General features: G+C 39.9%; 7 protein-coding genes across 9 annotated transcripts; 4 read left to right on the plus strand and 3 right to left on the minus strand.

Annotated features, from left to right (window-relative positions):
- Positions 1-389: 389 nt before the first annotated feature.
- On the minus strand, positions 390-4,701 carry upp2 (uridine phosphorylase 2). 2 transcript variants are annotated; one of them, XM_047369606.1, is made up of 7 exons: positions 4,169-4,701; positions 3,950-4,078; positions 3,703-3,861; positions 3,490-3,604; positions 3,171-3,380; positions 2,922-3,068; positions 390-1,151 (listed from the first exon to the last, which is right to left on the minus strand). In XM_047369606.1, exons 2-7 carry the CDS (start codon positions 4,025-4,027, stop codon positions 1,009-1,011), a joined length of 852 nt encoding a protein of 283 aa, XP_047225562.1. In that variant the 5' UTR covers positions 4,028-4,078; positions 4,169-4,701; the 3' UTR covers positions 390-1,008. The 2 variants fall into 2 exon arrangements, with proteins under 2 accessions (XP_047225562.1, XP_047225561.1); XM_047369605.1 differs by having other exon boundaries at positions 3,950-4,064; positions 4,169-4,700.
- Positions 4,702-6,811: 2,110 nt separating this feature from the next.
- Positions 6,812-11,906, minus strand: LOC124871541 (uncharacterized protein C7orf57 homolog). 2 transcript variants are annotated; one of them, XR_007039041.1, is made up of 9 exons: positions 11,716-11,906; positions 11,488-11,534; positions 11,097-11,261; positions 10,913-11,009; positions 10,628-10,736; positions 10,339-10,412; positions 7,776-7,831; positions 7,426-7,518; positions 6,812-7,107 (listed from the first exon to the last, which is right to left on the minus strand). XR_007039041.1 is itself a non-coding variant. In XM_047370922.1 (8 exons), the coding sequence occupies exons 1-7, from the start codon at positions 11,727-11,729 to the stop codon at positions 7,437-7,439; spliced, it is 588 nt and encodes a 195-aa protein (XP_047226878.1). In that variant the 5' UTR covers positions 11,730-11,891; the 3' UTR covers positions 6,812-7,107; positions 7,426-7,436. The 2 variants fall into 2 exon arrangements, 1 of the variants encoding a protein (XP_047226878.1); XM_047370922.1 differs by lacking the exon at positions 7,776-7,831 and having other exon boundaries at positions 11,716-11,891.
- A 5,781-nt stretch (positions 11,907-17,687) lies between these two features.
- Positions 17,688-56,881, plus strand: LOC124871055 (activin receptor type-1-like). The gene is made up of 12 exons (XM_047369998.1): positions 17,688-18,075; positions 38,223-38,293; positions 38,825-39,079; positions 40,720-40,992; positions 41,192-41,458; positions 44,056-44,261; positions 48,193-48,292; positions 50,247-50,393; positions 52,976-53,251; positions 54,029-54,226; positions 55,569-55,699; positions 55,824-56,881. Exons 2-12 carry the CDS (start codon positions 38,227-38,229, stop codon positions 55,956-55,958), a joined length of 2,055 nt encoding a protein of 684 aa, XP_047225954.1. The 5' UTR covers positions 17,688-18,075; positions 38,223-38,226; the 3' UTR covers positions 55,959-56,881.
- Positions 56,882-65,065: 8,184 nt separating this feature from the next.
- On the plus strand, positions 65,066-94,018 carry LOC124870923 (activin receptor type-1C). Its single transcript, XM_047369788.1, has 9 exons — positions 65,066-65,321; positions 72,114-72,344; positions 77,115-77,345; positions 79,034-79,264; positions 79,356-79,523; positions 80,081-80,237; positions 80,756-80,880; positions 81,035-81,165; positions 88,384-94,018. Exons 1-9 carry the CDS (start codon positions 65,252-65,254, stop codon positions 88,507-88,509), a joined length of 1,470 nt encoding a protein of 489 aa, XP_047225744.1. The 5' UTR covers positions 65,066-65,251; the 3' UTR covers positions 88,510-94,018.
- A 9,194-nt stretch (positions 94,019-103,212) lies between these two features.
- On the plus strand, positions 103,213-107,854 carry LOC124871559 (cytohesin 1 interacting protein). The gene is made up of 8 exons (XM_047370955.1): positions 103,213-103,702; positions 103,988-104,037; positions 104,164-104,218; positions 104,326-104,428; positions 104,615-104,708; positions 104,797-104,863; positions 106,384-106,450; positions 106,671-107,854. The coding sequence occupies exons 1-8, from the start codon at positions 103,535-103,537 to the stop codon at positions 107,141-107,143; spliced, it is 1,077 nt and encodes a 358-aa protein (XP_047226911.1). The 5' UTR covers positions 103,213-103,534; the 3' UTR covers positions 107,144-107,854.
- A 6,950-nt stretch (positions 107,855-114,804) lies between these two features.
- Positions 114,805-117,405, plus strand: LOC124871842. The gene is made up of 2 exons (XM_047371437.1): positions 114,805-115,479; positions 115,568-117,405. The coding sequence occupies exons 1-2, from the start codon at positions 114,945-114,947 to the stop codon at positions 115,912-115,914; spliced, it is 882 nt and encodes a 293-aa protein (XP_047227393.1). The 5' UTR covers positions 114,805-114,944; the 3' UTR covers positions 115,915-117,405.
- A 231-nt stretch (positions 117,406-117,636) lies between these two features.
- LOC124871841 (polypeptide N-acetylgalactosaminyltransferase 5) lies at positions 117,637-127,816 on the minus strand. The gene is made up of 10 exons (XM_047371436.1): positions 126,357-127,816; positions 126,116-126,282; positions 125,850-125,969; positions 123,972-124,107; positions 123,757-123,876; positions 123,136-123,253; positions 122,712-123,041; positions 122,471-122,551; positions 118,363-118,515; positions 117,637-118,268 (listed from the first exon to the last, which is right to left on the minus strand). The coding sequence occupies exons 1-10, from the start codon at positions 127,328-127,330 to the stop codon at positions 118,125-118,127; spliced, it is 2,343 nt and encodes a 780-aa protein (XP_047227392.1). The 5' UTR covers positions 127,331-127,816; the 3' UTR covers positions 117,637-118,124.
- Between the last annotated feature and the right edge of the window lie 16,363 nt (positions 127,817-144,179).

Raw genomic sequence — 144,179 nt, forward strand, 5'->3', positions numbered from 1 at the left:
TGTCTTTCTGTGTCTTACCCTCTTGCTTGAGGGTGTCAATAGTGGCCTTCTGGACAGCAGTCAGGTTGGCAGTCTTACCCATGATTGGGGTTTTGAGTGATGAACCAGGCTGGGAGTTTTAAAGGCCTCAGGAATCTTTTGCAGGTGTTTAGAGTTAACTCGTTGATTCAGATGATGAGGTTCATAGCTCGTTTAGAGACCCTTTTAATGATATGCTAATTTTGTGAGATAGGAATTTTGGGTTTTCATGAGCTGTATGCCAAAATCATCCGTATTAAGACAATAAAAGACCTGAAATATTTCAGTTAGTGTGCAATGAATCTAAAATATATGAATGTTAAATTTTCATCATGACATTATGGAAAATAATGAACTTTATCACAATATGCTAATATTTTGAGAAGGACCTGTATTTATTGACAGCTTCCATGAGATTTACATTTACAATAGCATACATGTACAGCATAAACTGTTAAATATGATATATGTTTTTTGTCTCGAAAACATTTTTTACTGAATTTTATTGTTCGTGCTTCATGCTGCTTTATTATAAGGAAAAAATAAAAATAATAAAATATCTGAAAATAAACCTTCAAATCTAGAGACCCCTACTGTCTAATCTACATTATAGCCTACAATTGTTTTTATAAAGTTGGTATTTCTATTCCAGTCAAACATTAAAAAAATCTTGATCCTATAAACACAAGGTTTTGGAGTCGTCAGCTGTGATATATCTACAATGGTTTGCATTCATATGAAAATGAGCATACAGAACACATTGAAAAGATTTGTATTATCATACATAAATACCAATGTATTTAATATGGAAATATACATACATAAAAATATGTAAAAGCGATGTGCCAATACTTTTTTAAATTATCAATTAAATCATAAAAAAGCTTAAATATCTTTCTAATTCAACTATTAACATCAAGTACAGTATATGTATATACATATCCACATGGTAGTCGAAGTTATATACAGTTTTCTAGGGGGGCTGGGCATTCAGGGAATAAGTCCCAAGCATTTCTTGATAAAGTGGGACACCAGGACTTGAGGTCTCTCCTGGTACTCCACCAGAACGTCATGTGGGGAGGTGATCTGGTCGCCCTCGAAGCGGTTCAGCAGCGCAACACAAACCACGGCCGCTGCAGAGGAAAAGGAAATTATTAGTGATGGTAGAGTATATTATAGTTTTCTCTACTGTTCCAGCGCCTTCACTGTTATTGCTGCCTCTGGTAAATACACTGCTCAAAAAAACTAAAGGGAACACTTAAACAACACAATATAACTCCAAGTAAATCAAACTTCTGTGAAATCAAACTGTCCACTTAGGAAGCAACACTGATTGACAATCTATTTCACAATCTGTTGTTCAAATGGAATAGACAACAGGGGGAAATCTTTGGCGATTAGCAAGACACACTCAATAAAGGAGTGGTTCTGCAGGTGGGGACCACAGACCACTTCTCAGTACCTATGCTTTCTGGCTGATGTTTGGGTCACTTTTGATTGTTGGTGGTGCTTTTACACTCGTGGTAGCATGAGACGGACTATAATCCACACAAGTGGCTCAGGTAGTGCAGCTCATCCATGATGGTACATCAATGTGAGCTGTGGCAAGAAGGTTTGCTGTGTCTGTCAGCGTAGTGTCCAGAGCCTGGAGGCGCTACCAGGAGACAGGCCAGTACACCAGGAGATGTGGAGGAGGCCGTAGGAGGGCAACAACCCAGCAGCAGGACCGCTACCTCTGCCTTTGTGCAAGGAGGAACAGGAGGAGCACTGCCAGAACCCTGCAAAATGACCTCCACCAGGTCACAAATGTGCATGTGTCTGCACAAACGGTTAGAAACTGACTCCATGAGGATGGTATGAGGGCCCCAAGTCCATAAATGGGGGTTGTGCTCACAGTCCAACACCGTGCAGGACGCTTGGCATTTGCCAGAGAACACCAGGATTGGCAAATTCGCCACTGGCACCCTGTGCTCTTCATAGATGAAAGCAGGTTCACACTGAGCACGTGACAGACGTGACAGAGTCTGGAGACACCGTGGAGAGTGATCTGCTGCCTGCAACATCCTTCAGCATGACTGGTTTGGCAGTGGGTCAGTAATGGTGTGGGGTGGCATTTCTTTGGAGGGCCGCAATGTAGAGGTAGCCTGACTGCCATTAGGTACCGAGATGAGATCCTCAGGCTCCTTGTGAGACCATATGCTGGTGCGGTTGGCGCTGGGTTCCTCCTGATGCAGGACAATGCTAGACCTCATGTGGCTGGAGTGTGTCAGTAGTTCCTGCAAGATGAAGACATTGAAGCTATGGACTGGCCCGCCCGTTCCCCAGACCTGAATCCGATTGAGCACATCTGGGACATCATGTCTCTCTCATCCACCAACGTCACGTTGCACCACAGACTGTCCAGGAGTTAGTGGATGCTTTAGTCCAGGTCTGGGAGGAGATCCCTCAGGAGACCATCTGCCGTCTCATCAGGAGCATGCCCAGGCCTCCATTGGTTAATAAATTTGATTTCCATTGATGATTTTTGTGTGATTTTGTTGTCAATACATTCAACTTTGTACAGAACAAAGAATTCAATGAGAATATTTCATTCATTCAGATCTAGGATGTGTTATTTGAGTGTATATGTACAAAAGCTGTCCAGTGTTGTTTGTCAGAATTTTAGTCATTAGTCACTCAAGATCAACATATTGCCTGACTTATAAGGCTTTTTGCACACTTTACCAGAGTTGCTTATCTTTATGGAGAGTGCTGTATGTTGGGGATCCTTGCATTTAATGTCCGTGAAAACAGAAAACATATTTTGTCTGTCTTGTAACATCAAATTAGACTAATTGCTAGATTTATTGACAGTTCTTGTGCTGGGTCATTCAAATGTTCAACAGTTTGTCATAAATAGACACCTTTCAACCCACAGACTCGGCACATGGAAGCAAAGACGGTGGATTCCATCTCGATATTCCTCACTCCAGCCTCGTAAGCTTTTCTCAGATACTCCAATTTTTCCTCATGAGAAAAAGAGCAAAGAGCTCCATCGAGTCTGCCTTGACCTACAGAGATAAAGGATTTTTCAGTTCATGATGAGTCCAAGAGAACGCACAAGGGAATTATAAATGTACAAACATAAATCTCAAGATACATTCATCTAGTACCTTCGTAGAAGTCGTGGGTGCACATAGTGTTTCCAATAACAGTTGGAAAGTTTTGCAGCTCATTGGAGCATTGCAAAAGCTCTTTGGCAACTCCTTCATCCAGCTCAGTGCTCCGAGTGATAACTTTACCCAGAACAACTTGTTCAAACCGGGGGCGGAAAGAGTAATCCACCGCTTTATCAGTGATCACCACCGTCCCTGGTGCCAGACCTGCAGATGGCACATTACAACTGCTTTACAAGATTTTTCTAGTTGCATCTAACAGTTTAAATATGTTTTTGAAGTCTCTGAGTAAAGCAGCAAATTAATCTGGTTTTACCGACTCCGCCAGATGTTCCCAAGCGAAACAACACCACGTCACGGCACTGGGCGTGATGGAGCAGCTTGATGAGCTCGTGCAGCATGATGGAGATGGAAGGGACACCCATGCCATGCTACAACAAGGTAGAAAACTCATTTAAAACAATCTGATTTTAGAAATCTGCCACTTCGAGCAAAGTTTGTGTTTATCTTCATAAAACTTAATACATACACTTATAGAGAGCACTGGTCCCACTTTGTACATGCAGTAGCGGTCCGTCCCCTCACAGATATCTCTGATCTCTTCTGGGGTCCCAGTCAGTTTCATCTCGTGGTGCATGAACTGGGCAAAAGCCCTCATTCGATTGGCACTGCCACCAACACACACAAACTAGGTGAAACAGAGAGAAACCAGTTAAAACATTGTGTTTTGTTTCATAACTGTTTTTTTTTTTTTCTGTACCTAGGCTTTCACAAACCTTAGTATCTCCAAACATCTCTGGAAGGTTGTGTGTCTTTGTGCTCAAGCTGAAGTGGTAGAGAATGTCCTCCTCCATTGTGTCCAAATAAGGGTTTTTAACTTGAACCTGTTGTCTGGAAGTATTTTACTGCATATTAGAACACAATCAGGATCAAATCAACTGCACACATAGGACCATAAACTCAAGAAAACAAAGACAAATATACAAACCACTCACTTAATGTAGTCCTTGTGTTCATTCCCAATACAATTCAGAAGAATTACTGGTAGTGCCATGATTATAGGTGAGGCTTTGAAATAAAGTTTTAAAGGTTTTTAAAAATAGCTGTGAAGCTGCCAAGCACTTGTTGCTGCTGTATTTTGAATAAATCAGATCCAGCGGCAGAGTTGATATAGTGGTCACCCCTGACCTAGCCTTTGATTGGTTCTGGAAAGAGGAGTAGCACCAGTAGTTCCTTTGCCAAAATGATCCACCAGTTACAAACAGAACAGCCATGTAGAAATACTTGACTTAGACAAAAAACAAAAAACATCAACAAGGACAGCCTGAATGACAAACAGTGTGGTATGATTAAACCCTGGAGTGTGGAACGTCTCAACTTTAGTCAATCTGAATTCAGAGAATATGACACAGTCTGACATAACTCACTGGTGGAATGTGGAGATGACCTGTGACCCTGACATGTAACAGCTTGACATCAAAGCAGTGACACACTGCAGATATAATGTATATCCAACGCCCAAATGGTAAAATGATAAATAAACACATGAGATCCCTTCAAACTTTCTTGCATGAATTATTATAACCTTTTTCAGGACTTTTTCAGGTGTTTTTGAAACATTTTGAAAAGTATTATCTTAAACCTATATTAAGACTAAACTTTCCCGCTTTAGGTCAGACAAAAATGCTAAAAGCTAAATTTATTTTTGCTAATTGCCAGAATGAGAAAGAGTACACCAGAGGATGTATTTAAGGCAGCATGCCAAACACTGCTCCCTCGTGTGACATAATGGGAAAAACAAAAGAAATCAGACAAGATGTCAAGAACAGAGGTGAACAATGGTGTTCATCCATGGATACAATTTCTAGATGCATGAAGGTACTACATTCATTTGTTCAAACAAATATACACAAGTATAAACACCATGGGAATGTCCATCCATCATATGTCATATTGTTTTCAGAAAGGAGACAGGTTCTGTGTCCCAATGATAAAAAGTGTTTTAAAGTGAAACGTGTCTCAACCTCAGAACAAAAGAAAAAGATCTTGTGAAGATGAGACTGAAGCAAGAGAGTGTCATTATCTACAGTGAAATTCGGGGGTTGGACAATGAAACTGAAACACCTGGTTTTAGACCACAATAATTTATTAGTATGGTGTAGGGCCTCCTTTTGCGGCCAATACAGCGTCAATTCGTCTTGGGAATGACATTTACAAGTCCTGCACAGTGGTCAGAGGGATTTTAAGCCATTCTTCTTGCAGGATAGTGGCCAGGTCACTACGTGATACTGGTGAAGGAAAACGTTTCCTGACTCGCTCCTCCAAAACACCCCAAAGTGGCTCAATAATATTTAGATCTGGTGACTGTGCAGGCCATGGGAGATGTTAAACTTCACTTTCATGTTCATCAAACCAATCTTTCACCAGTCTTGCTGTGTGTATTGGTGCATTGTCATCCTGATACACGGCACCGCCTTCAGGATACAATGTTTGAACCATTGGATGCACATGGTCCTCAAGAATGGTTCGGAAGTCCTTGGCAGTGACGCGCCCATCTAGCACAAGTATTGGGCCGAGGGAATACCATGATATGGCAGCCCAAACCATCACTGATCCACCCCCATGCTTCACTCTGGGCATGCAACAGTCTGGGTGGTACGCTTCTTTGGGGCTTCTCCACACCGTAACTCTCCCAGATGTGGGGAAAACAGTAAAGGTGGACTCATCAGAGAACAATACATGTTTCAAATTGTCCACAGCCCAAGAGTTGCGCTCCTTGCACCATTGAAACCAACGTTTGGCATTGGCATGAGTGACCAAAGGTTTGACTATAGCAGCCCGGCCGTGTATATTGACCCTGTGGAGCTCCTGATGGACAGTTCTGGTGGAAACAGGAGAGTTGAGGTGCACATTTAATTCTGCTGTGATTTGGGCAGCCGTGGTTTTATGTTTTTTGGATACAATCCGGGTTAACACCCGAACATCCCTTTCAGACAGCTTCCTCTTGCGTCCACAGTTAATCCTGTTGGATGTGGTTCGTCCTTCTTGGTGGTATGCTGACATTACCCTGGATACCGTGGCTCTTGATACATCACAAAGACTTGCTGTCTTGGTCACAGATGCGTCAGCAAGACGTGCTTTGAACTCTGGTATGTCACCCATAATGTTGTGTGCATTTCAATATTTTGAGTAAAACTGTGCTCTTACCCTGCTAATTGAACCTTCACACTCTGCTCTTACTGGTGCAATGTGCAATCAATGAAGACTGGCTACCAGGCTGGTCCAATTTAGCCTTGAAACCTCCCACACTAAAATGACAGCTGTTTCAGTTTCATTGTCCAACCCCTGTAAGTCCTGAACTGATATGGACTGAAAGGCCATTCAGTAAGAAGCTTGCAAAAATTTAAAGGATTGCAAAATGTGTTAAATTACTTAATTTGTGCAGACATGTTATGTCATCTGATGAAACTAAAATTGTAAAAGTGTTTGGCTGTAATGACCACTGTTACATTTGGAGGAAAAGGTAGAAGTTTGCAAGGCTGAGAACATCATTCCAACTGTTAGGTACATCATGTAATCTCTGACGAGAAGAACTGGGGGTGAAAGGGTTGATGGTAAAAGCAAAGGAAAGACGAATATTGAATTATTTGAAACTTTATTAGTACTTTTTAGGAGATTTTTACCCATTTTCACTGAAACAACAAAAACACTTTCCTAACAAATGCGCCTTATTTAGTTGACAGATGTAACTAATGAGGCGCCACTTACAGGCAAAATAAATAATACACTATAGACTTAATTCATCAAATCAATTTTACACTTTTAAAGATGCTGAACATAGCAAACATTAGAAATTAATGTCAGAAGAAAAGATGGCAACTGTTCCTCTTGGAGTGTGTACATCCCGTTTCTGCACATCTGGCAGTCTTCCAGTCTGTTGACATGAAAGTGGAAAAACAACAAGAGTCATTTAATTAATCGTTCCCGCATAAGTCACTATTATATCTACATAATACTGTCAACATGCATCACAAATTCCTAATGGCTCAGACGTAAATGTTTTAAACAGCACATTTGTCATTTTTATAGCGCTTATTCATAAAAACAGTCTCATAAAATCAATACACTACTTAACAGCTTGCCTTCATTTTGTTTTATCGTGTTAGAAGTGCATCCTGAAAGCATGATAAAAAGGAAACTGAAATGTTTTACAATGACAGAGAGATTGTAGCTCTACTGTTGCACAGCTTACTTGAAAAGTCACTATTCGGGTTTGCTGTCTTCTGCATAACCAAAGCTCAGCAGCTTAGTCATGTCAACAGGTGCTGGTTTCTTGTCAAATGTTCTGAAACAACAATGAAAACATTAGAATTTAGACCAGTCAGCAAAAGATTATTATTGTTTTTAGTAGATTTTCAAAGAAGTGTAGAGTTTTTGTCAATTGTTTTTCACAAATACTGGCACAAATGAGTAGAAAGGGATTACAGTTAACATGGGTTAAACATTAAACATGCACTTTACTGTTGACTAACCCAACACCAAAACAAACCCTGGCTACTTATTACAGAGGTTTTCTTTCAACAAAGCACTCACAATAATCACCTGGTATTTCCAAAATGATCTTTTATGTCTTTTATCTACTAACCAAGTGAATAATTCTGGAAAAAAAAAAAAGATTAATCTCAGCAATTCACTCCGTCAAACAATTACATGAAAAAGAAAAACCCAGTCATGAATGCTTTAGAGCAGTTTTGTACTTTCATTTCTTTGGTTTTCTTTTAGGGCCATAAAGAAAGTAGTTTAAACTGATGTGACGTGGTTGTTTTTATATATTTAAGAAAATCCTTGTGTCATGATTATATCATTGACATTTTCTCAGAGGTACAGGAACACACAGCTCTGATCAGCTGGGATCCAAAACAAACAGTTGAACGCTCTACAAGCCATTGCACTTTGTGCTGCTGTACCTTACCTGAGCGTGCAACGCGCCCATTAGCTTTTCTGCTTTGTCATCATAACATATGGATTATTTACACATCTTAATTCAATTCAATTCAGTTTATTTATATAGCGCCAATTCACAACATGTGTCATCTCAAGGCACTTCACAAACGTCAGGTACATACATTCCAATTAATCCTAACACTTGTTACAAAACTACTGCACGATTGTAAATGTAAAATGTAAAACTCAGCTCCAAGGAATCTTTCAAAAAAATCAAGTGCATTAATAAAAAAAATGACATAAAACAGGATCTTTTATTTGCAAATATCCTTGCAAGCAGGAGTGAGATGCCCCTTTTGTGTAAGTGTTCATTTCCCTAGATTTTATTTCCATTTTGTCACATTTTAACCACAACCTTAAATGGATTATATTGAGATTTTATGTGACATGCATGACTTTGTGTTGGTCTAACTGTGAAGTGGAAGAAAAAAAATACAAATCTAAAAGGTGTGGCTTGTCTCTGCATTCATTGATTTATACAATGATGCAACCAATTGCCTTCAGAACTCCCCCCTGTAACTTAATCTGAATCCAGCTGTTCTAGAAAGGCCTTAGAGGTTTGTTAGAGAACATCAATGAACACACAGTATCATAAAGACCAAAGGGCACAGTGAACAGGTGAGGGATAAAGTTGAGGAGAACTTTAAATGTCTCACAGAGCTCTGTCCAGTCCTTCATCTAAAAACTGAAAGAGCATGGCACAACTGGAAAACTACCAAGACATGACTGTCCAGCTAAACTGACAGATCAAGCAATGAAAGCATTAATCAGAGAAGCAACCAAGAGGCCCATGGTAACTCGGGAGGAGCTGTACTGATCCACAGCTCAGGAAGGATAATCTGTTGACAACTATTATGCACTCCACAAATCTGACCTTTATGGAAGAGAGGAAATACAGAAGCCATTGTTGAAAGAAACCCATTACAAGTCCCATTTGCAGTTTGCCATAAGACATACAGGAGGCACAGCAACCATGTTTAGTGGAAAAAGTGTTCTGGTCAGATGAGTCCAAAAGGCAGGTTAATGGCATACGTGCAAAAAGGTATGTGTGGAGGAAAACTAACGCAGCACATTACACTGTACGCACCATCCCAATTGTAAAATACGGTGGTGGCAGCATTATGCCAAAGGAATGCTTTTCTTAGCAGAGACGGGTAAGCTGCTCAAAGTTGACAGTGAATGTAGCTTAATATGTGACAACACTGGAAGGAAACCTGCTGCAAAAAACTTAAGTCTTGGGTGGACTTCACCTTCTGGCCAGATAACAATCCTACATAATCCAATATGAATCCACAGCTACAATGAAAATGATTTAGATCAAAGTGCGTAAAGCTGATAGAGAGACAACCCGAAGGACTTACAGCTACAACAGCAGCAAAAGGTTCTACAAAATACTGACTCAGGGGCCTGAAGACAAATCAACACCGTATTTTTATTCTACCTCTCAAATATACACTTTGTGGTGGTTTAAATACATAGAATTTTAAGATTATAATGTGACAAATGCAGAAAAAAAACAAGGTTTATAAATACACAAAGCAGTGAACATTCAAATATTTAGGCTTTAACTTTAAGGACTAATAACAAAATATGAAGATAACATTTAAAATACCAATGCACAGTAATATCAGCAAATAATTTAAACGGCCCGGTCAAATGTATCAGCAGCAGTATGCATCAGCAGGTATAAATGATAAAATATCTGGAATAAATCAAAACATTCATTGCTGCCAGAGGCGCTCAAATCAGTTTCACATTTTCTTCAGTTGCAAATCAAAAATGTCCTTCCTTGTATTTTCTTACTGAGCTGCATTTGAAGAAGTCATGACTTACAAGTGGGCGTGTTTGAAATCCACTACAGTTTTCTAAATATCTTCAGACATGGGATTAATTTTAATGTCTTGGTTGACGTGTAAGCACCCGACTATTTCATACAACAAAGTGTACTACAGTTAGCATGTCCGTAGATTAATCTCAGCATAGATTCTTATGTTGCATTGCAATAGCTGAGTTGTTTGTTGCTTTTGACTTCAGTAAGTACTGAAGCTCAGATTCTAATCAAAGAAAATAACAGTTTAGTTTCTTTATGAGAGGGTTGGACACTGCTTGCACAGACTTTAACAAAGAACAACAGCACCATCTTGTGACCATAGTGGCTTACATTCTCCTATACTTGCTCCCATATTGATTGGAAGTCTGCAACTCCTCCATCTGGTTGCAATTAGCATCTGGGTTCTAAAAAAAACACAAAGTCAGAAAACATTTGGTTTGGCAACAAGGCAGTCTATACTTGTCCTGAGTCTAAATCACTGACAAAACAATTAACTGGGCCAAAAAGTGGGCATATTACGCAACATCATGCATCATGAACAATTCTACAGTTTAGTTTTACAGCAGAATAAACAAGCTCAATGAGCACAACTCATCCCATGTGATTAAATAATACACACCTTTTCTTTTCCATTGCTGTTGCCACTATCTCGCTCCCAGGTTGTCATGTTGTCAGTCCCAAAGGGAGCCTCTAGTGGTAGATAGGCTCCAGGGTTGTTTTTCTGGGTGCTGTAAATTAGCCCCACAGAACAAACAGTGATAGGATATTAAAACGTACACAGCAACTTAATGCCATTTTGAATATTAGAGAAGCAGTTTTAAACAGTCGTTCCTTCATACTGTGGTGTTTTTTTTTTTATAATCACAAACTTAACAAGGTGCAGGATATGAGATTATTAAAACACCTTAGTGGGATTGGGTCTCTTGATTCGGTGTAGAACCAGTCTGGAGGTTTGTAAGCATTTGGTTTAAATACATTTATTTCCTCATGACACAAAAGCCCTGTTGAACCCAAAAAAGAGCAGAAATAACATGTTTGTTTATGGTGTTGACAGGCCACCAGAATACATGTCTGCAGGGTGGCTCTACCTTTATGTCCTCCTTGCTTTGCCAGTTTTACATAGTCAGAATCGCTCTCCAGCACTGCGACTCTTCTTCCTCGGAGCTTCTCCTCATTTGGAGAGCTGATGGTTGGGGACAGTCCAGGGATCTGGGAGATATGCCCATCTACTGTTTTGTACCCTGTTCTGACACCTGTTGAAATACACACACACATAGAAACATACGTACAATGTCCCTTTCTTTGTATAAATTAAATGTATAAATCTCAATGAAGTAGTGTAACAACAACCCTAAATGCAGTGCTCTTCCTGTCGAAAATAAATTCCTATTTTATAATATAAATTCACCAAAAAAAAAAAAAAAAAAAAGTCAAACATACTTTATTATTCCCAAAGGGAAATTAAATAATTATACTTGCCAGATTTTCCTGGTTGAACATCGTTACTCGAGAGAACCAAAGAAGTTCTGGAAAAAATACCGACATATTAGCATGACAGCTAACCGTAGCATGAACAGTGTAAGATCGGTTAAGGTAACTTAGCCTTGGCTAGCTAAAGTTGGCTCAATCCAAGCCTCGTTTTTAAACACAAAACTGTTAACCGAGTCAGTTAAAGTTCACATTCAAGCTCAGATGCCGGTAACTTACTCTGAATTCATCATGCAAGCGGACAAAATGCAGTTGCACCCACTCTGTTTGGAAGTTTCTGAACTCGTCTCTATGGAAACGGCTTTCTCTGACAGCTGCTGCTGAGCAACGGAAGCTGCTGATGGAGAACTGTTAACTCTCTGCCGTATCTTTAGTTCTTTATTAGCCGCCTCAGTTACAGTTCAGTTCAACTGAGAGCAAGACTGAAGGAGAGCAGAGGCTGCGACACGGAACCAAAACACGAGCAGGTTTCATCTGCACAAATATAAGTGAAACAATTACATTTCGGTTTTAAAAAGAAAACATTTTTGTCCTGACATTCTTTTTTTCCCAGGATTGGGAAATTAAACAAAATAAATATTATATAAATCTATGTTTATATGTTGCAAAAAGATATTTATTTTATTTAAAAATAAAATTACTATTATTAATTTTAAATATGTTCCAATGTTATTTTTATTATTACTTTGTATATTAATAAGAATAATAATTTTAATAATAATATTATATTATGATTATGAAGATGATAGGCTTTTATGTTTTATTTTTAAGTTGCTTGTTTTACTATTATTATTATTATCTTTAGTTTTATATTTTTTAACTTTCTAAAATGTTTTATTTCTTATTGTTACATTATTTGTATAATTTATTTAACTTAGTTATTTTAATTGTACAGTTATATTCAATAAATTTCAATATTATTAAAAAGTTTGTTTATTACAGTAACTCCATCACTAAGTGAAACACTATAGATTAATTATTATATAGATTAATTACACACATTTATCAATTCTTTATTTCTGTTAATTATGATGATTTTCTGCTGGCAGCTGATAAAAACACGACATTTAAGATTAGAATATTACATCAGACCAATAAATAAATACATTTTTAGTACCGAAACATGGGTTTAATGAAGAGTATGTTTAATACTGGTTGTTATTTAAACTGACAAACAAGCCTCGTCAGAACCCATATTCTAATTGATTGAATATGACTGTATATTTTATTATTTTTAATAAGAAGCTTTAACTATACATAATCTCCCAGTTATAAAGTGAATATGAAATACTCCAATGTTGTCAAAGTAGTTACACCTGCCCCAGGTATTTCTGTTGTACCCTGACAACACTTTGATAGAATCAGTGGTGTTTGCAGCATTCATGTTGGTTATTTAACAGGTTTTTTTATTTGACTATAGTTTTTGTTGTCAGTATGATATAAGTTAACCTCAGAAGTGACTGAAATCTTGAACAAAGCATACAATATCAATCTATAAAGTATGATAAAAGTAGGTGTAAAGCACTGTAAAAGACAGTTTCATAAAGTACTTGCAATGAGCATTTTACAATAGTTCAACCTTTTAATACTTTCTGGCCCTGTCTGACATACAGCATGTCATGGCACTGCTTTCAGACGTTTACAGTAACAAACATTAAATATATGCATAAAATCCCCTAAAGTTATTTAAAAATAGAAACAAACCATTGTATAAATAAGCCTTTATTTTTTTTAAATCAACAGTTTATGACATTCAGCTTGCTGCTTAATACATAACATTAATGAACTGTCTGAGAAAAATAAATATTCCAACTATTTTTTCAGCAATGACAAAATATTATTCACAAACCATACATAGAATTAGAATACTAAATCAGTGTTTCAAACTAAAGCGGGAATACAAGTGTTTCCTATCAATTCAAGTAATACACACTTGGAAAAAATGTTCAAGCAGTCAAATTACTTTTTTTAAATGCTCCTTGACTCGGATAACCTCTGGCATCAGTTTTGTGGCCCCAGGTAATTCCTAAAGCATGGAGCCCTCTTTCTCTGAATATTTTGGACATGCGCAGAGCAGCACAAGCCGTCTGAAGGCCGGGCTGTCAAGTTGCTCAGGCAGTGTCAGTCAGGGATGGGAAGAGTTTCCTTTGATGTCAATATAAAATCCTTCTGTTGGAACTTTTTAAAATGCTAAAAAAGAAATCTTACATTATAAATTGACGTATTATTGCATTCTTTCTTAACTCTAATTGTGTATTGTTTGATGATAGCCATGGTCCAGTTTTACAAATCTAAATATTTCTGGCAAAAAAAATATAAACTACTCATAGCAGCTTCCCTTCATAAGAGAGCCTCGATATTTATTAAAGTAACACTTGATGATTTTATAGGTTTTGTGTTGACACCGATATTTTGCACAACTTAAAACAGTTTTTTATCGGGCACTTAACAAAAACCTGACTTCTCAGCAGCCACAACAATAATTACAAATACAAATATGGACTTCTTAATATGCAGATATGGTTACCATGTGTTTACTTGTTTTGACATGTTTTATTTTGTTCACACTTCTTACACTCCCACCAAATAAATAAGTTTAAAAGTGCGGACAAATACGATAAGAACACAAAGATGCCTTGATTCCCATGTGGAAAGGGCCTAAAAACCTTAAAATTGATGTTTATGTAACGGTCATGTGGGAACTATCTATTGTAATTTACATGTGAAAAAGAAACACTTGTTGGCAGGGCACCAGTTCAACCTCATAAATCCGTTCCACAAAGCAAAATTTGGTTTAACTACAAGCTTTGTGTGTTGGAAAACTACTATAAGGCTGAGTTGAGTTCAAAACATTTTTTAAACATATGACCGCAAAGTATTTTTTTCTTCTGAATTATGTGACTTAATTTGTGAATTGCAGCCATTAATTCAATTCAATTCAAAAATACTTTATTAATCCAAAAGGGAAATTAATTGTTGTTATAGCTCATATTATGAAGGTTTCCTCAAAGAGCTGTTGTAGATGCTGATGGTTGTGGGCAGGAAGGATCTCCAGTAGCGCTTCGTCTTACAGCAGATCTGAAGAAGCCTCTGACTGAAGACACTCTGTTGTTGTAGGACAGTCTCATGAAGAGGATGCTCAGGGTTCTCCATAATGTTCTTCATTTTATGAAGAATCCTTCTTTCCACAATGATCTCCAGAGGTTCCAGAGGAGTCCCCAGAACAGAGCCAGCCTTTTTTATCAGCTTGTTGAGTTTTTTTAAGTCCCTGGCTCTGATGCTGCTTCCCCAGCAGATGATGGCAGAAGAGATCACACTTTCCACAACGGACTTATAGAAGATATGCAGCATCTTGCTGCAAACACCAAAGGACCTAAGCTTCCTCAAGAAGTACAGTCTGCTCTGTCCCTTCTTGTAGATGGCTTCACAGTTGCATCTCCACTCTAGTCTGTTGTCCAGGTGAACACCGAGGTATTTATACTCCTCCACCACCTCCACTTCTACTCCCTTGATAGAAATAGTTTTTGACTTATTCCTGTTTCTCTTAAAATCTACAATCATCTCCTTTGTTTTAGTCACGTTCAAAATGAGATGATTGTTTCCACACCATGCCACAAAGTGGTCCACCACCTTCCTGTACTCAGCTTCTTGTCCATCTCTGATCCACCCCACGACTGCAGAATCATCCGAGTATTTCTGCAGATGACAGGAGTCTGTCTTGTACTGGAAGTCTGAGGTGTACAGAGTGAAGAGGAATGGTGAGAGTACAGTCCCCTGTGGTGCTCCTATGCTGCTGACTACCTGGTTAGACTCACAACCCTTCAGTCTCACAAACTGTGATCTGTTTGTCAGGTAGTCTTTGATCCAGGAGATTGTTGAGGCCTCCACCTGAGTCTTCTGGAGTTTCTGACAAAGCAAATCAGGTTGGATTGTATTAAATGCACTGGAGAAATCAAAGAACATGATCCTCACAGTGCTGCTGGCTTTGTCCAGATGACAGTGGGTTTGTTGAAGCAGGTGTATGACGGCATCTTCAACTCCAACTCCACAGCGATAAGCAAACTGAAGGGGGTCCTGATGGTTTACTGTTTGCTTACTCAGGTGGGCCAACAGGAGTCTCTCTAGGACCTTCATGATGTGAGATGTCAGGGCAACAGGTCTATAGTCATTGAGGACTGATGGGTGAGTTTTCTTTGGTACCGGAACAAGACAGGAGGTCTTCCACTACACCGGAACCTTCTTCTGGGCCAGGCTAAGGTTGAAGAGGTGCTGCAGAATCCCACAGAGCTGCTCTGCACAGGCCTTCAGGACTCTAGGGCTGACATGATCTGGACCTGCAGCCTTATTCCGATTCAGTCTCTCCAGTTGTCTCTTCACCTGACTTCTTGAGACACACAGGTGGAAGGGGGAAGCAAAGGAAGCATCAGCATCTTCTGATATGGTTGAAGGCAAACATGTAGAAGCAGAAGGGTCTAGGGCTGAGGGAAGATAAAAAATGTGAGGTGTTACTGGACAGCTGTGGGTCCTGTGGGTCAAAGGAAGATGGAATGTCTGTTTGGCTGTGAGCAGGAGAGGAGGATGCGAAGCTTGTTTCTGAACTGAACCTATTGAAGAATGTGTTCAGTTCATTGGCTCTGTCCAGACCTCCATTGGTCTGATCTTCTTTCTGCTTGAAGCCCGTGATCTTCTTCATCCCTGTCCACACATCTCTGATATTGTTTTACTGGAGTTTGCTCTCCAGCTTCTTCTTGTACACTTCCTTGCTGTCTCTTATCTTGACTTTAAGTTGCTTCTGTAAACTCCTCAATAATTCTCTGTCTCCCTCTCTGAAGGCTCTTTTTTTCTTGTTAAGCAGGTCCTTCAGGTCACTGGTGATCCAAGGTTTGTTATTGGGAAAGCATCTCACGGTTCTGGTGCGGATGATGTTATCCACAAGGGGCTTATATTTCGAGCAGAGAAAAACAAGATTGTGATCTGATTTGCCTAGAGGAGGTCGTGCTGTAGAGATGTATGAGTCCTTGACATTTGCATAAAACAAATCCAATGTTTTGTTTTCTCTGGTAGAGCAGCTGACAAATTGTTGAAACGTTGGAAGTGTAGCAGAGAGTGAAGCATGGATAAAATCACCAGAAATTGCCACAACAGCATTGGGGTTTTGTGTCTGTAGCTTAGCAACAACTGAGCTGATGGCATCACATGCAGTGTCAGCAACAGCGGAAGGTGGAACGTAAACTGTTACCAAAATAACACTGGTGAACTCTCTGGGTAAATAATATGGATGAAAACTTACTGCCAACAGTTCAATATCTGGACTGCAGAGATGACACTTCACAGTAACATGTCCTGGATGACACCATCTGTTGTTCACAAGTACTGCCAGTCCACCTCCTTTACATTTGCCGCTCCTCTTTAAATCTCTGTCTGCTCGTATGGTTAAAAAGCCCGGCAGAGAGACGCTGGAGTCGGGGATATGATCCTGCAGCCATGTCTCAGTAAAACACATGATACTGCATGCCCGGTACTCTGGCTGGGTCCTTTGTAGGGCTTGGAGTTCATCCAACTTGTTTCCCAACGATCTCACATTGCCCATCAAAATCGACGGAAGAGATGGTTTGAACTTCCTCCTTCTCTCTCTTTTCTTAGCTCCTGCTCTGCATCCACGGCGTCTCCTTTTCAACTCATCAGGAATTTGGGGTTGTAGCTGAAGTATTATTTGAGCTTTTTAGATATTAATCAGCTACTCCCGGTTGTAAGAAACAACCCCGTTGCCATGGCAATGCATCATAACAAATGTCCAAAAATAGAAAGTATTCAAAAAAATGCTCCAAGCTGCACAGCATCCGACACTGGAGTGGACAGTCATACAAAAAAAATCAACTGTATCCACCACAAGAGGAATAGTTCCCAAAAAAGAATAAATCAGAATCAAAAGTAACAGAGCTACTCCAACCTGCTGCCACCTTGAGCGACGCAATTCTAGAATATAGAATTAATGTTTTATTATTTGGTTAAAACTGTTAGAATATCAGTGCCTGTTTGTTTATTGGTCTATTTTTTTTGCTAATCTTGACAGACCTGAACTAAAAAAAAAATAAAAAATAAAAACTGATAGAAGGAAATTTGAATTTTATTCTGAAATATGTAACCGGAAACACAAGCCTCACAACTCTCCCTTGACGCCATTTTCCCCAGTCAGTAGTAAGTCCCTGCAAGGTAACTTCCTCCATCCAATCCTGGCTTCTTGCCTTGAAACGAAGCCGCCGGAATACGACTCTTGAAGCCTACCCCCCTCCCGGACTGTACTGGCTGTCTGCGAAGAAGAACCGGGTTGTAAAGTGTTTCTTATATTGGGTCCTGTTCCCAGAACCAGCACCGAATGAGTTCGTCGGTTTTTTTATTTTTTATTTTTTAATTGGAACCAGCGACTGACGAATGGTAATGTCTGCGTCATGAAGACTCTGCTATCCAGACTTTGGAAAACAAATCGGGTTTTCTCGGCGGATCCTCGGGAAATGGCAGAATAGTTCCAACGGTTACCGAGCTCTCATTTTAAAGCACTTTGGCAAAAACAACCGGAAGGTAAGTTTTAACCGAATCGTTTCGAAATGTAATACTAATGTGGAAAAGTTTTGCCTGTTTTTTATTAGAGGTTTCGTGATGTCTACGCTTTGTTTTGTAAACCCATCCTCCCTCCCGTTTTTAACCAGCCAAAAAAAAAAAAAAAAGACGCTTTCAGTTGTTTTTTGTTTTATTCCAGACGACCTGAACGCAAAGCTGAGCCACATATACACGTCCAGACATTTTTTCTATTGTCAAAGTGAATGCCTCCGGCTGATGTTATTCGCTGATAAACGGGGGTAGGATGAGCGTCAGACTCAAATAATGAATATTCGTGTTTGCTTTTGGAGCTGCCAGAGATTGCCGGGTCCTCTCTCCTATTTGGGAACTGGATGCAGCTGGTTGAGACTTTGTTGGAGTTTTTTTTTTTTTGTAATGCAAACTATATTTCTTGGAAGGTCGTTGAGGTTTGATCGTGCGTCTCATCATTGCATGTTGAGCGCTATTAACATCACAATCTCAGTCCTGCAGGAGGGGGGCGCAGCTATAATCACAGCATGGGCTGAAACCAGAAATTCAGCAAACAAATCCTAAAATCATCCAGTGCAGATGATGTTTTTATATTTCATGCAGGATGATAAAATCGCTAATTTGTTGACGTGCTTTTGGGATAATCGGGCCAAACAGGAAATGGGTTTTGATGCATGCAGAGGCAGAGCCTGTGGGCTTGCTGATGGGAGGTTGTAAACTTCATTATTAGGGTGTTAAAACTGGCAGAAAACACTCGACGGATAATTATCTTGAAGATGTGTGAATGATAATGCATCACTTTTAAGTGTTTCTGCTTCCCGTGTAGTTAATGTACTATTGCCCTTCAAGTTAGATGGGGGACTTAATCTTGTGGTGATACACCTCAAGCCATGGACTGATGTCTGACCACTTTATAAGGTCCACCTTTTTAGTTGCTTGATCACGCAAATGAGCCAAACACATGGGAGCCATTGGAAGCATTTAAGCATCTAGGAATGGTGACGTTTAAATTGAGCATCAGAATGAGGGAAAAGAGGTGATTTGAAGTCACTTTGAACGTGGCATGCTTCCTGGAGCCAAACAGGCTGGTCATATTATTTCAGAAACCGTTGATCTTCTTGGATTTTTCATGCACAAACACATAACAGGTTAGCAGAAAATAGGCCAAGAACTCCCTGTTAATGTCAAAAGAGAATTTTCAGACTGGTTTAAGAGGATAGACGGGCAACAGTAGCTCAAATCATCACCCGTTACAATAGAACTACACAACACCAAACGGCGTTGATTGTTACTTAATGTATGCAGTTTGGACTTATTGGATGCAATATTCAGAAGACTGTTATATTTCAAGTGTTATGCATGTAAACTCTGCTTGTAAACAATGTTTCTGACCAGATGGACGGACTTGCGCTGCTTTTTATTCCCACATATGGTATAGATCTTGGTGCCAGAGATATCAAAGCACAAGGAGAATGTTGAGGACATTGTGACGATGGTACAGAATTATATTGAGTAACAATATTCAACAGTGATATCATAATTTTCAGTTTTTTAAATATTGTTGACCCCTGTTACAACCAAGTTCTGCAGAATACCATCTCTGAATACACAATACTTTAAGCCTTGGAGCAGATGGGCTACTGCAGCAAAACAGCATACTAGATTGTAAAACTAGAAGCTAAGTAATTTACAAAGACTCACCAAAATGGCGGAAAAACCGTGTCTGTGTCTTTGTTATAACGTCAACGTTAAGATGGTAGTATCAGAATTTGGTGTAAACGGGATGAAAGCAGGGATCCATCCTGCCTTGCATTAATGTGTCAGACTGGTAGTGGTGGTATAAGGGTTTGGGGGGTATATGTTTGGCACATTTGTTTTGGCCTAATTTTAGCACTTGATCATTAGTTACATAAATGCCACAGCCTTTCTGACTATTTTTATCCCTTTATCTCCATCCTTAGATGGCTCCTTGCAGCAGTATAATGCATCAGGTTAATAAACCCAAATCATTCCAAACTGGTTTCATGAACATGCCTCCCGGGGACTCCATAGTCAAAGATCGCAATGTAATAGAGCACCTTTGGGATGTGAAAGAATGATAGATTCACATTATGGATGCGCAGCAGACAATTCTGCAGCAACTGTGTGGTGCTATTATGTCAGTATGGATCAGAATTAAGGAATGCACGATATATCGGCCCATTTTAGTCATTTTTTAGCATATCGGTATCAGTCCGATAAGTAAAACTGGGCCGATATTAATAACCAATATTTATTACCATCTTGTTGCTGTTTGTGTTTCTGGAGGGGGTTGGCCATGTGGTATTTGTTTGGTCATGTGACAGTGATGCGATGCAGGACTGTAGAGTGTTTAACTGAAGCAGAGGAGCAATGTCAGTGGTGTGGTCATTTTTTCACGGTGTTGAAAGGGTAGTGAGATCCATATATGATATATAATATTGGTTATCGGCCATAACAGTGATTTTAATAGCGATATCGGCGCATCCCCAATCAGAATCTCAGAGGGATGTTTTTAGCACCTTGATGAATTTATGCAAAGGAGAATTAAGGCAGCTCTGAAGGCAGAAGGGGTCCGACCAAGGTGTACCTAATAAAGTGGCAAAGGTTTTTCCAATAGCAATAAGAGAGAGTGTTTAGCTTTGAGGAAGCATGAATATTTTTAAATCAGGATCAATTAGAAGACTAAAGACCACAGATCATCAGCAGGTGAATGTCAGTGAAGTAACCAAAGAAGCTTTGGCAAGGTTTCAGGGATCACCACTCAGATTATTTGTCATGGTCACAGTTGCCAGTATGAAGAGGCACTTGGCTGTCATGTGTTTGTGTGGTCTGGAGAATGTAAACCTCATAGCTGACCAGTCACTTAGATCAGACTTCTTCTCTGTGGGGCGCTTCTGCCGACTCTGGCAGACAGTGATCAGATCAGAAGATGTCAGACAGCCTGGAGTTGATCTTCATTTGGGTGAGTCGGACAAAATGGCCCCTGTCCTTGTTGCTCTACTGTTTTTGAACTTTATGTTTTACTTTGGGACAGAATCTTTAAACTGCTTATCTCCTGTAACTTCATCTAGTTTATCTTTTGTGCGTCCCTCATAAAACAATGCTCCAAACATCATAAAAATTTCCCTGTGTTTGTTTTCATTATAACCTTAAATACCTGTAACATTTTGTTTGCCCTTCTGCAACTTTGCTCGCCCATTTCATACCCCCACGTTGCCGTTTCATCCAAACCTACTTACATTTCGAACCTGTAAACCAACCATTTAATAGAAAATGAATATCAGTTATGGATATGGGATGTATAAATGGAATATATAAATATGGTATCCTGGGTTTAGCCGGAATATAGCACATGTAGAGTCAGGAGGAATAATATGTGTCAATTAACTGTACATTGTTTTCTGAAGATTTTTATTTCCACCCTATTCCATTGAATGTGATCCCGATCCTGGTTTTGGTCAGCCAACTCAACCATAACAAATCTAAATTACCTCCTGCTGGTTGGTATGATACACTGCTCAAAATATTAAGGGAGCACTTAAACAAGACAATATAACTCCAAGTAAATCAAACTGTCCACTTAGGAAGCAACACTGATTGACAATCAATTTCACAGCTGTTGTTCAAATGGAATAGACAACAGGGGGAAATCTTTGGCAATTAGCAAGACACACTTAATAAAGGAGTGGTTCTGCAGGTGGGGACCACAGACCACTTCTCAGTACCTATGATTTCTGGCTGATGTTTTAGTCACTTTTGATTGTTGGTGGTGCTTTCACACTCGTGGTAGCATGAGACGGACTCTACAACCCACACTAGTGGCTCAGGTAGTGCAGCTCATCCAGGATGGCACATCAATGTGAGCTGTGGCAAGAAGGTTTGCTGTGTCTGTCAGCGTAGTGTCCAGAGCCTGGAGGCGCTACCAGGAGACAGGCCAGTACACCAGGAGACGTGGAGGAGGCCGTAGGAGGGCAACAACCCAGCAGCAGGACCGCTACCTCTGCCTTTGTGCAAGGAGGAACAGGAGGAGCACTGCCAGAGCTCTGCAAAATGACCTCCAGCAGGCCACAAATGTGCATGTGTCTCACAAACGGTTAGAAACCGACTCCATGAGGATGGTATGAGGGCCCGACGTCCACAAATGGGGGTTGTGCTCACAGCCCAACACCGTGCAGGATGCTTGGCATTTGCCAGAGAACACCAGGATTGGCTAATTCGCCACTGGCGCCCTGTGCTCTTTACAGATGAAAGCAGGTTCACACTGAACACATGTGACAGACGTGACAGAGTCTGGAGACACTGTGGAGAGCGATCTGCTGCCTGCAACATTAGGTACCGAGATAAGATCCTCAGACCCCTTGTGAGACCATATGCTGGTGCGGTTGGCCCTGGGTTCCTCCTAATGCAGGACAATGCTAGACCTCATGTGGCTGGAGTGTGTCAGCAGTTCCTGCAAGATGAAGACATTGAAGCTATGGACTGGACCGCCCGTTCCCCAGACCTGAATCCAATTGAGCACATCTGGGACATCATGTTGAGACATGATGTCCACTTTCATTTTGTGTGTGACTCCAAATCCAGGCCTCCATTGGTTAATAAATTTGATTTCCATTGATGATTGTTCTGTGATTTTGTTGTCAGCACATTTAACTTTGTACAGAACAAAGTATTCAATGAGAATATTACATTCATTCAGATCTAGGATGTATTATTTGAGTGTTCCCTTTATTTTTTTGAGCAGTCTATATATGTATTGGATTCAAATAACCACATTTTTATACATTAGACCATTATGAATTACATTTGGTTGGTATGAAATGACCTCTTAAGCTTCAGAAGTGTGAAATGGCAAAGGGGTGAAATGAGCAGCACGCTTCTTGGTCTCTAATTTATTAATTTATGGGCTTTCTTCTCGATCAACAAACTATCCATTCTACCAGACCTCAAGTTAAAGCTCAAGCTAAAAATACTACACCATTATTGATGCTGTTGGACAAGTTAATTAATACTAACACATTTTTAATCTCAATGTGTTGCAAAGCATTTGTGATTTCTGCCAACCCCCATGTTCAAACAGCATTTCTCAGTTTGATCCATGAGTCTACAGTTGGTGGGTCCAGCTCCTGTCCTGCATGTTTTAGATACGTCCCCACCTATTCAATCGACTGAATTTACTCCTTAGGAGGAGCCTGCTAATGGCCCATTCATCTGTTTTAGGTGTGTTGAACTGGGGAAACATCTAAGACATGCAGGACGATGGCACTTTTAGGGCTAACTCTGAACACCACAGGTCTACAGTGTTACTTTCAAATCCAACAGGTCTTGACTGTGGATTGGTGTCTAATGTCTTTCGTGCAGGTTTTTGTGTCTTAGGGGCCTCTGAGTTATATTGTCCAAATATGGATAGTTGCAAACCTCTTTACAGCATTTCATCGAAACAAGAAATGTTGGTCTTCTTTCTCCGCCCTGCGTTTAGCGGCACCTTTTTAAATAGGGGTTTGTTATTATTATATCTACATATGTTGGTGCACAGAGTTCAGGTGGAAGAAGAAAATTCATTTGACTGTGGAGGGTGAGATCTGGATGAGTGGGTGGCATACTTCAAGGGTTTTCGTCAGACTTAACCCCTAACTAATCTGACTGATATTTATCCAGAGATTACAGCTGTCATGCAGGTATTACCCCGACAGATTTTCCTTCGTCATTAATGTATCACTCTGTGACTCGGGGCGCTCCTCATGATTCAGGGGAAATTCACCGGAAATTAGGAGGAGGTTAAGCCAACTATCATACACAAACATAATAAAAACATCCATGTAAATTGATAAAGTGAAAAGATTGCCTTTGAAATGTTTTATTTATAAATGAAAAGTAAAACATATTAAGTGTAGATTTTTATTGAATAACACAAGCATGGATTACTAAGATATTAGTCATCTCTTGACCCTTCACAAATATTAATTGAAATGACTCTCCCCTCCACAAATATAAGCAGTATAAAGTCTTAACACTCTCTCAAGGAAAAGATATCATAGCATATATCTTGAAATAATAAAATTGTCTAGGAGGAGGCTGAAAAAGCAGCAAGACATTTGAGGTACCAGGCATCCTAAAATCGCACGGTACCTCAATGAAATAGTACTAGCTTTATCCACAAGTTCAGAGCTTCAGAGCCGGTCAAAGAGATGTGGCCTCGGCAGTCCAGGGTTGCTTGTAGGGGCCGCGGCCTCAGTACCCTTGCAGTAAGCAGTCTGCTATATGCATGTAGTTAGGGGATAACATTAATATGCTCAGATGTACTTGCATGAACTTTGGTTGTTTTAGTCAAGATTATGCTAAATTATATATTCCCTAACTATATTAAAAATCCCTGGTAAGGGCCTACCCTCAGTAGTTTAACTCGATAAGTGCTGAATTTATAGAACGCTTCTTCAGTCATAGCGCTCCACATTAGCACCACATTCACCCAATCGCACTCACAAACACACACATCCCTACGCCAATATGCAGATCGGTAGGTAACCAAGGAGTTAAGTGCCTTGCTCGGGGGCACCTTGACATGTGAGAGGAAGAAGCTGGAATCGAACCTAGAACCTTTGGATTGCAAGACCAGTTGTAGTTGCAGTTAATTCCCATATGTTCTCGGTAATTACCATGAAAATGTTTTAAAATTGTGGAGGTTTTGCAACTTTTCTTTCAAAGGTGTTAAATGAATAAAGTAACTTTACTAATTACTATTCAGCTGCAGTGCACCAGTCATTTGAAATGATCACGGACTACAGTGATTAGCCTGTTGATTCATTCACTGTCTGGTCAATAACAGGCCAAAATTAAAGCGCTTTCTAAAAACAAATCAGTTGCCTTAGTTGAAAGTTGAATGTTTTGTTATACATAAAATTCTGCAACCTTCTGTTGTTTCAACTTTTTCTTTGATTTCCCAACATTCATGTGGCTCTTAAATCCTTTTGGCTCCTGAGGTCTCATCCTCTCCTCTATTGCATTGCTTGAGCTCGTCTGTCTGATGGTTGCAGAGTATATAATTTTCCCATGGTGGTCTATGGGATTTTACAAAACAAAGTGGGTGCGGCGTCCTTCTTATTTTTTTTTTTTTGTCCAGATTTCAGAACACAATCACTTCTCTGTACCCAATCGTTTGTCTGTCATCTGCGACTGGAACAATATGCATAAGTGTGGCAAGAGAGCTGCACAGAAACTCTGCAAACCTCTCCGAGATGGTTTTTGGACTGGGGGCGTATTTGTATGTGTGTGGATTCGTGTTACAAAGTCTGTCATTAACAAGGCAACTGCAGTTATGAGACCAAGATAGACGGCTTCAAGTCTGAGCACGAGTCTGTGGATCACCGCTCCTCAGTGTAGGTGGCTCTTAAGTTGGAGGGGAAAAAAGGAAGGGAGGGAGGTGGGGCTGTAAGTGTGTGTGTGTGTGTGATTGTATATGTATGTGTGTTTACGCACATGGTAGGTGGAGGCTGAGGTGTAAAATAGAGGGCAGGGTTTGGCCTGAAGTCTAGAATTGCGACCTTGCTTCGCTATTTGTCCCAAATCTTGTGTGCTTGTGCTGACTTATGAGAAACTTTGACAAGCAACAGACCTGGCATAAGATGAGGCAGCAGACGGTAGAGGAGCACAGCATGTGGGTTGTGTTTGCTTCTCGTGTCCAGCTTTTTAGAAAGGGGCCCTCTGTCTGCGATGTTATTTTTAGTCAAAAAAAAAAAAAAAAGTCCTCGAGCCTTTTAATAATCATCAGCCTTATGCAGCCCAAATGGATCACGACGAAGAGAAGCTGTCTGGGACTCTGTGGTCCCAGCAGGTGGCAGGAAGTTGAAGGGGGAGAAAAAGAGATTGGGATAAAAGGGGCTTCCTTTGTATCTGCCAGATTTTTAGTCTTGTTCCACTGCTTGGTGTTTGGGAGCGCACCCTCCTTTTCTCATCTGGTGGCTCTTTCACAGACTTATTGATTTCCTTCTATTCTGTGTTCAAATGTGGGTAAAGAGCAGTGGAGACAGGGCGAGAGGAGGCCAGACGCTTCTGTCTGCACAGATGCACACCCGCATAGATTTTTGCAGTGCTCGTGGCTCCTCTCATCTCCTCTCCACAGCTAACCCCAGACTGCACTGGAGACAGTCTGCAATACACATTTTATAAGCCCTGCACTCGCTTCAGTGCTCTTCTTATCACTTGGCTCTTAGGGGGGAAAAGTTATGGCTTTGTTTTAGTTGCTGCATCTTCCTGATCTCATTGTCAGGCCTGGGCAGGCTCTCTTGTTTGGTGGGGGCATTTTGTCTACAATTTGCAAGTAATCTTCCATCTTGTACATCATAAGGGCATATAATCCTGTCAGTCTTTTATGAGGGTAGTTCGCCACAGCTGTTTTGGGCGTGTATTAGAGTATGTCCAACACGTTCCTTATGTTTGAACCAAATAGATCATTTTTCACAACATTCTGTAACTGTTGTAGTGTTGCACAATTTCATTGTACTTGCAAAAAAGCAATACTGCTAGGTGTTTTTCTTCAAAACATATTTCTTGGACAATACATCCTTCTTTTGAGACGATACGGTGGGTTCGCCAGAAAGAGCGGAGACAACATGCATACTCGCATTCAGACAAAATTCCATCAAACTGGTATTGGAGTCAAATGAAAATCAAATTTAATTTAAGTTGTGTTGGGAGGTGGAATGAGTTGGACAAATAGCCAATGGAAGGTTTTGCATTCAGCACCAGGTGGAAGTCAAAATGATGATGCAAAATGAATTCGGGTGCACAAGATTAGTCTTCATTGCTGTTGCTCCACTGTTAGATTGGGATTTTTACATTATGGGAACATTAAAAAGCACAGTTTGACAAAAACATATGCTAAAATAAACTATCTTTGACAAATAAGTCTGAAAAGAAAACTGACAACATATGACTAGTCTGCTCAAAACTAACTCGGACTTAATTAAAATTTGCTGTCAAAAGAAACCCTGTCATGGAATATAAACTCCAGGCTTGACCAGTCCAAATGTTGGTCCCTTTTTTGTGTTATCTCAAATCAAGCGAAGTTTTAAACAATCTCCTTCTAGTATAGAAAATTCCAGTTCAGGTTTGACTATTCTTGGCAGCTTAGATTTTGAACCAGAGATGATCAAATGCAGCCCAGACTGATTAAAAACTGAAAGGCAGCAGACAGGTAGCTTCAAAGCAGATCCTAACAATTAGCCAGCCACAGTATTATTAGTGTTTACAAATGTTTCGTATCATTGTTCAAATAGTGCTTTTTCCATTTTTTTCCCCCAACCGTTTAATCATTGAATAAAACAAATACTTGAGTTGCAATAGCTTGTCATTGGTTTAAAAGTATAGATTTTCCTAGAGATTTTGTAGGTTTTGTAAAGCTTGAACCATTTGATAACAATCTTATTCAACTCTGATTTCTCTTTAAGAACTACAGCATAATATAAGAAGCTTTCTAAATATTTTTCTAGCCTTCTGGCCATGAATATTTGAATAGTATTTGAGAGCAAAAAAAAGTGAAAAGATTTACATTTTAGACCATCTTTAGCATCTTATACATGCGATTAGCATGGCTAGCACTACGAAAACAGCAGTCCCGGTGTGTGTGCTCTCACACTTTTGTAGAAAATACATTTTTCATTTAAATAGCTCATTACATTGTTTTCCTTCCTCTGACTTCATATTTAAATTCCCAGATATAACGCCGATGACGCTGAACACCAGGTTTTTCTGGATGATTTTTTTTTATGGATCTCTTGTGGAAGCTAATGTACCTACATAGAAAATGGACAATGGATATAATTCACCTGTTAAATATACTCATGGAGTTGGTTATTATCTGGACTTTATGCTTGATATGCTGGTTTGGTAAACAAAGTACAAAGCCTGTTTAGACTGCTGTTAACTTGATTTTTTTTTTTTTTTCGTTCCCACGTCCTGCTTCTTGGGATAATGTCCATAAAAGTTCAGGATTTCAGAGCATGTGTGAAAACAGGAGTGGAAGTCATTTTACAGCCAGTCTGATCTCTCAGAAGTCTTTATTCTCCAAAGCCAGGAAACTCTGCTGGCCATAAAGGCTAGATTGGCAGCAGGATGTCGGCACCAGATTCAGCTGCACTGTTGCACACTCTGGTGTATATGCATTTATTTTATTGTTGCAAGCTGTTTACCCAGTGATTATCAGTATGGTGTGGCTCATCGTGGTTTGTACTTGTCTTTGCCAGGCAGGACATAACAGCCAAGGCTCATTACTTCTTGCTGCTACTTCACTGGTTTCTGAGGGAACAAAATGTGTTTAAGTAGTGCACCTTGATGTAGATCTGTGTGTCCTTTTGGGTGATGCATGGCCCCAAATACAGCAAACTTTGAGAGATGCTCATTTGGAGCATAAATGTTTGAGCAGTCCTCCTTTGGCAAACATGGCTGAAGGCCATAATGACGGTCTCTGAATTGGCTTTTTTTGTAGATGATTTGGAGGCTGTGTGAAAAACAAATGTCTAATTGCTATGGTAACAATTGCATTGAAGGCTTGTTAAGTGAAGGTTTTTCAAAGGTTTTATTTAGCAGATTTTACACAAAGCAGGCCACGGTGAAAGTTTCTGAAGGAAAAACACTATTTGTGTAAGGAAAAAAGTCACTTATGGATATCTACTTGCATTGTTTGACTGCATAGGAGTTAAAATAACATTGAACATGCTTTCTGAATGTCTTTAACTGTTGAAAGAAAGCAAATCAGATGTTTTGCAATTTCATGAGAAACAGAAGTGTAATCGAAATGCTTATCTGCTTTGCGGTGGGGTGTGTCGGTGTTGTTGTTGGTGTGTAGGTGGTTTGTAGGGTGGGGCACCATCAGGGAGAAAAGACACCCATTGTCTCTTGAGTACATTTGATCTAGGGCAAGAACTTTGTATGTGTGTGAGCAAACACCCAGGGCAGCAGTGTATCCAAGGAACAAAACCTGCTATGCTTCTGCCTGCTACAATCAATTCATGAGTGACAATTGCACATAAGCAGGGGGCCATTTGCATTTGGTCTCATTCCTCTGCTTGTGAAAGAGGGCCACTGCTGAGAAACTGAAGGGCCATGAGAGATGGAGCCTGGCTGGGCCTGATGGGGCACTGCAGATTCCAAAAGCACTGAAGTCCCTCTTTCATTCACTACTTGATGGGGCTCTTGTTATGTGAACATGTGCTTCCAGAGGTTAAAAAGCTCCACGTTCCAAGTTGCACGGCGTTGCGTCTGTACATCAGGACGTGGATATATTAGCCTTCATTGCCTTTTGCGGCCAATACAGCGTCAATTCGTCTTGGGAATGACATATACAAGTCCTGCACAGTGGTCAGAGGGATTTTAAGCCATTCTTCTTGCAGGATAGTGGCCAGGTCACTACGTGATACTGGTGGAGGAAAACGTTTCCTGACTCGCTCCTCCAAAACACCCCAAAGTGGCTCAATAATATTTAGATCTGGTGACTGTGCAGGCCATGGGAGATGTTCAACTTCACTTTCATGTTCATCAAACCAATCTTTCACCAGTCGTGCTGTGTGTATTGGTGCATTGTCATCCTGATACACGGCACCGCCTTCAGGATACAATGTTTGAACCATTGGATGCACATGGTCCTCAAGAATGGTTCGGTAGTCCTTGGCAGTGACGCGCCCATCTAGCACAAGTATTGGGCCAAGGGGATGCCATGATATGGCAGCCCAAACCATCACTGATCCACCCCCATGCTTCACTCTGGGCATGCAACAGTCTGGGTGGTACGCTTCTTTGGGGCTTCTCCACACCGTAACTCTCCCGGATGTGGGGAAAACAGTAAAGGTGGAGTCATCAGAGAACAATACATGTTTCACATTGTCCACAGCCCAAGATTTGCGCTCCTTTCACCATTGAAACCGACGTTTGGCATTGGCATGAGTGACCAAAGGTTTGGCTATAGCAGCCCAGCCGTGTATATTGACCCTGTGGAGCTCCCGACGGACAGTTCTGGTGGAAACAGGAGAGTTGAGGTGCACATTTAATTCTGCCGTAATTTGGGCAGCCATGGTTTTATGTTTTTTGGATACAATCTGGGTTAGAACCCGAACATCCCTTTCAGACAGCTTCCTCTTGCGTCCACAGTTAATCCTGTTGGATGTGGTTCGTCCTTCTTGGTGGTATGCTGACATTACCCTGGATACCGTGGCTCTTGATACATCACAAAGACTTGCTGTCTTGGTTACAGATGCACCAGCAAGACGTGCACCAACAATTTATCCTCTTTTGAACTCTGGTATGTCACCCATAATGTTGTGTGCATTTCAATATTTTGAGCAAAACTGTGCTCTTACCCTGCTAATTGAACCTTCACACTCTGCTCTTACTGGTGCAATGTGCAATCAATGAAGACTGGCTACCAGGCTGGTCCAATTTAGCCATGAAACCTCCCACACTAAAATGACTGGTGTTTCATTGTCCAACCCCTGTATCTCTTATGAGGAACCACACTGATGAGAACATGTTTTCCTGATATTGTGCAGCTTTATGAGCCTTCATCCAGTTTTGAACGATCCAACCAAGAGTTGGTGCTGAGAAAACATCCAACTGGTTATGGACCAGATGGCGACATGTCGAGGGTGTACCCCGCCTCTCGCCCATAGACTGCTGGAGATAGGCACCAGCTTCCCTGGGACCCACTATGGAATAAGCGGTAGAAAATGACTGACTGACTGGTTATGGACCAGAGCTGGTGTTTTTGTCTGTAGAAAATCCTGGCAAGTGCAGGGAGAACATCAGAAGGTAGAACATCAAAAATCGTCGCAAAAGGGAAAATAAATTCAAACTGGTGACGACCTTGTTGTGAGCACCGTCCGGTTTGCATAGGAATTAAAACTCCTTTGCAAATATGCAGTATGCTCAGCACCAGATTCTATTCCATATTTTTATTCGACACATCTTGCACCTTGTGAAATGCAATGAAACAGCAAGGTTGTTGTTATTTTTTAGCTTGTTGTGTTGTAAACATATACAAGGTCTTTGTGGGTCTTATAAATCTTTAGGTAGGGTAATTTAAGTTGATTTTTTATTATTTTTATTCCTCATCTCCACTGATTGAGAAATGTGTAATATTCAGCTATAATGTTTGACTCATCAGTGTTCTTCTAAGTGAGAAGTTATTTTAATATTGTGCTAGATCCTGTATGACCGAGTTCCTCCTAACCTCCATTAGGACTTAGGCTGAGGTTGTTTACTCATTTTATCTTCAGCTTAGTCGTTCCCAGTGTTGTATTTTGCTTGGCAGAGAAAGGTGAGCATGTTGCTCTGCCATGCTGTGGTGTGGAAATGAATGTGGGCTGCTGCAAAGAGTACAGCTTTTGCCCTCAGGTCTGCATTACACCCACATCCACCTAGGAACGGACCATCTGTGCGTCCCTGATGGCACGTCGGCTCTTTGGCTCTCTGGTTGCAGGTCGGGGGGGCATAGCGACAGGGACAGGAACAGCAGGCTCCGCATTGCCCCGAACTTGGCCTGTTTCTTGCACTCGCCGCCTTGCAGATTGCTGCAGTTTCCTCGGTGCCGGGGCTATTTGTGCCATGGTAACTGTGCCAGCCGGCCAGCACAGACACAGGTTCCAGCTCCCGGCTCCCTCTCTGCCAGCGTGATGACTCAGCAGCTCCTGCAGGGCTTCAGCAGCCTCCCTCCTCAACCTCGGTGATGCACCATGCTCATCAGACAAAGTAGTGTTTTGTCATTCTCTCATTGTAGCTGACCTGAATACTAAATACAGGGTTCCTAAGTAGTCTGGAGAAGTGTAGAGTTTGATGTTGGTGTTTTCCAGATCTTGATGTGGGGAAAATACAGTATGGAAAATGTTTCTGTTTCAAGTCATTATTCATTCATCTGCTAAATATTGTTTCCCATTCTTCCTTCTTTGTTTTCTTTCTTTTTCCTTGAATACTTCCTTGTGTCTGTCCTCCTTATGTTCATCCTTCTTTTGTACTTTCCTCTTTTCCATGTGTCCTTTCATTATGTCTTCTCTTGCTTCCTCCCTTGTATCTTTTGTTTCTTCCTTCCTTCCTTCCTTCTTCCTTTCTCCTGTGTGCCTCTGTCCTCTGTTTCTTTCTTTCTTTCTATTATTCCCTTCCTCACTTCCTTCCTTCCTCTCTTTTATAAATCAATCAGTCACAGGTTTTTACAGAAATAGGGTTTAAAGTCCGCTTCCTGGAGAAATATCTTGTATAAATTAATAGTGTACTGTATTATTTTAAGATTTTGAAATGAATATGTATGACAGAAAACTCAAAAAAGTTACCTCTGGAAAAATAGATAATTTTTACTTGAAAAATGTGTAGGATCCCTGTAAATAGACCTAAATAACAAAGCATCCAACCACTGTGGAAAGCTCTTTCAACCATCTTTTGTAGGCAATGAATAATGATCATATTTTCAGGGATGTCTAACATCTTTCTAATTCATCTCGTCTGCTTCTTTAGTTTTAGCTGTACTAACAACAGAATGTGAAAGGCATGTGTAATAATTTCTACATAATCACTTTAAGCTGTGCTCAACTTCCTGGAGTAGTTCTTATGAAGACAGCTCTTTCTAGTGGGATCACGGTAAGGAGACTGGAATGGGAAACATGCCGTCACAAATATGAGCTACGGTTACTTTTAAATCTCTCTAGTAGCACTCAGCGGGAGTCCAGATGTACTAGGTTTTTTTTTTTTTAAGCGTGTGTTTTTCAGATGTTTCCTTAGTGCTTGGTGATTTGACTGCGTTGAGCTGAATTATGGTCTGACACCCTTAAAGTTAGTTACAAAGGTTTTGAAATCATCATACAAATACTTGTTCCAAGAAATCATTTTTAAGCATGGGCTGGTTATAGGTACACCATATCGATCCAGTTCTATCAATAGGGTTTAATATGGTGTCAGCCAAACCTTTGCGTCTATAAGAGCTTCAATTCTTCTGGGAGGGCTTTCCATATGGTTTAGCAGTGTAATTATGGGAATATCTGACCAGTCTTTTAGAAGTGCATTTGTGAGGTCAGACACAGATGTTGGGCAAGAAACAACAGAGTGTATTTTACTGGAACTAATGGGCCTAGCCCAACTCCTGAAAAGAAAATCCCACAGTAAAATCCCCTTGACACGGCGCAGGCAGACATACCTGGATTACCAGACCGCGATTCACGAATCATCACGACACAGAACACGTCTCCACTACTGTGGAGCCCAGTGGGGTTCACTCTATTGCTTCGCATTGCACTTGGTGATAAAAGACTTGGATACAGCTGCTCAGCCAACAAAAAAACATTCCATAAATCTCTCTATGCACTGTTCTTGAGCTAATATGAAGGCCATGTGGAGTTTGGTTGTCTGTAGCTGTCGACTCTGCAGACAGTTGGTGACTTATTTGCACTATGATCCCCAGCATTGAGCCAAGGGTGAGAGTACGCCCTTGGCAAAATGTCAACCCTGTGAGCACTTGCTACTCAACGCAGCCAGAAAACTCATTACACAGGAGAAGAGAGCTGCAACACACAGTCACACACTCACACAGCGCCACAAAATGTTGTGCTTGGATCGCAATCAGTTCTGCAGATGCTAGCCATGCCTCTCTCCTTCCCAAGAATCCCTTCTGAGGTTTCCAGTGTCGAAGCTCACCCAGTTTCATGTTTCATCATGCCTCAGTGTTACTTTTCAGTGTTCATTTGGTAAACAGTCTTAATAACAGTCAGATTTTTCCAGGTGTTGTGAGAAACTCACCTGTTTATTTCCAGGAAACTGGATAAACATAACCCTGAGATGACTTGGGCCGAAATATCCATAGGTTTGTGTTGCATAGACAAAATCTTTGCTAACACCAGACTTATGAAAACACATTTTAGAACCCAGTATGTCTGAAATGGCTAACTCCTTATGAGTGGGAGGAATACACTAGGACCCAGATTATTCTTTTTGCCCCAGAAGGGCTTTTGGGTCTTAATACAAAGAGAAATTCAAAAAATCATTTCTATTTGAGGATGTTAAGCGGAGCCGCAGGACATAATTTGTTCTGCTATTTTTAAGGCGTGTTGTTGTTTAGTAGTTGTTTCATTAGAGATACACCCATCGGGCTTCTGCTTACACATATGACTTTATGGTTTTCTGTGTGGTTTGATGTGTCAGTCACGATTATTAATTTGTCCTGCTAGTCACCAGTCGGAGGCAATCATGGGAACATTTTATTAAACTGGGATTTCAAAGCAAATGTCCTTCCCAAGGCTCTTTCCAAGACAAATGGATCCAATTCATAATGAGTCTTAAAAAAATCCAAATCTGTCCAACTCTGTATTAATCAATCCAGATCTTTCCAGTACGATACAGTCATATAATTTGATTCAAATCCAATTGTGTACATCCCAATTCAATCTGGTTCATCAAACAAAGCAGTCAAATTCAGCTGATTATATGATGGCATTTGTTAAAAAATATGTAAGAAAACACCGAGTCATTGACTTTGCTTGAATTATTCACCCTGAACATGCATGTGGCGACTGTGGAGGAACCGGTTATTTTTAAGAGGAAGAAACCTCCAGCAGAACCAGTCTCGGTTGAAAGGACTTTTAGCCCGACAAGCTAAAAGGTTCTGTCAGTGGCTCTGTCCAGGAAAGAAATACAGCTAAGCACAGAATCACTGAGCCAGAAATACTCCCTATGAGGAGAAAAAAGGTTACTAATAGTTAATTACACAAATAATTACATTGATGATGCCTTCAAGGAAAAAAGCACAGCTTAACACTGAGGCAAGGAGACTGAAGGAATTTGTATGACAACGAAAAACAGAGAATATGCAAAGTTACTTGCATGAATAGTTATGTTGGTGACTCCACTCCGAATAAAGACAAAGCTAAACACAGAAGCACTGGGCTAGGGGTACTTACTCTAGGAAAAGGTTAAACGGAGAGTTAAAGACTTTGATGCTCCATCCAGAAATATTACATGGCCAAACACAGAAGCATTGGGTCCAGAGAGCTTTCCATTGTGTATTTCTTGTTTTTCCGAAGTTAACTACATTAATATTTCTTTTTATGACACAGTCCAAGAAAGAAACGCACGAGGACTGGACCAGGCCTACTTTCTGTTGGAAAGACAAACATAATGGTGGAATGTCATTAGTCAGTCTTCATCACTGGCCAAATGAGTGCCCTCACTACCTTTAGTCTGTTTGTATGGAAAGGTTAGTTTCTGTGTAAACAGTCGGTCCTTTGCTCCAAATAGTATCTCCTTGTCCTTTCTAGCTATGAGATGAGCCAGTACGCCCCCCAATACACACACACACACACATCCGTGTTTTACTATCTTTATGAGGACTTTTCGGTTACTTCCATTGACTTCCATTCATTTTCCTTGATTTTTAGTGCCTAACCCTGACACTAAACTCACCCTAACCAGTTAATACCTAACCCTAACCCTAATAATAACTCAATTCATACCCTAGTCCTAAATCTAACCCCTGTCCCAAGAACGGAATTTGAAAAATCGAGGACCAGGAAAATGTCCTCACTTTGTCAAAATGTCCTCACTTTGCGATAAAAATACAAAAAATGGTTCTCACTCAGCAACAAGTACAAGAACACACACACACACACACACACACACACACACACACACACATACCATGGTGTCCCCACTGGCACTCACACTAGACCTCCCCTTTCCTCTTACTTTACTTCACTGATACAAGCTCCCTCTGCCCACATGCCGCTCTCTGACCTACTGCCCCCCTGCTGCCCCCAGGCCGTGCCCCCATGTGCCTCTTTATGCCCTCCTGCCCGCTGTCTGCCCCCGCTGGCGTTCCTCCTCTCCTTGGTCCCAGGGGAGCAGACGGAGCTCCTGATTATCTCTGTGTGGCAGCCTCTGTTTTGTGCTCTGATTAAAGGAGCAGCATGTGGTCTGTGTGCGAGCGGCCTGTGCAGACGCCGCCGTTGGCTGATGCTAACGTTACGTGCTTAATCATTTATGTCTGGGAGATGGCCACAAAGGCCTGGAGAAGGAGGGGTGGGAGTGGATGTAGGTGTTGTTGGGGTATTTATCAGTGGCACAGATGCACTCAGGCGCACATGTTGCCAAGATAACGTTCCCACTGCTTGGGATAACATGACCAGGGTGCACTCCAGGCTATGTCTCCACAGACTGTACATATTATCTTTATAAAATAGGCAGCTTGAGGGTTGCCTTTCCTCTTGGTTTGTATTTATAGATAAAACTGGCATATCTATGGCGTCACACAACTTGCATCCCTAAAAATGCTTGAAGAAGATGGAAGGATTTTTCTCTACTATCGAGTGCAGAAAGTGCCATAATTTGGTAAATATATAGTATTTTAAATAAAATTGGAAATATTTAATACAAAATAAATTTGTTTAATTCTAAATTATTTAGAAGTTGATTAAATACATAATTAAATTTGAAAATTCATTAAAATTTGTATTAATTATGTTAAAAGCATAACCAAAAGTTCTGTTTCTATTTGATACATTTTCGTTGCTTTCTTCCCATTCAATGGTTTAACTACAGTAAGATTACCATGCTTTTGAATAAATAGGGAAAGGCCAGATGATGATGTCACAACTTTGCAGGCATTTAACGTTACATGTACATGTATTTAAGGACGACACCTAAAAAACAATTTCAGGCAACATATCTGCATAAAAACGGTGGACGCGTTCATCTGTTCAAATAATTATGCAGTTGCGGCAGATCACACCGAGCAAAGTTAACGACTCAATACAACCTGCTGTCCAGTGTCACCTCTTGCCGCTTTGGTAGGAGGGATTGCTGCAAAGCCATTGATTCAATGCATTCTGCTGGGTGTCCTCAGATGGTCAACTTTTTTTTAACCAATGGGCCCAAAGAACTGAACATGACACCATAGTGTTATAGCTACGATCAAAAGGGTATGTATGTAATTGAAATTGAATGATTGGAAGGAATTTACTTATCAGGGATGGCCAACTTCAGTCCTCAGGAGCGGGCGTCCTGCATGTTTTTGGCCCAACACATCTGTATCAGCTGAGCAGTTTATTATCGGGCTTCTCCAAAGCATGTTGAGAAGGTAATTCAGCCACCTGAATCAGCTTCGTGGGGGCAGGAACTCATAAAACATGTTAGCAAGCCTAGGATTTATATTTCTGCATATAAATTTGATCAGTTTGGTTCGTAGGCTGCATTTGTTGTAAATTAGTTATGTCTTAATAAACTGAATTGAACCAATCGGAAGTATTCATCGTTAATGATGAGGAAAAAGAGGGAAGTTTGTGAGGCTAAAAACCCTTTTTTTTCAGCTGTCAAGTTATTTCTATAGCACTTTAAAATACAACTCAGTCAGCCAAAGTGCTTTACACCCCGTAAAAAGCTAGTGAAACAACAAGAAATTTTAAAACAATTAATCCTTAAAATATAAAAAACTTTTTCCAAGTCTGTCATTATTCTGGCATTTAGCAATTAGAAATGTTTTGGGTTATCCCAACTGACCCCAGTCAAGAACAAAAATCTCATTTAATGTCTTTTTTGTGTTGTGTATGTAAATATCTGGTTTAAACTGTTAAAACACTTATTTAACCAAGTTTTTATTGTTCCGTGTCACTTTGGACCCTCTCTTCTCCAGCTAATTGATAATATTCAGGAAACCTCGCGGTCCTATTTCTCCCTCTTCCTTCTCAGTCTTCCCTCACTGCCAGGCAGCTTGTCCCTCCAACACACAGAGACATTCACACACAGAGGCAGCCAATAAGAGAGCACCAGTTTCCCCATTGCTTGCCACTCAATGCCTTGTTGCCAGGGCCAACAGGAAGGCATGAGACCCTCTTTGCTTTGAAACTTGGTGTTGACTTTTTTTTTCTGTGAAAGAAAGGGAAACGTCTTCATTTATAAAGTTGTGTCTTCTAAGTATGGCGAGATGGACAGATTGTTCAGCTTCTCTTTGTGGTCTCTCTCACTGACAGGAGCTCTAAAAACCATTTAAAAAGGTCTAAAGTTACCCAACATAGATTTATTTGCACGCTTTCTTATTTTTTTATGTAGTTACGATGAGGTTCTCGTTGAGTGTTTTCCTGCTTTCTTTTTTTTTCTTCTAGGTCTATGATGACAAGAGGGGCCTTCCTTTGGGTTCTGCTCAGCCTGGTTCTTCCCTGTTCCAGCGAGGAGGGTAAGAAATTTGTCTAAAAGAAAAGCAGAACTAAAAGAGACCTTGAGCTCTACAGTAAAACGTTTTTTTTTTTTTACCCCAAGCACAAAAAGACAGGATCCAATTGAAATTAGTGGTTGTGCTACCTCTGAATGCCACAGAGGACTTACAGTCTTTTTCTCTGTCGCTTTCCTTTTCTGTTGCAGCACACACCAAAAAAAAAAAAATCACACATTTTTCTTTCCCCTTCCCACCACCCCTGTCTCAGTCTGTCTCCCTTTCATCTACTGTCTGGCACTGTTATTTTAAACAGCTGCAGTGGATTGCAATGGAAGGTGCTTTTCAGAGTGGCAAACCATTCCTTTTGCCCATGTTTATGGTTCATTCAGTTTAACCGAATGTGGAAGAGGGATAAGCTGAAATCATTTATCCTGCAAAAACATAACGGGGGCGTGTGTCTGCCGTTGGTTGAATGTTTTTTTTTTTTTTTTTCAGTGCAGGATTTCTTTCTGATGCAGTCTGAGGTGTGACGTAATATGTTTTCTTTTCCAGGTGAAGACGGCGTGAGATCTGAATGTTTATGTGGAGGACCCTCCTGCGGCGGTGGGGAACGATGTTTTGGACGACAGTGCTTTGCTTCTCTCTCGTTATTGAATGGAACGACAGTCTTTGAGAGGGGCTGCATCGTTGTGGGCGATGAAGACTGGTCGTCGCTCTGCTTAAAGCCACCGACCCCGGCGCTGGTGGTGAAGTGCTGTCGTGGACATTTGTGCAACATGAATGTCTCATTGCAGTTTCCAGTGAAAGGTGAGGGATGTGAAACAGGCTAGCATTATCTCTCTGCACTGGAAACCTTTATTTTACCATTGTACTTTTGGACCCATTGCTCCATATGATTTAGTGTCACGTTTTTCATAGGTAGGAAACTTGTCTCCATAAACTTTCTAATCAGAAGGGCTGAGATACAGTTTTTAAAGTTGAAGGGTTCAGGTTTATTTGCTAATCAAGCCTCAGAGAGTATGAAGGGCATCTGATAGTGAAAGGCTGATGATTGTATTGAAACTTGAATGTAGTTTTTCAAAAGTAGTTTCCTAGGAGGTTGAAATTTAGTCAAATCTAGGCAAAAATACCCTGTTAATAAGTTGTGCTTTCATAAGTAACATGCTAATAGATCAGTTATGATAAACACATCACATCCTGTTCTTACAGCATCAATCCAATCCTACTCCAAATAGCTTTGAACATCATATTCGTTACTTCATTTCCAGATTAGTTGGGGGATATGTTGTCTTCTCGAGCATAAACCACAGGTTTTCTGTTTTCTATTTAAAACCATAAAATATTAGTTTCTATAAGGACTCTTTCACCACAGACATCTGTAAAATGACACTTGTATCAAATCTGTTAATATGAGACCTAACAGAAAGTATGACTATTTTAAACTAATGTTACTGAATTACAATGTTGAAAACAATCCAAGAGTTTGAAATTCCTTGCATTCGCCCTGCACAAAAACATATCCAAAGGTTATTGGCAAATTAAAAAGTATTACCTCCCTACCAGTCCCTTTTCATATGGGGTGAAATACTCCCCTGGTCATTTGTTTTTACCCTTTGGAGGTGACTTTTCTTTCCTTTTTAAACCATATCCGCTTTGAAACTATCTGATAGTGACGCTAAACTTGTCTGATTTCACTGTTTTAATTTGCGTTCGGCACTCTACCGTTGTGATCAAAAATCTGTGTCTCCATTGTGAGCAGAGTTTAGTTTCTCTACATAAACGTTTTGTTGTGGACTAAAAACAGACAGCCTTAGTAGTTTAAAGGTCCAGAAAATGTGGTTTTTGGAAAGAAGTTCTTCTTGGATGCTTCAGTCAGCGTGCAAATAAGTTGTGGCTTTGGATAAGTTTAGGCAAGAAGCTCTTTTCTTGTGGCTATTTCCTGATTCATAAATATACACAAACGTCTGCCTCTCCTGGAAGGCATGTTCTCGGGTTTTTTGTATATTGAAGATTGGCTAAGATGAACCGGCTTCTGTCAGGAAGGAAGGATCACTAAAAAGCTCAACATTTGGGACCCGTTTAGGAAGTAAAGTATGGTTTTTAAAGTTGGTTGCGTTTATTTAATAGAAATTGTTTTGGGTGGCAGGTAAGTATTAGTGGTTTTGGTTTAAAACAATTATTTATTAACAATAACACTGATATAATTTAAGCCTAGATTTATTTTGAAAGACTAAAACATTAGAAAGCTGTTTTTCAGAATTTATATGTGTTTGATTACAAACAGTGAAAACATGTTTAAACCTTAGTGCTGTTGGCAGCAGCTGGTCAGCAAGGGGATGTTTTCCACCTACATGTTTTCTGATGTGAGTGAATGCCTTTTAATTTAATGGGTTAGTAATGGTATTGCTCTAATGGGTTTTTCTCCTATCTGTGCTTCCTCTTATCAGATGTCGAGCTGTCTGCCGGCAGACCAGTCCTCAGAGACCAGGAGTGCGTGTGTGAGGAAGGCTCGTGTGAGCACGGCCGGCGCTGCACGGGCCAGCAGTGTTTCTCCTTTCTGAACCTGACTGACGGGGCCGCCGTCCAGAGGAAGGGCTGTCTGAGGGACGACGAGGAGGGCAGAGCCACCTGCGCCGTGGCACCCTCATCGGTCTATGTCGTCCGGTGCTGCCAGGGCCATCTGTGTAACATGAACGTCACGCTGCAAGTTCCAGGAAAAGGTGACTTTGTGCACGTTGGACAGATTTGTGTTGGCTGCCGTTCGTCACTGACCTTGTGTCACTTAGCTTGCAAAGGATTTGCTTTGGTAGTTAATCACTAATGACAAAGAAAATATGAAACTTATGTGACTTTTTTTTGCAGTAAAGAAAATGAAATTTAACTATTTACAAGCTGCTTTTTCTTCTGAATCTTTTACAGAACGGGAAAAGAAGCTCCAGAGCAAAGAGGAGCACGAGTGCGTGTGCGAGGGTAGCTCATGTGTATCGGGGAGTCGCTGCTGGGGCCACCAGTGTTTTTCGTCTTTGACAGTCAGCAGCGGCTCGCTTGTCTATCAGAAAGGCTGCTTCAAGGTGTACGAGCAGAGCACCATGACGTGCAAGACGCCGCCGTCCAGGGAGCAGATTGTCGTGTGTTGCCATGGGCATCTGTGTAACACGAACAGCACCGTGGAGCTTCCTGTTAGAGGTGCGACGCGGTCCAGGATGTATCACAAACGTTCAGAGCTCTTAAAAGCTCTGATCTGTTGCTTTCACAGTTGCACCTGATCTTGCTTAAATGGCTGGTTTCTGCAATCTAGGCGGCAAATTGGATAGAACACATGATCAGTTTCAAATGCCCGGGGAACATTTCTCTTCAGTTCAGTGCCGATTATAAGATAAAAAAATAAAGGTGATGGCTCTCTATTTTGATTAAATTGAGAAGCTTCAACACCAACGAACACACACAGACCGTAGCTTATAGGGTTGGCGTGGTCACCTGTCATTTAAACATGGGAACAAACTGAGTGGGTTGATCAAACCACCTCTCCGTCCAGAAACTGCACAATTAAAACTGCTCAGGTATACAATGATACATTCAGCATGGTGAAATGCTGTAAGAAATCAGCTATAGTTTTTATTTCAAATAAGAAAAAGACCAACATGATGTCTTTTTCACCAATCTCACAGATAAATGCTTTTTCATCAGTATGTTTAGGAAATATGTGCCTGCTGTAGCTCCCTGCTAAAGTTTTCATACCCCTCAGACTTTTTTTCACATTTGTGACTTATGGGATTTTATGTGATGGATCATCACTCTCTTAATTGTGAAGTGGAAGGAAATAGATAGATATTTCAATTTTTGGTTTACAAATAAAACATTTTCTTGCATTTGTATTCAGCCACCCCCAGTCAGTACTTTTCAGAACCCCTTTTTGTTGCAATCAAAGCTTTTGGAGCATGCTTCCACCAGCTTTGAACATCTAGAGACTGACATTTAGACCCATTCCTCTTTGCAAAACAGCTCAAACTCAGATTGGTTGGAGAGTTTTCAAGTCTTGCAACAGCTTCTCCATTAGATTTAGGACTGGACTTGTCCAATCTAACACTTGAATATATTTTGCAACTTCGGCTGCAGTTTTGAGACGTTGTCCTGCTTGACAAGTGGACCTCCACCCCATTATGAAATCTTTTGCAGCCTTAAAAAAGGTTTTCCTCCAGGCATGTCAAGGATTTATCTTCATCTATCTAACCAACCAACTCTGACCAGATTACAAGTCCCTGCCGAACAAAAGCATCACCATAGCATGATGCTGCAACCACCATGTGAGAGTTTTCCTCCACACAGCCTTTGTCCATGCACCCCTGAAAGTAAAATGTTGTTTTGATCTTATCAGAGCACCTTATTTTTGCTACTTTTCCATGAAGGGCTGATCTGTGACGTGCGTGACTAATAGTTGTCCTGTCAACAAATTCTCGCTCCTCACCTGAACAGCTAGATTTTTATGCACAGGTAGACTAGATTGAGCAGTCTATCACATCAAATCTAAAGAAAATGCATTAATTTGTGATTATTGTAATATGACAGAATGTAGGGAAGAAGACATTGTACATTTGTATAGCCGGATGTCTTATTCAGTTTATCTATTTATGTGCTTTGTGCATTTCAAGGTTTTATTTCTATGATATTGTTTTGGTAGATGCCAAATAAAAATTTAATTCCAGTAAATTTAATGAACAGTGAGGTGCCTTATCTTAAAAAAGATCAATAAAAAGCAGTTTACTGGAAAATGATAAAACGAAAAACAAGACGTCTATTTGCAAATAGGAGCATATCTCCCAAACCGGAGCCACTTTCAGACGTGCACTGTTTTCTACTAATCTGGTTGTACCCGATCGGGTCGTGCTCATATCTGAACGACAGAAGCTGCTGTTTTTTTTGGGGGGGGGGCATACCTGTGATTTGCCCTGTCACTTTCAACATGTCATTAGTCTAAAGTGCAGGAGTCACATTAACTGATGGGCATGCCAGGCAGCAATGGGTTAATTTCCCTCTTCAGAAGAATCCACCTGATCACATAAATTGGTACAAATAGTTAATTATGGTCTGAACGTCCCAGTTTTCCTACATTTTACAAGTATCGGCTTCCGTTTTGTTCTTTCATGTTATGTTTTTGGTAATATTCATGCGAGTTTTGAAGGTCAGAACAAAATTAAATAAAGTTATGGTAGTGAAAATATTTATATCCGACTTCTTTAGAGCTTTTGGCCTGGATGATGTTTGCAATATTCATTCACATAATCTTATGGAGTTACCTTCTGTGTTGCTCTTTGTATCGGGGTTGCTGGAAATATGAATAACGGTAGTAAATAAAAAATAAAAAAAAAATGTCTGCTGTAACCTCCTTCCCTTAGGGTACGACTGAACCCTGAGAACCCAGACAGAGTTGCTAGTTATGTGTATGAAGGAGTTCATTATTTGAGTTGGGTAAAGGGGGAACATTGTCTGTGCTGCAGGGAGAGAGGAGCAGTCTTCTCCTTGGAATGTTTGGAAATTGTGAATGGTGGTCAGTTCCTCATGCTGGCGGCTTGATTAGATCCACACTATGTGCCGCACGCATGACGTATGGTTTTTAGTCTATTTGCATCATGCCGCTACACACTACAGCATTATTATATGGACTAAATGTTCTCCCCAAAACTCTTTCTCAATGAACTATATTATCTGGCTTAGCAAGAAAACGGTTCCCCGTCCATTCAAACAAAAGTCAGATTTAATTATTTCTCTTTTGTCCTTCCTTGCAGCCGATGAACTGTCCAGCTACAATGTGACCACACTGACTATGGCTATTGTGGCACCCATCATTGTTCTCATCATCCTTTCCACGGCGGCCATCCTCGTGTTTAGGCGCATCCACCGCAACCAGATGGAGAGGCTGACGTCACGAGATGCCGAATACGGAACGATTGACGGACTCATTGCGTCTAACGTGGGGGAGAGCACTCTGGCGGTACATACTCCATAATGTTACGCTAATGTTTTTTGAAAGGAACTGCTTTTTAGGGAATTAAAGAGTTGTCTCATCAGACTGGTCCCAGTCAGTCTTATATAGAGCTACACAATATATCGAATCTCAATCATCCTTGCAATATCACAAAGGCAAAGGACTGCTTGGCTGCAATATTTTGTAAGATATTAGTTTTCAAGTACCATGCATGCAAATTGTGCAGGAGAACAACATATTTAGCCCAGTTAGATGGGCTTTCACTGTGTGTGATGCCCACATGTATGCATATGTTTATTGGTTGAGATGCTAAAGCTAACCCTAACCCTAAAGCTTACAGAGAGGGGTGTACAACCTGTGATGAATAGAGCCACGAAATGTGAAGAAATTTGGATTGATATCGTCATGGCGATATTTATCCCGCACAACCTTTTATCTTCACACCATTTTGTAGAGCTTTTAGTCTGGCTTTTCTCTTGACACTTTCCCATCAGTGCATTTTATTGGGATTTTATGTGGGACCAGTAACTAGGTAGCTTCTGACAGCATGGGAATATCAGCGTAAAGGGGGTTGGATACAAATGCAGGCCATAGTTTCCCAATTGTGAAAAAAGTAAAAGAAATATGAACGGTTTTGCAAGATGCAGAATTTTTGTCTGAATCTATAAAAAAAAAAAAAAAAAGGCACTAAAACAAATTTTTAAATGATTGAAACCTTGTGATATGGCTTTTAAAGATGATTAAAAGAATTCAGTTAAAGTTAGCTTTAATAACCTTTTGCCTATAATAAGCGTGTGAGCAGAAAAAACTGAAAACCGGTAAATCAAGACCCAAACAAGTATCGCAGTGAGTCGAGCTCAGTGTTTTCACCAGAAAATGAGAAACAATTTCAGAACCTTTAAAATTCCCCAGAATTTCTTTGATAAACAGTTTGGAAGTTGTTTTTTTTTTTAATCAATAAATAAAAAAAGAATTACTACTTATTTCAATTTTAATTGTGATGTTGCATTTCAGGTATTGTGGTAAATTGGAGCCAGTTTCTTTAAAACGTGAGTTTTTTGAACCTCTGAGGAGAAAAAACTATTGTATCCAAGATCTATTTGGTCACAGTTATGAAGGAGATCAGGCACTGAGCCTCACCTTGTCCAGTCAAAGACGGTGACAGCAGAGTCATCCCATGGTAATGTCTTATGTAAAAGGAACTGGGAAGCTAGTCAGGTTAGAGGGAAATTGAGTTCCAGGTGAATGTGAAGGACATTCTTGCATGTAAGTCTTTTCCTGAGTGCAAAGGACCCGCAAGTCAAAATGATAGTTTTTACTTTAGCAAGACAACAACATGAGAAAAAAACTACAACGAACAGGTGGCTTCAGGGACATTAAAAAGTCCTCAGTCCGTTCAGCCAAACCCTTTCTGGTGGGATGCTTCAGTTTCTGAAAAAGCTTCATCATACCCCCTACACCATCGTGGTAGTGGGCCCTTCCTATAAGGATCTAAATTTGAGTTTCCGTCTAAAAGGCAGGTCCTCCGTTTAAGCCGTAGTTAATAGATGTTTTCCGAGTCTGAACATGGATATAAATTACTATTTTCTTAGTTCATTCTCTTCCGAATATAAAATAATTTTTGCTTGCTGTTCTAGGATATTGAACCTACATAAACAAACATTATGCAGCTCTTTTTGTTTGGGTAGCTTGTTAATTATGTGTTCTATAAACTTCAGACAAGAAGGTAATACATGCTTGGATTAGGTGGGACTCTCCTGCTGTTTGAACACCCTGTTGACATAATAATGCTTAATAGGTAGTTGATGCATGATAAACGCCTGTTTGTGGGAGTTTGGTTTAAAGCTATGCTATAAACTCTACTTTCAATATGAAGCCATATATAGTTTATGGTTTTTCATTAAGACATGTTGTCCTCGGATATAGTTTAGTTCCCAGTTCTAAGATTTAAGATCTGCGCAGGTAATGTTTAGGTCCTGCCCCAAGCATAGTGGTTATAAGGCCAACATGTCTCCAAACAAGATTCGACAGTGCAGGCCATGACTATGAGCTGTGTTACTTTCCAGATCATAATCTTTAAAGTGTTTTTTGTTGGGGGGGATTGGTTCTGGATGAATGTTTGTGTGAACGCTGAACACGGGGGAATGTGGGTGGGGGGGATTTGTTTTGCACCGTCTCAGTCATTTTTCGCTGCCGTCTCCTGGAGGAATGTTTTTGCTATTTATTTTCTCTCCACTCAACTGCGGATTGTGTGTCTTCCACAGTGTGGTTTATGTGTTTGAGGGCTGCTAAACCGATCCAGAGTTTAGGTGGAGTCCTGTGGTTAGCTTTTCGTCTGGAAAACGACTGCGGCGCTTTTACTGGCTCGTACGCGGCAATCTAGATGAGCAGGAAAGACTCACAGTTTAGCCTCTGTCCAACTGAAGCCTCATTAAAACCTTTCATGATAAATCATTTTATAAGTAATTTGTCATTTTTGTATAGGTTTGTCTGGCTGCTAGACAGCCTCGGTGTACAGCACCTTGCTAAACATACTTCACTATACGATAGACCCAAAACGAGCTAGTGCATGGAGAAGTGGAAGGAAAATGTCTGTTAGAGAACAATAATAACCAAACAGCACAATAAAGACCAAGGAACACTGAATGCCGGTCAGGTATTAAGTTGTGTTGATGTTTAAATCTGGGTTAGGTTCTAAAACGATATCCCAAGCTGAAAGGTATGGCTCACCTACGGACCTGTGGCCATCCATCTTTACTGACAGGATGGGCAAGGTTGGCATTGGAGCGTCATTCAGACAAGTATAGAGAGATCTATGGCATCACTGGAGGTGCTGCAGAGATTTTCAGAGATACCCCAAATGACCCTAATTGCAGTGAAATGTGCTACAAAGTATTAACTCAAGCTACAGAAAGATCTTGAAAACCATGTATCCTTTTCTTTCACTATACAGCTAAGCCCTACTTCTGTGTTGATTGATCACATGGAATCCAAATGAAATACACTTTGACACTGTAATGTGAAAAAATTCAAATGTTCTGCACAGCGATGTATTTTCTTGCAGTCCACTTGGCAGTGAAGGGCCTGAATGTGGAATCACGGTTCTTCTGCTTCAGCATTATAAAAATAAAAAAAATGCTTGGCAGCGCAATAAGAGAGGTTATCAGGAACGGGGAAAACAAATGTGACTGGAACACATGGGCTCATCCCGCTGCAACCTGCTACCCAGACACCCTTGCTGACAGTAACAGTATTACACTGCCCTGATTGCATTCTGTTGCTGAAAGGCCTGGACCTAATATAACCTAAAAAAATCTTACCATTTCTTACTCTCTGCAGAGTAAGTAATATATTTTATAGTCTCAGCCTTGCATTCCAGTGTTATGATTGTCTCTCAGGCAGCTCTTGCATTATGCATCTGTTTATCTGAGCCATCACTTGTCTCTGTTTTCAATCTGTCTCCCTCTTTCCCTCCTCTCTGTTCAGTCATTTGCTTTTGCTCAGCAGCTGCACACTGCCCTCTTGTGCCAGCCTTTGGAAACTGCATGCTGTGTCGACGAGATAAAAATAAAAGGCTTAGCAGCATTGCGCCTGTTTTGGAGTCTGGCTCTTGGATTAGATAAAATCTCCAGCGCCCACACTAGTGGGGCGGTGAGGCCTCCTCTGTTGTTTACTCAGCAGGGTGCACTCCAGCACACACACACACACACACACACACACAGACACACATATCCCCACTCCCCGTTCTTGTGTAGGTGCCACATCAAAGACGACTCGCTTGTGTTAATCCCCATCTGACTCCCAGATGCTTTGTATTTCATCATTTGCAATCCTTGGCCTCAGGATCTTCTGTTTTCATTAAAATGGCTTTCTTGCAAATTATACACAGGCTCACACTAAGATAAATAGTCTCATGTATGTTTTTGGGCTTTTCCAGGATCTGCTGGATCATTCCTGCACTTCAGGAAGCGGCTCAGGACTCCCGTTTCTTGTTCAGAGGACTGTTGCCCGACAGATCACTCTGAATGAGTGTGTGGGTAAGTTACAGGTCAAAAACTGTAAATGTCCTCTCTCCAAATATGGTCAATTCCTGTTACAATTATCTCACTTTATTTTGGCTGAGGTGGGAACAAATAATTGATGCCTCAGATAAATGTTTTTTTTTAGCACCTGAAGAGCCTCCAAACTGTGTTTTAGATCAAGGAAGACTTTTTGGCATTTACTTTTTGTGGATCAAATAAATAAAGAAATTAGTTCAAACATTTAAGATCATCAGAACATTTTGTGGATTTCCAGAAAAAGGGTCCTAGTGAAAGTCTTGTTCTGCAGTGAAGTCCCCATGACACTGCAGGAGATCTCCAGGAGGTTAAAGATTGCTTCTGATATTTTTGTCAGTCGATACAATACAAGCACCAAAAGTAAATCCTTGAATACTTAAATTCTCCTCCTGGGTCTCCTTGATGACCTTTTTGTTCTCTTTAAACACCACCGGAATTCATTTGTGGCCACTAGAGGGCAGAAAGAAACTGGTATTTGCATATCCTACCAGTGTACAGTAATGTTAGTTTTCTTTATGGTTTGTCGTGGGGAACTGTTCATGATTTGTAATAAAACACATACAGCCAGATGTTTGTGAAATCAGATTCTCTCTTTTTCTTTTGGAATACATTTGAAGCCATTGTCTACATTTACTTTTGCTTGGAGGTTTTGAGCTTCATGTGCATCATTCTTAAAGGGAAACTCATTCTGAAAATGCTAGTTTATTTTTAGGTCAGCCTGATCTTTTTTTCACTGCCTAGTCTTTTTCTGTTTTATTTCTGTTAATTTTCTTTATTCACTCTTCCTCAGTTACACACACACTGCTATTTACACAGTCCAATAAATCTCACAAGGGTTCTCTTTAATATGACACCAGAAGCATTCAGATGAACCTCGTGGTTGCTTAATGTGGGTTTACAGTTTTCAAGCAGAGACCTAAAAACATCTCAAAAGGCGGAATGGATCAACAGATCCCCTTTGCCAGTCAGGACCTTACATAAACCCATTGTCTGCATCAATCTCCCAATGATTCCAGGATTTTAATGTTGACTTTGAACCATTCTTTGGTTAAGATAGATTAGTTATGCAACAAACAACTTGAGGTTACTCTTCTTCCCAGACATGGGACGGCTCATTTAAAGTAGTTGGTTTCCAGGCCCAGACCTTAGCTCTCCTATATAACTGAGTTCAGATCCACCCCAGAAGCCTAAAGTTAATCTGCTTCATTTATTCCAAAGCAAGTTTCATTGTGCGTTTGGTAGCATTGTCCAGTTTAAACAAGCATTGTGTCCAAGGTTCCACCATCTGTCTGTTTATTTAAAGTGAAGTTGGAAAATTTGGAGGTAGTGCTCCTCCTTTGTTATTCCCCCCGCTTTATGTGACACACCAACGCTACTAGAGGCAGGCCCTCATCATGATACTACCACCACTGTGTTTGACAGTTGTTACTGAGTTTCTAGGTTTGAAATCCTCGTCTCAACTTTTCCCAGCCTTATTTGATGTAAATCTGGCTGAATTGCTAAGTTATATTACCGTAAGCTTTTTGGTGTTTAGTTTCTGTGGAACTTGCCAAGGAACATTTATCCAAATATTAAATGTAAATGTTCAGACGTGTGATTAAAACCCTAAAATTAATGCAGTTAAACACATTTAAGCCTTTTGTGCCAGTAATGCTCTAACCTGATGAGCTAAATATGACTAAATCAATTTTTACATATAACATGTACTGGAGATGTGATTTTCTTTTTATTGGTATATTAATTGTATCTAAGATTTTAATAAAGATTATAACTGCCACAGCATGTCTAGAATAAAATAGTTGAAATCCTAGTGGTTTTAAAACCTCACGTTCATCAACAAATCTTTACATTTTTACAACGAAGATATTTATCTCCACATTGTTGCAGAAAATCCATGTGTGTTTTTAATTTTTCCCCTCTTGCTGTTGTCCAGGTAAGGGCCGCTACGGTGAAGTGTGGAGGGGTCAGTGGCAGGGGGAGAGTGTTGCTGTGAAAATCTTCTCCTCCAGAGATGAGAAGTCCTGGTTCAGAGAGACTGAAATCTACAACACTGTGCTGCTGAGGCATGAGAACATTCTGGGTGTGTGTAGCATGTTGCTGCTGGGAATGTTTACTGTAAGATAAAAATAAAAACTAAGATGTTTGTAACTGTGAGGAACATGTAGGAACCTCGTTAGAAATGTAAAATCCTACATTTTACTCAACAGATTCAGGTTAATTAGTAAAACAGTGACAGTCAATAACATCTTTTTCATATCAATAAAAAAAATCAAAGCGCTTTAAAGATATGTTGGTAAGCAAGCCTTTTCCGTAGATCCAAATATTTCTGGCTCAACTGCACCGTCTCCCAATGTGCATGGAGAGGGTCGAAGATGTGGTGAGGTGAAGACTCCAGCAACATTCGAAGAACTGGAAAACGACTTTATTAACAGACCAACGCGTTTCGCCTTATGACCCTGATGAAGTTCTTTAAGTGTTGAATGAGTCTTCACCTCAATAAACAAGCATTTCTCCTAATCTTTCTAGTGAATTTCTGGCATCAAAATCTAGATTTCCTTAAACTGCTCAAAACAACACTAATGCAAATAATATTTTCAGTACTTGGTTTTTTTTAATTGACAAATTGCAATCAATGTTTTTCCAGATTTTCAGAAATCCATCTATTCTATGAATGGAGTTTTGCATATAAAGAGAAATCTATTTTTCCATTGCTTTTTCTTATGCTGTAGCACCATTGGTTACACCCAAATCAATCTATAATGCCTGTATGAAACTTAGGTTTCTAAGGCCAAATACTTCTCTGAACTTATAGATTCCAACAAGAGAAACCCTAAATTGCTGTTCGACACCATTAACTCTATTGTGTCTCCTGTTTCTTCAGCTGCTCCTGTACTTTGTAAGGCAGACAGTAATGACTTTTTGAACAAAATCAGGGACATAAAAGACAAAACTCCACCTCCCGCCATGTGTAGTCCTGCCTTTGCTGAACCTCCCTCCCAGGCTTGGTCCTTTTTTAATCCAGTGTCTTTCGATGATATTTCAGCATTGGTTGCTGTAATGAAATTGTCCTGCAGAAATACTGTCAGACAAGCTCTTTGTGAAGGTCTTTGACAAAATTGGACCATACATGTCACTCTCTTCTGGCATGTTCCCCATTGTCTTTACACATGCCATTGTTGAACCTAAACTAAAGAAAGCTAACCTTGACCAATCTGATCTTAATAGCTTTAGGTCAATATCTAAACTCCCCCTTCTGGCCAAACTGTTAGAATATATGGTCTTTCTACAACTTGCTTCTTAGAGTCACACAACCTTAATGAAAAATTTCAGTCAGGATATCGCAAACACCATTCTACAGAAACAGCATAACTTAAAGTGTCTAGTGACATTATGAAGGCTGCAGACTCGGGGAGGTGTACAGTGTTGGTCCAGCTGGACCTGTCTTCAGCCTTCGACACGGTTGACCACCGGATTCTCCATAAACAGGTTGTGGAATCTGATTGGAATGTCGGGCCCAGTACTTCAGTGGATCACGTCATATTTGACTGACAGGAGCTTCACTGTGTCGGCTAACCACATCATGTCAGAGCCTGGCAAAATACTGTGTGGCATGCCTCAGGGTTCTGTCCTTGGTCCCCTCCTGTTTTTGTTATACGTTCTTCCTCTTGGTCAGATAATCCAATGGTTCAGCGAGATCTCATACCATTTATTTGCAGATGACCTCCAGTTGTACTGTACAAGGTGTCAGAGGCTCACAAGCTAAGCTCCCTAATCAACTGTCTGACACAAGTGAAGCTGTGGTTAGGCAATAATAGTCCACAACTGAACTTGGAGAAAACTGAGACTCTTATCATAGCCCCCGATAGTGCTATCCCTTCCATTAAACAGCACTTAGGTGATCTGAGCCTCTCGGCTAAAAACAAACCGAGGAATCTTGGGGTTATCTTTGATGAGGCCATGTCACTGGATCACCATGCTAAGCAGCTGGTTAAGAACTGCTTCTTTCATCTGTGTAACATCGCCAAGTTAAGATCCAGGGTGTCCAGACATGAGCTTGAAATGATAACTATTGCATTTGTATCCTTGCGGTTGGACTATTACAGCCTCTTTACTTGTCTTAACAAGAAAGAGCTGGCTCGTCTGCTGTTAGTTCAAAACTCAACTGCAAGACTTTTGACCAGAACCAGCAGGAGGGCTCACGTCACACTTGTGTTAAAATCTCTCCATTGGCTCCCTGTTATGTATCGTATTCAGTTTAAAATTTTAGTGCAAACTTTTCGAGCCCTACATGGAAATGCTCCCGCTTACATTTGTGACCTAATTAAGCCTTACAGCTCGAGTCGTAGTCTGAGGTCATCTGGACAGAACCTGTTAATTGTTCCACAAACCTTCGTTACAACAAGGGGTGACCATTCTTTTAAAACTACTGCTCCTCTGGAATGAACTTTCTCTCAAGCTGCGCTCTCTAGACTCGGTAAATGTGTTCAAGATGCTCCTTAAAACCTATTTATTTAGACGAGCATTCCAGTCTTAACTAACCCAATGTCGCCACTTTGTAATGTTCCATTTTAATGTTTTATATTGTGTGTTTTGATTACTGTGAAACACTTTGTGACTGTGAAAAGCGCTATAGAAATAAAGTTTACTTACTTACTTACTTAGGCTTCATCGCCTCAGACATGACTTCCAGGAACTCCAGCACTCAGCTGTGGCTCATCACTCACTTCCACGAAATGGGCTCTTTGTACGACTATCTGCAGCTCAGCACCCTCGATGCGTCCAGCTGCCTCCGCATGGCGCTCTCCATATCCAGTGGCTTGGCACACTTGCACGTCGAGATCTTCGGCACTCAGGGCAAGCCGGCCATCGCCCACCGAGACCTCAAGAGCAAAAATATATTGGTGAAAAAGAATGGACAGTGCTGCATTGCTGACCTGGGTAAGAATACAGTCTGTTTATGTGGCTATACTGCACAGAAATGTAGTTTTTAAGCTAACTCTGATTTTATAGGAACGTGTGACTTTGTGGTGGGAGGTGAAGGAAATGAACGTTAGTTCTAACATAATATGACTTCATCAAAAGCATTTGAAGGTGTGCACATCATACCGTTTGCCCCATCATCACTAATGAAGAGGTTATTTAAATCTTAATTCCTATTATTTTGAACATCGGCACAAATATGGCCTCCCTTTCCCCCTGTCAGCGAGGCCATATTTGTTGTTGAATTAGTGAAACAAGCGATGCTAAATGTATCAGACGGCTCTTAACCAAAAACACATTTGCAGGGCCTTGGACTACTTGATCTGATGCACCAATGTTCCATTTCACAGATGCTTGAATAACATCTAATTCAGCTGAAAGGCTGGATTAAATGTAATGAACTCGGCTCCTGATGACGTATTGTGCTGTGCAGACAAACATAGTTGCAGTTGTTTGTCTCATCAGCGTGTTGTTGTTGTGTGTTGTACATCCTGTGTGCTGGAACAGGGCTGTTTCCTCTAAATAAGTAGTGTTTTGCGGTTTAATTCAGCCAAATGAGTCCAGTGCCGTGTCTTTGATAAAGCCACTTAAGAGAGAAGGCCTCCCACTGACAATGCAGCATGTTGTTGCTGTAGCGACATGATGTTGAACATTTTATTTTAGACCGTTCTCATCTACACACTTGAATTTCTGGGGGGGGGGTAAAAACTGAAGAGTTTTGGGTTTTCATTTTAGGTCTGGCGGTCATGCATTTTCAAGACACCAATGAGCTGGATGTGGGCAACAACCCTAAAGTTGGCACCAAGCGCTACATGGCGCCCGAAGTGCTGGACGACTCCATCCAGATGGACTCCTTCGAATCCTTCAAGAGAGTGGACATCTGGGCCCTGGGTCTCGTCCTGTGGGAGGTGGCCAGGAGGACAGTGAGCAACGGTCAGTAGGTTCTTCTGCCAAGTCTTCATCAAAGCTTCTACAGTATGATGATGAACTAGTCATCAGAACAGGACAGCATCATGGGAGGTTAAGCCTTGGTTGAGGCTTAAGGAGTTAATATGCAGCTGTAATTTAGTTAAAATTAATTCCAACTACTTGAGGAAAAACATCTTTTAAATTGCTAGATTAGTTTCTGTGGATAGACTCCTACAGCAGGAGATGTCCTTTGATTACACTGATTTGAGCTTTTTTCTCTGGTTCCGTTCACACGACAGACAGAACCACTAAGTTGGTGTCAAAAACGACTGTTTGACGAGAGATGACCCATCATGTTGAACCCTGTCCTTCATGAAGGCTTCATTCCACCCGGTTTTCTTTAACAGACATTAAGAACTGTTATCCGAACAACATTCATTTGGGGTTTATAGTTTTTGTTATGCTGTCTTCTGGGTTTGAGCTTGTGTCACCTGGACCAAACCTGAACAAAACAACTGGTTGGACAGGGGTAGTCTGATCCAGTTTTATTTTAGGTTGGGGATGAGCTACAAAGAGATCCTGAAAAGCCTGGCATCACAATGAAATCTCATTAGTGAGAGGCATTTAAACAGAATATTGAGAGCCTGGTGTTTAACCCTTCCTGCTTCCGTTTCCTGTCCGTGGTCAAGAAACACAGAGGAGACGCTTCCTCCAGGGCTGAAATCGTTGCTCATTTCGGGGTTAACTCCCTGTACTTGCGTGTCCCGGGGTTGAGACTTCTATAATAATGAAGGGACTGGATTGCTGAAGCAGCGGAGTTTTTAATAACTGTACAGCACACTGATTGCACGTTAAATGTACCGTGGCCAGCTGAACTTCCTCCCCGGTTGCCGTAGTGCATACTGCCAAAACACAACCGCATGCACACTCTTCTTCTCTCTCTGCACTCTTCTTTGTGGTCCCAGTCTGACAGCGCACAGCGCCACCCCACGTATGAACACATACACATTTACACACCCACCGTACACTGAGCTCCATCACTTATGAGTTACACATCTCCTGCAACCCAGGTCACTTGATTCCTACTTCGTGGGACCAAATACAATTTTGTTTGTATCCATCCCTACATTCATCCATCAAGGTTAAAATCTTTTCCCAAGAAAGTCTTAGTGAACTATTGTATTTAATTAATTGAAAATGGGCCAAAATGGACCAAGAATGCTGGAAATATAAATTGGGGAAAATACTCAATTTTGTCAAATAAACAACCCCAGCAACTACAGTTGAGCTGACAAAATATTTAATATCAGTGAGCCATCGACCTGATTAATGAGAGATTTTTCTTTTCTGGCTTCCTCTCCTCTAGGCATTGTTGAAGACTATAAGCCACCGTTTCATGACGTGGTCCCCAATGATCCCAGCTTCGAGGACATGAAGAAGGTAGTGTGTGTGGATCAGCAGAGGCCCAATATCCCAAACAGATGGTTCTCAGACCCTGTGAGTAACTCTCAAACTGTTTCTCACTTTCAGGGAACTCACTAATAGTGAGATTACAATATAGAAGTTCAGGTTGCAGCCGTTGAAAAACACACTAATCGATTAATTTCTTCTCATTTTTCAGACTTTAAGCTCTTTGGCTAAACTCATGAAGGAGTGCTGGTACCAGAACCCATCTGCCAGATTAACTGCGCTGCGCATCAAAAAGACTTTGACAAAGATTGACAACTCTCTGGATAAAATCAAAACAGACATTTGAGCCTTTGCTTGAGAAGAAGAGGCCTTCGAAGACATTCAGAGGATGGAACGTCTTATAGAGAGTCTCAGAAGATTAAAGAATTGATGCGTTTAGTGCCCTTATAGTGGCACAGACCTATATTTATTTTAAAACGCTAGGCGGGACACATTTTGGCATCCAAAGATGGCTTCTGGGCCTTGCTGAGACCACCCATGTAGTCTTGGAAAAATCTATGACAAAGGAGCTGGACTGATAGAAACCTTCTTCAAGGAGGAAACTGTTACCTGGGCATTTAAATAGGCTTGTTTTTTTTAGAAAACAAGATATTTTTTGTTTTGTCAGATTTTTTGTTCCATCTTTCTCTTTAATTGTACTCCATTCATTTGCATTATGGTACATTCATGTAGACAAAACAGGCCAGCTGGGCAGTTTAAGCTACAACTGCAACAACAGTCGCTGCAAGAGGTGTCAAGTTGTACTAATCCATCAACGTTTACTCTGCTGTAAGAACAAGTTTCATCTGAAATGTAACAACACGGTGTACGGCTGCGCCTGGGGCACTTTTCCTTTTGCAGACGTGTATCCTCCAACTAAAGATGCTCTGTTGCAATCATGTTTATGTACTACGTTAAATTTACAATCATTTTATTTGCAGCTTTGGACACAAAATGCTTCAAGTTAAAATAAGATATCTGCCAGTTACCGCTGAATTTTCCAAAGGCCTGTAAGTAAGCCTGTAAAGCCTGTATACTGTCTTAACGCGTGCATTGTTGCCCTAATGCCTGCATCGAAGTCAAACTTAAGCCTTTTTTTATTGTTTCTTTTAAATTTTATATCAATTAGTGATTTCTATCAATTAAATAGAAAAAAAAAATACATATCTGTCTGATTTGTTTTGATGGATTTTCTAGAACATATACCAGCCATAAAAGTGGTGTCTTGAAGTGGAGTGTGTCTTTGTCAAAAAATGTTGAATGCATTGCTGCAAATTTCAGTAAGGAATTTGTGACCTTAAAAAAATGAATTTCATCATCTGTTCTAATCCTTTCATTGCACCTCTATTGTTTAATATTGGTGGCTCTGCTCATAGTTGTATATCTGCAAAACTGACTATCAGCATTAGCCTTTAAAATCCACTTGTTTTGTCAATGTAGTGTTTGTACAATTGGTGTTTAAGTTCCAGTATCTGGAAATAGATCAGCCCGTGTTAATCCATCAATTAAAATGTAGTTGCATCTCAATAACGAAGAATTCACAGATTCCATTTTAAAAGTGAATCTCACTTTACATAGACTCTATATTCAGTCATGTATTTAATTAGCTTGATTCTGCTCATTTTGATGATGATGGCACAGTGATGCAGTGGTCATTAAAGCAGGTATAGGTACAACTTTTGGGGGACTGGGCAGGTGTTGAGTTCTGCTGGAAAATGAAAAGGTTTGACAGCAGAGGGAAGCATGACGGACTCTTAGGATTTTCTAGTAGATGGCTTTGCTAACTTGGGACTTGATAAAACACCAACAGCAATTTAGTTCTGTTTATTAAATCGTGCCAATTAATTTTCATCTCAATGCACTCTGCAATAGAAAGTTCCTATTTTTGTACTGTAAAATATAATTGAAGCTATCTAGTCTAATAGTCTCATAGTTGGGTCCAGTTACTTACCCAATTAATAGTTTTCTATTCAAGAAAGCCCAGCATTTGCATTGAATCACTGTCTTTGCAACAATTTCTCATACCGAGCATGCATGTGGCGATGGTGGAAAGGAATGACTCCTTTTTTAGTAGGAAAAAGCTTCCAGCAGAACCTGGTTCAGTGTGAGCAACCTGCCTGCCAGGACTAACTGACAATTTAAGAGGACAGAGAAACAGAAGCAATTTCTTTGTTAAAGAAAAAGTAAAGACTTAATAAGTTTTAGTGCTTTCCTTTAGGTGAGAAACAGATAACCTAGGAGCCTATTGTGCAATCTATTAGATTGGAAACGGAGTGCAGTTAGTGGGAGCCTTAGCTTCTTCGGGGGCTTTGTTTAGGAAAGAGGCTAGGTTTATAATTTATAAAAACATATAGGCATTGGTAGCAATAGTTCAATCAATTGCCCCCTCCAGAAATTTGACACAGCTAAACGGAAAATCAGGGCAAGGGGTAACTTCTATGAAGAGAAAAAAAAAACACAACATAAAGTCAATGGTGACAAAATTGTACAGAAATAGCTTAGGAAAACCTAAGCCACTCTATGAGCTTTATCCAGTAGGAATGTTTTAGGCCTAGCCTTAAAAGTAGACAGGTTGTCTGCTTCATGGAATAAAACTGGGAGCTGGTTCCACAGGAGAGGAGCCTGATAACTACAACATCTGCCTCCTTTTCAAATTTTAGAAACAACCAATAAATCTACAGTCTGAGAGATAAGAGATCTGTTAGGGACATAGTAACATCTGGTTACATGGCATCCCAAATAATCACTTGCTGTAGAAACTTCACACTGACATTCAAGTAACATGAGCCCCTTTTCCACTGATTTTTTTTTTTTTTTTTTTACCCGGGTAATTTGTATGCCTTCTGTTTCCAATGCTCTTTAAGACTGCGGAAAATGTTTGCTTATATCGTATCTGTTTTGCTGTGTGCATTATGCTGACATAGAGCAATTTCAGTGCACACCCTATCATTCCTTGTTGCCAACTCCTACTAAATATCTTCATCAGAAAAAATGCTGAAAAGAGCTCGAACCTCGTCATTTATCCACCTATCATACGTCCTCTTCCTTTGGTCCATTCTCGATCACAAAAGGTACCCTTAAATATGAATCTCATATAAAGTAGAAAACAACAACAAGCAGGTCTCAAATATGGCAGTTGAGTGGATTTCACAGCACTGCAAGAAAGGGTTCATCAGTCACAGTTGCTCAGCACATAACCCTGACCCTAAACAATCCTGGAGTAATGTGAAAGTCCTACCCCCTGGACCAGGACCTTTGCTGGAAAGTGTGAACCCGGAAAATTATAATAATTGTGGTAAAATTGTGTTGAAACATGGGGAGGGCTTTTTAAAATCCCCGGTAATGGCTGAGAGTCCCTGCAATAGAAAAGAAGCCATGGTTGCTGTGCCTCACCATTCCTTTTTAGCATGAGTAACTGTATTTTGGGTTTTCATTAGCTGTAAGACATAATAGTCACAATTAACAGAGATAATCACTTGAAATGTGTCACAGAGTGTAATGAAGCTATTTAATTAACGAGTTTCACTTTTTAAATTACTTAAATAAATGAACCTTTCTGCTGATATTTTAATTGGAGATGCACCTGTATATTTAAGCATTCAAAAGTAAATTCAACCCAAACTACACGGATCAAATAACATACTCTCCTATCTGATTATTTGAAACTACTGTTCTTGCAAGTAAAATGATTTTGCCGCAATATAATTATTCCCATGAAACGATTTTTGTTCCATGTGGGAAAATAACTTGCCGTCTGTAGTAATATTGCAACAACTCACCTGTAAAAGGTGATATAGGCTGTGAACCAAAATCACTCAGGTCAGAAATCTCAGCAGATATCAAACAAAAGTTATATTTCTGAGGGACTGCCATTTAATCTGCCCTTTGCTCACTGAGATCAGAGCTTCATGGTTGTTGTACAGACCTGTCCTTTTGTTTAAAATTTACAGATTTTAGTAGGAATCATTATTAAAAACTAGTCATCCAAAGCTGTTGGTTCAATACTATTAAAAGACATGCAATCGAAATTATAAAATGTGTTAAATGCCTTTTTTCCTGAATGGTGCAGTGAGAGTGGAGAATGCATCTGTGCCAAGTCCTGGTTTCTTCTAACTGCTTCCACTGCTGTTTAGTCAGCTACGAATAATACTGTGCCTTAGGTATTCACAGCCTTTGGACGTTTCACATTTTATCACATTACACCCAGAAACTTCTATGTGTGTTGTTGAAATTATACAGCATATGATAGCTAAACACAAACTGGTACATGGTTGTGAAATGGAAGGACAGCAATGAATGATCCTGAAATATTCACAAATTAAAATCTGCAAAGTGTTGCCTGAAATTAATTTCCTGCTCCCCTCTTAGTCAATAATTTTTTTTTTCAAAAATAGAGGTACTGTAGGAGTACATTTCTGTTCCCTGAGGTACAGTCTGGACTTAAGTACACCCATAGGGCTAATACTTGGGTCTTAAGGTACATATTTGTACATTTATATTCCCAGATACTAAATAGTACATATATATGTACTCTTTATTGATGATTTCAGGGTACATTTTTAGAAGATGGACAACAAGGAAAGAAAAATGATAAAACAATGTAATTTGAAGGTAATAGGTCCAAAGTATATTTTATTTACAAAAAAGGCTATGGTTAAGTATTTTTGAGCAAAAAATAAAAATAAGTACTTAGAAGTGGATTTGTGCAGTTAAATTTGTTTCAAATACAGCATACATTTATTATTAAATATTTAAATATTTTGCCACATTGGCAAAGGACTACTTGATTTTGTTTAGTTTCTTAGAAAAAGTTCTTGGTCATAGAGATTGATCTTTTTTCCAAATTTAACTTGTTTGGTTGGTTGAATCATCTGTCAAATACGTACAACCAACACTGATTGGCTGTCTTTCGAATGGAACAAGGTTGAGTTTCAAAATCTGTCTTTTTTTCTGGCATCAGAGATGTATTCAGCTTAGATGTCCTGCATTCAGAGCCAGTGCCACTATTTTAGGGAATAAAATACACCTTCAACATCAACACCATATGGATTCTTTCTGGCACAACGCTGATCCCTCTATCGTGTGACCACCGCTTTTGTGCAAACCGAGTCAAAGTTGATGTAGAATGGACTTTACTAAAAACAGGAAATTAAATGGACTTCCAGCTAAATGACACTTACGTTGACAAAATTTTGTATGTTACAGTTTGTTATTGTCTTTAAGTTTTCAATGAAATGGAAAACTTGAAATGTGGAAATGGAAAATAAAGTTTCATTTTGTATGTTATGTTAGAAAATGTGTGTGTGGTTGGGTGGGGCTGGTTGTACGTGGTAAAAGTCAATGAAAATTGTCCTTTTTTCTCTCTTTTTTTTATCTTTTCTAAGAGAGTACAAGACTGTGACCAAAGGTACAATTCTGGCCTTTATAAAGTACAAACTACAAGGGTACAAGTACAGGGGTTGGACAATGAAACAGAAACACCTGGTTTTAGACCACAATAATTTATTAGTATGGTGTAGGGCCTCCTTTTGCGGCCAATACAGCGTCAATTCGTCTTGGGAATGACATATACAATTCCTGCACAGTGGTCAGAAGGGATTTTAAGCCATTCTTCTTGCAGGATAGTGACCAGGTCACTACGTGATACTGGTGGAGGAAAACATGTTCCTGACACTGCTCCTCCAAAACACCCCAAAGTGGCTCAATAATATTTAGATCTGGTGACTGTGCAGGCCATGGGAGATGTTCAACTTCACTTTCATGTTCATCAAACCAATCTTTCACCAGTCTTGCTGTGTATATTGGTGCATTGTCATCCTGATACACGGCACCGCCTTCAGGATACAATGTTTGAACCATTGGATGCACATGGTCCTCAAGAATTGTTCGGTAGTCCTTGGCAGTGACGCGCCCATCTAGCACAAGTATTGGGCCGAGGGAATGCCATGATATGGCAGCCCAAACCATCACTGATCCACCCCCATGCTTCACTCTGGGCATGCAACAGTCTGGGTGGTACGCTTCTTTGGGGCTTCTCCACACCGTAACTCTCCCGGATGTGGGGAAAACAGTAAAGGTGGACTCATCAGAGAACAATACATGTTTCACATTGTCCAACCCCTGTAAGTACTCACTGTTGAGAGTACTGCCCCAGTGACAAGCCTGTGTGGCCCTAAAGATACAATTAGGTGCATTTTTTCTGAGTGTACTGAAGCTTTTGCCAACTTTCCTTGCAAAACAGCTCAGGCTCAGATTTGATGAAAAAAAAAAATCTATTTTCAATTTGCTACTGATTCCCAATTGGATGTAAATCTGGACTTTGTCTAGACCATTCAAACACAAAGATTTTTTTATAGAATTAACCTCCCCTCTATCTAAATTATTTTGCTGCCTCTAACTGGTTTTCTTCCAGTATTGTCCTCTATTTAGCTCCGTTATCCCATCGACTCTGACAATCTTCCCTGTCCCTGCTAAAGAAAAGCATCCTCACAGCATGATGCTGACACCAACATGTTGTATCATTCTTATGTTCGGTGGTCATTTTCCTCCATACATAGCATTGTGCATTTAATCCAAAAGGTTCCATTTATGTCTCACCTGACCAGAACACCTTCTTCGACATGTTTGCTTTGTCCCCCACATGGCTTGTGAGAAACTGCAAACAGCACTTATGTTGACTTTCTTTAAAAAATGGCTTTTGTCTTGCCACTCTTCATATAGTCCTGATTTGTTGAGTGGATGACTGATAGTTGCCCTTCCAACAGATTTTCTAAGCTGAGCCGTGGATCTCTGCAGCTCCTCCTGAGTTACCACGATGATGGACTGAATATTTGTTCTGAGATTTTTAAAACTTGGGATTTTGTTTTAGAACCTAACCCTCCATCACTCTTCTCCACAACTTTATCTCTGACGTGTCTGCTGTGTTCCTTGGTCTTCATAATGCTATTTATTCGCTAGTGTTCTCTAACAGACCTCTGAGGCCTTCACAAAACAGCTCAGGTTTATATTGAGATTAATTAACACATAGATGGACTCTATTTGCAAACCTATGAAGGGAAATGATCACAATGGATTTTATTTCGGCGTATCACAGTAAAGAGGACTGAATGTTCCATATTTTTATTTTTAAAAGATTTTAAAGACTTTGTATCCCTTTACTTCTGGTTTATATGTATTCACTATTCAGTGGTAATCAATCACAGTAAATCCCAATAAAGCACATTGAAAACGTTTAAGGTTTATGAATATTTTTGCAAAAGATGGTAAATGCATGTTTTCTGTTTATGCTGTGCTTTATATGATGTAGCTTATTTACCTCCTTCTTTCTGCCTAGTGAGACAGGCATCTGCTGTTGCTGTGGAGCCTGAGCAACAGAGGCACGACTCTGGCCACAAGTCGCATGCAGTAAATAACTTCTTCCATGCAGACAAGTTTTGCAATGCGCACAAGCACAGCAAAGCCAGGCTGCACTGTCAAAGGTAGATAGGTTTGCCTCCATTTGGGCTGCTCACATCCTGGGATAGGAATTGCAACAGCTCCTGTGGTGCAACATGGTCTGCTGGCTGGAACACACAACTGTAGTGGCCCCACAGAGCAAAGCATATCATTAGTTCAGACAACAGAACAACAAAACAGAAGGGAGAAAATAAAAACACACAACAAAAGAGGAGAAACACTTAAGAGATCATAAAATGTCCCAAAAACCAAAACACATGAGCAGATCAGAAAACATGAAAATATTTGAAAAAATAGTCTGAAATCTTTGCATCTTATCTTATTCTGAATTGCAGTAAAAACGAACACGAAAAAACTATTAAACACTGGGAAACAGCTGGACAGTGCTACATTTTCCATAACAGAAAACACACACAACCTAAAGAGAGAAAACTGCAAATAAACAAAAAAAGTCACAGTTTTCCAAAATCATTTTAATGAAATAGAAAAAAAGTTTTATTGTTTATAATATATTTTCATTATATGTTGCTATGAAAAATTTTAATTTCCTTTAAAAATGAAAGCCATCCAGACCACCCCTACCGTATGTGGACAAGTAATTCCTCCCTTTGTAAAATCACAAGTTAACTGTGATCAGCAGCATCTTTGTCTTTCGAAAACTGAGTTCAATGTCACTAGCCACACCTTTGCTCAGTCACCTCGGCTTGGTTACTGCCAGACTTGTAGAATCAAGAAGTCACTTAAGTAGCACCTGTCTGACACCATGAAGTAGGTGTAAAATATCTCAAAATGCAAAACATCATGTTAAGATCTAAATTCAAGAACGGATGAGAAACAAAGTCATTGGCATCTATCAGTCTGGAAAGGGGAGGTCCACCACAGTTACTCCAAGACCGCATCCCGACTCAACCGGGAGGACAAAAAAGAACCCAGAGAAACATCTGAAGCACCGCATGCTTAGCTTGTCTCAGTTGAGGTCAGTTTTCATGATTTAACAACAATAATGGTGACTATGAGTAAGTTCCAGGGTTAAAACCACTGCTGACAAAAAGGGATGCAAATGCATCGTCTCACATTTACCAAAATACATCTTGGTGATTCCCGAGATCTTTTGGAAAAACATAATGTGGGCTGAGTTGAATACAAAATGGAACTTTTTGTAAGATGTGTCCTGTTACATCTGGCATAAAACTAAAACACAGCTTGATAAAAAAGAAAATCATACTAACAATCAAACATGGTGGTGGTGGTGTGATGGTCTGGGACTGTTTTGCTTCTTCTGGACCTGAACTCTGGTCTCCTCCAGAAAATTGTGAAGGTGAATGTCGGGGCCTCAGTTTGTGACCTTTAGTTAAGGCATATTTGGGTTATGGATTAGAACAATAATGCAAAGCACACCACCAAGTACACCTCTGAAAGACTCAAAACATTTTATTTAGGTTTTGAAGTGGCCCAATCAAAGTCTGGATTTAATTCTGACTGAGATGCTTTGACATGACCTTAAACAGGCAGTTCATGCTTCAGTGAGGCTGAATTCAACAATTCTGCAAAGAGGAGTGGGCCAAAACTCCATCTCCTGTTATCTTATACTGAAATATTCAGCTTTTATTAATTAATATTAAGGTGGTTATTGAAATAAAACTTATTTCAAAACTATCTCTTATAAAATGATTTCATAGTATCCATCAAATGTGACTTTTTGATCTTCTTAAACCCTTTAATATAAATTTGCACCTTGATGCAGAATTATTTCAGGCTTTAGATTGTATTTTTAGTGCATGTGTGCTGGAGGTAATTTCCATATTCAGCAGCCTGGCAGGCAATGACGGGAGTTGGAGGTGGACCTGCTGCAGTTAAATGGATGTAGCTGCACACTTTCACTCTGCTCCATTCACATGTCTGGATCGGAGGTCTGCGGCTCTAATCCTCCTAAATCCCGGTCAACAGAGGCGGAGCAAACAGCGTTTTCCAGTTTCCTCCCAGATCAGTTTCACCGTGGCGCGTCGCGCAGAGTGCGTGGACTTTCCAGTTAAAAAAAAAGCAAACCCAACTAAACAAAAACACGATGTGTATCCTCGTGTTTTCTGTAGAGTAGCTGTCTGTGGAGACGGTGCGCTCAGGAGGGGAGCAGATGCGCCTCTTGCCATGACTGCTGCCAGGAAGCAGAGCTTTCAGGTGGCGGTGATCTTGTTGTGCGTCGCCCAGCTGACAGCAGGTAGGCTGTTTGTCTCCGTCTGCTTTAAACACAGGATTTATTATTATTATTTTTTTTTATTGTTTCATGCAGGTCGCTGTTTAAATTTTTGGGTTATCATAAAGGAATGCTTTTATAAGCCGCAGACAAAAACGCAATTGTGCATAATCAATTAAGTGTCTTTGAAGTTTATGAAATAGCTTTTTTTTTTCTGTCAGGGAATAAAAACCAAAATTAAGTGCTACTTCTATAATTAAGCTTTTCGGTAAGGTTTCCCACATAAAACCAGATTTCTATTGCTTCACCAAAACCTATAAAAAAACGAATATTTTAGCGGGTGTGTGTGAGGGAAGCCAGTGTTTCAATGTAAGATTTATTATTTAATAATCTTTCCCGGTCAGCACACATAACGTAATATATTCTGTATTTGATTAATGATATTGTCTTTAGGACTGAACCTCAATCTTGTTAATACAACTAGAAAGCTTGGCTGATTAGAGCTTGTTTTTGCAGTTTTGCCTAGTTTTCTACCTTAGATTAAAGCTGTTGGTGCAATAGTGTCTGATTTCATACCTGACCCGAGGGATTTAATCAACCACATAAAGTTGATCTGGATTTTTTTATTTGTAATTAACAAGTTGAAGGAAGTAATCAAAAAAAAAAAAAAAAAAAATGTTGACATCTCTGTGAATCTCTTCATGAATATTGATGTGGGGTCATGCACCTTTTGATACAAAGCCTAATTTCTAGAGAAAAAAATCTTAAGAGGCCGTTTTTGGTTAAGTTGCATAACCTGACACTAAAATAATAAAAAATAATAATTCAGCCTTTAATTTGAATGCTGAATTTGAATGATTCAGTAGTGTACCTTTGTATATATATATATATATATATATATATATATATATATATACATATATATATATATATATATATATATATATACATATATATATATATATATATATATATATATATATGATCCAAAACAACATAGATGTGGCTCATCAGGCACAACATCAATCTTCTTCCATGGCTTTCTTAGTCCGCAGACCCCAAACACATAAAAACCTGGATGGTTTTGTTAAAAACAATTACTCCCTTTCATGGGATGTTGCCTAACTTAAGAAATGTGCTTAAATTAAGGGTTGTATCAAAATGTTATCTTGAGGGCACTTTATGTCATGCCGTTCAAATTCTATAAGCCTGTATGCAGTTGGTTATGTTCAATAATTTAATGTTTTCTAGCACTACAGTATGATTTTATATGTTTTGGTTTGTGTACTCCTACGCTTCTTTGTTCTCTGTGTTTTTGAAAGTATTACTTACACTGTTACTGCCTCTGCTGTTTTTAGTTCAGGATTTCACAAACAGTAAGACAAATGAGGTGTTTCTTACACGTCTATAAAACTTTGACTCCTCCTTATTACAACTGTGTTGAGTCTCCCAGAAAAAAGGAATACACTTCTTACTGACTTTCAGCGCGCTTTTTTGCAAATGATCATATTTTGTCTTAGCTTGAGGGGAGCAACAGAGATTTCTGAACAGCAAATGAAAAAACCCAAACCCTTACACATTCCAACATAAGCGCTGGAAAACCAGAATGCCTATTTTAAGAGAACAAGGATGCATAACTAGAATGATTGATGATAGTTTTTGCCCACAAAGCACCTTAATACCTTCAAGGCCCAAACTGACTCAGAAACTCTTGTCTTCTTTAGCTGAATTTCGACCTCCTAACTGATTTGTTTTTGCTTGTTCAAGCTCCATCTCCATTTAACCTTCGATAAACAGAATAAAGCAAAGATTTAAAATTCCGTTTTGCAGCATCTCCCAGATGGAGGTAAAAGGAGCGGCGAAGCTGTTCTGACTCAAAAATAAAAAAATCCCCTAAGTGGAGTCGTATAGAAAGTGTGGGAAATGCAGACCGGACAAGAATTTAGGAATGAAAATAAGATGGGTGTTGTGTTGGAAGCTCAATGTTGTTATTATCGTATTATCCTGTCTGAGGTTCAGCCAGCCTGTGGTGACTGTTTAAGTAAAGTTATAGCCTCAAACATGAGCATCACACATAGGTTAAACACAGTTCCTTAAAGAGATTTTGGAGAGTCTAAACATTTACAAAATAACAAGAGAAACCACAGACATTGGTAGACAGTATATTTAAGTCCATTCTATAAAATGTAGAGTATAGGAGTAGATCTGTGTGTGTTGAAGTAAACACAATGCTACTTTATGTGGCTCATCTGCCATAAGATCAGAGAACATAAACTCTTGGTGATTTAACAATCTTTGTTTTTCAATTATAGAAACTGTATAGCTGAAAAATTTATTGTCCTTGACAAGCTTGTTATTAAGTAACTAAAAGTAATTACAGTGCTGTAAAACAAAGTATTTGCTGCCTTCTTCAGTTTTTCTGGTTTTTTTTTTTAGTCACACTTATATCAAACAGTTTTTAGTGTCAGACAAAGATATCCAGAGTAAATACAAAATGCAGTTTTGAAATAGTGATTTTATTTATTTGGGTAAAAAAGATCTCCAAACTAGCCTGGCCCTACATGGAAAAGTAATTGTCCCCTTAGGTTATTGTAGTTTACCACGTTTTTTGGAAAGCTGAGTTCAGTTTCACTATCCACACCCAGGCCTCATTACTTCCTGACCTTTAGAATCCAGAAATAATTTATATAAAACCTGACGGATAACGTGAAGTCTAAAGGCTAAAAGACGTCTAAAAGCGAGACATCAAGAAATTCATCAATAGATGAGAAACAAGGTAATCGACATCAAAGCCATGTTTAGGGCTGTGGGACTCCAGTGAAACACAGTGAGAGCCATGATTCCCAAATGGAGAAAACATGCAATAGTGGTGACCTTTCTTACACACAAAAGAAGCTAGTTCAACACTCAACAATTTCACATATGCCAGAAAACACATTGATGATCCCCAAGACGTTTTTGAATTGAATGTTATTGTCTGAACTTATGAGACACAGATGGTCCGGTTTCAAAGTTGTGTATCACACTGGCATAAAACACAGTATTTCAGAACTTTACACTGACTGTCAAACATGTTGGTGGTAGCGTGTTTGTCTGGGGCTGCCTTTCTTCTTCACTACCTGAATATGTTGCAGTAATTGATGGAAGAAAGATTTTTGCTCTTTAGCAGAAAATCCAGAAGGCAAACAACCAGCCACCAGTCTGTGACCTTAAGCTTTAACGCCCCTGGGTAGTGGAGCAAGACCATGATCTGAATCACACCAGCAAGTCCACCTCTGAATGGCTCAAGAGGAAGAAAAAAACACACCCACACACATGCACAAAAATAAAGGTTTAGAGCGGTCTAGTCAAAGTCCTGTCTTACATCCAACCGAGTTGCTCTGGTTCAACGTTAAACAAATTGCTTATGCTCGAAAACTCCATTCACCTTGAATTAAAATTATTCTGCAACACAAACATGGGCCAAAATTCATCCGCAGTGAATTAAAAGACAGACTGTCAGCCATCACAAATGGTTGATATAGCTAATATTAAAATGTGTTTGATGAGCTGGAAACATTTAGGTGCGAGAAAAAAGCATGAATGAGGAAATCTGTAAGGGGGCAAACACTTTTTTATCAGCACTGTATGCTGCAAATGAAGCTTTTTTCAATTGTTAACGAAGCACTTGAAAGAAGATAAAATAATTAAACTCCCTCGAAGCATCGGCAAACACAAGTGGATTCCTTGTGTCTGTTACAGTGTGTACACACGGGTGTCCCAACTTACATGTGGGAAGTTTGGACATCTGTGTGTCGAGTAGATGCTGCTGCTTGTTGCTGAACATGGGGAGACTAGCTTACATGCTATGTGCAGGACTGCACAGTATTTTGTCCCATCACAGAATCTCAGATAATTCCCTGCATTTTAATTGGTTGGGGCACAGCACAAGGAGAAATGCATCTTCATTCATACAAGAACTGCCACTGCCAACAGGAAAACACTTAGGTCTTCTCCTACATCATTTTAATAGGTTGGAGCATCCAGAGAGAGGTCTTTGACCATTGATCCACCATTGTTCTTAAGGTTGGTTTATAAAGGAAATTAAAATTCAGCAAGTGAAGGTGCCAGCTCAATGTTCAATGGCAAATAATTTTACAATTTTTAAACAGTAACAACAAAAGCGCTATCACCTCTGAGTTATGTCGATGGAAAATGTAAAACCATCTGGTCTACTGACCTGAATGAGAATGATAATATATGGGTGCAGCTCAGATGGATAAAATGGAGCGAGACCATTAAGTAACTTAAAAACTAATAAAATAACTTTAAAATAAATTTAAAGATGTGAACTGGCTCCTAGTGCAGATGTGCTATTTTAGGGAAATGCATAACGTTTTAGTTGTATCTGTTTAAAATGCAGCATTTTGCAGCATTGTGTAAGCGAGCAAATTGAAGTCTATTTCCAAACTGAAAAAATGAATAAAAACCTGCATTACTGCCTCAAAATTTAGAACATTTAGAAAGAAAAGGCTTTATTATTTGACAAATCCCACAACTGATAAAACAACATTTAACTGCTGAGTGTTCCTGATGGTCATGTTGTGGGTTGGGTACATTTTACACCTATTTGTGTTTTTTTTGGCCATGGATTCAGGGGAAAAGTTGATAAATGGGTTCATGCTGGTACCATTTGATCTAAGCAACCCAGTCTATTTAGATGCAGAGCGCCTGTGAAAATTAGCTTTAAAATCTTGCCAGAGATTACATTTAATTCTAGACTTTGACTGGGCCATTCGAACACATAAATATGCTTTGATCTAAACCATTCCATTGTATCTCAGACATTATTTTCAGGGTTGTTCTCCTGCTAGATGGTTAACCTCTGGCCAAGTCTCAAGCCTGTAACAGGTTTTAATCCAGCACTACCCTCAATTTACCTCCACCCCTCTTCCCCTCAGCTCTAACAAGCATCCTCACAGCATAACGCCACCACCACCATGGCTCACTGTGGTGTGTTTATGGGGGGAGTCTAGTGTTAATTTGCTGGACCACATTTTATTTTGATCTTTTCTAACCAGAGAAACCTCTTCCACACGTGTCTCCTGCATTGGTTGTGGCCAAATCTATCCAGGAATACTTGTGGATTGCTTCATAGGTTTCAAAGGTATGAATATTTCTACAGGGCACTATGATCCTTCCAAGATTGCAGGGGGTTGAGATGCAGGGTTCACCCTGGACAGGGTAACAGTCCATCACAGGGCAACACTGAGAAAACAGGACAAATTACTGTGCATGCAAAAATTCACACCTAAGGGCAATTTGAATTTGAATCCCAGACTTTTTTGCTGTCAGGCAACAGTCCTCACAACTCCACCACTATACAGTGGAGAATAATTTGGTTTAGAAACCAAAATGAAGTTGCATTTGTAAAAGGGTTGTTTTTTTTTTTATTATAGGCTGCAATACAAAGCAAAAAGGTCCTGGGTTGGAATCCCGGCTTGGAGTTAGCATGTTCTCCCCATGCATGCGTGGGTCTCTGTGTTGCCCTGTGATGGACTGGCGTCCTGTCCAGGGTGTACCCCACCTTTCGCCTAATGACCGCTGGAGGTAGGCACCAGCTCTCCTGCGATCCTGCATTGAAAAGTGGGTGCAGAAAATGGATGGATAGATGGATGCAATACAAACCGTGAACCCATCCCAGCAGTAGAGGTGTTCTTTTCATGGCATAGTACCTTATCTTGTTCTCATTTAGCTCTGTTGTTGTACAGCATAGTTTAGGATCTGTTTTATATTATTAGTTCAGTGGACTTCACACCTGAAATGAAATTTTGTTTTAATGGAAACATGAAAAGCTTTTGTCTTGTGATTCTTGCCTTAACAATATTTACTACAACAAAAATACCTCAGATTAATCCTCCTCAGAGTTACAGTCAAACCATAAATTTAAATAGCTTTCCTCTCAGTCCTGCAATCAATTCTCTGCCAAGGTTTTCATGGTCTTGCAAATCTCTACCTGACCTCCTTTATTCCTTTTATCTGCTGTATTTTCTTTTTTAAAAGATGAAGGACAAAGAACGCCAACTCAAACTGAAAATCCCTATTTGTAAATTTATTTTAAATAATAAGAAAATTGCTGTGACACATCTGAATTTACAGAAATGATTGGAGATGTAAAGGATTTTATAAAGCATTAAAATTTGACTAACCTCACCTTAGCACCTTAGCTGAAGATAAATGTAATCAAGCCATAGCATTAAGCGGAGAAATGATTTTCTTTTTAACATTTAGCATTTTACGTCCTCTCTTACGTCTATTCATTCTCTGCCAGTTTTTATTCTGTATTTTATGAAGGTGTTACTTGATAAGTCAAAATGAATTTATTTGTAAAACATGTATTTCACTTTTTATTTACATTCAGATGTCAAAATGTAGAAATAATTTGATTACATATTTGTCTTTATTTTTTCCCATTCATGTAACTGGAACTACTGTCTGACTGTCTTCGTTCGATATTGTGCAATATTCTTCCATTTTTCCCCCAGGTTTTACTCGCGGGCCATCTCGCTCATCAGTCATTCAGCAGCTTATCAAATAAAGCATGACAGCTCCAAGTAGAACACAAGATTATGTGGGTGTTAATCTAAGAGGCATTACTCTGGTTCCTCCACCTCCTGCCATTTAAGAGCTCAGATTTTCTTACGTAACAGCAGAAGCAGCATCACGTCTGAGAGTAAAACTGTTGTGTCAAGGGGCTTTTTCTGCACAAATAAATTAATTAGTCAGTGGATGGGGAAAAAATAGAGCCATAAAACCAATCTGATTTCTTTCCTATAGGACTCAAGTGTGTGTGCCTGCTGTGTGCCAACCGCACCTGTGAGACGGCTACAGAAGGAGCCTGCTGGAACTCGGTGATGCTGATTGACGGGAAGGAGGAGACGGTCAAGTCCTGCCTGTCGCCCTCGGAGATGAAGGGTCAGGTGTTCTGCTACAGCTCCAGAAATGTCTCCAAGAGGAGCTGTTGCTTTACTGACTTCTGCAACAATGAGACCCTGCACCTGCACCGAGGTATAACCAGCTGTATGCTTTTTTTACTCTGTCAGTTTTGCCTCTGTTGTATTTTAGGTCATTTTCATTTAATCTGTGTCTGACTAAAGTTTTTTTGCCGGACAAAGGCATAAAACCCATCATCTCCTCAGTCTGTTAGTCTCAGTAATTTTATTCAGTCAACAGAACCATCGATCCAATCTGTGAGGGATTTCCCACTCATTCTGGTCCCCGCCAGACGAGGTGGATGCTGATCCGCCTAGATCCTGTGACATAACAAAGCTCGCAGAGGTTAGGCGACGGCCCTCCCCCGATTTATAAATAAATACTTTATCAGGCATGTTGTGTAGAAATCCTCACTGCCGGGTAGAAAATGGCCCAAAGCACAAGGGGCGTTTTTCACACTTCTGGAGTTCAATGAAAAACTCAGGGAGGCAGGTTTATTTTATGCTGTGTCAATCTGTGTCCTGTTTGATTTAAACCTAACCAATCTGAAACCAAGTCAGCTCAATTTCACTGCTGCTGCATGTAAAAATCAACCAGTCATAGATAACCTAAAACAGATTTGTTCAGCTGCCATCTGAACTTCACAGCAGTCTGTCAGTACACGTTTTTACAAATAAACAGTGCATTGCAAAAGTATTCATACCCCTTTTAAAAATTTGCACATTTATTGCCACAAAGATTTATATTTAGCCACCTTTACTCTGCCACCCCTAAATAAACTGCCTTCACAAGTGATGTATGTGTTCTATAGAGTCAGCCTTGGTGTTATTTAATCTCAGCATAAATGCAGCTGTTCTGTGAAAGCCTCAGAGGTTTGTAAGGGAACGTCAATGAATAGACGGCATCAAGAAGACTGTTCATCATACCCTCAAGAAATCTGATTTTTATGGAAAAGTGGCAAGAAGAAAGCCATTGTTGTTGTGTGGCAGAAAACAAATTCTGTGCATCACCCTGAACACACCATCCCTATGACACATGGCAGCATCATGCTGTGTGTACGCTTTTCTTTCACGGTGGCAGGGAAGCTGGTCGTAGTTGTGGGGAACATGAATGGAGCTAAATACAAGGCAATCCTGGAGGAGAAAACCTGTTAGAGGCTGCAAGACTTGAGAATGTGGTTCACGTTCCAACAAAATTATGACGCTGAACAGCCGAAGCGCTACAATAGAAAGGTTTAGATCAAAGCATATTTATGTGTTCATGGCTCAATCAGACCTAAATCCAATTGAGAATTTCTGCTATTTTGCTATAAGAATGGGCACAAATGTCAGTCTCTAGATGTGCAAATCTGGTAGAGACATACATATAAAGACCTGGAGCTGCTGTTGTAGTGAAAGGTGAATCTACAAAGTATTGGCTCAAGGTGGCCGAAAACGAACTGATTGTTATTTGTAAAAAATGTCGAAATATTTTCCTTCCACTTCACAGTCGTGCACTACTTTTTATTAGCCTTTCGAATGAAAACCTAATAAATTACATTGAGGTATTGTGGATGAAACATCAAAAAATTTGGAAATGTTTAAGGAGCACAATTTCTTTTGCAAGGCACTGTAGGTTTTCTAAAAATGGATATATGTATTTTAAAGATGTGCCTCTATTATTGGGAATCAAATTATTTGTGCTAAAATGCTGTTTTCTGTCTGTCAATTATTCCTTTTGGTATTTGTAACATATGCATCTAGATAAATGGGAACAGATAATATCAAAGTGCCTAAAGATACAACTTAACACTTATTTGTAAAGTTGTCATTGATGAAGAGACACAACATGGGCTCATTCCTTGAGTTTATTAGTGTGTTCATAGCTGAATGATTTAAAGATTAGTGTTAAGAAGCTTAATAAACAAAGGAATGAAAAATGAGCTAAAGTCCAAAGCAAAACGTAGAGACTTTCAGAAATCCTAAATAACTGTTGATTAAGATTCTGTTAGACTTAAAAATATAAATAAAAGACTTTTAAAGATTACAAGAATGTCTAAAACCTTGAAGGCAAAACATCTGCACACAGCATGGCACATCCTCTAAACACATGTGAACTATTTATTGCATTAAAAAGTCTAAATGTTTCTACATTTGCAGTTAAATTTATGGTTAAAGTTTTTTAGAGAACAAACAGACATAACTGACCATGACTGCAGAACATAAAGTTTAAAATATACAAGTTTAGATTTGAGACATTGAGACATTATTCTGAGTGAAACTGTCAAATCCCAGGTCTGGTTAACTCTTCTTTAACTTTGTCCTTTTAGGTTTGATTTATTAACTTTTTATTTAAAAGAATACGTATCTGTGGCCACCTTACAAATAAGAAATATTTGTTTTGACAGTAAATCACTCAAGATAAAGTATGTGAGTGGTAGGTTTCCTAACATCTCAGTTAAATGCACCACATTTATTGCGCAAGGTGCAGCTGAATGTCAATGGATGCATAAGGTCATGGGGTCAGAACCCTTAGGCGATGGTGGTGTTGAGTGTGAATGAGGACAACAAAATCAATGTCTTTCATTGTCCTGTTAAATAGCAGCATGTGCTCACATATTGTGTAATCTCTGTGCAAATGGAAAACACAAGACGACCTTTTAAATTTGGATAGTTAAACTTTCTTTGAACATTTTCACTTTTATTTATTTGCAAGCATCTGTCAGACACAGACTTGGACTTAAGGTCTTAAGCCACTGGGACAGAGGAGAGTCAAGTCTTGTTTTGCATCATATCTGCTGAGCTTCACTTGGAGCCCCAGTTGGCAGGACTTAAATTGGGTAAAAGGCTAAAGATGTCTTAGGAAACTGTGGTTGAGTTCACAATTTGTTGATTTGCACATAGTGAATGTTTGGTGATCTGCTGGTGAGGACATTTGAGGCTCATGACAGGAAACATGAAAGCGCTTTCCTAGGGCTTAAGTTGTATTTCAGTTATATTTAAATGCCAGTATGAATTGATTTCTTAGTTCATTCGGTTGACCAAAGCAAATTCCCAGACAAAAGACTGTAAAACTATAGTACTGTTACAGCGGTTTGCAGTTACATTTTCACATGCTGTTATGTGACAACCAGAAACTTTAATGAATGTTGGGGAACTTTATATGTTAGATCAATACAAAAGAGTGTGTAATTGTGCACAGGGCTTGACATTAACTTTTTTGTTCACCAGCCACTGTGGCTAGTGGTTTTCCAAAGTTACTAGCCACTCCGCATTTTCACCAGCCACAATTTTGTTGTTGAGAATTTGTTTAATAGGATTAAAGCTGACTATAGCATGCTAAAGTTTACTTTAACTAGATTTACAACATTTTTAAATGTAAATGACCCTTTTACACAATCATATCAAGACTACATAAAATGTTTACCACTTCGGGTCATTATCAAGTATTCAGCTCAGGCAAGGTTCTGTGTAAAGCTCCTTTTATACGAAAATGTGCAGTGATCAATGGTGCCAGGTCTTGTGAATGAAACAAGCAACCAGCTCTATCAAAACATGCCCACATGTATAAAACAGAGGCCGCTTGTAAACAGCATAAATGTATACATTTATAATGGCATTATATAAAAGCAAAAGCAAAATTATTACTAACACTTCTACCATAAACATTTTGAATAACAAGTGATCAAAAGAAAAGTGCATTTTGCATACCTAACAGCAAAATGACAATAAACATGATAGTCTGTAGTAGTGTTAGAATGGTCCAGTCAAAGTCCACACCCTAATCCAGTTGAGAAAATGTGGCGAGACTTAAGATTTGTTGTTCACTGATACTTTCCATCAAGTCTGACTGAGTTTGAGTTCTTTTGCAAAGAAATATGGGCAGAAATATCAGTGTCTATATGTGTAAAAATTGGTAGAGACATACCATTGACAGAAAGGTGCTGAATCCAAATGTAGGTCACTCTTCTCAGACTTTTCTTTATAAAGGATCCCCTTAAATTCAAAATTATGCTCTTCTTGTGTTTTTCTATTAAATAAATTCCCAATAAAACACATGAAGTTTGTAGTTCTAAAGTGCCAAACTGTGAAAACGCTCAAGGAATGAGAAAACATTTGCACAACGCAGCACTGTGCTCACTATGCCTCATTTTCATGTAAGTAAATCTCATATTATCCCAGCACCCACCTGTTCTGGTATTTTTGATGGTGTCCATGTTTCCTCTGTCCACCCACAGACACAATGAAGGTCACAAATATAGGTGTCAAATTACATTGAGATGCCAAACCCACATTTTTACTAACAAGGCCTCTCAGTGCACCTGCTTTTAATCAGTGAACATCACAAACTTTGAATAAAGAGTCATTTTGATTAAAATAAATTAAATATATTTTCCTTTTACAAAGCAAAGTTTATAAGTGCTGAAAGCCTATTTAGTCCTCTTGATTAATAACATATATGGGCATTGATTAAATGTTCTGCTTCTCAGGGAAAACAGGTATTTGGCATCTAGAGCGATGCATTTGCAAAATGAGCTTCCACTTCTAAAAATTAAAGTATTTATTAGTATTCTAGCAGCGGTGTCTTAAATTTGCAAAGCATGTGGTTCGCTCTTTCAACTCTCAGTTCTTCAATCAGTGAGTGAATTTTGGCAACAGCTATTGCTAATATTTTGCTATGTCAAGTCCCAAACACCTGCCATTTAGAGTTAACACCACCAGGGGGAGCAAAGAGACAAGGATCTCAAAAGCAAATCCTCTTGAAAGCTATTTTTTTTGTTCTTCTTGAAAAATCAAATAAGCCCTTAAAGATACAGTAAAATGCTAATAATGCTGGGGATGTTGTTCCTTATGTGTGCACCATCAGAGAGGCCTTCAAAGGAGCCAGGCTGGAGCAGGCTGCAGCTCACTGTGGTGATCCTGGTGCCCTTCTGCTTGCTGTGTGTGGGAATCCTGCTAGGCGTGTGCATCGTGCAGGGACACCATTGTGCCTGGAAGCAAGACCCCGAGGAGCCCCCGGATGATCAGATGCTCATGTCTCCTGATAAATGTCTCAAAGATCTAATATATGACATGAGCACCTCTGGTTCAGGGTCAGGTGAGAGGAATCCTAACTGTTCTTAAATGCCTATCAACTGGGCATTTGCAGTGTCTTGCCAAAGGAATTCATACACCTTGAACTTTTTAAAATTATTTTCATGTAACAGTCATGGGCTGCACAGTGGCATGGTTGGTAGCACTGTTGCCTTGCAGTAAGAAGGTCCTGAGTTCAAATCCTGGCCTTGGGTCTGCATGGAGTTTGCATATTCTCCCTGTGGATGCATTGGTTCTCCAGCTTCCTCCTGCAGTCCAAAGACAGGACTTTTAGGTTAATTGTTCTCTCTAAATTGCCCTTGTGGTGCTTGTGTTCATGGTTATTTGCTCTGTGGTGGACTAGCGACCTGTCCACGGTGTACCCCCACATAAATATAAGTGTGGCATGCATTTATATTTAACCTCCGTGAATCAATGCTTTATAGAACCACCTTTCACTGCAATTACAGCCTCAAGAGCGTTGATGTTTGTGTCAACCATCTAGAGACTGAACATTTAATTCATTATTCTTTGGAAACTAGCTCAAACTCAGTCTGATTTGATAAAGAGGCTCTATTAAGATACATTTTTCTACAGATTTTTAATTGGATTTAGTTTTGGACATTGACTGTGCTATTCAAAGACATGGACAGTTGCAGGTCTGTCTGTCTGTTTAGTGTCACTGTCCAGCTGGAAGGTAAACCTCCACCCCAGTTTTAAGTCTTCTACAGTTCTTTCAGAGTTTCCCTGTATTTAACTTCATCTGTCTCTCATTAACTTTGTCCAGCTTCCCTGCCACTACTAAAGAAAATAGACCCCTCAGCAAGAGGGTGCCACCACCATGTTTCACAGTTGGGATGGTGTGTTCAGGGTGATGTGCCATGGTAGTTTTCTCACACACATAGAGCCAAAAGAATTACATTTTGGTCTCATTCGACCAGAGCTCCTGTCTTGTGTTTACTGTGTCTCCATCATGGCTTGTGGCAAAACTACTAATGGGACTTCTTATGGTTATGTTTTAACAACTTTCTTTGACTTTTGAGGTTCACAGCCTTAGCTTCAGACCTCTGCAGCTCCTCCAGAGTTGTCATGGCTTTCTTGGCTGCTTCTCTGATTAATGCTCTCATTACCAGGCCACCGGTTGAGGTGGATGGTCATGCCTAAGAAGGTTGGTGGTTGTGCCATACTCTTTCCAATGTCAGATGATGGACCGAACAGTGCTCTGTGAGATGTTCAAAGCTCGGGATATTATTTTAGAACTTAACCCTTCTTTAAACTTCTTCTTGCCGACCTGTCAGCTGTGTTCCTTGGTCTACATGATTCTGTTTGTTCACTAATGTTCTCTTACAAAACTATGAAGCCTTCACAAAACAGCTATATTTATACTGAGAATAAATTATGCACAGGCTGACTATTTGCTATTAAGGTAATGTCTGAGCACAATTGCTTGCACCAGGTTTTGTTTCGGAATAACAGGATAAAATGGTCTAATTCCTAATTCACTTCAGATTTCTTCCTGAGAAAAAGTTTAAAAGCCATGCATCATGTTCTAAATACATTAAATATGTTACACTAAAAATAAATTAAAGCATGTAGTTGTAACATGACAAAGTTTAAAAAAGTTCAAGGGGCATGAATACTTCGGAAGGCACCTGTTGTTTTCTATGGTAAGGAAAACCTTGCTGTTTGAATCATGTGATCTTCATCTTTCAGGGCTACCGCTGCTGGTCCAGAGAACCATAGCTAGGACCATCGTCCTGCAGGAGACCATTGGAAAAGGTCGCTTTGGTGAGGTCTGGCGTGGCAAGTGGCGGGGGGAGGATGTAGCTGTGAAAATCTTCTCCTCCCGGGATGAGAGGTCCTGGTTCCGGGAAGCAGAGATTTATCAGACTATCATGCTCAGGCATGAAAATATTCTGGGCTTCATTGCTGCTGATAATAAAGGTCTCAGATTAACAAGTTTACAACAAGAACAAATCACATCTGTGGCCTGAATGTGCTGACATTTCATAGCATACCTTGCTGTTATCTGCAGATAATGGCTCATGGACCCAGCTCTGGTTGGTGTCAGAGTACCATGAGCACGGCTCCCTGTATGATTACCTGAACAGGTATACAGTCTCCATGGAGGGCATGGTCGTTCTGGCTTTGTCTGTAGCCAGTGGGCTGGCTCACCTTCACATGGAAATCATTGGCACACAAGGTAATGTTTTCTTTGCTGTCTGTATGTAAAACCTGGACCTCAAATTTATGTCCTCATAGAGAAATTAAATGAAAAAACTCCAAGGAAACCCGAACTATCTGCTAAGTTCTAGTTTCATGAACTGCTTTGTCCTCTGAACTGAATGTCAAAATACATTTTCACAAGCAAATCACAGCTCTTTTGCTTTAACACTCACTCATATCTTGAGGTTTTCTGACTTGTGTAAAAGACTTTGAAGATGTACCCTCCATGTTTTAAAACTTACAGCGCCTTCCACATTTTTTGGCAGAAACATATTTTTTGGGGGAGATTGGATGTTGAGAAATAAGTTTTATTTGTTGATTTGTTATATAATTCCTGGTGGTCACAATTACTGTCATCCTTTTTCCCAGAGGTGCTAGTAAGCATCAATAAGTAATTATCTTACAATGTAATAAAGGGTGTGATATTATGACATGAGTTATTTTGCTTTCTAATCTAGTTTGTAGCAAGAAAATTGGCTCATAAAAAGCATTTGAGGTTCTCATAATCTCATATCTTTACTTTCTTGCTTCTAGGGAAGCCCGCAATCGCTCACAGAGACCTGAAGTCTAAAAATGTCCTTGTGAGGAGGAATGGGACAGCAGTCATTGCAGATTTGGGTTTAGCTGTTAAACACGATTCCAGCACAAACACCATAGACATACCGTCTAATCACAGAGTGGGAACTAAGAGGTGAGACCAACACAGTTAACCGCCACCGCACAGAGAGCCGAAATCAAATGCTAGTGATCACAAAATATTTGGATGTTTACCTGGAAATATACAATAAGCAACAATGAAAGGAAAAACTTTGTTGTACTATTAAAGCTCTATTAACTATGAATGCTGAGTACAAGCCCAGACATCCCAGGTATTTAGCGTTACAGAACAGACAGGCAAAAATGATAAGAATGACAGAACCACAGTTTAAACAAACCCAACAATATTTCTCGGAATGCAGCAAAACAGTCTCAAACTGTTACTACTACTTTGGCGCCTCCTAAAGGACTTTGTAGGTCAGTACACTCACAGTTGAAATCAAGACTGACTTCTGTGAGTTTTCAAAAAATATTAACAAATTCTCTGCAGTATTTACTCTAATTAAAATAATCCACATCCACAAAGTGATTAAACAAATAACCCGTGCAGTGTTCTTGTGTTGTTTTTGTTCCCTCCAAATTATTAGGGTTTAATCACTTTGTTCTCCGCAGGTACATGGCTCCTGAGATCCTGGATGAGTCAATCAATATAAACAACTTTGAGTCATTTAAGAGGGCAGATATCTATTCGCTTGGCCTGGTGTTCTGGGAATTAGCCAGAAGATGCTCTGTAAGAGGTATCTTAATTACTCTCATGTCCTCTCCTCAGTCATTTGTGTATGAGTATCAGCAAAAATATGTAATAGGTAAATTATCAGAAAAATTGCATGTAATTATCCCATTATGTACATGAACACTAACATAATTTCCTCCTGTTTCTTACTCCCATAGGACTTCATGAAGACTTTCAACTGCCTTATTATGACATGGTGCCTTCAGATCCATCCATTGAGGACATGAAGAAGGTTGTGTGTGATCAGAAACTCAGACCAAACATTCCCAATCAGTGGCAGAGCTGTGAGGTAAGACAGAACATTTATTGCAGTGTTGACCATCAGTCTCTTGAAAGAAAGACAGCAAGAACACAGCTGAAAGTTGCCTAAGACTGATGGTGTTATGTATGAACAACAAATTTGGGGATCATAGTACAACACGATGGCCTCTCAAGACGAAAGTAGTAGTAACACAGCTCAAATATGAACTCAGAAGGCAAATGTTTATATGCCAACTTGTCCAGTGAGGAGGAAGTTAGAAGAAATTATTCTGAGGGCAGTAGCTTGGAGACCTAACTGACTAGCATCCTATCAAGGAAATTAAAAGTGCTCTGTGGCAAGCCCAGACAGCCTGTAATTTGCTACAGCAGTGAATGACCACTTGTGACAGGTCTGATAAAAAAGCCTAAAGATTGGATAATTATAATAGACTCACTATTCTGCTCGGAGACCGACCATCAATGCTAATGCGATGCGAAGATGTCGTAAAGCACAGGAATAGAGGACTCAAATTCAAGATTCAACACAGTGGCATAATATCAGTAACCCTTTAATACAGTCCGAGGTTAGTACGACCACAAAAACCCAATCCAAGCAGAGGTATCTAAAACAGCCAGGTCCAATAAAGCTGGTTCAAAATCACTCGAAGACAGAAGTAGGATTAGAGCTTCACACAAGGGACTAAGACGAACTGGCAAGGAGAAGCTACACGGGGTGAGATATAAATAGACAAACAAACAAAGGAAGACAATGAGACATGGATGGATAACATTAACGTGTGGTAGAGGCTGATTACGGGTGGGAATATCAGTGAGGTTGTCTGAAATGAGTCAGGAAATTAGTGCACAAAATAAAACAGGAAGTTTAAAAGGAAAACAAAACCAGATACACAACTGTAAAACACTTAACCAGCAGAGCTGGGCAGGGGCATGTGTAAGCTGTCAGATTTCCCTCAACAACTGTATTACCATAATTCTCAGAAAAAGTAAAGGGAAGCACCTGAAAGTCGCTTTTCTCCACATACTCAGTTGTTTTTTATGTAACTGCACTAATGATAATAATAGTAATGTATCTGTCTAAACAATATTTAGGGGACACTGTCACAATATTTAAACTTTATAAATGTTTCTACACTTTTTTTTGTTTTTACAACATGTCTTTATGCCGTAAAAAACCCCTTCCACTGCTGACTTTGGAAACTATCTTTCACCGCCATGCTAATGTGGGTGAGGAGAGATCTGCCTTCACCTATTTACTCATACTCGTACTCGTACTCGTACTCGTACTCGTCGTCTTCCGCTTTATCCGAGACCGGATCGCGGGGGCAGCAGACTCAGCAGAGACGCCCAGACGTCCCTCTCCTAAGACACCTCCTCCAGCTCCTCCGGAGGGAGCCCAAGACGTTCCCAGGCCAGCCGAGAGACATAGTCCCTCCAGCATGTCCTGGGTCGTCCCCTGGGCCTCCTCCCTTTGGGACGTGCCTGGAACACCTCCCGAGGAAGGCGTCCAGGAGGCATCCGGTATAGATGCCCGAGCCACCTCAACTGGCTCCTCTCGATGTGGAGGAGCAGCGGCTCTACTCTGAGCTCCTCCCGGATGGCCGAGCTCCTCACCCTATCTCTAAGGGAGTGCCCGGCCACTCTACGGAGGAAGCTCATTTCAGCCGCTTGTATCCGGGATCTCGTTCTGTCGGCCATGACCCAAAGTTCATGGCCATAAGTGAGGGTAGGAACGTAGACCGACCGGTAAATCGAGAGCTTCGCTTTTCGGCTCAGCTCTCTCTTCATCACAACGGACCAGCACAGCGCCCCCATTACTGTGGCAGCCGCACCGATCCGTCTGTCGATCTCCCGCTTCATTCTTCCCTCAATCGTGAACAAGACCCCGAGATACTTAAACTCCTTCACTTGAGGCAGGAACACCCCTCCAACCTGAAGAGGACAAGCCACCCTTTTCCGGTCGAGAACCATGGCCTCGGACTTGGAGGAGCTGATCTTCATCCCAGCCGCTTGACACCCGGCTGCGAACCGCCCCAGTGCATGCTGTAGGTCTTGGCTAGAGGGGTCCAGCAGGACCACGTCTTCTGCAAAAAGAAGAGACGAAATCCTCTGGTCCCCAAACCAGACCCCCTCCGGCTCTTGGCTGCGCCTAGAAATCCTGTCCATAAAAGTTATGAACAGGACCGGTGACAAAGGGCAGCCCTGCCGGAGTCCAACATGCACCGGGAACAGGTCCGACTTAGTGCCGGCAATGCGAACCAAACTCCTGCTCCGCTTGTACAGAGACCGGATGGCCTCTAGTAAAGGGCCCCCGATTCCATACTCCTGGAGCACCCCCCACAGGGCATCACGAGGGACACAGTCGAATGCTTTCTCCAGGTCCACAAAACACATGTGGACCGGTTGGGCAAACTCCCATGAACCCTCGAGTACCCTGTAGAGGGTATAGAGCTGGTCCAGTGTTACACAGCTGGGACGAAAACCACACTGCTCCTCCTGAAGTTGGGGTTCGACTATCGGCCGGACTCTCCTCTCCAATACCCTGGCGTAGGCCTTACCAGGGAGGCTGAGGAGTGTGATCCCCCTGTATTTGGAACACACCCTCCGGTCCCCCTTCTTATGTAGGGGGACCACCACCCCAGTCTGCCAATCCAAAGGCACTGTCCCCGACCGCCACGCAATGTTGAAGAGGCGTGTCAACCATGACAGCCCCACAACATCCAAAGACTTGAGGTACTCAGGGCGGATCTCATCCAACCCCGAAGCCCTGCCACCGCGGAGCTTTTTAACCACCTCGGTGACTTCAGCCCGGGTGATGAAAGAGTCCAACCCCGAGTCCTCAGCCTCTGTTTCCACCAGGGAATGCGTGATAGCAGGATTGAGGAGATCCTCGAAGAGCTCCTTCCACCGCCCGATAATGTCCCCAGTCGAGGTCAGCAGCTCCCCAACCCCACTCTAAACATTGTTGGTGAAGCACTGCTTCCCCCTCCTGAGGCGCTGGACGGTTTGCCAGAATAGCTTCGGGGCCAACCGGTAGTCCTTCTCCATGGCCTCACGGAACTCCTCCCAGCTCCGAGTTTTTGCCTCTGCCACCGACTCAGGAATCCCACAAGCCAACCACAGCCGATAGGACTCCTTCTTCAGCTTGACAGTGTCCCTTACTGCCGGTGTAAGGTCTGTGGTGTGACAGGCACTGCAGACCTTACAGCCGCAGCTACGGGCGGCAGCATCGACAATAGATGCGGAGAACATGGTCCACTCAGACTCTATGTCTCCAACATCCCTCGGAATCTGGTCAAAGCTCTCCCGGAGGTGAGAGTTGAATACATCCCTGGCCAAGGGGTCCGCCAGACGTTCCCAGCAGACCCTCACTATGCGCTTGGGCCTGCCAAGTCTGTCCGGCTTTCTCCTCCCCCAGCGGATCCAACTCACCACCAGGTGGTGATCATTGGACAGCTCAGCCCCTCTCTTCACCCGAGTGTCCAAAACATGCGGCCGAAGGTCTGATGATACGACAACAAAGTCGATCATCGACCTCCTGCCTATGGTATCCTGGTGCCAAGTGCACTGATGGACACCCTTATGTTTGAACATGGTGTTCGTTATGGGCAATCCGTGACTAGCACAGAAGGCCAATAACAAAACACCGCTCGGATTCCGATCGGGGAGGCCATTCCTCCCGATCACGCCTCTCCAGGTGTCACTGTCGTTTCCCACGTGGGCGTTGAAGTAACCCAGCAGAATAATGGAGTCCCCAGGAGGGGCACTATCCAGCACCCCTGACAGGGTCGCCAAGAAGGCCGGGTACTCCGCACTACCACTCGACCCGTAGGCTGAAATGATAGTCAGAGACCTCTTCCCAACCCGAAGGCGCAGGGATGCGACCCTCTCATCCACTAGGGTAAACCCCAACATGAGACGGCTGAGCTGGGGGGCGACAAGCAAACCCACCCCAGCCCGCCGCCTCTCCCTGTGGGCCACTCCAGAGTAGAAGAGAGTCCAGCCCCTCTTGAGGAGATGGGTTCCAGAGCCCACGCTGTGCGTGGAGGCGAGCCCGACTATTTCTAGTCAATATCTCTCGACCTCCCGCACAAGCTCAGGCTCCTTCCCCCCCAGCGAGGTGACATTCCACGTCCCTAGAGCCAGCCTAAGCATCCGGGGATCGGGCCGCCGAGGTCTCCACCTTCGTCCGCCGCCCAATCCTCTTTGCACTGGTCCCTCACAGTTCCCCCTGCAGGTGGTGGGCCCACTGGGGGATGGTCTCGCGTCTCTCATCCGGGCTTGACTCGGCTGGGTCCCACGAGGAGCAACCCGGCCACCTGGCGCTCTCCAACGAGTCCCGACCACAGGCCTGGCTCCAGGGTGGGACCTCGGCTCCGCCGTCAGTTATTTATTCAAATTGGTTAAAGTTTTTCTATCTAAGGAAACCCAGCAGATTGCATCGAGTCAGAGACTTGTAGCAGTCACTCCTCCTAGATGAGCATGTAGAGACAGTGGACAGTCACTGGTGTTGATTTTGCAGCAATCCCTCATACTGAGCATGCATGTAGCGACAGTGGAGAGGAAAAACTCCCTTTCAACAGGGAGAAACCTCCAGCAGAACCAGGCTCAGTGTGAGCGGCCATCTGCCACGACCGACTGGGGGTTTGAGAGAACAGAGCAGAGACACAAGAGGAACACAGAAGCACTGATCCAGGAGTACTTTCTATGGGAAGGAAAAGTAAATGTCAATGGATGTAGCTCCTTTAGTCGTTTCATCTAGAAAGAAAGAACAGATAAACTCTGAGCCCGTTTTCAAGGTTAGAGTCTGAAAGAAAGCACATAGAGTTAGTCACAGTAGAAGCTCAGTCAGTAGCTATGTCTAGGAGAGAGAAAGGATTAAACACTGAAAGACAGGGCCAACTGGATCATCAGTAGAAGGTGAGCATTAAGTTGTTGCCAGCAGAAGCTTGGACGATGCCCCTCTCCAGAAAGGTGTCACAGGTAGACACAGAGTCAGGCCAGGTGTAGCTTCTAGGAAGAGAAAAGAGAGAGAACATAAAGTTAGAAGCTGAAATAACAGCAAATAATGCAAAATTGGAGAGTAGTTTGAGAATGTTACAGAGAGAGTGAAAGTGGTCATTATGTCCTCCAGCAGTCTAAGTCTATAGCAGCATAACTACAGAGATTGCTCAGGATAACCTAAGCCACTATAACTATAAGCTTTATCAAAAAGGAAAGTTTTAAGCCTAGCTTTAAAAGTAGACAGGGTGTCTGCCTCACGGACTAAAACTGGGAGCTGGTTCCACAGGAGAGGAGCCTGATAACTAAAGGATCTGCTTCCCCTTCTACTTCTAGAGACTCTAGGAACCACCAGTAAACCTCCAGTCTGAGAACAAAGTGTCCTGTTAGGAACATATGGAACAATCAGATCTCTGATGTATGATGGAGCTAGATCTTTAAGGGCTTTATATGTGAGGAGGAGAATTTTAAATTCTATTCTGGATTTAACAGGGAGCCAATGAAGGGAAGTTAAAGTAGGAGAAATATGATCTCTCTTTTTAATTTTCATCAGAACTCTTGCTGCAGCATTTTTAATCAGCTGAAGGCTTTTAACTGCATTTTGTGGACATCCTGATAGTAAAGAATTACAATAGTCCAGCCTTGAAGTAACAAATGCATGGACTAGTTTTTCAGCGTCACTCCTGGATAGGATATTTCTAATTTTGGCAATGTTCCGGAGGTGAAAGAAGGAAATCCTAGAAACCTGTTTAATATGGGATTTAAATGACATGTCCTGGTCAAAAATAACACCAAGGTTTTTTACTTTATTACCGGAGGTCAATTTAATGCCATCCAGGTTAAGTGATTGACTAAGCAGTTTCTTTTTTAAAGACTCCGGTCCAAAGACAACAACTTCTGTCTTGTCTGAATTTAGAAGCAGAAAATTTAAAGTCATCCAAGTTTTTATATCTTCAAGACATGCTTGTAGTCTATCTAACTGGTTGGGCTCATCAGGATTTATGGATAAGTAAAGCTGAGTATCATCAGCGTAACATTGAATATTTATCCCATGCTGCCTGATAATTTGACCTATAGGAAGCATATATATAGTAAAGAGAATTGGTCCAAGTACTGAACCCTGTGGTACTCCACAATTAACCCTGGAGTTTAAAGATGATTTATCATTTACATGAACAAACTGGAATCTGTCAGACAAATAAGATTGAAACCAGCCTAGTGCTGTTCCCCTGATCCCTACAGCATATTCCAGCCTTTTTAAGAGAATATTATGATCGACTGTATCAAATGCAGCACTGAGATCTAACAGAACCAGTACAGACACAAGTCCATTATCTGAGGCCATAAGAATATCATTAGTGACTTTCAGCAGAGCTGTTTCAGTGCTATGATGAGCTCTGAAACCTGACTGAAACTCTTCAAACAGGTCATTGCTGTGTAAATGCTCACATATTTGATTAGCAACTATTTTCTCAAGAATTTTAGAATGAGATTTACCTGTCCTGCTTAGAGGATAAAGCCGGCACTCATCCATTTGACATATTGAAATGTTGTTCTGTTTTTGTCAAGAAGATAATTCATTTTATTTTTAAAATAACTGGCATTTGTATTTTGCTGTTCTGCTGCACTAGAGAAGAAAATATATATAGCACTTAAATATAGTACATATTCTCTGTTATTTCACAGCATCCATACATGGTAATGATGATTCAGGTTTGGTTTTCTTGCATGCTGTGAAGTCTCAAAATGGTTGAATATTTGTTAAACAACCATCCAACTAATGCAGAGATTCACAGATTAAACTGTGTGTACATAATAACATTCAGATTATTTTTGATTTTCTCCATGAAGGCATTTTTTGCATGATTTTTATATATCCATATAATTCCTACTGAAACTATTGATGTGCTTTATTTCTGCTTTTGATTTTGACATGGTTGTCTCAGTTCCTAGAAACGTCCTTCAATGAATGTTTCTGAAAAACACTTTTTGCAACCTAAATTTTTAGAACTAAGGGTCAAACAGAAAATAAAATATAAAAAACATGTAGCTGTATTGAAAAATGTGTACACCAAAGATATTGTTTTGGTTCCAGTTCTGGAATTACAATTTATAGTGCAACTCGAGAAAAGAGCAAAGAGAGTTCAGGACAAAGAGAGAAGTGAAAATAATTTGTTCTACTACAAATATATGTTGTTGTTGACAAAATTTAAATATGTCAACAAAATGTTATCTTGTTGTTCACCAGGCTCTGCGTGTGATTGGAAGACTGATGAGGGAGTGCTGGTATGCCAATTCTGCTGCACGACTAACTGCTCTGCGGGTCAAGAAAACTGTGTCCCAGCTGTCTGCTATCAAAGATGTCAAAGACTAGTTTGGCTTGTCGCCTTGCCGATCATCACTGGTGCTGGCACTGGTGTAATGTGATAAACTTGGAGAAAGCAGGCTCTACTTATCAGGAGGATACCACATCTTGTTTTTGTTGCCAAATATTGTATAAAGTGCGGTGTCTGTTGAAGTTTGTACAAAGACATCCAGGCATCTGACCTTTCCTCCAGCTATGGTTTTTGTGGAAAGAGCCATGTGACATAAGTCATGTAAAATGTGATTATTTTGCTACCTCAGTATTTGAAGTGCCCAAAGCTTGAAGTTGCACATTGTTGTGTTATTGTGCCGTTTTTTTTTTTGCTATCTCCTGGGTTGTTAGATTGCTTAGTGACAATCTCTGGAAATATCCTCTCGTTTTGACTTGTGTTTACTGACACGCATACAGATTTTCCCTGAAAATATGAATTATTTTTGCACAGTTAGAATATCTCTCTTGTAAAAATTTTTGCTGAAATTGCTGTGAAAGGGAACATAGTTCTACTGTCTATATACAACTGAAAGTGATAACCTTAGTATATCTAAACCTTTTCAAAAAAGTAAACAGTGAACTAGATAAGAGTATTTATTACAGGCTGCTAAGGATGAAAATCTGAAACTATTTCAACTTTTTCCACAGGGAAATTGCTTTTTAAGCAGGGGGAGCTCTGACCAGTCATACTGGAATATGTTTTTAACCCCAAATAATGAGTTAGAGTGACCAAAAAGCGGGTTCAAAATAATTACCCCCAGCCTGGATTGGTAAATTAGTATTATTTGGATTTAAAAATTTTTATTTTGATCTTTGGTTAAAAAATATTATAAAATATAAATAAAGATAGCCTCATGATGTCAGACTACATAATTTGCTGAACAAAATTAATTTATATATACAAAACATAGTATAAAATGGCCTGTCTATATTGACTTTACGAGTAATTCTTTCGTCAAAATGTGAGCAGCGTGGACTCTGTGCGGACTCCATGCGCACTGTTCGCAGACGTTTTATGTTTCATAGTCAAGTGTACCATTTTCCTACATTTCTGGTGACAAACTCCTACATTTCCACAACTTTCTACCATGGTGTCATTAGGCAGAGAGGAAGAGCTAATTTGCCTCTTGCTTTGGAAAAACAAAAAGAAAATAAGGTGGTATACAAGGCCTTTTGACCAGACTAGGGACGAGAAGGGGAGTACACCTGTCAGTGCAGCACAGAGAGTAGCAGTGACACTGTATGTTTTCGTGACTGGTTGCTCAGAGCAGTGTGTCACATACAAAACAGTTCGATGTGGAGATTTTTTCTGTCAAAACATTTATCGCGGTCGAAAAAATTTTGCTTTGCGCGGACGTCTGCTTTGTGTCTGCATTGAGTCCGCCTCAGAGCCCGACTATGTGGGAACCTTCAGGCCCTGTTTTCTGGTGAAAATCCAAAAGTTTTGTTGTGTTTCTACTGTTCATTTACATGACAACTGCTCACGTATTCTCTAAAAATTGCCTAATTTAATAACAAATATATAAACAATAACAATAGTGGATTGCAAAGTACTTCCTTGTGCTGCTAACTCTTTCGAATCTAAAGACGGTTCGCTAACAAATGCTCAGTTTCTCCCACGCTTTTTAAGCTTTGATTATGTTGCCAACTAGTGGCGTGGCGGGGGAATGACACCATTTTCACTGTACTATTGCTATGTGAATAGAGATTGTAATTATAATGTCATCATGTAGACTTGTTAACAGAAACATTTTCAATGGATCGTTGTCGTGTAAACAGGGCCGTTGGTCTTCTCCGCAAATTTCTTTGTAAAATAGCATCAGTTCACTCATTCCAGGAAGATACCTTTATCATGTTTTATGAGAAAACTACTGCAAACTACTCAAGAAAAAAAATAGGACACGCCATTAAATAGATTGTCAGATAAAATGTTCAGATTTTGAAGTCTATCTTTTTTTGTTTCTGGAAAAGAAAATGATTGTATAACAGGTAAATATCAAAGACTAACATTGTTTTACTCATTATGCGAATAATATCACTAAACATATATATGTTATGGCACCCTACACCCTTATAGTTAGTTTCAGTGTTGTTGACTAATACAACGTCAGTAAGGGACTTCTTAAAAAAAAGAGACTTAAAAAGAGAGATCATCCCACCACATCTCAGGAGGTCAAGGTCTGGCTTTATGACTAGACCCAGGACTGTCCTGTTTTTATTTCTGTGCCAACCCCTAGCTGGATTTACTGGTATGCTTTGGGTTATTGTCATATTGCAGGTTCCAGTTCTGCTTCAGCTTTCATTTTTTTCCTTTCTTGATATATCGGCTCTTATTTTCCTAAGGCACCCTCTTAAAGAGAGTAGAATTCATCAGAATCAGAATCAGCTTTATTGCCAAGTTCGTACATACAAACAAGGAATTTGCCTCCGGTACACTTTGCTCTTTTGTTCTGTTTTTGCATTACAGAATATACAAATTTACTATTTACAATGTACAATATACACATATCTAATAAAAAAGGTGCATTTGCAACATCTGTATGCTGTTGTGGGGGATATTATGATGAGCTGGCCTGATACCACAAACCATCCTCAAACCATGACATTTCCAGCTATTTGGTTCATAACTGGTAGGCTGTATTTGTTTATGCCAAACATGTCTTACATACTGGTTTCCAAATGATAAAAGTTTAGCCTCATCTGTCCAAAGAACATTATTCCTAAACCTCTAGTCTTTGTCTATGTTCTCTCAGGCAAACTTTAGTCTGGGTTTCATGTTTTTCCTAGAGCAAAAGTTTCGTTTTTGCATTTCTCCCATGAAAGTTAAACTTTTGCTGTCTCTTTCTGATTGTAGAGGCATGCATGTTCCTATCACCAATAGCAAGAGCCTGCTGTATGTCCCACGATGACATTTTAGGTTTTTTAGAGACTTCTTTTAGCATCTTGCAGCCTGCTCTCCAGATTAACTTGCTTGGGTGGCCAGATATGGGCATGTGGCATTTGTGAAATATCCTCCGCTTGAACACTATTTTTTATTTCAAGTTTATTTGAGACTTTTTAAATCTCTTAATGGGCCCATAATACCTCAGACAGCTCTTATGACCTTACCCTTCACATTTAACTCCAATAGTCAAGGCTACACCAAGCTAAATGTTGGAGGGTTAAATAGGGCAAATGTCCTTCAAAATGCTGAGTAACATATTCCAGTGCAATTAATGTGTAATTTTAGTCATTTTTTATTCCTTTCACAAAAAAGGTTCTTAAAAAGTCTTTCTTTCAGTTTATACTATTTATTTTAATTATTTTATTTTCTATTGTCATTAAATAACCTGTCCCAATTTGTTAGAAAAACGCAAACTATAGGGTGTCCTAATTTTTTCCCACGCAATTTTGTTTTTGCATTAATAGTTGCCACATGGCCTAAATGGGTCCTGGTAATTTTATGACCTATGAGCTTATGATTCCAATTATATATCCATTTTTAACATTCGGTAAGTGCTCTAAAAGTCCTAAAATTAGGGCCGTTATTATGCATGTTTCAACAATGAACTTTGAGTTCCTGCATCTTCTCAGTATTTCGAGGATTCAGTTTTCTGGAAAAGGGGAAAATTACAATAATTTAGATATTTTTATATGAATTTATAACAAGGTCAGGCAAATAAAAATAGTATACATTAATAGTGGTATGTATTCTTAATAGTGGATGCACATTAGGATCATTAATGTCGCCTATATAGCCTTACAAGCTGAGAGGGAGAAGTTACAAGGATCTGTTCATCGTTGTACTTGTATGAAACAGTCAGTGTGCAAGAGTGCCTGTTTGAGCATGTGATTGTTAATATGTTTGTATTGTATCATGAGACCAATACTGAAATATTTGTAAAATTATAAAATTGCACCATGGGGAAAAATCTGTTACTTTTTGTTCATTTCTCAGCCTAGGCCATGTTTGTCTTTTCAGTCGCAGTCGACATATGTTCACAAACAGCAGGGAAAGTATTGAATGTATTGATGTTTGACATGAAATTTACATCAGATGTTAGTAGCAACCCAAGTAATCCGTGAAGGCAAAGAAATCAACACATCTAAGTCCATAAAAGATGTGTAATAAAGTGAAAAGTCCTTTTTTGAAAACATCTTCTGAATGGAGAAATAGTATTGTTTGTTGCTCAGACTTGATGGTGGGCTATTCTTAAGCACAAACTGTCCTAAAATCTTGAAGGTTTTGGGAACCTTTGCCATGCACCTTTTTCACAGATTTTCAGTTACATTCAAGTCTTCTGTTTCTGCCAGGGTTGCGGCTTTATTGTCTTTTACTTAAAGCAACTGAGAGTTTGCTTGGCTGTGTGTTTATGACCATTATCTTGCTGAAAAATCTGCCCTAGTTTTACTATCAGATTCCTTTCAAGAATGTGTCAGTAAAGGTTTTTTCTGCTTGTCCTTCCTTCAGATATTAACAGTCTGCCAGTCTTCACTGCATTACTTATCATTTTCACAGGGAGAAAATAACATTTCTACTAATTCTAGGCCTTTCTGAGGCTTTCTCTGAGCGATTCCTGGCTCTTGGACAACTTTTCTGATTATTTTTTTCAAGTCGACTGTCATAAATATTTCAAGGAGCACCAGGTCAATGGTGCTCACTGGAATCAGACGTTTAGAAATACGCCTGTGACCAATGCTGTCAGTATGTTTTCTAATAATAATGTAGCAAAGATCTTGCTGAAGTCCTGGCTCATGACACCCTTCTTGTGTGATACCTTCAAATGAAAAACTTCTCTATAGGTCATGAGTTGGGACTCAACAAGTTGACATTAATTGACTTTGATAGGGGGTCACATAGCTTTCTAAATACTGACGATCTTCAGCTATTCCCTTGACTTATATTGTGCTTTCTTCTTTATATTTTCAGTACTTATTCCCTGATTTATTCCACTTTATGACACATAAATAATTTATGGACCTACTTGTTTTTCTAATTGTATGTATGGATTACTGGGTGGTTTCCAACACATAGGGTGAATTGCAAACAACCTCAAAACGTATCGGTATCTTGGAAAATATCAATTTAGCATCTTTAATGTTCTCAATATAGTTCAGTTTAGCCATGTAATTATTTAACTTTTTTGAAAATATTAGAAAGAGAACATATTGACACACTTTGTCCAGGCAGATTAAAAATTTCACCATTATGTGCTTGCATTTTGGTTTAATTTCACTCCAAGTTGTATCAATGTTAAGCCAGTTTTACCTATTGTGTCATATATCAGGAAAAAAAAGGTGACAGCAAAGCATATGATGTATGTATTATTCCAGAGTGGAGTGATCAGCATGTGCATTTTCTGATTGGTGTCTTTACTCTGTGTAACTTACAAGTACCTCCACTCATTTAAATTCAAAGGCTTCATTCATGTTAATCTGTTGTTGCTCAGATGTAAATTTTGTACCACTTTATTTGATCTTTTTTCCCCCAGCACTATTTATTCTGTATAAAACGACAATATAATGTGTAAATAAAAACAGTTGTTCATGTTCTGACTGAATTGCTCTCACATTGCGAATGCGGCTTCTGAAATCTTGGATTATGCAGAGCTTTGCAAACCGTGGTATGTGAGGCACAAATTTCCCGGAGCAACTTATCTAAAACAGGTCACTTTTATCTCCTGTAAAACTCTTTTTTACTTGAACACATGTGACTCATTCCTGCTTTCGTTTCTGACGCTCTCAAAGCGTAAGCTGTTAATGACCGTTAGGCAGAGGAAATAAACCTGTAACCCTGAAGCTGTCAGCACTACACAGATGAGTCAATGCCTTAACCATTGTGCTGTGTGAGTTTAACAGATTTTACTGTGATGGCTGTCACATAAAAAAAAGGTTGCACCGGGTCACTTGCCAGAGCTTGAGGGGACACATTTATAAACTGCTTGCTAAAAATAGATATATTTAAGTTTTCACTCAGATCTTCAAGCGATGCACTAAAGCATTGGTTTGGTAAAGACAGCATGTGGAATCTAGTATTGTTCTTGAGAAACTGTGAGGTTTGGTTTTGGAAAGCTTAGAGTAAAAAAAGTACATCCAATCAAAAGCAAACAATGAATAAAACTAAACTGAAAAAACGAGTGTGGAGGAAAATGAAATACTTAATGAAATAATTACTGAGTTTCCCCACATTTCTTTACATTCTATATCCAAGGAGCTAATCTTTCTTCCAATCTTGAGTGATGCTGAGCACTAGTTCTTTAGGCTTTCTGCAGGGTTTTCAAAGTTATTTGGTTTCACCTTTTAATGCATTACTTAGAATTATTGCAGCCACTAACTTCTTGCTTTTTCTTTGCAAATTAGATACACCTGAATCCTCAAATTGAGCTATTGCAGTCCTGAATTACATGCACTCTCATTGTTTTTTTCTTTCCCATAGAAAGTACCCATCATTTCAAGTGTGTCCCACTCCTGGGAATAGCCACTAGAGTGCTTTCTTTATTATTATTATTTTGTTGTATAAAGTTTTCAGTAATGGCAAATGACGGAAAACTGTTCTTTCACATTGGCGTCAGATTAGGATTCTACCTGGGCACCTCCCTTTGGAGGTTTTAAGGACATGTCCCACTGTGACCCTACGGAAGACCCAGAACTCGCTGGAGGGACTCTATTTCCCTTCTTAACTGTGAACACCTTGGGATCCCTATAAAGAGTTGGAGTGTGTCGCCAGGGAGAGGGATGTCTGGGTTTCGCTCCTTGAAGTGTTACCCCCATGACCTGATGTTGGATGAGCAGAGATGGATGGATGGATGGATGGATGGATGGATGGATGGATGGATGGAAAGTACTCCTGGTTCAGTGTTTAGATTGGTTTCCTCTGGAGCAACTGTATACTCTCACTTTTTCTTCCTATGAAAAATACTCCTGTTCCTATGCTTCTGTGTTTTGTTTCTGTCTCCTTCCTACCATCTCCACTTCCTTGGCTATGCTGGAAGAATTGTTCTGTAAAAAAAGATTGGCTTCTCTCGACTGTTGCAACATGCTTGTTTATATGGTCAGGATTAGGGATTGCTCATTGCAATTGGCTGGGCATTCATAGGTAACTGTTTACTGTTTTGCATTAAATGGTCAATTGGACGGACATGAATGTAGCAATCAAATTTTGAATGAATTGCACTGCATCCGGTTGGATCTGACAAGAAAACATGGACTATGTTTTTTTAAAGAGTCTTTTTGCAGCAGTAGTGGCATTTATGTTTTTGTAAGCAAGCAGACAGGAAGCGGGGCTGCATCAAGAACTGAAGCCTCCATATGTGGGTCGCGCGCTCTACCACTAAGCCACACGCCATGCTGTGCCCCTAAAGTGGATAAAATACAATACAGATGACATTGCATTAAATCTAATATAACAAAATGTTCCATATGTGTCTTGTAAAATGCCTTGAAAAGACATTTATTGTGAATTGGTGCTGTATAAATGAACTAAACTGAAATCAATTGCTTTGATATTTTTACCAGTGAAGAGTGACCAACTAACTGTTTGAAACTAAGAAGAAAAGAAAGGTAGGGGCTGTGGCAAAAATACCAGAAAATACTGAAAAATAGATTTATTTTTGTGTTCTAATGCAAAAAAGAGAACATAGAATAAAATGGGCATGAGGTTCTTTAAACAAAATGTTTCTTTCTGCAAAATGCTGCACATATAAGATGCTATGACATACTGTAGTTTCTCATCTTGCTTCATATACTGGCATATATAAAACTATGTTATATGTTGGTTTAAATGTGAAAAAATAAGTTACATTTTATGAAACACATTCATGTCACTATTATTGTGTGTTGCTCATGCTGCGCTCCCATTTTGTATGCTGTGTGTGTGGTAGGATGAATGGCCTAAAATGTACAGTGTACAGTGTGAGTAAGGATGTTAATGTAACTAAATAATCCCCTGACCACCTTGAGCAGAAAGTTTAATATTTTATATACAGTGTGTACCCTCTTAGGGGTCGGACAATCAATAACTGATTTAATCAGAAAATAGGTTGGACTGCCCTTCTGTTGAAGTCACTTCAAACCTGCAGAATGCTGAGGCAAGTGAGTCTTAATCAGTGTGGACAGAGCGTCTGCATGACGTAAGAAGAGATTACTGTAAGTCACATTTTAACTGCAATATTGCTTCGGCTTTTGAAGAGCATTTAAAAAAGTGTATAGCTGTGGCAAAGGTGTGCAGTAAATGTGTAGGTGCCTCTGAGTTGAGGCACTCAAATATATGGTAGCCTGACTACTTGGAGACCACTTGGAGACCACCTGGAGACCACATAATCTCTGCTACGGTATCAGCCATGTAAAAAAGTGTGGAGTAATGTTTAAGCAAATTTGTGCAAATTCCGTCTATTGCAAGGGAGTAATTTCTTTCCACTGTTGCCACATGCATGTTCGGTGTGTTAACTCAATACACCAGCTGGGTTTTCTCAGACAGAATTTTGTTTACCAACTGGCAAAATAATCAGAATCAGAATCAGAATCAACTTTATTGCCAAGTTCATACATACAAACAAGACATTTGATTCCGGTACACTTTGCTCTTTGGTTTTGTTTTTGCATTACAGAACATACATATTTACAATGTACAATATACACATATATAAATAAATGGTGCATTTGCAACATCTGTATGCTGTTGTTTTGTACTCTATTGAATGTTCATCAGAGAAACAGCCTGGGGGAAGAAACTGTCTCTGTGGCGGCTGGTTTTAGTAAACAGTGCTCTGTAGCGACGGCCTGAAGGTAAAGCTCTGAACAGTTTATGTGCAGGGTGTGTGGGGTCTGCAGAGATTTTAGCAGCTCTTTTCCTGACCGTAGACCTGTATACGTCCTGGATGGAGGGAAGGTCAGCCCTGATTATTCGTTGCAGTCTGGACCTGTCCTGTTTTGTGGATGAGCCAAACCACACTGAGATGGATGAAGACAGGACAGACTGAATGATGGCAGTGTAGAAGATGACCAACAGCTCCTGTGGAAGGTTGAACTTCTTGAGTTGCCTCAGGAAGTACAGTCTCTGCTGGGCCTTCTTTCGAACAGTGTCTATGTGTGAAGACCATCTCAGGTCCTCAGAGATGGTGGTTCCTAAGAACCTGAAGTGGTCCACGGCCGATACAGTGTTGTTGAGGATGGTGAGGGGGGTGTATGGGGGTGGTGTTCTCCGAAAGTCCACCACCGTTTCGGCAGTCTTGAGTGGGTTCAGTTCAAGGTAGTTCTGACCGCACCAGTGTACCAGCCGATCCACCTCCTGTCTGTATGCAGACTCATCACCGTCCTGGATCAGTCCAATGACAGTGGTGTCATCTGCAAACTTCAGGAGTTTCACGGACGAGTCCGATGAGGTGCAGTCATTTGTGTACAGGGAGAAGAGGAGTGGGGATAGAACACACCCCTGGGGGGCACCAGTACTTATTGATCTGGTTCGGGAGAAGATGCTCCCCAGTCTCACCTGCTGCTGTCGGTCCATCAGGAAGCTGTTGATCCACTGACAGGTGGAGGCTGGGACGTTGAGCTGGGTGAGCTTCTGGTGGAGGATGTCTGGTATGATGGTGTTGAAGGCCGAGCTGAAGTCTACAAACAGGATCCTGGCGTACGTCCCTGGGTGGTCGAGGTGTTGCAGGATGAAGTGTAGACCTAAGTTAACAGCATCATCTGCCGACCTGTTTGCTCGGTAAGCAAATTGCAGGGGGTCCAGCAGGGGGCCTGTGATGTCTTTCAGGTGCTTCAGCACCAGCTGCTCAAAGGATTTCATGACCACAGACGTCAGGGCTACAGGCCTGTAGACATTTAATCCTAGGATGGTGGGTTTCTTGGGAACCGGGATGATGGTGGATCGTTTGAGGCAGGAGGGGACCTCACATTTCTCCAGTGACTTGTTGAAGATCCGGGGGAAGATCGGGGTGAGTTGATCTGCACAGGCTTTCAGGCATGATGGGGAGACGTTATCAGGTCCTCCAGCTTTCTTTGTTCTCATGCGCTGAAAGAGCCTGTTTACATCTTCCTCTGAGATCTTTAGTGCAGGCAGAGGATCTGAAGGTAGGGGGTTGGTTGCTTTATGGGAAGAATTTGTTCCTGAATGGGATGTGGAGGGGATGGTTTGAGTTGTGAATGGCTTCTTGTCATGTCTGCAGTAGAAGCCATTCAGATGGTTAGCCAGGCGAGGATAAACTGAACTTTACAGCATTTTATTATAACTAGATTTGAATTGGACTTTATGTTTTTTATAATTTCAATCTGGCCATATGATTGGGTTGGATGGATTGACTATGGATTTCTGCATATAAATTTGATCTCGTTGTCTTGTAAAGTGCCTTAAGATGACATCTGTTGTGAATTGGTGCTAGACGAATAATCTGAATTGAACTATATTGCATTCAACATAATACCTCAACAAATGCTTCCCAAGTGAAATAATTTAATTAAGTTCTCATGGTAAAAAAGATTAATTGCAAGATCTACAGGCTACCTTTGCATTTGGTTTTGACAAAGTACATATGAAAGAGATTACTCAAAGCTTGAAGCATCAGGAAAAAAAACTGCGGTCTAAATCGAAAAGCTAAGCAAAACTAAGAAATGTGCAGAACAAAGAACAGAGATGAGCTGGTAACCAACTTAGATGCCTGGTGACAAAATGCAATTTTTAAGACTTAGAAAGTCTAACAAATAATATGGCACGTACTTTGAGGATGTTATGGTTTATCGCTGCACGAGGAACTGTGCAACATAAAATAACTGACAAACTGAAGAATTAACTAGCGAGACAATCATAGACCACCTCTCCTAAAGCTGAATGGAAATTCAACTTTCAATCCAGGTAATGTTCTTATGTGCACCAAAAAAATTCCACCAAGGAAATTGCTCAAAAAAGAGGAATAAATTTTAACAACTGAGAATTGAAACCCACTGAGCTGCTGTTGTGGGACTTGAAACATGCTCTACATGTGAGAAACCCATGGTGGACAAGTATGCAAATACATCAAACCACTTATGCAAAGAAATGTAATATTAGTCTTTTCGAACAAGGCCATTCATATACTTTTTTTTTCAACTGATAAAAATAAAACAAACCTGTGATTTTTATTTCAGTAAATACAGTACGGAAATGTTCTTCATTCTTATCTGCAACCACTCTAAAGAAGAAATTGCTATCTTGTCCAGATTTGAAAAGGTTAGGAATTTACTACCAAAATCACATTCAATAAATTAGAATATAATTTTAAAGTTTATTTTTGTGTATTATTATGATTTTCCACTTTATTATCATTATTATTATTATTATTACAACATATTACTATACAATATTGCTAATAAAATCCGACCAATACTAAAACTAAACATTTTCAATACAGAAATGTGGGCTTGTTTAATACCTGCTTGAAGGTTGTTATTTTCAAAAGGTACTTTTTATCTGACAAAAGAGCCTCATGGGAACACATATTATAATTTGTTGAATATGACTGACTATGCTTATTCTTTAGGAGCCCATGACTTTTGCAAGCTTTTTTAAAACAATTTGTTAGTCTTTTTGATAGAATATAATAAAGGCATGGTCTCAGATGAGAAGAAAAGAAGAAAGAAAAGGTCTACTCATATAACCGTAAAACGGTTGGGGATTTGGAGTCCCTCTGAAATGGGACATCTGTGTTCCAGACAGTCTTGTGGGAAGCTGGCCGGTGGTGATGTTAAGGATCAGTGGGGCAGAGGGGATTGCTGTGATGCAATCTGACAAATGAGAACTCTTTAATCTGTTTGTACTGAGTTGAAAAGGTGTGCTGGGTACTGTGAAGCATAAGGCATTGAGGATTAGTAGATGTGAACTTAAGTGCCTGTGACATTGAATCTTCATGATAAATCCAATTCCATTTATGGAAAGGAAACACTGATAAAACATTTAAAAAAGTTAATTCATGCCACTGAAATGAACAGTTGTTGAGATGGATGGTCATAAATCTCACTAAATGCCATTTTCAGACTCCCTTGTGATTTTGGTGCACTCTTTTACGATGTCAAAGTGGAACTCCAGCACATAAACTGCTGCTACAATGGCCAGCAACACAGACAGCAGCGAAGAATCTGATATTTCTTTAGATATATTTCAGTCACTATCACATAGAGACACAGCAGTCAGGAGAAGAAAGTCAGCTGTCATCAGATGGCAGAGCACAAGTGTTGCAAAATGCAGACAACTGTCGAATTGGACCAGAATCTATTTTTACCAGATGCCAGAGCACAGAGTCAATATGCATGAATCATACCGCACCACCAGGAAACAGAAAAAGCACAACATCTGGATTTTCCAAGTAATTCTCTAAAGACAGACTAGATCTTGCTATATTAGTAAATACACACACACATATTTATATATGCAGGTGTATATATTAGGAGTTGTTAACATTAGATCAATTAGTTTAGTTATTGGATTAACTAAGGTATTCTACACCGAGCAATTAACCATTAAATGCACCAAATTAAGCAACAAATATAGCTTCGCTGCACTAAGTGAACTCAATGATTGTAGAACAAAACACATGAAAATATCTGAATGCTTAAAACAAAAAATGAAGCAGTTTAACTTGCTACCGCATTTATCACTGGACTTTATTGCTTGATATGTGTTCTTGGAGCTCCGGGCTTCGCAGCGGACCGGACCGGAGCAGATACAGTGTAAATCCAGGGTTGCAGTAAATATGGCACTGAGTGAAACAACTGGAGGGGAATTGAACAGCACGGAGCAGCAGCAACAGACTCAAGGGATGATTCAAGTTCTGAAGACACTACCTGGGGTGCCTCTGCTGGAAGATGAATATTAGGCCCAGTCCTAAGTATTATGTAGTCTGCAACAAGTATGCTTAAGGATTTCCCTTTGTTTAGCTGCATCCATCTTCGCATCTGTCCCCGGTGACAAAAACATCCCCACAGTATGAACCTTCCACCACCTTGTTTCACAATGGAAATGTGTTCTAATTAATTTTGCATGAGGTCCAAAAAGATAACTGCTCTGATCTGACCAGAGCACCTACTTCCACAGCTGTGTCCCCTATATGTCTCATGGAAGACCAGACATGTAATGCATTATGGTTGTCTTTTTGATAATTGTTTTATAAAGGCCAGCTTTGTGGTGGTTTACATCTGGTTTATACTGGTTTATACAGACATGCACACTGTGTTTGGTGTGCTGTTGGTTTGGCCGGTCATACACATACCCATTTTTGTACTGGTCTGGGCACAGTGCAAGTGGCACTGACCAAACAGGGACAGCCGTAAGGCAAAGTCTGAAATGTCAATTTTTACAAGAATATGCACAATTTAATATAAACACAGAGGGAATTACTATTGAAAAATGTCTGATAGACAAAAATAGGTAAAGAGTAACACAAGGCCAAACTTTGTAGTCATAGTTGTATTAGGAATATGCACCATCTATTTACTCTTCTTCTGCTACCAGTTATTGAATACATGCACATTTTATCCACAGCGTCATATACTGTTTAAAATATAAACTGATGTGTCTTAACTGCACCTTAAGGTGTAAAAGAATGTTCGTCTCAGGACAGCAGCTGCTGAGCGAACGTTTAAGTGTGCCTTAAGATGTGTACACTGCAGCTCCTCCAAAGTTACCATAAGTATTTTGGCTACTTCTCTAAATAATACTCTCCTTGCCTTTCCTATTAGTATAAACGGACAGCCATGACTTGGTAGGTTTGCAGTTGTGCCATACTTCAGATGACGGGCTAAACAGTAATCAGTAAGATGTTAAGCCATTGTTAAAAGATCCCCACTACTTCTTCCCTGACCTGTTCCATGTTCACTACATACTTTTCAGATATTTATTTGTTAATATTTTTGAAAACCATGTACCCACCTTACAATCAACACTTTGCATTGATCAGTCAGTCAGTCATTTTCAATCTATAGTGGGTCGCGGGGAAGCTGGTGCCTATCTCCAGCACTCAATGGGCAAGAAACAGGGTCGCGGACAGGTTGCCAGTCCATCGCAGGGCAACACACAAACAACCACATACACACTCATTCATACACCTAAGGGCAATTTAGAGAGACCAATTAACCTAACAGGCATGTCTTTGGACTGTGGAAGGAAGCCGGAGTACCCGGTAAGAACCCATGCATGCACGGGGAGAACATGCAAACTCTGTGCAGAAAGACCTCCGGAGTAGAATAGAACCAAGGACCTTCTTGCTGTAAGGCAACAGTGCTACCGTCTGCGCCACCGTGCAGCCCTCTTTGTATTGATCTATCACATCCTAATAAAATATAGTTTGGTAGTAAGGTTTGTCGTTGTAATGTGACAAAATATAGAAAACCTCAAGAGGTGTGAATATTTTTGCATAGCACTGTAAACAAGTTCAGGTTGGGTTCTGATGTTTGAAAACATGAGTGTTGCAGTGGGACAAAGTGCACCAGGCTTCAGCATTTCACTCATCCTTGCCCTCCTGACTTATGGCCGGCTCCACTGTGTGATTTTTCTTCTGATCCAGCCGTGTCTGATGCCTTCAGCCCAAAGACCCATGTTGTCTATCTCAGCAGTGTTACACCAAACCAGAGCAAAATATCCCTTTTATATGTCCCCATCAGACAAGTCTTCCTGTTTGGCGGAGCACTGGACTGACGCTTAAGCCCATTGAGAAACTTAGAGTGGAAGAGGGTAGAAGCAGTGAGGTGGCAGTTTCTCATGCATTGCTGATTTCTGACAGACCATAATTTGAATTGCTAAGACTGAAAAAATGAGAGGGGACTATTTGAAGGGGAATTATACAAAATAGCCTCAGCATTTCTTCTCCTTTTCTGTTCATTGCTCTTCTCAAGAAACAGAAAAAAAGTTAACAGAGGTTGACAGGAAAGATGGTATGTACGTCTGTGATCTGCAGATGCAGGTCCACCACAACTGTCACATGACACGGATTTCCTCTTTGACACATTATGCCTTCGGCTACACCAGCAGGGGTGGGCCACACAATTAAACAGCTCCTGCAGGAGGACGCTATGGTGCTTTGAGAACTACTCCACCATGCAGTCCACTATGAATGTCAATGGATTTCAGAGACAAAGCAGCCAGGAGAACTGCAATCTGGATAACACCTTGAGGAAGAAAGCTGCTCTGTGGTACCGGCGCTCACTCAGAGGGAACAGTGACCGACACCGCCAGAACACTGGCTCCCTGCCCAGAGGTTACAAGGTGAGGAGACAACTCAAATGCAGTTTACAGACATTAAAACTGAGAGGTCTGACATGCTTTAAAGTCTGACATGCTGTAAGCTGAATGACGATTTTCTTTGACAAAAGGAACAAGGTGACAAAAACTGTTCTGTAACTGCCTAAAACTATTTAGGATTATATTACTGTTAAAAGGTTTACAACATGTAATTAATTTTATTCCTGTGAGAACTAGTTAAATTTCCTTTTAAGAAGTTCAAAGCTGTTATAATATTTTAAAAGCGAACTGTGCATTCTCCTTCTGCAGCCTAAACTAACCCACACCAACTCTCTGGTTGATTACACAGACCCGCAAAGGTAAATATGTCAGGCCTAATGTGCAAATTTATTTAAATCAAACTTTAAATTACAGTCATTTAAAATTTGGTGGAGAAACAACAATATGTGTGAAAATAAAGGTTTTTGCATTTATGTTCCATGCAGAACCACAGTTGTGTTGGAAAAACAAGACAATGAAACATTTGGTTTTGAAATTCAGGTATGTCAACTCACATTTTAATGTGACAAATGTTGCATTTAAAGTAATAAATCCAAAAGTAGCTTTCTGTCAGTGTTTTGTCTCAATCTTCAACACCTTCTTTGCAGACATACGGTTTGCAGCTGAAGAACACCTCTGATGTGGAGATGTGCACCTTCGTGTGCACGGTGAAAGAAGACAGCGTGGCTGAAAGTGCTGGCCTGACCGCAGGTAATCCACCCACTTCCTTACCTTATAGACCCTTCACATGCTCTCATGCACACATGTTAGAGTGTTACCTAAATATTGATGGAAATATTTCTTACCACATGTCTGCTGAGCATTCCCACACACATTGACACTGATGCTTGAGTGCATGCATCTTTTCTTAGCTGTTTTTATTTTTTGTTTTCACAGGAGATGTTATCGTCACTATCAACACAATCAGCATAGAAGGATTGTCTCATCAACACATTCTTGATCTTATAAGACAATCAACCAACAGCCTAAAGTAAGTGATGATCTGATGGCCAGGGTGGAGCAGCGAAAACAGAAATCATCTTGAAGCAGTTCAGTAACAGGATTTCATCTGGTTTCAGGTTGGAGACTGTGTGTGGAAATGTCGTGAAGAAGATAGAGCTTGAGAAGAAACTCAACCAGCTCCAGGTGTGTTCCTTGTAGCATTGATAAGTTACATTATTATATTGATGGGCATAATTTGTCTCATAATCTATCAAAAATCTTCGAGAAGGATGGATTCTTTACATTCCCATAGACATTTAAAGGACAAATAGCATTCTGTGTAATTGTCAGATAATTAAAAATATGTATTTAGGAAAAAGGTAATAACACTTTGAATAGGGATTCTGCCTAAAAAAAACAGGAACTGGTGAATAATGTTATCGAAAATTATTGATAAAAAAAAACAAACACCAAGCAACTAAACCTAAAGAACAAAGATGCTAAGCTAGCAAGCCTAGAAACTATTTCTACAGCTAAGAGAGGGCAAATGAGAAATTCAATGTCCAATAACATCATCTAAGCAGATTAGGCCCACATTTTGTAAAAAGTTCATCTGTGTTTTGGTAGTGTGAAGAAAGGGGCTTTATGGCTGAAAGCTGCAATAATACCTCCAATACCTCCAAGGTTTAACTGAACTAAAAATAGCTTAAATTTAAAGTTGCTGAACCATCAGCTTCAAACACCAGAACCTGCATCACAGAAAGGGAAAAGAAATAAGGATACGAGTGCCCACTTTCTTGTCTGTAACTGGGCTATTGTAACTCATGTAAAAGACTTTCAGTACGTCAGTCCTGTTCTCAACTTGGCTGACAGGGAAATCCTGGTATAACAGTTGTGATTCCAGTCAGAAGGTCAGCCTAATGGGAAACTATTTCACTTTGGATTCAGAACTTAAAGATATGCTAAAAGAACACTTCACTGACACTGTGCATACCCAAGCCATTAGTGAATAAAAAAACACAACATTTTGCTGAAACTTCCATCCATCCTGGTAGATAAAACTGTCTCCTGACTTAAGCTGTTTTGACACTCAGGGTATTAAATGTAATCCTTCTACTGAACAGAAAGACAATCTCACATTAAAGGTTTAACACATTATGAGATATTTAAAGTTAGCTTACCATTAATTAGTTATGGTTTATGTTGAAGCTTACTGAATTTAAAAATTAGCAAAAGTAACATAAGTCATATGAGAGAACTTTGACATAAATTGACAGGAGTTTAGACAAAAGCTCTTTTCAGCATAATAATATTATATATTCAATATAACATTCTGAAGAGTCATTGATTTCTATGTAGATGATGGTCTTTTGTTGCTAAACCTGAAAGGTCATACAAGGACATTTTATGGGAGTTTGGTAAAAGCAGATGAATGTGTGTGAAAAGTCAGATCTAAACTACACCCTCAAAATATAAAGTGCCCATGTTTGCTGTCAACACACTGTATGGGCTCTAAGAAGCCCTAACCATCCCACAAGCCCCCACCTACAAGCTAAAAAAGGCCATGCTATTTTTTGTCACAAGCTGAGCTGCGGCTCAACCTATAGCTGGTAATCTTTTCAATTAAAAAACTTCTTTAAATAAAATGGGTCATTCTTAGTTTATAAATTTTCTGACACATTTAAAAAGACCTTGATAACCTTGATTTTTTTCTGTCCATGCAGCAGTCCTTGCGTGAGAAGTTGAAGGAGTTTCAAGCGCTCACATTACAGGAAAAAGGTCTGATGCGAGGTGAGAGCTCAGCTGTCAGACCACAACACTTCCTTTCTCACTGCCTCTGTCATTTCTTCTAAGCAGCTTTGTTTAATATGTGAATTACTGTAGGGTGTCAACTCTAGATAAATTAGATAGAGGTGTTCCCCTGAGAAATGCACATACAGCTGAACTTCCTGTTGTATATAGTATTTCTTGGCACTGGGTGTTTGTGTGACAGGGACTCTTGTGTTTCCAGATAATTTAAATGACAGCAGCCTCAATCTGTTGATGGACCCTTCAGCCATACTGGGCTCCCCCATACGTCGCCGGGGTCGCCGTTTCTCCAGCGATAGTAGCTACAGGAGCGGGCTGACAGATGACAGTGACCAGGCTAGCGTGTTTGGGGATTTGAACTCACCCAGTCCCTACAGCGCAGCCAGCACCACGGATGATGGCTGCTTTTTCTCAAGAGACTTCTCCTTGCAGGACGGGTCAAGGAGGGTGTCCTCGAGCTCCAGCCTCCATCACCAGGCTATCAGCCGCTCCAGCAGCTCCAGTCTTGCTGACAGCAGCACCTCCCTGTCTCCATCCTGGGAAGAAAAAAGGATCTCATCCTTGTTTGGGACTCTGCCCAGGAAAGGCAGGAGAGCCAGTGTGCGCAAGCATATCTTTAAGTTAATTCCTGGACTTCAGCGATCGGTTGAAGAGGAAGAGATGGGAACACCTTAAAGTGTTCCTCATGTCCTGCTTGTTTCATTTTGACAATAAGGACTGGTTTAAGGTTGCAGCAATAACAAAGACACTCTGATGAAGTGTTTCCTTATACTTCAAGTGAAGATACAGGTTTACTCCAATGCTTTCTGAGCCTTAACGGTGAGCTAGGTCAACATGTGGAGTGAACTTCCAGTGCAAAAGCATTACAAAAATGACTGCATGTTGAATGAATGTAAGAACAGACTGTAATGTATAATATATCGACTTATATCCTACTAACTTGAATATTTTTTCTCTGTGCAACTCAGAGTAGCATTAATGGTTTAAATTTCCGATGCAATCCACACTTTGCATTTTAAAACCTAAATGAATAAATCCGACAAGCATCACTTAAAAGACTTTCAGGTGCCTGAAACCAAAACCAGATCTGAAAGCCATATACGTGTCTGTTAAGTTCATAACAGGATGTGGGCATGAGCATACTACTTAGCTTTTTTTCCATTTCCAAAATTACTCTTGAACCCTAAAGGATACAACTTACTGTGAGAATGCAGAAACAGTGAAACTGCTTTTCTAAATCCTTCATGTTCTGAACAACTGTATGCACATGAAAGCAACAGTTTGTAAATATTGTGTTTTTGATTTATGCTTTATTTTCTGCATAAAAATTGTATATATGTATAAAAAAAGGCTTTTAAACAATAAATCTTGTTGTTATGCACCCCATGGTGTGCCACAATCATTTCAAAGTTTACACACTCAGCAGGAATAAAAGACACACACAAACTAAGTCTACACAATCATAACATGCTAATTATTTTGGTTACTAAACAGAAGCAGGCAATAGCGGATCTTTAAAATGACATGAGCAGAAACCTTACCTGTTTCCTGCTGCAGCTGAAGAGATAAAGAGACAGTAGCTGCCACTGGGCACCAGGAAACCATGATAACCCAAATTGAGTCAACTTTTACTAGAAAATAGTTCATGATGATGCAGTGAGGTAGATAAGGATCTAATTCCCTGATCATTTTGTAAGTTTGCTAAGTTAAAAACATACTGGCTGTTTCTCTTTTTCAGTGTACTTTAACTTTAATTCTGAAAGAAAAGAAAAACTGAATAAAAATCCCCCAAAAAAATCACAAAATAACCAAAAATGCATTTCTCTGTTGTTGAGTGATAAAGGTATTTGACCCCAAGATCAAATTTTCAGAATTCTGGTTCAGTTCATTGTTTATGTGCCCATGTGACACACGGTTAAAAATGCTCCTGACCATAACTTTTGTACATGAAGCAGACATGTACAAGAATTCATGAAGAGTCACTTCTGCTATTCTGTTTTCTTCACATCCACGGACAGACGAAAAAGCTAACAAGGGATGTCAAGAGACAACATAGTAGATCTGTACAAAGTTGCCATATTCTCTGAGACTACAGTGCCTTGCGAAAGTACTCGGCCCCCCTGAACTGGTCGACCTCTTGCCACATTTCAGGCTTCAAACATAAAGATAGAAAATTCTACTTTTTTGTGAAGAATCAACAACAAGTGGGACACAATCGTAAAGTGGAATGAAATTTATTTGATGTGTCAAACTTTTTTAACAAATACAAAACGGAAAAGTGGGGCGTGCAATATTATTCGGCCCCCTTGCATTAATAATTTGTAGCGCCACCCTTTGCTGCAATTACAGCTGCAAGTCGCTTGGGGTTTGTCTCTATCAGTTTTGCACATCGAGAGACTGAAATTCTTGCCCATTCTTCCTTGCAAAACAGCTCGAGCTCAGTGAGGTTGGATGGAGAGCGTTCGTGAACAGCAGTCTTCGGCTCTTTCCACAGATTCTCAATTGGATTCAGGTCTGGACTTTGACTTGGCCATTCCAACAACTGGATACGTTTATTTGTGAACCATTCCATTGTAGATTTGGCTTTATGTTTTGGATCATTGTCTTGTTGGAAGATAAATCTCCGTCCCAGTCTCAGGTCTCTTGAAGACTCAAACAGGTTTTCTTCCAGAATGGTCCTGTATTTGGCCCCATCCATCTTCCCATAAATTTTGACCATCTTCACTGTCCCTGCTGATGAAAAGCAGGCCCAAACCATGATGCTGCCACCACCATGTTTGACAGTGGGGATGGTGTGTTCAGGGTGATGAGCTGTGTTGCTTTTACACCAAACATATCGTTTTGCATTGTGGCCAAACAGTTTGATTTTGGTTTCATCTGACCAGAGCACCTTCTTCCACATGTTTGGTGTGTCTCCCAGGTGGCTTGTGGCAAACTTTAAACGAGACTTTTTATGGATATCTTTGAGAAATGGCTTTCTTCTTGCCACTCTTCCATAAAGGCCAGATTTGTGCAGTGTACGACTGATTGTTGTCCTATGGACAGACTCTCCCACCTCAGCTGTAGATCTCTGCAGTTCATCCAGAGTGATCATGGGCCTCTTGGCTGCATCTCTGATCAGTCTTCTCCTTGTTCGAGATGAAAGTTTAGAGTGACGGCCTGGTCTTGGTAGATTTGCATTGGTCTGATACTCCTTCCATTTCAATATGATTGCTTGTACAGTGCTCCATGAGATGTTTAAAGCTTGGGAAATCTTTTTGTATCCAAATCCGGCTTTAAACTTCTCCACAACAGTATCTCGGACCTGCCTGGTGTGTTCCTTGGTCTTCATGATGCTCTCTGCACTTTGAACAGAACCATGAGACTATCACAGAGCAGGTGCATTTATATGGAGACTTGATTACACACAGGTGGATTCTATTTATCATCATCAGTCATTTGGGACAACATTGGATCATTGAACTTTCTGGAGTGAGTTTGCTGCACTGAAAGTAAATGGGCTGAATAATATTGCACCCCACACTTTTCAGTTTTTTATTTGTTAAAAAAGTTTGACACATCCAATAAATTTCATTCCACTTCACGATTGTGTCCCACTTGTTGTTGATTCTTCACAAAAAATTAGAATTTTATATCTTTATGTTTGAAGCCTGAAATGTGGAAAAAGGTTGAAAGGTTCAATGGGGCTGAGTACTTTCGCAAGGCACTGTATCAGCAGGGACCTTGCTGAAAAGCTGGCAAGCGTTTGATTGATTATTGGGAAAGCGCCCTCGTTCTGAAGCTCAATGTGAGATTTTGCCTCATGGAGTGAGAATGATGAATACAGAATGAGAAGGATCACCCCATAACTTTACAGATTGTTGATCTGCAGACAGTAGATCACAGTAACCAAAAACACCACTGACCACACACTATGCTGTAATGCACTGAAATCTTGCAGCCCTCTGCAGCAGAAGGCACACGTACAGTGCCATCATCTGTTTGCCAGTGCTTACTAAATGACTTAAAGAAAGGTTGAAAAAACATCCAGAGGTCAAATGAGACCAAAAAGGAGCTCTTCAGCATTGACTTGACCCACCATGTTTGGAGGATGATTGAAAGAACACAATCCCCACAGTCAAGCATAGAGGAAGCATTTTGCTTTGGGGCTGTTTTTCTGACAAGTGTGCATAATGACTTCACTACATTAGCGGGCCAATAGACAGGGCCATTTAACATAAAATCTTTGATGAGAACCCTCTTCAGCCAGAACAGGTGGGCAGGTCCTCCACCATAACAGTGACCCAACAAACACCTCCAAAGTAACAAAGGGGTGGTTAAATAAAAAGCACATAAATCTCAAAGAGAAACCTAGCCTGTCTTCAGACCTCAGTCCTACAGAAGATCTATCCTGAGATGTGTGCAAACTTGTTGAGAAACAACAATAAACATTTTTAGTGCTGTGCTTGTTGACGAAGATTTCTTCAGCAAGTTCTAAGTCATGTTTTGCTTGAGGATTGAATATTAAGTACTTACAGTTTCTCTCAAAAGGCTACACACCCCTGTTAGGGTTTTAGGTTGTTGTGACTTGGAAAAATTAGATCATCATGTGATGAAGTCTCTCTACAATTCAACTGAAAAGCAAATCTTTTAGAGGGAAAACATGACAAAAGCTGCAATAACCTGGTTGCATAGCCATAGTCTGCACAGAGGTTACAAATGATCTCAGTTCAAAGGTATCAGTCAGGAGAAGGACACAAAAAAAAAATCTACAACATATGTGTATACTATGGCACAGTGAAGACTGTCATGTAATTGGAGAAAATATGGGACAACAGTAACATTAAGAACTGGCGGAAGAACGGCAACACTGATGAAGCTATAGGGCTGTTTGGTTAGTATTAGTTGTGTTCCACGTGTAGCAAACATTTTCTTCAAAAGAAATCAGTTAGGATCAACTAAAATAATTTAAAACCTTGGATGACGAACAATTCTAAATATCAGTCAGTTTTGACCCAAAACCTTCACTCTTCTGCTAGAAAGCTGAATATGAATTGTTTTTTCCAGCATCACAGTGAGTCCAAGCAGACTTCCAAATCAGCTAAAGAATGATTTCACCAGAAGACAATTAAAGTTTTGTAATGGCCCAGCCAGAGTTTGGAACTAACTAACCAAAATTTATAGGCCGATTTTTGACCCAATCTTCCCTTTCCATCATGCCCCTATCATTGTGATGGTTCTTAAGATAATCTTATGAGATATTCCTGCTGTTTGTATTGTGTTACGAGTGATCTAGTCTGCTTGGAAGGATGTCGGGACGACTCCGACCTCCAATTTGGGGATATTCAACATGTTGGATTGACTTGGCCCGATATCTAAAGGTATAGGGTGTTCCCCGAGGACAAACGAGCATGCACCCAGTTGAACGTGATGTGTAGCCAACCAGAAAGTATGTTTTTTCATGTTTTGCACTTTTATTTTAACTGCAATTGACCAGGAAAACTCAATGAAATATCAGAACAGAGAACAATCTAAACACTGTGTAACAATGTTTCCCCAGGAAAAAACAAAACAAAACACAACAGCTCACCTGCATATCATAGTGTAATAGTGTGAGCAAGTAGAGCCCCTGCTTGCTTCTTCCTCATCGGCCATGTTCATTTACTCTGAAGTCACTTTTGATCTCGAGAGGTTTTGTGAAATTTCCAGTCTGACATCTGAATGTTCGTGAGTAAAATCGAGAGTGGTGTGTTGTGCTTGTCATGTGGCTGTACACAACACACTGTAGGACCAAACATATATCTAAATTGTTATATCAAAAAAAAAATTTCCTACGGGAAGACAGGGTAAAGGAGAACCCTCTTGTCCAGGCGGGACCTTCTTCTCTGGAAACACAATGGATTCTTGGCAGCAGTGGAAGATTTTGTGCCTAACTACGATGTCGGTCAAGGACGTAGAAAATGTGTACATATTTGGACTTTTGATAACAGGATTTCTGCTTTTTGGAGTTGGTGGTTACCTGGCTTATCGAGTGATTCGCAAAACGTGGGCGGCTGTTCAAAGCATTCCAAAGTTTCCTGCGATGTTAGATGGAGTCTGTAGAGCGATCAACACTCAGACTGAAATGTTAAGAGAGCAGAATCGCAAACTGGACACAATTCTTGAACAGAATCGCAGCCTGGCAGCGGTTGGACTCAGAGGTTAAAGCATATAATCTTGGAGAAGTTGTATGCTCCAGATCTGCGGAAAATACCAGAAATTTGGCTATTTGGATTCTCAATTGAGACATATCAGTAAAACTCTTAAGGTGGTTGGAAATTCACAACTGCCTGAACCACAACATTTATTGTTTTTCTAAATCTGGCTCCCAAACGTGGCCTTGGCAACTTCTGCTAACTGGCTATCGACAAAATATCTCCTGGATGTTATATATACACAACGCTCTTCCCCAGCACTCCCCTACCAACTATGTGGTGATAGGATTGATAAAACTTCCACCTGTCTTCTCAAGGACAATGGCGCTTCTATCAGTGTTGACAGTTTAATTCTTGCAAACACACTCAGACTTACATTCACACCCTCAAGATTCCACCGTACCCTTGCTAAATCTTTACTTATGTGTGTGTTGCTTACCCCTGCTGAGGTTTTTTTGTACTGTTTCAGACTCTATTCTGCTAAGAATAGAGTCTGAAATATGATTTTTTCCCTCCTATCTTAATTTACCTAAATGTGTGATTTCATTTCTTTTCATAGATTTTACTAGCGAAAACCAAACATTATTAGTAACTTGGACTTTAGCTGCTTTTACACCAATGACCCAGCTTTCTTAATTAGATTACTTAGTTCAACTTCAGCACCAGTAAAAGCAATATATTATTAGCACCTGAAAATGTGGATTAAAGCTGTTTTGTACCAGTGACTCAGCTTCACTAGTTAGAATTCAGTGGAATGATGAGACTTCTTAGCACAAGATGCTTTCCCCGACATAGATGACTTAATGATATAATTACCTCTTTAGAAAGATTGGTTTAGAACCAGCTCTTACCAGTAAAACCCAAAGGATTATTATTGTTATCTGTATCATTGTAATATTGACCAGAGATTTTTATATTTCTCAGAAGGATTCATAGATTTTTAGATTTATTAGCATTTGATTTGTTTTTCTGTGTTCTTTGTGATTGTATTGTAATTGTATATACAGCGCTTTGAGTGTCTTGGTACTGAAAAGCACTATATAAATAAACTTACCTTACAATGTTTTATTGTCATGTGTGGGGTTTCTCAGGTTTTGAAAATTAACCGTCAATTTTAAAATCTTGCCGTGTGAACCAGGCATAAGGGGGCTGTGGAGAAGAGAAGACATCCCAGTCTGAGAGATTTGGAGAGGTTTTGCAGGTAAAGTAAGAAAAAATTGCCAAGTCAAGATATGGGACACTGACAGACTCCTTCTGAAGACTGAATGCAACAAAGTATTATTTTAAAGTTGTGCATATTTATGCAACAAGGATTTATTATGCTTGATTTTTTGTTTTTTTATCACAAACACCTGGCTTTTTAAAAGGGGTGTGTGCACATTTTGTGTCCACTGTTTTCACTCGTCATGGAAATCTAACTTTATTCTCGATGTAATAGATTTTTATCTGGATTTTTGATTTAGTCTCTCCACATTGCAAGAAAACTACCACAAAAATGAGATATATAGGTTAGGATAATACAAAAGTCTTTTCATAAATGTTTAGGAAAAAAGACAATGCATAGGAATAAAATATGGAAAAGATCTTTAAGAAAAACATGTTTACCGGCAGGCAGACTGTAATTCTACCCTTGACTTAAAAAGTAAGTCTTGCACTTCTAAAAGGTAGAATTATGAAGAGACTGAAACAATACTTGTAGTTGTATAATTTAAGTTATTTTCTGTATTAAGAAGCCAGCCTGAAAAAGGAGTTTCATCTAAATCAGTAAAGTATATGTACACTTGTGACCAGCTCTGCAACAATTACAACCCTTATCAGTTACAATCAAATGGTGGAAGCAACCTCTTTGCTAAAACTACAGAATGATGCATTAACAATCTGAGTGCCTTAAAACGTTTAAGGCTCCAATGTTCTTAAAAACTGAAGAAACACTGGTGCTTTGAGAAAGTATACATTAACAGTTCTGTTCGGGGAAGAATATAGTGTACAGAACCTATGGGAAAATGTTAATCCAGACTAGATTTTACAGAAAGCAGAGATTTAAGAATGAGAACAATTGCTCCATATGCAGCTGTTGTCACAACAATGCACCTTTGTTGGGCCACAACAAAACCCCTGTTCTTCAGCGAGTCAGCAAACACAGATTTCCATGGTACAAACGCTAGAGAGCACCATGCACTCCCCTCCTAAGTGAACTGCAGGATGGAGGCTTTCTCCGCTCTTTAATGATGGAGAACAACACGCTGGGAGAAGACGTGACCATTTTTGTTCTACTTTAGATTCAACAAAGAGTGTCGCAAAAGATGGAGACAGTTACACCTCCTTCAACGCAGTCAAAACTCAAATCTGACAAAGAAGAAGCGGCAAAAAGTTCAAAGATACTGGAGATCATTAATGGGAGCACTGTTGACACCGCGAAAATGACAGAAGAGCCAGAGGACAGAGAGGTTTGGTCAATGGAGATGGGAGATGACTCTGTGTTCTACAGTGATGAGGAGCAAGCTCACCAGGATAAAGAATCTGTTATCCTAGCTGGCTTCAGTGCTCAAAGGTACGAGGATCCTGTTAAAAGTGGGGCAGCTGGTGAAACCAACCAACAGATGGAAAGAAATTCAGGAGAGAAAGGTCTTATTTACAAAGGAAATTCAGAGATGGAGAAGGAAATCAACCAGTGGGTCATTTGGACTGAAGAAGAAAACCAGAAGCTTGAGACACTTAAAACTAAAAGAATGCATGTATCTGACCCTGGGGAATCAGCTGCAGAGTCTGATGTCACTCCTGGAAAGTTTGTGAAAACATCTGCACAGTTTGTGCTGCAAAATAAAGCAGCAGCAAATGGTACGGCATGCTTAAGGTCTAGGCAAAACAAATGTTTTAAAAGCTTTCCTTTTATATTTATAAATGCTTTCTTTCCTTCTTTTCTCAGTGGACCAACAAGTTAAGAAAGAGGAAGCGATGACTGAAGCTGACACCTCAGACCAACACCTGTGTGACTTACTCAACAATGGTGGTTATACAGGGCCGAACAGGAACGCAGAATTTCCTCAAACACTATCTGTTGCTGACACCCAGCAATCAAGTGACATGCAGCTTGTGGGAGACGCGCGAGCCAAATCTCTGCAAAACCCCTGCCAAGGTCAGATGAACCTGCCACCGCCAAAGAAATCTGACTGCAGCGCCTTCAACCACCTCACCTCCTCCAAGTACAGTACCGTGTCCTACCGCAGGATCCGCAGAGGCAACACACGACAGAGGAGTTTGAATTCTTGTTAATGAATAAAAAATAACCTGCTTTTGCAATGCATAAAAAAAAAAATGGAGCGCCAAATAACACACAGCCTGAAGCTCAACAAGCTTACAAATGTTCAAGCTCTAAAATGTATTTATCAGTGGTTTTAGAAATACCTGATATTTACAATATGCTTACATCCCATTGTGTTGTTCTTGACATCCATAAATCTCATCAATTTTAATGCTATAATGTTCTTAGAAAAATGTCTAATTCTGTAGTAGTATGTCTATGGACGGATGCAGTTTGACTAGCAAGTTTAAAGACATACATCATGGACACGTATGTAATACTAAATTGGGTATTTGAATGATTTATTTGAACCAGTGGGATAATACAACCAAAAACTTTGATGATTAAAAAAAACAGGAACTGGGTGGACGAGTTTGAATTTATTGTGGATTTTCAGGGTCATTGAATCACAAATGTGTATATAGGCCCAAATATGGTAAGAAATAATTGAAATAGAGCCAGTCTGACAACCTGAAGTAGGCTAAAAGATCTTAAAACGCAATGTTCAACTTGCACCTTGAATACATGCTTGGTTTGGCCATCCAAAAGCTTCTTGACCATTTGGGCAGAAATGGTAGAGTTAGCTTTCTTCAACCAGTTTTGATGTGGTTAGGATTGCTAGCTTGCTGGGACACCCAGTTTTCAACTGTATTTTAATTTGAAATTTGTGCTCTGCAGCAGCACCACTGGCTGTGAAACCAACCACTGGCATGATGCCACCACCACCGTGCCTCTGAGGAGGTGGAGTGTTATTAGGTGAAGGTTTCACCTCCTCCAAACATACTTTTGAGGTCAAAAAGCTCAATCTCTGATAATAAATCTTTTCTCCAGAAAGTACTTGGATTATTCATGCAAAATTCAACCTTGCTTTTAAAAGTAGTGATTTTGGAGCATGTGGTTTTCTCTAGGTCAGCACCGCCTCAGTCCATGTTGAATTTAAACTGGCCCGACTGTGGACAATGACTCTCACAGGTTATCTGTTTAAGCCTTGGTGGTTCAAGAATATCTTAATAAGCTTCCTTTCACTGAAGATGTGTTCAGGTCAGACGGTTCAAATCTGGATTTAGATGTTTGTCCCACCAAGACAAAAAAATCCTAGAAACAGCTTAAGCTTCTGGAATGGCCCTGTTCAAAATGAATGAGCTTTGCTTAAAAGCCAAATCTGCGACAGTAAAACAATAAATTCAAGTAACTGTATCATTTCTGGTAAGAAGAGCAGTCAAATATCCGTGCAGAACTATGCTACACACTAAGCAGACGGCGTGATCGACTTACCAAGAGATGTGAATAATGTATCATCATTATACTCAGGAAAAAAACAAAACTAATGAGATGTTATTAAATGCCCAAAATTAGTATGACATTTCTGCAGAGAATGGGTGAATAAATACTGGTTAGAAATGTAAATTAAGGTTTTAATTTTGTGATTTTGTAGAATAAACTTGGGAGATATTAAAATATGAATTTGAAGTTCTCATAATGTTCGCATCTATGGTAAAAAGCCATGACAGTAGAGGTTCAATAACTTACAAGAGTTAAATTGTGACATTTTTAGAGGTAATTCACTACACAAACTGTCATCCCGTGGCTAAGGACTAAACAGAATAAAGAATTGTATCTAGCAAGATCTTTATTGTCGTTTCATGTTCATTAGAATATGCTTTTGTTTGGCCAAAAAGAGTTTAACAGGTTGGTAAAATCACAACACAGGTTTATTTGAGGGCCTGAACCAACAGTTCCCCCTAGTGTTAAAAGAAAGAAATCTTTCCATGTAGTGTTTTCTAATCAAATCAAAAGTCCAAGTATAAACCATTTAAACCCATATAAGCAACATAAATTACACCACATCTTGAAACACACAAATTTTTTTTTTTTTTAACAAAACAATAAATTCTTCACTCTTGTTATTCAGTCCATGAAGAAACAAAATCTGAGGCACTATTTAACCACTGGGGACATTTCCACAGATATCAATTTCAATCCCAGTTTTTTTGAAAACACTCTCAGGCAGTTAAATATTATTTTTATCTGCTAACAAACAACCCCCTCACCAACTGATTGATATTTATGCAAATGTCTTCCACCGAACTGCTTCCTTCTTCCTCAAGTCAGTCAGTTGTAGCAACTGCACCACAGTTTGCGCTGTAAGGCCACCAGATGTTTCCATAGAGCATTTTAAAGCTCATTGTCGTACGTAATGATGTGTGAACTCCCACTTTTGGAAGACGCTGCTGGGTTGACACGGGCGGAGACGAACAGAGTCATCCCGAGGTTCTGCTTCCAGGCACATGTGGTCGGAAACAAACTCCGAGATGAGATGCTCTGTCTTTGCAAGCACAAAAGAGGAAGCACAATTAACGCACACAGCTTTAAGCATGACTTTGATTCCACTAAAGCAGCAGTATGCATAGAGAACCTACTAGAGCTGAGTTGGAGGTTTTGTAGAACCAGCGGAGTTCACGTTTGGCGTTGTCACATGGCAGCAATGCGAAGCCGCTGCCCGTGCTTTGGGCTGCAACACAGAGGTTCTGGTGTCGAATGTTCCTCATCCAGGTGTAATTAAATTGTTGACTCTGTTTTCCAACACACAAAAACAGGAAGAGTTAATGCAGCTTGTAACCATATAATGCTTTGAAAATGTTTTCATACCAGCTCAACTTTTGTCCCATTCCAACATTAATTTGTGTGTAATTGGAATGTGGACGAGGATTGTGGTGTCCATTTGCCTTTAGCTATCTACATGCACAGTATGAGGGACTGCTGCAATAACATAATGCAAGTGAATGTCCACATGCTCACCCAGGAGGAGCGAATGCTACAAGTCACTGACTCGATGCAATCTGCTGGTTTTCCTTAGATAGAAAACATTTAACCAATTTGAATACACTAAATTTGACTGCATTGTCTAATAACTAAGACCAACTGAAACCTACAGAGGTTGGACAATGAAACTGAAACACCTGGTTTTAGACCACAATAATTTATTAGTATGGTGTAGGGCCTCCTTTTGTGGCCAATACAGCATCGATTCGTCTTGGGAATGACATATACAAGTCCTGCACAGTGGTCAGAGGGATTTTAAGCCATTCTTCTTGCAGGATAGTGGCCAGGTCACTACGTGATACTGGTGGAGGAAAACGTTTCCTGACTCGCTCCTCCAAAACACCCCAAAGTGGCTCAATAATATTTAGATCTGGTGACTGTGCAGGCCATGGGAGATGTTCAACTTCACTTTCATGTTCATCAAACCAATCTTTCACCAGTCTTGCTGTGTGTATTGGTGCATTGTCATCCTGATACACGGCACCGCCTTCAGGATACAATGTTTGAACCATTGGATGCACATGGTCCTCAAGAATGGTTCGGTAGTCCTGGGCAGTGACACGCCCATCTAGCACAAGTATTGGGCCAAGGGAATGCCATGATATGGCAGCCCAAACCATCACTGATCCACCCCCATGCTTCACTCTGGGCATGCAACAGTCTGGGTGGTACGCTTCTTTGGGGCTTCTCCACACCATAACTCTCCCGGATGTGGGGAAAACTGTAAAGGTGGACTCATCAGAGAACAATACATGTTTCACATTGTCCACAGCCCAAGATTTGCGCTCCTTGCACCATTGAAACCAATGTTTGGCATTGGCATGAGTGACCAAAAGTTTGGCTATAGCAGCCCGGCCGTGTATATTGACCCTGTGGAGCTCCTGACGGACAGTTCTGGTGGAAACAGGAGAGTTGAGGTGCACATTTAATTCTTCCATGATTTGGGCAGCTTCCTCTTGCGTCCACAGTTAATCCTGTTGGATATGGTTCATCCTTCTTGGTGACATTGCTGGATACCGTGGCTCTTGATACATCACAAAGACTTGCTGTCTTGGTCACAGACACGCCAGCAAGATGTGCACCAACAATTTGTCCTATTTTGAACTCTGGTATGTGACCCATAATGTTGTTGTGTGCATTTCAATATTTTGAGCAAAACTGTGCTCTTACCCTGCTAATTGAACCTTCACACTCTGCTCTTACTGGTGCAATGTACAATCAATGAAGACTGGCTACCAGGCTGGTCCAATTTATCCATGAAACCTCCCACACTAAAATGACAGCTGTTTCAGTTTCATTGTCAAACCCCTGTATTTACTTGACTTACAATCTATATGATTTGATTGAATGGACTTTGTAAAGTATCTTGAGATGATGTGCTGTATACTGGCGCTATATAAATAAACTGAATTGAATTGCTGCTACCACCATGTTTCACTAAGGGGTTGGTGTGCTCACGGTTACATTTTCACCCCACATAGCGTTTTGTATGAAAGACAAAAAAGGTAAAAGTTTGGTCTCACCTGAACAGAGCAACATTCTCTACACGTTTGCTGTGTTCCTAACATGGCGTATGGCAAACTAAAAACAGGACTCTCTAGCTTTCTTTCACAATAGTTTTCTTCTTGCTTCTTTTACATAAAATGTCAGATTTGTGGAGTGCCTGAGTTTTCCCACCTGAGCTGCAGATCTTTCCAGCACCTCTTTAGTAACTATGGATCTCTTAATTAATGCAATTAGTTGAGGTGGATGGCCACATCTTCAAAGGTTTGCAGCTGTGTCATACTTTTAAAATTTTCAGGTATCGGTCTAAACAGTACTATATGAGATGTTCCAGGCTTAGGATGTTTTGTAATCCAACCCTACTGTAAGTTTGTCTACAACTTTATTGCTGAGCTGTCTGCTGTGTTCCTTGGTCTTCATGATGCTTTTTGTTCACTAATGTTCTCTAACAAACCTCTGGAATTATATACTGAACAAAAAAGTGTGAAACAACTGAAAATATGTCTTATATTCTAGGTTCTTCAAAGTAGCCACCTTTTGCTTTGATTACTGCTCCACACACTCTTGGCATTCTGTTGATGAGCTTCAAGAGGTAGTCACCTGAAATGGTTTTCACTTCACAGTTGTGCCCTGTCAGGTTTAATAACTGGGATTTCAAGCTTTATAAATGGGGGTGGGACCATCAGTTGTGTTGTGCAGGAGGTGGATAAAGTACACAGCTGATAGTCCTGCTGAATAGACTGTTATAATTTGTATTATTGCAAGAAAAAAGCAGCTAAGTAAAGAAAAATGAGTGGCCATCATTACTTTAAGAAATGAAGGTGAGTCTGGCTCACATGAGGACCGCCCCAGGAAAGGAAGTCACCTCTGCTGCGGACGATAAGTTCATCCGAGTCACCAGCCTCAGAAATCGCAGGTTAACAGCAGCTCAGATTAGAGAACAGGTCAATGCCACACAGAGTTCTAGCAGCAGACACATCTATAGAACAACTGTTAAGAGGAGACTGTGTGAATCAGGCTTTCATGGTAAAATAGCTGCTAGGAAACCACTGCTGAGGACAGGCAACAAGCAGAAGAGACTTGTTTGGGCTAAAGAACACAAGGAATGGACATTAGACCAGTGGAAATCTGTGCTTTGGTCTGATGAGTCCAAGTTTGAGATCTTTGGTTCCAACCATCGTGTCTTTGTGCGACACAGAAGAGGTGAACGGATGGACTCTACATGCCTGGTTCCCACCGTGAAGCATGGAGGAGGAGGTGTGACGGTGTGGGGGTGCTTTGCTGTTGACACTGTTGGGGATTTATTCAAAATTGAAGGCATACTGAACCAGCATGGCTACCACAGCATCTTGCAGTGGCATGCTATTCCATCCGGTTTGCGTTTAGTTGGACCATCATTTATTTTTCAACAGGACAATGACCCCAAACACACCTCCAGGCTGTGTAAGGGCTATTTGACCAAGAAGGAGAGTGATGGGGTGCTGCGCCAGATGACCTGGCCTCCACAGTCACCAGACCTGAACCCAATCGAGATGGTTTGGGTTGAGCTGGACCGCAGAGTGAAGGCAAAAGGGCCAACAAGTGCTAAGCATCTCTGGGAACTCCTTCAAGACTGTTGGAAAACCATTTCAGGTGACTACCTCTTGAAGCTCATTAACAGAATGCCAAGAGTGTGCGGAGCAGTAATCAAAGCAAAAGGTGGCTACTTTGAAGAACATAGAATATAAGACATATTTTCAGTTGTTTCACACTTTTTTGTTCAGTATATAATTCCACATGTGTTAATTCATGTGTTAATTCATAGTTTTAATGCCTTCAGTGTCTATCACATAAAATCACAATTGAATACGTAGAAGTTTGTGGTGACGTGAAATGATGAAAAAAGGTTCAATGGGTATAAAATGTTTTGCAAGCTTGCTGCACACCATGAAGACTACAGGATACGAAGAAAAGATCCGATTCCAAAAGCAGCAGATTTAGAAAGCCTCCGTCTTGAACCCCACCCCTGTTTCTCATGGCTTTGGTCCCAGCTCAGACTCTAAATGCACTTGTGTAAGTTTAGATTCTCTTTTTGTTATGTCATGACCACAAACATGCAAAGAATCCAAATATTGTTTCTTCTCAGAAAGATTAAGAGGAAGAACCTTAAAACATTATCTAAAAAATTGCTATGAAATAAAGATAAAGGAAATCAAATCATACCTGTTTGCTGAGATCACAGATCTCAAAGGACAAAGAGTCTTTCTGCAGCGCAAGGCATTTTCTCAAGCCCTGATTGAAGACCTAGAAAATAAATCCAACCTTTATAAAAATAAAACTGCAGTGCTGGAAAGATATTTTGATGGAAAAGTCAACATAACTCTCTGGAAGGAAAGCATCATAATGAGTTTTATCTGATAAAAACATAAAAGCAGCACTCTCTCATAACTCATCACCCACATACCAGGCCCTCAGCTTTGATTGCAGGAGTATGCATGTCCGGAAACACGTTGTCCAGGTACCACTTGAAGCTCTTGCATTTGAGTCTCTTCCTCAGCTCAATCTGTTCTGTTAGGTTGCCAATGTCAATGACCTTTTTATCCAGCAGGTGCTGGTACCCATGGCCATAAAAAACGTCTTTGTACTCGTCCAGCCAAACCTCAGCCACCCTTGCCAGGTTGCGCTCCACTGTCTTCTGCCTGTCCTTTGGAAATTTGTAGGGATTCTGTCCTCGGAAAATGTGTCCCACGCGAGAGCAGGGGATGATCTCGATCTCTCCTCCGCACATCCAGATCTGTTTAAAATGGCAGCTTGTTCAGCAACTGAAGGTATGTGGACAAAAATATTGTGACCACAGTTTAGAGGGTCGAAATAAAAAGCATGTTTACCTTAAATGAAATCTCCATGTTCTCTCCACCCCACACATCCAGACCAGGATCATAGGCGCCAAGCTCAAAGAAGTATTTTTTGTCAATGGAAAAAAGGCCACCTGCCATAACTGGACACCTGCAAAATGAAATATAACCAAATGGTGGGTGTTTGGAGGTATCTTTATATTGTTTCACAGTGTATGTGCTGTGATAGGTACACCTTTGTGCAAAAGGAGTATAGTTATAGAGTGAAGTTGCAGTGAATCAGTTATTGGGTTCAATTTTGTTGCTGAAAAGAATCACTTCAATCATTAAAATGAATTTAAAATCTATAACAGATACTTATTTTTGCAGAGTCTGTTTTCACTAATGTTTTAGACTGTAACTACCCTGAAACAGAATACTGCTGATTTTACTGTTTCCAGATTCACTCCTTTTCTGCAGAAATGATGGCGTGTAACGGTTGTGTTTGTAAACATCAACACATATTCCTGTTTACACATATTTTGAAAATTTACATATTAAAACACTATAGATGATTTATAGCGGCTGTAGTGCAACAACAGAGCAAACATCCTTCAAAAGGGCAAAACTGAATGTCAAATAAAAAGAATGGAAAGGTGCTGCTGAGGACAGTACCTGATTGGATCTGTAACTTTCATGTTGTTCTTCTTAATGACGTCCTCTGGTACTGGGCTCCAGCCAAACACCATAGGCCATTTAAAAATCCCTCTTTGGAAGTTGTCGACAAGCATGTAGCTGAGAATATTAACACAGAGCCACACTTAACATATTTCTTGTAGGAATCCCGATCATTGCTAATCTGTGACCTAAATGCAATTTAATTAAATTACCTCATGTCCTTATCACTGATGACTTCGATAACTGGACAAGGCACTTTCTTGCGATCCAAATAGATCCTCTCCAAAAGCGGCTCCAACCAGCCCACATTACATTCAATATGTGAGTCGAGAAAGGTAAGAACTTCCCCTAGAAAAAAAGCAAACACCGTGCTGCAGTTAAAACTAATATGAACCTGTAGATCTCACCTCTGAACACACCTCTAGGGACAACATGTGTTATTAGTCTATGTGATGTACCAACACAGAAATACTCAAAGCGCATCTGAAATATACATATTTATTATCATTTTATTTGAGTTGGGCTGATATGGATATTCTAAATTTGTTATTTTAAGCACACCTAAGACAATTAGCTGGGACAAGTATGTATGCAGATCTGCTTTGCCAAGGTGACATGCTTTTTGCACTTTTGAGCCAAGTGATATTTATTTATATACACCGATCCAATTTTAGCACTAGAGGTATGTGTGGCTATGCTCTGCCTGCATACATAAGGCCTCGTGACTGCATGTAATTTATGATCAAATGGCAAATTGCTATTCAATTAAAACTTCAATGTATTTTATTGGGATTTTATGCGACAGACCAATAAAAAGTACTGCATAGATTTTAACTGCAAGAAAAAGGATATGGCTTTTTCAAATTTAGTTCACAAATAAAAATCTGAAAAGTGTGGTGTGCATTTGTATAAAACCCCTTTGCTCTGATCGCTCTAAATAAAACTGAGTGCAACCAACTGCCTTCAGAAGTAACCTAATCAGTAAGGAGTCGTACTTAATCTCTGTATAAATGCATCTGTTCTGTGAATGCCCTCCAAGGTTTTCTAGAGAACATTAGTGAAAAGAAAAAAACTGCATCATGAAGAACAAGGAACATGGCGGTTCTAAACCGACAGGCCAGGGTTGGAGAGCGATAATCAGAGAAGCAGCCAGGAAGCTCATGGTCATTGTGGAGGAGCTGCAGAGATCCATACCTCAGGTGGGAGAATCTGTCGAAAGGACAACTATTTGTTTTGCACGCCACAAATCTGTTTTTATGGAAGAGTGGTAAGCAGAACGTTGTTGCTAAATAAAAGCCATGAATTTTGTTTGCAGTTTGACCGAAGCCATGTAGGTAACCCACATGTGGAAGAAAGTGCTCTGGTGAAATGAGACCAAATTTCTACTTTCTGGCCAACCTTCAAAATGTGTTGTGCAAGTTGTCTGCCACACATCACCCTGAACACAACATCCCCAACTGTGAAACAAAGCAGCAGCAGCATGATGCTGTGGTGATGCTTTACTTAAACAGGGCGAGGGAAGCTTGTCAGAGTTGATGGGAAAATGGATGCAGCAAAACAGAGGACAAACGAAAAAGAAAACCTGTTAGAGGCTGCAAAAGGCTTGATACTGGGACAGAAGTTCGCCTTCCAACAGGACAACGGTCCTAGATTTAAATCCAGAGCTCTTTCTTTCCAATGTTACTTGGCCTAAGCTGTTTAGCAAAGAATTTTAGGAAATTCGACTCTCTAAATATGCAAACCTGGTAGATACATGCTCTTGAAGACTGTAATTGCGGTGAATGATGGTTCTACGGAGTATTGAGTCAGGAGGATGCCATGTCACACTTATCACACTGTACATGTATCGCAGTATGTATCATCTTCCTTCCACTCCACAATTCCACTCTACTTTGTGTTGGTCCATCACATAAAATCCCAAAAAAAGAAACTGAAGTTTGTGGTTTTAATATGACAAAGGTCAGGGGTTATGAACATGTCATTTCAATCTCATTCTCACCTTAGTTATCATAATATAGTATAACTGTTTTGATTGAACCTTATATTTAGCAAGAATATTCTCATGGATGATTCATTTGGAGCATCCTTACCTTTGGCGACAGCAGCTCCAGCTAGTCTCGCTCGGATCAGGCCCTGACGCTCCTTGAGACGAATGATTCGCACTTTGGGAAACTGTGACATGTACTCATCCAACTGCTCCTTCAGATAGTCTGAGAAAGCAAAGATGATGAGTAAGATCCCAGCATGCACATTACGCTAAATGCAGGAAAATTAGTTTAAGTAAAGTTCTGAACCGTTAAACAGGAGGATTTTTACTTCACCTAGTCTCTCTATTTAGCAGTTAGGGTCTTCTTACCCTTAGTACTGGCATCATCCACCAGAATAATCTCCATGAGGAGTTGTGGTGGAGATCTGTTGAGAACACTGTGCACAGAGCGAAGGAGTGTGGACCACACCTCGTCCACAAAGCAGAATATCACAGTGGTGGTGGGCAAACTGTTATGGACTAGATCCTGTGCACATCTGGAAAGAGAAGAAGAGACTCAGAGAGAGCAGTCTGAGCTGTTTCGAGAGGAAACTCAGAACCGAGGACTCACGTTTCTGGCCTGGTGTCAGGAACAGCACGGTCCACTGGGATCTGGTCGCTGAGGTAGACGTTGAAATGGCCCTCGTTCCATCTCTTCATCACGTCTGCGTCTTTGCTGCCAGGAAGAATCTCTGCCAGGCCAAACTGGCCGACGGCATTGGGATCTCTGGGAGCATGGGTCATGTCCAGAGAAAGCACTTTGTGGACACCTGGCTTTCTGACAGCACTGGAGTTATATCCTGCTTGGAGGTTGATATAAGGCTTCGAAAACTGTTTCACCATTTCCTTTTTGTTTGCATCCTCGACGTGTGTTTGCTGAGATATTGTCTTAACAGGGTGTGCCTCCTCTGCCTTAGGCTGACTCACGTTTACTCCACTCTTAACAAGATCCTCCTCAACTTTTCTATCAGTCTTTGAGTCTTTGTCAAAAGGATAGTGTGCAAACTGGGCAGCTTCATCAAGCTCTTTCTTTAAAACTGGTTTGCTTGTTCTTACAACTGGTTGCACTTGAGTTTCACTGACCACTGCTACATTCAAATCCAAGTTCACTGCCTTCTTCTTAAGAAGGCTTCCTCCGTTGTTTTGGTTAGATGAAGCAGACTTAGAGCCGTCACTTCTGAGATAATGACCTCCGTCTCTCTGATTAGATTGCTTGAACTCCAACTTTGGATCCAGTTTATGTCTATAGATTTGGTCCAGTTTGATACTGGGGCTCTGCTGTATTTTCCCAGCATGGGTCACCTTCTGAACTGGGTGCCTGAACCCCCTCCTCTTTGGCTGTGTGACTCCAACCTGCTGCTGCTGTTTCTTCATCATCATGATCTCCTTCTCTCTGATCACCCTCTCCCTCAGCAGCTGGCTGTTCACGTCGTTTATGGACAGGCGCAGAGCTGCCATGTCAAACAGCAGCCAAATGACAGAAGCAACAAACACGAAGGCGAGCACCCTCCCACGGCCCCGCAGGTATCTTCTAACCTTCATCATTTTCAGGTGTTAAAAACAAGCAAGCCTACATGTGCCAAAGTGTCATTCTTGAAATGGGGCACTTCTGTGCAAACTTTGAGGAAGTTACGTGCCTGCGTGGCATGTATTTCACGGATCCCCAGTGGTAGCCAGAGCTATATCAGTCAAGACATCCAGCAGAGTCTGACAACATTCAAGCGAAACAGAGGCGATAAAGTTGGGTTTAATCCCCCCCCCCCCAATACCGTCCCGTCCGGCTCCGGTCACGTCCAACCACCCGGAAACATTATATTCGATGATTCAAGAAACCCGTCCAAGTTAGGAAAAAACTCACCTCAAGCTCTTTAGCAGCGACATCTTCCCAGCTCATAACTTCTTAACAGACACATAGTTTTGTATGAAGACGTAGCAACTGAGTTTTACTTTGTCAGAGCTCTGATTGGACAGGATATCTGGGAAGTCTGGCCTCCAAGATCCTGGAAAATATCCGGAGAAAGGTGGAAAGATACAGGAAGCTCGTTGTTGCTCTTTCAGAATAAAACTCACCAGGTTTCACCTAAAGGGGAAGTTCGTGGTTTTTGAAGCAAGAGACTATGAAAAGGCAGTTAATAATAGCTATGTTACTTGTAGTCGTTAACTAGTATTTTGGTGTCTTACAGATTAGTTTGACCTGGAGGCTAAAGCTAACGGCTAACCCGAGACTGAAGCGGACTTGTGCTTTCTAAAAGCAACTCCAGTCTCAAAACACATTGTAGTGGTTAATGAAAATGCTATTTTATCAACCTTTGAACTGTCATCAAGTTTGCACTGGGTGGTTATTTACAAAGAAATCAATACAGGAAATGCGGGTTGGAAGAGGTGCACCCCCAATGATCTTCCTGTGCAAAACACATACTGAAAACAGCATGCAAAATATGTCCTGTCAGAGTAAATGCCAGACAGAAAATAAAGCTGTTTAAAAAAATCTATATAACGTTTGCTTTAAGAGCGATAAGGTTTTTTGATTTTTACATTTCTTTCCTTTAATATCAGAAATTTACTCAGTCCAGATACGTAGTGTAAAATTTTAAATAAACTGAGCATGCACTGTACCAATGACCAATCACATAATGCTTTAAAAATTCATAAAGTAGTGTTTAGACAAACTGCTGTAAGGTTTTGAGTTTGCAGCTGTCTTGAACTAGCAGCTTCAGCCCTTCAGGAGTCTACTGCTAGTAAGATTTTAACTGCTCATAACCTTTTTAACAAACCCACACTTCCAAAAGCATAATCGGTCTTGAATTTAAAAGCTATAGAAACAGTTAGTTTTGCTTTAGACGTTTTATACATGGACATCTGTTGCTGTGTTTTAATTGTCAACTCACTCACTCTTTCACTGAATTTAATGCTACCATCCAGCTAGCATTTAAACAGTGTAAGATGCCAGTGTAACAGTTGTGAAAAGGATCAATAACGTCACACTGGAACCAGGATCTGCATCAGTTTATTCCTATAAAACACAGTGTAGGACACACTCAATCGTTGGGTATGGTTACAGTCACCAGCAAATCCCAGCAGCTCAGTTAGGCAGGTTCTGCCTGGCTGCTGCAGCTACAGGTCCTTCTCAAAAAATTAGCATATTGTGATAAAGTTCATTATTTTCTATAATGTAATGATGAAAATGTAATATTCATATATTTTAGATTCATTGCACACTAACTGAAATATTTCAGGTCTTTTATTGTCTTAATACGGATGATTTTGGCATACAGCTCATGAAAACCCAAAATTCCTATCTCACAAAATTAGCATATTTCATCCGACCAATAAAAGAAAAATGTTTTTAATACAAAAAACGTCAACCTTCAAATAATCATGTACAGTTATGCACTCAATACTTGGTCGGGAATCCTTTTGCAGAAATGACTGCTTCAATGCGGCGTGGCATGGAGGCAATCAGCCTGTGGCACTGCTGAGGTCTTATGGAGGCCCAGGATGCTTCGATAGCGGCCTTTAGCTCATCCAGAGTGTTGGGTCTTGAGTCTCTCAACGTTCTCTTTACAATATCCCACAGATTCTCTATGGGGTTCAGGTCAGGAGAGTTGGCAGGCCAATTGAGCACAGTGATACCATGGTCAGTAAACCATTTACCAGTGGTTTTGGCACTGTGAGCAGGTGCCAGGTCGTGCTGAAAAATGAAATCTTCATCTCCATAAAGCTTTTCAGCAGATGAAAGCATGAAGTGCTCCAAAATCTCCTGATAGCTAGCTGCATTGACCCTGCCCTTGATAAAACACAGTGGACCAACACCAGCGGCTGACACGGCACCCCAGACCATCACTGACTGTGGGTACTTGACACTGGACTTCTGGCATTTTGGCATTTCCTTCTCCCCAGTCTTCCTCCAGACTCTGGCACCTTGATTTCCGAATGACATGCAGAATTTGCTTTCATCCAAAAAAAGTACTTTGGACCACTGAGCAACAGTGCAGTGCTGCTTCTCTGTAGCCCAGGTCTGAGGAATGCGGCACCTGTAGCCCATTTCCTGCACACGCCTGTGCACGGTGGCTCTGGATGTTTCTACTCCAGACTCAGTCCACTGCTTCTGCAGGTCCCCCAAGGTCTGGAATCGGCCCTTCTCCACAATCTTCCTCAGGGTCCGGTCACCTCTTCTCGTTGTGCAGCGTTTTCTGCCACACTTTTTCCTTCCCACAGACTTCCCACTGAGGTGCCTTGATACAGCACTCTGGGAACAGCCTATTCGTTCAGAAATTTCTTTCTGTGTCTTACCCTCTTGCTTGAGGGTGTCAATAGTGGCCTTCTGGACAGCAGTCAGGTCGGCAGTCTTACCCATGATTGGGGTTTTGAGTGATGAACCAGGCTGGGAGTTTTAAAGGCCTCAGGAATCTTTTGCAGGTGTTTAGAGTTAACTCGTTGATTCAGATGATTAGGTTCATAGCTCGTTTAGAGACCCTTTTAATGATATGCTAATTTTGTGAGATAGGAATTTTGGGTTTTCATGAGCTGTATGCCAAAATCATCCGTATTAAGACAATAAAGACCTGAAATATTTCAGTTAGTGTGCAATGAATCTAAAATATATGAATGTTAAATTTTCATCATGACATTATGGAAAATAATGAACTTTATCACAATATGCTAATTTTTTGAGAAGGACCTGTATGTCACAGAGCCTTGCTATGTGCAACACTAATAACCGTCCTCCTAGAATAATATTTATGGTAGGAACCACAAATAAAAGCAGTATAAAACAGAAATAGCCTGCCGCAGTGCAAAAGCAATAAAAAAAAAATGTCAATTTTACAAAAAGGTGTTTTGAGAAGGTTCATAAGAAAAAGAAAAAGAAATAAATAAATTTAACTCAGCTACACCAGCCACTATGCTCACCTAATGCAGCAATTCAGTTGTTCAACAAATAAATCTGATAAGTTGTCCAGTTAAGGTAAAAATAATGAAGAGTCAGAATCAAGCAACAGGCGTAAAATCTATATTTCAAAGGGTGCAGGTAACATTTTTCAACGAGTGGAATGATAATAAGGCCTGATATAAATTTAATAGTGTGGACTTTGGCAATAAACAAGTACCTAAGGAGAACTGAGTATTTTGACAATAGGAATATGTTGGGACCCAAAGCCATGGGTTACAACAGGAAATGCGGTATGGACTTTTCTGGAACTTTCAAAATAAATTGCATTAACCTACTTCCGGCACAACTTAGGGTGGGTAACAGCAAACTTCCCATGATGCCACTGTCCACATAAAATCCCCACCTTTCCAATGGTCCGATCTCTTCCACACCGGTGATCATCGGGATACGGGAGGCCCAGCCGCGCTAATGTCTCTTTGCTGGCAAAAAGACATAAACTCTTCAACTGGATCCGAGAGTGTCATACGATCATCGATCATATCTAAAGATAAGTACAAATGAATCACTGTCTGTGTATCTGGAAGATTCATTCATGAACGGGAATTAAGCCTGGCTAGACTTTCTCTCTGAGGCCTGCAGAAGCAAAGGGTGTTCCAGATCGGAAGGAGGACCGCATCACCATGGTAACTAGCAGTGTGGTCAGCGGACAGAACGGGCCGCCAAGCCACAGCTCCGGAGGTTAGCTGGAAGCTAACCCTTTGTTCACAGAGCTTTCTTCAAACTTCGTCGTCGCCCGGACAACTCCTAAGCACACGGTTCATGAGGTTAGGTTTTGGGCAGAGAGAAGGAGTTAGATTGAAATAATCTAAACGTTTTTCATTTTATGAAGTTTGGTTTTGTTTGTGTGAAACTCAGCTATCTTAGTGCTAGCAGATTATCTGCTACACTGTTCTGTGTTTGCGTGTTTTTAAAGTTAAGACAAACGTTATTTAAAGGATGATTTTAAACAGAAGACCGGCCATAACGCGCTGTCTGCGCTCATGCATTTTAACACTTTGGTATTTTAAAGGTGTGTGTTTGATTCTGGTGCTAAGCTATCAGCTTCCTTTGTTAGCTTCAACTGCTAGCAAGCTAAGAACGCGCGCTTGCCTGCTAGGGAACATTTAACTGAAATGTTAGTTTTCAAGCTAGTAAATAATAGTCCCTAAACATTATTTTACTGACTCTGATAACTAAGTAAACACCATTAAGCCCAATTTCTTCAGAAAGATTTGGCTCATTCCAAAACATTTCCTTAGTAATATTTCTTTAAATATTATTTTAATAAATTAAGGCAGCTAATTAGACACTGTTGAGAATTAGTCATCCAGAAGGTAGGTTTTATTCAGCAGATCATTCTTAAAACATTATTTTAAGAAAATAATATTTTATCTGATCTTGCATTGTGAATGGTTGTCTAAAGGTTTGCTGATTATTGCCTAAGTTAGTGCCAAGACTAACTTAACTTCCAGATTCTTCAAGATAATCCTTGGTTCTCAAACATAAATAACATTGCATGGTAATGTTGCATCAGTTATTCAGTCATGGTTTCAATCATCATCAACTTGTTTATATTATACATAGCCCATTAGTCTTCGTTATTCTTTAATTCTGCTTGGTAGTTTAGTTGAATTGTTTTAGCATAGTAAAGAGTTTGTTGATTAAAATATGTTTGACTTTGAGTTGACTTATTTTTGTTAATAAATTCTTGTATTTTAAGAAATTGTGTGAATTCATTACATATGTGTGCAGAGTTTATGCTGTTCAATAATGTCAGAGCTCGTCTCACACCTTTCTATTTTGTCCTAATACCATCGCCTTACTAGGCTGGTATTCACAAGACAATCCTTAAAAGACTGAAATATTATTTGATAAAATATTAATATTAAATATTAAATAATATTCTCAAATTCATAATCACAACAAATACATGTAAATTAATTTTAGGAAGTTTGCTCCTATCATTGTAGAAGACATGGGTCTGCTATTGTGCTACACAGCATGTGAGCAATGACTGGATCAATTCTGCTCTGCTACTATTACTCATTCCTCTTTTTTTGTTTTTTGGTTGTAACTTTTGATCTTTAAGAACACTATGAAGGGGGAACATGATGAAAATAAATTTATTTATTAAACTCTAAAACATCTAAAAGTCTTTATTTTAACACATGTTTGCATGTTTTACAGCTAAGAATGTTAACTTACAACTCGGGCATATTTTATTATTTCAATTAACTGTATTTTTGTACTTGCTAACCTTTTCTGCTGTTTTTGAAAAGGTTAACTCATGACTAATATGAAAAAGAAAAAAAAAAAAAGGTAAAGGAAAGAGAATGCAATCATTTGCACCTTATTTAACCATAAATGGTAAACTGATCTTAAAACAAAGTCATTGTCGATACACAACACTTTTCATGCGAATTTAGCCGGATAATTTATTTTCATTAAAAGACGTCTTAATTTGAAAGTCTTAATCGGAAGCACTTTGGTAACTTGAATTTCTGCAGTACATTGACATTAAGTATAGAACAACCTACCAGCCTTTTAATCAACAGTGAGATTTTTTTAAGTGGGTTGACTCTGCAGTTTACCTTAGACTGGTATAGGTGGAGTATTATTAAATTGTTTGTCTTTTATTAAAGAACATTCTATCAATAGAGTCTTTGGGAGGTTTTATAGATTCCTAGGTCATATAGCAGGTTGAACAAGTCCACACACCTCAAAATGTAGAATAACCTGATGAACCACTAATATTATATTATTAGGTGTATGACATAAGGGCAAACCACTTTGCCCAGTGACTGGGAGATAGGCACCAGCCCTTCCCACGACTCTGCGAGAATAAGCAGGTATAGATATTAATGGATGGATTGATGGACCTAACTCTTCAAACACTGGAGACTTTTCACTAATAGTTTAACAATTGGATATCACATTTTTTCTATCAATGTTTTTTATTCTTATTTGACAAATGATTGTTTTTTGTCAAAAATATCAGTTTAGGCCTTGAGCGATAAAATGCAGTTACAAATCTAAACACAGCAGTTTTACAGAAAATAATTTGAAAGCAAAGCAATACTTTAGAAAACAAGCAAATAATTTTAGCAAAACTACCAAATCTCGTCAGGTGTTGGTGAAATTTGAAAATGTTCTTGGTTCAGAAATGAGTAACAACACATAATCATAGTCTTTTTCTCACAGAGAAGTAACATAGCACTTTAAAACTTAAAATAGAAAATCAAAACATGAATGAAGATTATCATAGTGAGACGGCTATTTTAAACATGTTTGCCTACAGATTTAAAGGGGGTAGGAGAGTCAGAGATATGTATTTTAGGTAAAATTGATTCCAGAGATGGGGGCAGAGTGGTTGAAGGCTCTCTTCCATTCTAACCAGACAGAAAACAGGAACAGTAAGATGAATGGAAGATAAAAATCTCAGCATGCGGGGCAGTGTGTTGATGTGCAAGATATCAGAGGCATACACAAATGATGAATGTTATAGAGATAGAAATATGCTTGCTGTTTTGTGTTATATGTGCTTCAAATAAAGTGCTGTTGAAGATGACATAGAAAACTCTTTAACTATAGGAAGAACTAGTATGTTGTCACTGACAACATACAAGTTCTTCCTTATTTGAAAAGCTGTGCTTTTTGTGCCAATAAAAAGTTGGAAGGGTTGACATAGGCTTATTGAAAATATACATCTGGATGTCATCTGTGTAGCAGGGGAAATTAACACTGAATATACGATGAAAAGCAAGGAGGGAGTTTATAAACAAAATAGACTCCACAATAGAACCTTGAGGCACACCAAATCTGACTGGAAAGGGCTTTGACTAGACGGATCTGATCTGGATGAAATCATTGCCCCCAGAAAGATGTTTAAATCAGTTTAAGGGTGTGTTCCTAATAACATGGGAAATTAAAGGTCTGTAAAACATGTGTGACCTGCCATTGGTTCCACATTTATTTAAAAAAACCCTTTAAAACATCTTGGGTTTCTTTTAGCCATTTACTTACTTTATGAAATTTAGGATAAACATCTTGGTCTACCTGGATTATGTCTTTAAAGTAATTGCATTTGCATTGTTTAACATCTTTTACTGCAAAATATAGGTCAATCAACTTCATATAATCCCCCGATAAGCACTTAGGTTGATTAGAATTCTGTGACCACACCAGTTCTGAATTGTACAGATTCCCACGTAGAGTCCCATTAGTAAAACCTGTGTTACTGCAGCCATTAGGCAGTGATTAGTGGAGGCAACGACAGGTTTTCCTCTTCATCAGCAGGCCTCTCTTGGGAGAACCAGTGGCTCTATCCAGCCTATTAATAGTCCCCAACATGAGGAGGGAGGGGAGTGGTACCTCCCATGGTGCCTGCCCTTAACCACGCTACACACACTTTCATTAGCGTGTTAGCTAAATGATTGGCCTCAGGATAGCCCCCAAGCCCTGTAACGCACCCACAGGCTTCCTGGTCAATTTATTCATTTATTCACTGATTTCAGCATTCACACTCTTCGTGGTATAATATGTTAGATTTGGCTGGCTTTTTTAAAAAGCAAGCTGAATGGAGGGTAGGTGTAGGAAACACAGGCTAAGACTGAGGTGACATCTGAATGAAAAGCAGCCTCCTTTCGGAGTGACTATACATTAAAAGGAGAATAAGTGAAACAAACCAACAAATGAAAACAGGTGCATTTAAAGGGTGTGGGGAAAGTTTTTGCAAACCAATACAGTTATTAAAGGTAATTTAAATAATAAGTGCCATTCTAATACCAGACCTTCAAATATGTATGACTTCCAGAAATTATTATTCCATTTAAAAGACTTTCTAAATTGTTCAAAAAACCTTTTACTTAATTTAGATGTTTTTTGAAGATTGTTAATTTTTAATATCTTAGCCAATTCGTGTACACTAATGTTTACCATTTAGTTTATATGTATTATTTTGTGATGGGAGAACCCAACCTTTGTTGAGACATATGGAGTTAATATATCTGCAGTAGGTAACTCTCTTTGCATCTTGATTTAGTATTTTTGCTTAAACCAGTCCAGGGGCCAAGACCAAAGGGGACTTCTACTATCTTAAAACAACTCAAGTCTGAAAAATGTCATAGCAGTTTATGCAAATACAATTTTATCAACTTTTAAGCAGCTGTAATGCTTAGATTGGAAGGTTTTTATAGAGAATTTGACAATTATTTACACTAGAAATGGAGATTGGAGGCAGTGTGCCATGTGCAAATGATCTTCCTGAGGGAAACATACTGAGAACAAAACATGTATAGCATTTACACATTAGCTGCACGGTGGTGCAGTTGGTAGCACTGTTGCCTTGCAGCAAGAGGGTCCTGGGTTCAACTCCTGGTCAGCAGTCTTTTTGCATGTTCTCCCTGTGCATGCATGGGTTCTCACTGGGTACTCTGGCTTCCTCCCACAGTTCAAAGACATACCTGTTAGGTTAATTGGTCTCTCTAAATTGCCCTTAGGTGTTGCAACAAACCACTTTGACATGTTCTTTGGTCTTGGCCCCTCTGGGGCTAGCCTTTAGCTTCAGCCTCCAGAACCAACCTGCATTCAAATTAAATAAAGCTGTTACGAGAGTTATCTAGTCAAGTTAAGATGTTAGCTTCCTAGAACCTTTCAATCGAGCCTCACTTCAAAAATTCTGAACTATTTCATTTGTACATTTATGGTGATTTAAACAGCATCCCTCCCACTGATGGTCCTTTTAATAATAATAAAAAAATCTTAATAGGTATGTCATCACCGTCAAATAGATTTAAAATTGGTATCTGCTGAACACACTCAATCGAGCCATGGGTACCGATGAGATGAGGTCTAAAAACTAACTGACTGTGATCGTTGTTCAACCGTATTAGTCCTTCAAGCTTTGATTGTGCTTGTTGACCTCAGTGCAGCAGACTGACTATTTGGGATGAGTGTTTAAAGGCTGACATTGGAAATTCCTGCTTTTATTTAAAATACTATAGTGATTTGCATATAAATGCCTGCTGAGTTGACTCTGTTATAGTTACTGCTCGCAGCTTTACAAGCTGTAAGTTATTATTAACTCAGCCTGATTAAAAAGTTAATAAGAGGTGCATAAAATATATCATGAGCCTTCCAATCAAAAAAAAAATACCTCTAAATTGAGGCAACTGTATGTATTCTATTAATAGTGGCATGCGTAAAATGAGCTAAATGTAGTTACATGATATCTTTGGAACATGCTAATTAAAATTACATCATTCGGTCGGCACAATTTACATAGAGGTCATGTTGGTCTAATATGGCACACGTAGACACAGCCGGCTGCAACAATAAGGTTTGGTCTTACCCACTGACATTTCAGCACCAAATTATGCACATTGTGCGAATTAAATTAATTAGGAAATTCATTAAGAAATATGGCTCGCAGAAACGAGTGTAATATTTAGTTATGTGATGTAATTTTCTTTCATTGTTAATACTAATTTGTTTCATAACACTTCCTGCGGTTAGTCGCCCACCCTGTATTAACTGTGATGTATGTAATATCTTAGCCGTTTAATTAATTATGATTAGAATTGGTGGATGTGCAGCTTGTTTTGACAGATGGTCCCCATCAGTGAGACCTTTGCACAATTAACTTCTGATTTCTTTCCGTTATGTGTAGAAGTTGGTGTAGAAAATGTGCAGCACGTTTAAAAGCTTCACACATAAGAACAATTACTGTAATTTAGCCAATAAAAGAAAGCATAGAAACGCCTTGGATTCACTGCATGCTTTCTGTGCTAGTTTCTCACTTAGTGATGCTGGTTAATGGTAGCTATTAGATATAATAATTAGATTCTCTGATTATTACTCTCCCTCAGAAAACAAGAGACATGTTAACTCCTTACTGATTGCTTTACAAGATTTCTTTCCCACTTGATTTTACCTACAGACGTATTCACCTAATTAACTGCTGGTAATATTATTAGCATGTTATTTTCTCTTTATAATCTCATACATTCCTTTTGCCCAAATTTGTAGAGGTAAAACCTGTTTAGACTCCGTGTTGATATGATAGTGTTTGTCCACAAGATGGCGCTTTAGCTCTGCTCATATGATACAATATCTGACACAAAGGAAAATCTTTAAGTTAAAGAAAGAAAAGGCTGCAAGGATTAAAAGATCGTACCTTTCTTTAAGAAAACATTTATACTATTTAAAATAAAAACTTCAAATCCAAGTTTATAAACACATTCTGACATTCACCAGATATATTTGTATATATGTGGGTTCAAGTTTTGTATCAAACTGTCTGTGATTATATAACAGGGGTGCAGGTGCATTGTTTCATAATATTACATGAAACCCCTGTGGTTAAATCCAGGATTTCTTATGAATCCTTATTATTCTTTACTGTTTGATTTAACAAATTTAAGATTATTATTTTTTACTCATTCTTTTTTTTTTCATTTAAACACAGGAACCTGTTCAAGGAATCATTATGGTATTCATTGGAATATAATTATAAGAAAAATAATGTTTGCCAATGCTCAGAGGAAGAAAAAAAAACAAAAAAAAAACAAAGCAGTATTTTGCTCAAGGTACTGTTTGTCTGTACTGTATGAAGGCCTAAAAATATACATTCAAACAATAACAAGCAAATTAACAATAAATTGGCCAAAAATCAGATTCTGTCAATTTTTCCTTGATTGACTGTGAATGGCAGGTCAAATACTGAGAAATCCGATTATATTCTCCTGTGTAAATGCATTGGAACTAAGAACTTCTGCTATTTTTAGTCTATATACACATCAACCAATTCTTTGATACGCTTTCCAGGGGTTTAATTAAAATTGAAGTTTAGTGATGTATGCTTTGATGCATGTATATGAGGTTGATCTTGCTTTAGTTTTCATTGGATTCATGTCTACACTTCCATCAAATAACCTGCAGCACATTTGTTCTCTTATGTGTTAAAGTTCTTAGAAAAGAAATCTAAATGTTTTAAGAATCCTTGTGATTCTTTACTGTTTGATTGAGGAAATATTAGTTGATTATTTTTACATATTTTCTTTTTTTTTTGTATTTGTACCTGACAGGAACATTTAAGGGAATCATCATGGAGCCTACTGGCATAACTATTAGGAAAATAAAATCTGTGTTTGTTGGTGTTCAGAGAAGAAAAAGCAACAGAGAGAGATATGGTTAGATTGGAATCTCCCAATTTTTCCTTGAATACTAAAAAAGAAAAAGATTCTTACCTATTTCATCAAATGCAAAAACTTATACCATTTTAGGTCTATAAATGCATCAACCAACAGCATGTTGACTAATGCAATTTTTCTTAATTTAATAAAAACTGATTTTATTTACAAAGACATATATTATGATGCATAATTGGGGATGACCTAGTTTATTTCAACATTTGTCAAAGATCCTCAAACACTTTCTTTGTATTTTATGAGTTATTGTCCTTAGAAGAAAAAAAAAAAATAGGAAACAGCAGCTCAAACCTCAGAAAAATTAAAGTCGGTATTGGACAGGAAAAACTTATATCAGCACAGCTAATTATGGTTTAAACTAAGAATCTTGCATATAAAAAAAGTGTTAAAAACTTTTGCACAACAAGCCAGTAATTTCATCAAATTGAACATTGCCTCTATGTAAAATACATCCACACCCTTCATCTTTTTTTTCAGGTAACATGAAGGTGATACTGATTTGGCTCCCACTGGATATGACTTAATGTCTGACATAAAAAATAACTACATAATTTGTCTCAATCCAGAGGGCTGACTTGGCATGGACGGCAGCGGTACTAAATGTCACCCTGTAATGAGATCTGGCCAAAGGTACACAGTTAGGACAGTGCCCGCTGGCACCTGTGATGCCCACTGGCGGGGTTTATACCCCACAGCCATTTGGACAACCCCAGTTTCCTTTGTGCACATGGCCATACATGATTTGCATCCAAACAAAAAGTTTCAGTGTTGTCAAGTTTCATTTTTACTTTGCCAAGGGAATCATGCAGAAGGAAGAAAATATTTTTGCACTGAAGCAAAGCAGAAAACAATGAGTAATATATGCAATATAATAGAAAATAAGATGAACAGATTTACAGATCAAGGTAAGCCTTCCCAAAGATGTTGCATACAGAAATAAAGTGTAGTTTTGAAGCTTTTGTGACTCACCGTTACTATCCTACTCATGTCTTAAGATATACATGACTAAGATCTGCATGAATTGAATTATTGCAGTGACCAGAAAACACTCAGAATCATCCAGCAAGGTGTTATCTTCCCAGATGGAAGCAGGAAGACTTTCCGTTTTGAGGAACTTGACTTTTTTTGTTTGACTGCTTTGGGACCTATTGGCGACACACTGCGTTTATTATCTTACAAAGACGCAGGAGATGAGGGAACCTTGTATCTATATTAACGTTTTCTATTTCCTGGTGAATGAAATCATTTCCATCCTTTTATGTTACTTTTCATCTGCCTTTTGTCTTGTTGCCGAATCTTTTCTCTTTCTCTCTCATTCATCTGTTTTGCCCTTTCCTTGATCTGATAGCATTAAACATATAATTAAGTCATAAAGGAGGGGACTGATGAGTGTAGCAGATGGTAATTGCGTCCTACATTTGAATGAAATGATATGCATTGCTACAATTTACAGCCTTCGCCTCATATTTTATTCAGCAACCTTTTATCTCTTTTCCTGCAGAATTATTCTGCAATAAATTTAGACATCTTATCAATAGCAGGAGTGATAGTGGCAGAAACACGGAAAAAATGAGCCTCAGCCGTTTTATGCTGTTTAAAATAATTTTCCATAATAAAGGAGCTATCAGAGCCGCTCCATCACTGTAGTGGAAGTGGATGTTCCTGCTGCTGATGAGGCTGCTGTTGGTTTGTGGATAATCTGTCACTCTCCTGTTTGTCTACAGAAATGTAAAAGGACAGACGGAAATGGTTTTTGAGAAGTTCAGGGTATGAATTTCTCACAGCATAAATAACCAGACAGAACTCACTCAAGATGATAAGAAGTTATTTCACTTGTTTTCCACCCACAAATATTCTACACAGAAATTCAGGTTATTAAATGACGATGTTTGATATTGTTTGCAACCTTGTTTTGATTGCTGTAAAGTAATAAAAGAAAAGGGAGTTTAGCCTAATGATGAAATTCCCATCATGTTGGACACACCTGGAGAGTTCTTCACATGACAAAGTTAAACAAAAAATTTTCATAGAAAGTTTTTCAGAAGCATTAAAAATTAAAACCAAAACAATCATATGTGCAAAAGTAATCACAGTATTTACTTAATACTTTCTTGAAGCACTTTTGGTATTAATCACAGCCTAAAATCTTTTGGGTTTTTTCTACCATTGTTCTTTTGCAAAACCTCTTAATCTCAGTCAGGTTGGATGGACAACATTGATAGACAACCAGTTTTAGGTTCACAGTCTGCTCCCTGAAGCCAACTTGTTATTTTGTCATGTTTGAAGATGAATAGTTGCACTAGTCTGAGCTTCAGAGCGTTCTGAAAAATGCCTTTTAGAAGAATATCTTTATATTTGTTCCTAAGATTGTTCCTACTGCAGAAGAAGCCATCACTACAGCTGAGTGCTAGCACCACCATGCTTCACAGTACAGATGGTCTTTTCCAGGTGATGATCAGGAGTTCAGGCCAAAAACTTTTATTTTGTTTTTGTTAAACCACAGATTTTTCAGTGATAAGTCAGACAATTTCTAAGGTGCCTTTCTACAAAATTGAAGCAGGCTGTCACCAATGCCTGATTGTAGAGTTGCAATAGCAATGCTTGACCTTCTGGATGGTTTTCCTATTTCCCCAATGGGAACAGTCTTATCTTAGAGAATGTTGGGTTCTTAATCACATCAGTTTGGCTAGGTAGCCAGATAGAGGAAGCATTATGGTGGTTCCAAACTTCTTCCATTTCCGAATAACAGGGAACATGACGATTCTGGAACGTTCATAGTTGTGAATATTTATCTGTATTTTTCCCCAGATTTGTGCTCTGACACTGTTCGGTCTCGGAAGTCTAAAGAAAACCCCATAAAGTTCATTATCTGGTTTCTGATCGGAACTGCCAAATGTGAGCCTTCATATTGACAAGTGTTTTACATTCCAAATCATGTCCTATCAAATAAATTTATCAAAGGTCATCTACCACCAAGTAAAACTGGAAGGATGATCAATCGGATGCACCTAGGCTTAATTTTGAGTATCATAGAGGCTTCAAATACTCATGAGTATGGTTTATTTTTGGATTTAGTTTTTAACAAATATGCAAAAGTATTTATTTCATTTTGGAAAAAAGCTGTAACATTGTAAATTGTGGAAAAAAGTGATGTGTTTTTAATACTTTGCACTGTAGGTACTTTCAAAGACAAAAATCGTCCCAAGAAAAGGTTGCCATGTTTTGATTATCTGAAGAGATTTTTTGGATTGTTGTTTAGCTGTTGGTCTGTTTTCGTTATTGATTCCGAACAGTCTCTAAAATGCATTCAAGGCATCTCTATTTTTACAATAGCTGTTTAAGCTTGGCCAGAAAAATAAAGCCTACTCTAAAAACTGCATTTCGGCCATCCATCCATCCATCCATCCATCCATCCATCCATCCATCCATCCATCCATCCATCCATCCATCCTAAACCACAATATACAACACTTTTCTGACTTGCATCTTGAACAGAGTTAAGTTTGATGTATTGTAAATACCAGATCAGAGTCCTGACCTCTGAGGTAAATTTGTGACAGAATCATCTCAGGTAACTCCTGTGGTTGTTAATTGACAGGCAAGCTTATGACCGGCCCCTGTGCTGACCAAGAAAAAAGCTATTTTCCAGGCACTGCTTCTGTAATGTTCTTCACCCTCTTACACATGTGGCAGCCATTTTGGATTTTGCGGTTAGGGTTGGTGGGGCACCTCCAATCTTCCAGGTTGCAATTCTGAAATTGGTGGGTATTCCAACTGATTTTTCTGACTTGGAACCTAGTAATCAGCTTTTGAGTATGTACGTCAAATACATCACATCAAGACAATCAGCAAAATCAACTTGTTTTCAGCTTGTAATGCAATTACCAAATTCAAGATGCAACATTTGAGGTAAATGGATCACTGCATTTCCTAAGCTTGACAATTAAACTTCTGACCAGCCTCACAGCTCATGAAAAGTCACAGCACATTGGCTCCTTGCATTACTTGTGTTAAGATTGTTACTTATGTTGAGCTCATGTCTGATGTAGATCATTGGTTAGCCAGTGGAGTTTATTTATTGTGATCATTGGCCATGCAAACAATTATTAGCTGTACAAGTCAATTGTTCTTTTTAGCATTTTATGCGTTCCAACACTGCATCATTCTACTCACTAGCAATTTATTTGATCAGATGCTAAATGTTAGAGGAACAAATAAACAGGTTATCTCTGCAGATATCTTTGTTTTGTAGCAGCCATATTAGATTATGAGATTAGGGCTGGAGGGGAACCTCCAACTGTCCAAGTCAGTATTCCAACTGTTTTGGGCATTCTGGTTATATTTTTTTCCATTTTGGAACTCAGACTCAGAGTATCCAACTTCAGGGTACAAGTGGATCATATCTACAACAATCAGAAAATATCACCGTCTTTCCATCTTCTATACACGTTTGATCCTTGAAGGGTCACAGGGGTTGGTGCCTATCTCCAGCTGTCATTGGGTGAAAGGCAGAGTACATGTTGGACAGGCCACCAGTCCATCACAGATCTTGGACTAAGATGGTTTATTTAAAGGAAACAGTGACTTTAGTCTAACACTTTGCTTTTGACACTAGATTGGCTCTACTGTATTTCAGGAAATATGCTCAAATAATAAAGTCATCAGTTTTCATTTGTTGCTCCTTTAATTTTCCAAGTGCAGTTTGTCCACAAAAAGGCGTCTTAGATTAATACACCTACCCCTTACTTTGTTATCCAACTTCCACATGACACCTTGCTCCATGCAATCATTTGCACCTTCAGTTATTCTTTATGAAAAACTTCTCTCCTGTTGTGGCAGCGAGCAGAACAGTTCAGTGGAGCTCTGCCAGAAGACGCTTTTTGTTCCACTGACATGCTTTCCTTTCACCAGTCCCTGGTGAAGTGCTGGACTCCACTGATATTTGAGAACTGGTTATGGGGGGTGATATAGGTTTAATTCTCATGTTCCCTCTGACCTGCCAAGAATAGGCTCTCGATGCCAGCTGGAAGGCTTTTGGGTGTAGACGAAAGCGAGGGTGGGGAGGGGAAAAGGGGGGTATTAGCAGGGCCAGAAGAGATATACAGTACAAACGGAAGTGCCTCTAGACCTTCAAGGTGCTACAGAAGTGTTTTTCACATTAACACACACCCCAGGCTTTTAGCTTTTTGCCATGATGCTGGTCTATTACCTTTAAGTATAAGTGCTTATGTTTGGTCACCTGTTTTTACAGCCGTTA

This window comes from Girardinichthys multiradiatus, chromosome 7, assembly GCF_021462225.1.
Source record: "Girardinichthys multiradiatus isolate DD_20200921_A chromosome 7, DD_fGirMul_XY1, whole genome shotgun sequence".
Lineage (NCBI taxonomy): Eukaryota > Metazoa > Chordata > Actinopteri > Cyprinodontiformes > Goodeidae > Girardinichthys > Girardinichthys multiradiatus.

Excerpts from the sequence above, each read along its gene's own strand:
- LOC124871055 (XM_047369998.1), top strand. The coding sequence starts at position 38,227 with ATGATGACAAGAGGGGCCTTCCTTTGGGTTCTGCTCAGCCTGGTTCTT. Across the intron at positions 39,080-40,719 it reads ATTGCAGTTTCCAGTGAAAG|ATGTCGAGCTGTCTGCCGGC; the intron begins GTGAGGGATGTG and ends TCCTCTTATCAG. Across the intron at positions 50,394-52,975 it reads GAGGCATGAGAACATTCTGG|GCTTCATCGCCTCAGACATG; the intron begins GTGTGTGTAGCA and ends TTACTTACTTAG.
- LOC124870923 (XM_047369788.1), top strand. The coding sequence starts at position 65,252 with ATGACTGCTGCCAGGAAGCAGAGCTTTCAGGTGGCGGTGATCTTGTTG. Across the intron at positions 77,346-79,033 it reads CACCTCTGGTTCAGGGTCAG|GGCTACCGCTGCTGGTCCAG; the intron begins GTGAGAGGAATC and ends TTCATCTTTCAG. Across the intron at positions 79,524-80,080 it reads GGAAATCATTGGCACACAAG|GGAAGCCCGCAATCGCTCAC; the intron begins GTAATGTTTTCT and ends TCTTGCTTCTAG.
- LOC124871842 (XM_047371437.1), top strand. The coding sequence starts at position 114,945 with ATGGAGACAGTTACACCTCCTTCAACGCAGTCAAAACTCAAATCTGAC. Across the intron at positions 115,480-115,567 it reads AAATAAAGCAGCAGCAAATG|TGGACCAACAAGTTAAGAAA; the intron begins GTACGGCATGCT and ends TTCTTTTCTCAG.
- LOC124871559 (XM_047370955.1), top strand. The coding sequence starts at position 103,535 with ATGCAGTCCACTATGAATGTCAATGGATTTCAGAGACAAAGCAGCCAG. Across the intron at positions 104,038-104,163 it reads GATTACACAGACCCGCAAAG|AACCACAGTTGTGTTGGAAA; the intron begins GTAAATATGTCA and ends TGTTCCATGCAG. Across the intron at positions 104,864-106,383 it reads AGAAACTCAACCAGCTCCAG|CAGTCCTTGCGTGAGAAGTT; the intron begins GTGTGTTCCTTG and ends CTGTCCATGCAG.
- upp2 (XM_047369605.1), bottom strand. The coding sequence starts at position 4,227 with ATGGCACTACCAGTAATTCTTCTGAATTGTATTGGGAATGAACACAAG. Across the intron at positions 3,605-3,702 it reads GACCAGTGCTCTCTATAAGT|CATGGCATGGGTGTCCCTTC; the intron begins GTATGTATTAAG and ends ACCTTGTTGTAG. Across the intron at positions 3,381-3,489 it reads GGGAACATCTGGCGGAGTCG|GTCTGGCACCAGGGACGGTG; the intron begins GTAAAACCAGAT and ends TGCCATCTGCAG.
- LOC124871841 (XM_047371436.1), bottom strand. The coding sequence starts at position 127,330 with ATGATGAAGGTTAGAAGATACCTGCGGGGCCGTGGGAGGGTGCTCGCC. Across the intron at positions 123,042-123,135 it reads ACATGGAGATTTCATTTAAG|ATCTGGATGTGCGGAGGAGA; the intron begins GTAAACATGCTT and ends CATTTTAAACAG. Across the intron at positions 122,552-122,711 it reads CAATCAAAGCTGAGGGCCTG|GTCTTCAATCAGGGCTTGAG; the intron begins GTATGTGGGTGA and ends TTTATTTTCTAG.
- LOC124871541 (XM_047370922.1), bottom strand. Across the intron at positions 11,262-11,487 it reads TGTTCAACCAGGAAAATCTG|GTGTCAGAACAGGGTACAAA; the intron begins GCAAGTATAATT and ends GTATTTCAACAG. Across the intron at positions 10,737-10,912 it reads AGAGACCCAATCCCACTAAG|CACCCAGAAAAACAACCCTG; the intron begins GTGTTTTAATAA and ends GCTAATTTACAG.